At 52.7% G+C, this 138,940-nt stretch overlaps 5 protein-coding genes and 3 non-coding genes across 20 annotated transcripts; 4 read left to right on the plus strand and 4 right to left on the minus strand.

Annotated features, from left to right (window-relative positions):
* Nucleotides 1-6,632: 6,632 nt before the first annotated feature.
* PRPF19 (pre-mRNA processing factor 19) lies at nt 6,633-17,589 on the minus strand. The gene is made up of 16 exons (XM_001501661.5): nt 17,280-17,589; nt 15,436-15,585; nt 15,173-15,249; nt 14,255-14,396; nt 14,099-14,172; nt 13,918-13,980; nt 12,798-12,839; nt 12,594-12,668; nt 12,173-12,248; nt 11,910-12,019; nt 10,226-10,381; nt 9,922-9,991; nt 9,598-9,683; nt 9,145-9,315; nt 8,891-8,996; nt 6,633-7,159 (listed from the first exon to the last, which is right to left on the minus strand). Exons 1-16 carry the CDS (start codon nt 17,296-17,298, stop codon nt 7,062-7,064), a joined length of 1,515 nt encoding a protein of 504 aa, XP_001501711.1. The 5' UTR covers nt 17,299-17,589; the 3' UTR covers nt 6,633-7,061.
* Nucleotides 17,590-22,568: 4,979 nt separating this feature from the next.
* Nucleotides 22,569-30,730, plus strand: TMEM109 (transmembrane protein 109). 2 transcript variants are annotated; one of them, XM_001501678.6, is made up of 4 exons: nt 22,569-22,958; nt 27,454-27,701; nt 28,603-28,705; nt 29,161-30,730. In XM_001501678.6, exons 2-4 carry the CDS (start codon nt 27,462-27,464, stop codon nt 29,547-29,549), a joined length of 732 nt encoding a protein of 243 aa, XP_001501728.1. In that variant the 5' UTR covers nt 22,569-22,958; nt 27,454-27,461; the 3' UTR covers nt 29,550-30,730. The 2 variants fall into 2 exon arrangements, with proteins under 2 accessions (XP_001501728.1, XP_023509909.1); XM_023654141.2 differs by lacking the exon at nt 22,569-22,958 and adding an exon at nt 23,152-24,656.
* Nucleotides 30,731-31,725: 995 nt separating this feature from the next.
* On the plus strand, nt 31,726-43,936 carry TMEM132A (transmembrane protein 132A). Of its 2 annotated transcripts, none has more exons than XM_023654139.2 (11): nt 31,726-32,002; nt 34,397-34,611; nt 34,831-35,049; nt 35,779-36,110; nt 37,453-37,602; nt 38,854-39,049; nt 39,136-39,279; nt 40,409-40,611; nt 41,369-41,648; nt 42,041-42,232; nt 42,651-43,936. In XM_023654139.2, the coding sequence occupies exons 1-11, from the start codon at nt 31,900-31,902 to the stop codon at nt 43,692-43,694; spliced, it is 3,078 nt and encodes a 1,025-aa protein (XP_023509907.1). In that variant the 5' UTR covers nt 31,726-31,899; the 3' UTR covers nt 43,695-43,936. The 2 variants fall into 2 exon arrangements, with proteins under 2 accessions (XP_023509907.1, XP_023509906.1); XM_023654138.2 differs by having other exon boundaries at nt 31,736-32,002; nt 38,851-39,049.
* On the minus strand, nt 43,850-57,072 carry SLC15A3 (solute carrier family 15 member 3). Its single transcript, XM_001916178.6, has 8 exons — nt 56,483-57,072; nt 52,877-53,166; nt 50,742-50,889; nt 48,858-48,968; nt 47,976-48,144; nt 46,388-46,546; nt 44,830-44,985; nt 43,850-44,152 (listed from the first exon to the last, which is right to left on the minus strand). The coding sequence occupies exons 1-8, from the start codon at nt 57,038-57,040 to the stop codon at nt 43,998-44,000; spliced, it is 1,746 nt and encodes a 581-aa protein (XP_001916213.4). The 5' UTR covers nt 57,041-57,072; the 3' UTR covers nt 43,850-43,997.
* Nucleotides 57,073-74,160: 17,088 nt separating this feature from the next.
* Nucleotides 74,161-116,150, plus strand: CD6 (CD6 molecule). Of its 11 annotated transcripts, none has more exons than XM_023654142.2 (13): nt 74,161-74,396; nt 103,203-103,271; nt 104,099-104,449; nt 105,257-105,568; nt 106,310-106,615; nt 107,778-107,843; nt 110,188-110,328; nt 110,649-110,747; nt 111,826-111,948; nt 113,596-113,667; nt 113,868-114,122; nt 114,410-114,514; nt 115,053-116,150. In XM_023654142.2, the coding sequence occupies exons 1-13, from the start codon at nt 74,336-74,338 to the stop codon at nt 115,112-115,114; spliced, it is 2,022 nt and encodes a 673-aa protein (XP_023509910.1). In that variant the 5' UTR covers nt 74,161-74,335; the 3' UTR covers nt 115,115-116,150. The 11 variants fall into 11 exon arrangements, with proteins under 11 accessions (XP_023509910.1, XP_023509911.1, XP_023509914.1 ...); XM_023654143.2 differs by having other exon boundaries at nt 114,413-114,514; XM_023654146.2 differs by lacking the exon at nt 111,826-111,948.
* On the minus strand, nt 75,828-75,970 carry MIR9115 (microRNA mir-9115). The gene has a single exon (NR_128145.1). It is a non-coding gene; the product is annotated as a microRNA mir-9115 (primary transcript).
* On the plus strand, nt 80,770-80,888 carry MIR9113 (microRNA mir-9113). The gene has a single exon (NR_128143.2). It is a non-coding gene; the product is annotated as a microRNA mir-9113 (primary transcript).
* MIR9116 (microRNA mir-9116) lies at nt 81,750-81,886 on the minus strand. Its single transcript, NR_128146.2, has one exon. It is a non-coding gene; the product is annotated as a microRNA mir-9116 (primary transcript).
* Nucleotides 116,151-138,940: the final 22,790 nt, after the last annotated feature.

Here is a 138,940-nt window from a genome sequence, read left to right on the forward strand (position 1 = left end):
TGTAATGGACTTATTTTTTAACACAAAGGTACACATCTTGTGTCATTTCCTATCATTTTTAATAGATGCGTTCTCCTCCATATTGTGGTTGAACTGTGACAAAGTTGATCTTTTGATGGAAACCAAGTCTGTTAAGAGTAACAAGTGTTGAGGGCCGGCCCCGTGGTTGAGTGGTTAAAGTTCCATGCACTCTGCTTTGGCGGCCCAGGTTCGTGGTTTGGATCCCGGACACGGACCTGCTCCACTCATCAGCCATGCCGTGGTGGCATCCCACATGCAAAGCAGAGGAAGATGGCACAGATGTTAGCTCAGGGCTAATCTTCCTCCAGCAAAAAAAGAGGAAGATTGGCAATGGATGTTAGCTGAGGGTGACTGTTCCTCACCAAAAAAAAAAAAGGAATAACAAGTGTGGAACACAGTTATATAATTCTTTGTATACCATTTTCTTGGAAGAAATTCTTAGGTGGAACTGCTGGGTCAAGAGCTATGCCCCTTCAGACTGTCCAGCTCTGGGAACGTATGGTAGCCTGTCCCCATGGCCTTGCCAGAATGATCACCATCATTCTGAATCTTTGCCTATCTGAGCATCCTAGGGCAATGAGCATTGCTCACTTAAAATGTACCCTTGATGAGAAGCCCTGCATCTTTCTAGACACTTGTGTCTTGTCAAGTGTCTCTTCGTTTTTGCCTCCCAAATTTGTTTCTCTTCCTGTCTGTGAAGAGCTTTCACAAATGAAGGGGTCAACATACTCATCAATTTCCCATTGAGCTGGCTATGAGTTTTTTTGTGACTTCTTCCATCTCGCTGTTCACCAAGATTATGAAACAATGAATATTTTTTTCCTTCATATGTTTATCTTCAAGTATGGCAAAGACCCTCCCCTAATCTATATAATCATGAAGGTATCCATTTACTTTTTGTGATACTCCTGTGACAAGGCAAGTGGTTCCCTCCTCTTATTAGGCGCACGCAGGTACAAGAGTTTTGATAGGTAACTTCGGCAATCGATATCTAAATGGTACACAGGTTTTGTCGATACTTCTATGTCAAAGGGTTCTGGTGACAGAAACAAAGGTCCACAATACATGCCCAGTGAAGGGCAGTGCAGCACTAGGCCCCTTGTTCCTTCCCCGGAGGGAAGCAATCTAAGTTTGACTTTCCTAGAAATCAAAATCTAAATTTTACCTGATGTAAAACTTCTTCCCTAAAACCACCTCCTGGTAGCAGCAGGCACGCAGGCCCTGAGAGGGGCTGAGTCAGACCTGATGAGGGCGATGATAAACCCCGCTCGCTGACCTGTGGCAGGAAGCAGAGGTGCCGGGGGGCCTGTCAGGTTTTCCCTCTTCCTGCCCCTTTGGGTAGGGGGCCGGCTCTGTGGCTGCGGCAGGATAAGCCTCATGGGACCCACTGCATCTCTGTCTACCCCCCGGCTCCCTCATACTTAGCCCCAGGTCTTGGTGCTGTGCCTTAAGTAAAGGCAGAAGATGCCTCACAGCCGGTCACTTCAGCTGAAGTAAAGCTTCTCTCTTTGGAGGTGGCTCCAGGCCCAGACGTTTCTGCAGCGGCAGTTCCTAGGAGCCTGCCACTTCTGTGCCAGCAGAAGGAAGACTAGGTACCCAGATCAACCTTCTGAAGTAAACAGCTAAGCTGCCAGATTACTTATATACACATTTTAAAAACGTGTTTAAGTCATTGCTAACATGGAAAAAGATTTTTAAAACCATGCACGTAGGCCAAGAATGGAATACAAGCGAAAGCTCTGGGAAGTCAAACCAGCTTCTATTCTGGGACGTTCCACGGAAGCCTGGAGATCTTGCTGTTCCGCTTTGATGAGTGCAGGGGACTGAGATCAACTCGGAGCTGCCAGAGCGGAGCAATCAACCTAGACGCAGGCCTCCCACGGAAGCTGGGACTCCAGGGGGCTTCATACTGGGGCAGAGGGAGGGAGAAATGAGCCCACTGCACAGAAGGCGGCCACAAGGGACGTCGTGGGGACACCAGGAGCTTCATCTTGGTGCTGGATGGACGCATGGAAAGAAATCTGTGGAGAATGGAAAGTACAATTCCGCCCAGGGCAGGCACGGGTGGGGGCGCTCAAAGTTTCAACTGGAAAAACTCTCAAGGGCTGAGTTCAATTTAAAGGGAGGCCAGGGTGAGAATTAACTTACAGCGATCCGATCCCTGGGCTTCAGGCAGAAGCAAACGCAAAGCCTGTCTGAAAAAAGGTGACCTCAGCTACAGTCTCAAAGAATTCTCATAGAACGAGTCACAGGCAAAATGAGCATTTCACAAATCAAAACCACGAGATGCCAGAGTGAAAAGACGAGGCACAAACTGGGAAGATAGCCGTGACACACTGACAAGGATTCCCACCCAAGATATCTACACAAACTGCTACAAATCAGTAAGAGACACCCAATTAGGAAACCAGGCAAAGGGCACAAAAGGCATTTTGTAAGAGAGAAACTGAAATGGTCTGTAAGTGGGAAAAGACGCCCCACCTCACTAGTAATCACGGGTGTGAAAATTAAACTTCGCAATACTACCAGATACTCACCAGATTGGCAAAAATTTAAAAAGTCAGAAATTACTAAGGGTTGGTGAGGGTATGGAGACGGGAGTGCTCATCACTGTTAACCAGGTTGTACACTAGTACAACCACCTTAAAAAGTAGTCATGACCTATGATATTATCCATATAATAAACGCTCTCCTAGGTTAATATCCCAGCAAAAACTCTTACATCTGAATGTTCACAGAAACATTGTTTTTAACAGCCAAAAAATTAGCAACAACTCTTATGTCCTTTATCAACCATAGGACGTATAAATGGACCTAGATGGAATCCTACAATGAATGAGGGATAAAGATCAACCTGTCCAAGGTTTGTTTTTTTTGAGGAAGATTGGCCGTGAGCTAACATCTGTTGCCAATCTTCCTTTTTTTCCCTCCCCAAAGCCCCAGTACACGGTTGTATATCCTAGTGGTAGGTCATTCGAGTCCCTCTATGTGGGATGCCACACAGCATGGCTTGATGAGTGGTGTGTAGGTCCGAGCCCAGAATCCGAACCGGCGAACCCCAGGCCACCAAAGCGGAGCACGGGAACTTAACCACTACGCCGCGAGGCGGGCCCCGTCCAAGGTTTATCCCTGGCAGGATGGCCTCCCAGAAAAGGAGTTGGCCTCTTCGAAGGCTCCAGGGAATGCAGCCATTGCCAAGCGCCTGAGGCGCTGACCATTACGAAGCCTGGAACCCAGTCAGAGGAGGGGCTGGTGCTTCTCCAGCCAGGAACGCGCCAAAAGGAATCCTGCTGCTGGTTAGCTGTGACAGCCCCATTTGGACCCTAGACCAATGACAGAATCAGAGGAAGAGCTGGCACAACCCCCCAAGCACACACGCTGAGCTGGTGGATGAGGGCTGGAACCACGGTCCTGCCACATCATATTGTGTCCCTTCCCCGCTAACAGAGGAGCTGGGCTTCCCTATTGTGCAGCTTAAAAGCCCCACAACCCGGCGGTGGGGACCTCTCCCCAAGCGACCCGCCCCAGGACAAATGGGCCACGCGGGACCACACAACGGGACTGCTCCTGTTTCCAGTGAACGCCCTTCCAGCAGCCTGGTGGGCGTTGTGCTGGGCCATTTGCCTGTCTGCACAAGGGTGTGTGAACCATGGCTACTTGTGTCGATACAGGTAAATCTCAAGAATGATGTTGAGCAAATGGAGTCAAAGCAAGACAAATGATTTCATTTACATAAAGTTCAAAAATAATTTTTAAAAAAAACCCAATATTGGGGCTGGCCCAGTGGCGTAGTGGTTAAGCTTGTGTGCTCCACTTCAGCGGCCCAGGGTTCATGGGTTCGGATCCCAGCGTGGACCTACACACCACCCATCAAGCCATGTTAGGATGGCGTCCCACATACAAAAGAGAGGAAGATTGGCACAGATGTTAGATTAGGGGCAACCTTCCTCACGAAAAAAGAAAAGGGAAAAAAAACCCCAATATAGTGGTAAAACTATAAAGCAAAGCAAAGGGATGATCAACCCCAATTCCAGGGTAGTGGTTTCCTCTGCAGGGGTTAGGGAGGCATTGGAGGAGCATACAGGGGACCCCCAATGCTCTTTCCCAAGCTGGCTGGTGGATAAGAGGGTGTCTATTATTCTTTAACCTGAAAAAGCATGTTTTAGACACTTTTGAATGAATGTTTCACAATAAAACTTTTTTTTTTTTTTTTTTTTTTTGCTGAGGAAGATTCACCCTGAGCTAACATCCACTGCCAATCTTCCTTTTTTTGGTATGTGAGCCACCACCACAGCATGGCCACTGACAGCTGTGTGGTGTAGGTCTGCACCCTGGAGCTGAACCCAGAAATGCCAAACTTAACCACTAGGCCACTGGGGTTGGCCCAATACAAAGCTTTGTAAATGCTGGTTAAAGATCTGTTCCAGGGGTGGGCCCCATGGCCAAGTGGTTACAGTTCTGCGCACTCCACTTTGGTGGCCGGGGTTCACGGGTTTGGATCCTGGGCACGGACCTACTCCACTCACCAGCCATGCTGTGGAGGTGTCTCACATGCAAAACAGAGGCCAATTGGTAGAGATGTTAGCCCGGGGCCTAATCTTCCTCACACACAAAAAACGACCTGTTTCGAATTTTGAATCTTCAGATGAGATCTTAGACTTCATGCTGCTGGTGGAGACCAGCAGCCTCCTAAGCTGCCCAACTAGTCTGCTGAGCGTGTCTCCAACCACCTCGGCCCCCTGCCTCCTCGCTCCGCAAGGCGGTGGGGCTGCTGGGTCCTCTCCTTACTCCAGCCACTCCTACTCCATTCTGCTGCTCTGTCTACCTAGTGAGTTATTACTTCTCCAAAACGTGCCTGTCACCTCTGTCCAGACTCGCCTGACTTTGCAGACAGGTGCACGCCCCATCCTCTGTGCTGGCATTTCTAGCAGCACTCCAGCCTAGTGCAGTCTACATCCCTGCCTCCCTGCCTGGGTCACGTTCCAGTCACTCTGTGTCGTCAGAGCTTCGACTGTGAAAGAAGGCAGAGGCAGACCAAACCTCTGTGACATGCGTGTCCAGCGGCAGGGGCCACCAGGAGCCCTCGCAGTGCCCCTGGATGCCAGCGCAGAGAGCAGCAAGGGAAACGGCAGCCAACTGTGGAGTGCTTCCCTATGCGCACTGGCTCCCTGCGTCCTCACCAGCCCCAGGAAGCAGGCACCATTAACGCAGCTTTTCACATGCAGAAACAAACACAAAGACACAAGTCACAGAGTTGCAGAGCTGGGAGTCACACGTGGGCTTCTGGCTCCCAGAGCCACACTGAACCACGCCAGCACACTCCTGGACACCTGTGGAGTGGGTCACCGCTGCCCAGCCCTGTCTTAGGGGATCACGGGGAGGTCGGCCTGGTTAAGCCAGGTGGCTTAAAATCCCAGCTCCACTACTTACCCCCTCACTTACCTACTTCCTGTCTGTCGACCGGGGAGCACAGCGCTGTCTGCCAGGTTGTCCTGTGCTGAGCCGTCCTGGTGCCAGTGTCAGGGGACACCAATGGAACTACAGTGCCCCCAGGTGGCCGCGCTGGTCATCCCTCCAAGGCCAAGAGAGACAATGCAGCCGACCCCTCACTTTCTTAGATCCTGAGCCACCCCTTCACATGGGTACTCTGATTGGCAAATGCCGGAAACCCCTCCGTGTTCCAAACACTGCCGTGTCACCTGACTCTTGCAGTTACCCATAAGAACGAACCTACACTAACGAGCGGCTGCGTGCTCCAAGATGTTCACCGCAGCGCTGTTTACCAACAGCTACCACCTGCTATGTTCTCCAGAAGGCAAGTTCCATGGCCGTGCAACACTATCCGGGTGGCTCTTGTCAGGGGTACCAATGATAGCCCTGGGCCACGCCCAGTGGTCACCCACCCTGGGCCTCCTTCCCACCCCTCCACACACCTGGATCATTCCAGCCCCAGACCCTTCCCTCTGCCAGCAACACCCCTCCTCCCTTGGAGCTCCTTGTCATTCAGGCTTCAGCGTTAATTCTCGCCACCTCAGAAAGGCCACTCCTGACCCCTAGTCTACAGGAGCCACCCCATCCTTCAGTTCCCCACCCGGCACTTTTGTTAGCTGATCTCTGTTTATTTACTGTTCACTGGCTGGCTCCCCTGGAACCACCTCTACTTCAAGTTTCTAAATGGCAACGTTACGAAATTCTCCTTTCTGATTTAAGCCAGTTTGGGACAGGTTTCCTAACTCCTACCGCCAAGAATCTTACTGATATGCTCATGGGTCCTCACCAGCATGAAAAGGCCCTTCTCCCCTGCACATCCCCCTCCCTCCCCCGCCTGAGCGGAAGCCAACCCCACGAGGCCGGTGGCAGCACGAGTGACAGGAGACCCTATCACACAGGCCGAGGCCTGCAGGGACACGGAAGAGTCATCTGGCAAATGGCCTGTAGATTTTATGTTTTCCTTTATTTCTGTCGTGCAGTCCAAAAAAGAAAAATTGGTGAGAGAGAGGTGTGAAGAAAGGAAAGATGGGCTTCCTGGGAGCCAGTGTCCTGCTCTGGGCTCCTGCCCGTGACCCGCCCAGCTCGGGGGTTCCTGCTACAAACACACACAGGGAGGTGGCTGTGGTTATTTTCTTTTTTTAATGAAACTATATCACTGCTTACAAAACCTGCGTGAGCCCTCATGCCCACCCGCTTCACAGTTCCCTTGGCTCAGCCTCCGTCTCCCGAGAACTGGAACACGGTGGGCGTGGAACGGCCACCACCACCAACTCGATGACTGACGCGAGGGGAGAGCCCTGGGCTCCGACCCTGAGCCTTCACAGGGGGGCAGCTCTGCCTCCCATGTCCATTCCCGTCGGAGGCTGTACGAGGGTGGCCCCGCCGCCGTGGCTCTCAGGCCCCCACCCAGACCAGAGTGAAATGATGTGAGTGTCCCCCCAGAGACCCCCCTCCCCCCAGTAGTCTCTCTCCCCTCCCTCCCCCCACCCCGACCCTAACTCTACCCCACTACTGAGACGAGGCCCAGCTCCCGACAGAAGGGACAGGGCCTACAGGCTGTAGAACTTGAGGCTCCTGTCCATGCCTGTGGAGGCGATGAACTTGGCGTGGTGCCCAAAGGCCACCCCTGTGGTCAGGCCGCTGTGCTCTGCAGAGAGAGACAAGAGGCCACGGTGAGAAGGCTTCCCCTCCTCTGGGTCTGAGCATCGACCCCTGATGATATGCTCCCAGCCATCCAGTCCTTCCACAGTCAGTGTCTCTCGCACAGCCCGTTCCTGCTTGTCTGTCTGTCCCTGCAGGTGACTATCAACTCCCAAGGGCAGGGGTCCAGTCCAGTCTGGCCTGCACGTTTCCCTCCAGGGCCTCGCTGGGGCCTGGCACACAGCAGGCACTCAAGTTTTTGCTGGTGGGCTGAGGGAACAGAGGCCTGTCGGTCCCCCTCCCCAAAGCTTCTGAGGCAACCGCACTTCTGCTCAGTTCAAGCACTAGAACCGACCGTGCGCCAGACAGACGGCCCCGAGACAAAGCGCAGTCTCAGTCCTCCACATCTCCAACCTGCTGTTTTGAACAATTTAGCTGAGTTTTCAGTTTGGCTTAAAATTTCAGCGCTCAGCTTGCGGCAGAGATTTAGTTCTAACTCCTTGCTTGTACCCTAGTAATCCACTGGCCTGTTCCAGCCCCTGGTTCTGACTCTGGACCCTAACACAGGGCGGGGCTGGGGCAGGCGCAGAGGAGGCTGCAACACTCCTCACCTGACTCCGGGAGCTCTTGAGCGCCACTCGAACTCCTTCTAGGTCTAGGGTCACAGCTGCAGTCTCGCAGCTCCCCACTGCATTCCAGCCTGCTGCTCTACCTAACTGCTCCACACCAAGACACGGGGGCCCAGAGAAGGGGTAAACCCACGGGCCACAGTCAGCACTGGACACTCCCTAACACACACACACGGAGCGGGGCTCAGGGGAACGCGGGGGCAGAAGTATCTTGCATCCTGCCCACAACCTGCTAACAAGGACGAAAGTTTCATCAACAAAGAGCTGCAGCTGCCACTCGTGCAGCTCCCGAGGGGGCAGCAGGCACACTGTCACCCCACACGTGCCACCTGTGCATCACAAGTTGGCACAATCTGCAAAGCAGTGCCAATACGTGCATTTTAAAGAAGCAGCTGCAGCTCTGAAAGGGAAAGTCTCGTCCCCAGGGCCACACAACTAAGAAGCAGCTTGCGACACTGTGAGCCACTGTCTCAGCATTTTCTACTCGTCATCTCAGCACTTACAATTGCAATGGAGTCATGACCTGTGGAGGCATTCTGCATCTGCCTTCCCAACCTGACTGCAAATCCCATCAGGGCATAGCCTGGATCTCTCACCCACTGCTCCAAACCCACATCAGACTAAGACACGATATTGAACAACGGCAAATCCTTACTGTGTGCCAGCACTGTTCTAACTATTTATAAACGTATTTAGGTATACACAGTATTATATACATTGTATATGTATAATTATTTTATAGGTCTACATATGTATATAAACATATATTTTATATATATGTAAATATTAAAATATATCTATATTTATTTATATAAACATTTACATATGTATAAACTCAGCTAAATCTCATAACTCCACTGGGTATGTAGTATTATCATTCCCCAGAGAGATTAAGTAATCTGCCCAATGTCACACAGCTTGAGGAGGCAGAGCCAGCATTTAAAGCCAGGCAGACTGACTCCTGAGTTCATTTTCTTAGCCACTAAACTACTGCCTGAGCTAGTGATTAAAGCGGCCTAGGCAAATTCATGCCTATCCCTAGAAATCCCTGACCCGAGGCTATTTCCCCTCCTCCCTGGGAGACCTCAGGATCCCAGGGCCAGCCGTACCTGTGAAGTGAAGAATCTCCGTCCACTGTTTGCAGATATAGATCTGCACATCCGTGCCCCCAAGGGCTAGGTAGGTACCACTCTGGTCAAAAATCAGTGACTTCACCTGCCAGAACCAGCAGAGGGTCACACGAGGGGAACAGAAACCGCACGGCAATTGGGGATAAGCAGACCCAGTTTAGATTAATTCAGCAGATAATCGACAAATGAGGAGGAGAGGCAACCGAGGAAGCTGGGGGAGGGAGGGGTCACACCTCAAAGTTGTTATCCAGCTGCAATGTCTTAAAGTTCTTAAGCTTGCGCAGATCCCAGAGCTTGACAGAGGAGTCGTCGGCCGCTGTAGCCAGGTAGTAGCCATTCTCAGAGAAGGCAATGCTGGTGATGGGGCCTGAGTGGCCAGGGAAGTTGGCCACGTTGGTGCGCTCCTGCGGTTGGGGGGTGCGTAGTAAAATGTCGGCCATGAACACAAGAGGGAGAAAATGGAGCTTACCAAACTCCTACCTCCAAGACATCCTCCTCCGTCCTTCAGGGAAGGACTGCTGGCAGGAATGGCAGGGATGGATGGCCAGGCCCAGGGCCCCCGGCCACACCTATCACGTCACCCACGCAGAAGCACTGTCCCTCCACCCTTGGGACGCCCCCAGGGCCAGGGGCCACAAGCAATTCATCACACTGTGAAATCACAAGAGCTCCAACCCCGGGCCTACCTTCAAGTCCCAGATCTTGATCTGGGAATCCATGGTTCCTGTTCCAAAGATGAGTCCATCAGGGTGGAACTGCGCACAGGTGAGAGCTGGGGAGGAGGGGAGATGGACCTGTGTCAGCCCACTGGGAGAGACCAAGTGTGACAGAAGGTGGGCGCCCTGCTCTGCACGCCCCTCGCTGGGCCCCGCACAACACCCAGTGCTCAGCACAGGACTGGCAGTAAATCTATTTGTAGAAGAACAAATGAGCAAACGACTCAAGAAAGCCTGAAAATAAACGATACGGAGCAAATGAAGACACAGCCCAGCGCCTCCCAGGCAACTCACAGCAGCCAGAGGTCTCATCGGTCACCTTGGTGAGCACACGCCCCGTCTGGATGTCAGAGAAGGCCCAGTACTGAAAACACAGAGACACGGAGCCATTAATCAAGTGGGCCCTAGGTTCCGGCAGCCCTTCAGCAAGGCAGACACTCTGGTTCAGCCAACCCTGGCAGACCAGGCTCGTCCCAGCAGAGAGAAGACGTTTCCCTCTTCTGGGGACCCGGGTGGGGTAGGCAGGATGGTCCCTCCTCTCAGGATATGCAAGCTCGGGGCCCAGCAGGCCTCTTCAAGGCCCTGGCTGGGAGCACACCTGGTCATCAGAGGAGCTCAGGAGATAATCGCCAGTGGCGTGGAGGCTGAGGCCTGTCACAGCGCTCTCATGGGCCCGAACAACCTGCACGCAAGACGCGTTCGGGACCGACCAGATCCTGATGGTGGCATCTGGGGAGGCAGAGAACACCAGCTCCTAAAGAGAAAGCAAAGAGGCACACTATGAGGGACAAAGAGCCGACCAGCGCAACCTTACAAGAGGGGACTGGGGACGGCCACACCCAAATGACTGCTCCTCCTTGCAGCCCTGCTCTGCCCCGAACCATCCCGTCACCCAGTGACGCCTCCGAGGCCCAAAGGCGCAAGCTATGAAAACATCAATCCAACAGCATCTGGCCTCAGGAGGAGGCCTCGCCACCCAGTGGCAAAAAGGATAACTGAACCAGAGCCCAAGTTCCCACGGCCTGTTCCAGGGCCAGAGAGAAACGTGGCTAGGGCAATTATTTTATTGAAACAGTCACGGGCGGCTAACGGCTACCATCTGGGATGGCGCAGGTCTCAACAGGACCAGGTCTGGGAGGGGCTGTGAGTGTAAGTTCTACTGCCTCCCGCACTTCAGGATTTCAGGGCTAGTTCATCACCAGAAAAACGTGCAGTAGGGAAAGAACGTATAGTGTCACCAACCAATATTTTGCTTAGCTAGCACATCAGAAGCGTTAGGGTAAAACCAACTCCTATCTTTCATCAATGCAATTTCCTAAGAGAAATAACACATTCACACCCAGGAAGCAGGAAAGGAGTGCTTTCAATTTGAATAAGTTTAGTTTTATAAAGAATTCACCATGTTATTCTTTTATTTCTAATATCCTTAAGGTACAGAGAAAAGGCTGGCTACCTGGGAAGCAGGGACCCAGCCACTGTCCCACAGTCCCAGACCCAAACTGTCCTAGACTTACAAGTTCAAATCCCACATTGTCATTAACCTGGTCTAAGGAGCTGCCATGACCCCCCAAACCAGCAACTCTCCATCTCTTTTAACCCAGGTGGCTTTCAACGGTAAACAGCAAGTTCTTTTTCTTTTTTTTTTTAGGAAGATCAGCCCTGAGCTAACACCCGCCACCAATCCTCCTCTTTTTGCTGAGGAAGACTGGCCCTGAGCTAACATCCATGCCCATCTTCCTCCACTTTAGATGTGGGGCGCCTACCACAGCATGGCGTACCAAGCAGTGCCATGTCCGCACCCAGGATCTGAACGGGCAAACCCCGGGCCGCTGAAGTGGAACCTGCGCACTTAACCGTTGTGCCACCAGGCCGGCCCCCGAGCATCAAGTTCTTAGCCCCTACCCTGGAGGACCATGGGAATAAGGATACATCTGTCTTCCTCAGTTATGTGAGTAAAGAGTTTCTTGAGCTTTGTTTTCTGTAGTTTGTTTTAGAAAGACTGTAGGGTTTTTTCCTTTTCCTAACATAAAATAGGTCAACGAACATGCTTTTCCAAGCTATACATTTCCTCTCTGCCCCCAGTTTAAAGGTCAGTGCCTTAGGAGGTCCTCTGCGGAGTAAAGGGCGACCCCATGACTCCAAACAGAGGCCCTGATGCCAGCTCTGGAAGAGTCGCCTCACCAAGGAGGCAGCCAGGGGGTGGGCGACAGGTTCCAGGACCCTAAACCACGGAAACAGGGCTCAGGAAGGAGGAACCAAGAGTGTCTAGGGGAACCTCTTACCTGGGAAGGGTGAAACACCACACTGGTGACTTTCTTGGTATGGCCTTTGAGGGTGGCCAGGATTTGCTCAGAACTCTTATCGAAGACAACAACATTTTTATCCGCCCCACCTGGAGAGAACCCAAATGAGATCCAAAAATGAGGCAGGCCCAAGAGGGTCCCTTTGCTGAAGAAGGTACTCTCGTCCCCAGCCAATGCCAAGGACAGGAGCATGCACCTTCCCTGCCGCCCTCCCCTCCTCGGCCTGCCAGGCCAGCTCTCACCAGTGAGGATTTTGTTGGTGTCGGAGGGGCAGAGGTCCAGAGCGAGGATCCCGGGGATGCTGGCGCTGTGCAAGCCCTGTGCAGAGAGCACCACACCAGAGCGAGTCATGGTCAAATCAAAGCAGGTCACAAAGCCACACAACGCCCCCACTCCCATCCTGGCACAGGGGAACAAGAGTGACTGCTGTTCCTTATCCATTGGGATTGGCCTTGTGCCCGGACGCAGTACCTCCCTCACTGCATTACTGGGAAAGCCAGGGCTGGGCTGGAAGAGAAGCCCTGGCCACTCAGCAGGCAAGGATGGAAACGGGGCCAGAGGCCCTGGATGGCTCTCCACCCACCGCTCTCCATGCTGGCCTGCCCACCCTGGAAACAGCATGGTGTGCCCTGCCTCCAAGACAGCCGGGACCCAGCCACTCACCACGTGGGATGCCACCTGCCGGTACTTGCTGAGCTCTTCTGGCTTCACCAGCTCCTCAGGCACAGTCTTCCCTCTCTGTAAAAACGAAAGAGCCCCCCAAGGAAAGCAGCAATGAGAGCAGGATTCAGCCATCCCCCTTTCTCCTAAGGGGTCAACCGCCTCCCAGCAGCCAACTCTCTCTCCTGACTCCAGGAGAGGACTCACCTTCTTACGCTCCGTGGTTAGCACAGTGGCCTTGTCTTGAAGCTGGGAAAGAGAGGGGGAAACGGGCTCAATGTGAGACAATTATTCTGCCATGACAACAGCACAGTGGACACTGGTTGCATCTGCACTTTCACAAGCATCACCAAGAACTCATTATCCACCAAGTTCTGTGCGGAAGGCTCATGTGCATTATCTGTTTCCACTTTAACCCCAACCTTACAAAGTGAGTGTTCACGACCTTATTTCACAGAGGAGGCAACTGGGCCTCAGGGAAGTGAAGTCAGTTGCCCAAGGCCACAGAGGTGATGTGTAGCAGAGAGAGAACAGAAGAGGGCCGCAGAGCTCGCGGACCAAGTCTACTCCACTGAGAGCTGAGATGCCTGTCGACAATCTGAACTGCTTGGAAAAGACATAACCTCTCAATGCCTACAAAGGAGGATCCGTGCGGGGAACAGAGCTGGACCTGGAAGCAGGGCCCAGCTCTACCTCGTGTGAGCTGAGCCTTTGAATCCGAGTCTCGGGTTCTTCATCTATAAAATGCAAATGCTAACGCCTCGCCTGTCTCCCTCAGAGAAAAAAACACATAACGAAGTGTTTCACTATCTGCAAAGAACCCCAATAATGATAAAAGCTACAAGTCGCACTTATCAGTAATTAAAATTTTTTAAATTCCTATTATTCTCATTTAGAAGCAAGGGAAAGGAGACACAGAGGGGTTAGTTAAGTCAGCCCAAGGTCATAAAACTTCTAACTGGTAACATCAAGATACAAAGCCGGGGGGCCAGCCCGGTGGCATAGAGGTTAAGTCTGCACGCTCCACTACGGATCCCAGGCACGGACCTACACACGACTCATCAAACCATGCTGTGGTGGCATTCCACATACAAAATAGAGAAAGACTGGCATGAATGTTAGCTCAAGGACATCTTCCTCAAACAAAAAAAGAGGAAGATTGGCAACAGATTTTGGCTCAGGGCCAATCTTCCTCACCCAAAAAACAACAACAACAAAGCCAGGCAGTCTGGTGCAAGTCTGTGCTGGCACCACTCTACTTTATCCCCAAATGGATGGGATTCTTATTCATACTGGACTCAAGGCAGACGGTGAGAGCAGGACGTACCTTCTGGATAATCTCGGGAGTCATTCCCACCAGCTCGCCCAAATCCATTGGCTCACCTGCACCCTGAAGAGAAGAAAGGTGAAGGTGAGAAAGGCACAGGACGCAAAGACACAGGCACAAAGAGGACACGTGAGCCACTGAACGCAAACGGGCTGCTGGCAGGGAAGGGGGACACACTCACCACGACACTGGGCTGGGAGCTTGGCACAGCCTGGGGCACGATGAGACCAGCCTGCGGTTTCAGGGTAGCCAGAGCTGAGAGAGAAGATCATGTTAGAAAGGGGAGACGACCGAGCTGGACCAGCCTGGAGTGGGGATGACGGGGGAGATGCTGCACCTTCTCGGGCGGCAGTGACTTCCTTGGTGAGACGGGCAATGACACGGCAGGCGGCATCGTGCTGGTACAGAGCGTGGGACAGCTCTTGGCGGGTTGTCTGCAGCTGCTGGCGCAGAGTGAAGCTGTGTAGCATGACCGCATCCTGGGAGAGGAAAACACCACTATGAGGGGCTGGGGGGGGGGCAAGGGGCACCCAGCAGAAGAGACAGCCCTTGATAAGAGGACACTGCCTCCAATCCCACAGCCTAGACCAGTATCAGTGATCGGAGCAGCACCTGAGTGACCCTGCATGCCAGCGCTGGCAGCCACTCCCGAGCTCCTGGCTCATGCCAAACAGTGGGCAGACAGACAGGAGTGGGAGCCAGCCCTTTCCCATCCCCATCTTCTTTAATTTACCAGCAAATATCAGATGTTATGCTGTCACCTCACCAAAAGGGAATAATAATGCTGCTGCCGCCATTCATTAAATGTCCTCATTGTGTCAGGCACTGTGCCAGGCAGTCCCTCAAGATGTATGCATTGACTGACTCATATTTTAGAGCACCTATTACACACCACGTGCTGCTCTTATGCTGAGGATACACTGACGAATAAAACAAGTCCCTGACATCACCAAGTTTACATTCTAACCTTATTCTGATTCTCCCAATGCCCGAAGCCGGGCACTAATCCCTGTCACACGGTCAGGAAAATCAAGACTCGGATACAAGCAACGTGCCCAAGGTCACACGGCGAGGGAGCAATGGAGCTAAGTGTGAAACCCAGATCTGCGTGATTTCACCATCCAGGCTCCTCCTCTGCTATCACCCTACCCCTCCAAACAGAAAATAATGCTCCATCCCTCCCAGCCCCGAGTCCCAGTCCAGTGAGGCACTCCCTTCAAGTGGGGAAGACACCAAGTCTCCTCCGGGTACTCACCCACTCATCCTGCAAGGCTTTCAGAATGGCCGGGATGCTTGTGGCCGACGGAGGCTTGGGCCGGATTGGGTGAGCAACTGCGAGAGAGGGAAAGCAGGTCTGAAGAGCCATGACCCAGAGGATTCTTGCCCTCCACCACTCTTTTCCCTTTGACCTGCATTAACAGATAGCCAGCTCCTCCTCCAGGGCACCAGTACAGCCTTCCACCCTCTCAGGCTCTGAGCTCTTAAGACGGCCCTACACCGAGGCCAGCCAGTGGGCACCTTTGATGTCGATGAGCTGCTCCTCAGACAGAGGCTGGTTGTTGATGGGGTCTGTGCCATTCTCTGCGATATACTTCTCAATGAGCCGCCGCTCGTAGACATGATGAGAGACGGGGGACACACACGGGTGCTCCGGCACTTCATTGGAGACTGCAGAGAAAAGGCAGACAGTGAGCCGGGGTGGCGAAGGGGACCTTGAGCCAAGGGGATGCCTTACTCGCTACTGGCCCCCACAAGACCACGCATCCCCACGCTCAACTCACAGGAATCAAGACATGACACCAAGCCAGTTTTGTACTATCCCCAGAATGCTTTCCAGATACCTAACCGGCTTCTCCATCAGGCTCCTGACAGCCAGACAGTCAACAAATAATTACTGCACAATGACTATGTGCCAAGCACCTAGACAGCAGTCAACGGTCCCTGCCCACCTTGCTTTTGAACAAAGACGCTTAGTCACCCATTATACTCCAGGAGAGGGAGATACAGGTGAAGCCACTCAAATCTCAGTCCAGAGCCTGGATGGATTATCAAAACAATTACAAAGCAATGTGACAAGTGCTGTAATAATAAAAAGTGTTTACACACTGTTTACTAGGTACAAAGCACAACTGTAAACACTTGCCATAGATTTAACTCATCCTTGCACAACCCCCAAGACAGGTACCATTTACACGCCTGCCTCAGGAGACTGTGCCCCCTGAGGATGGGGATCACAGCTGGTCTCTGACTTCCAGTACATGGGAGATGCCCAGCAGGCACTTGGCAAACATCTAAGAGATGAGTGCATGAGAGGAAGGATGGTGCTGGGGAACATAGAAAAGAACCTCTTCAAGAGAGAAAAGAAACAATGAACGTGAAAATACTTTGCAGACTGATTTCTTCAACGCAAAGACTCCTTTTCTAGACATCATTCCCCCTCCTTCCTTCTTCCCTCCCTTTTTCTGGATTTATGGAGAGGTTCTGAGATGAGTAAGGGGCTTGAGAGTCAGAAAGCAAGTAGAGAAAAGGATGAGAAACTAGTCACCTGATGAAATAGCGGGAAGGGAGATCATCCCCATGCCACCATAAAATACCAAAAGGAAAGACAGGACAAGGCACAAAAAAAGCACAGATTCGGGGTCAGGGACCCCAGCTCCATCACCCAGCTCTGCCACTTACAAGCTGTGCAGCTTTAGACAAGCCACCCTCCCCTTGAGCCTCACACCCTCATCTGTAAACCCGGGACCCTTACTTCTGCTTTGGAGAATTCCTGGAAAGATAAAATGAGATCAAAGACTGGGGAGCGCGCAGTAAAGCAATAAAGGCTTTATACACGTACGCTATTTTTATTAGTCGTGCAGGGCGAGGCCGGCAGCCCCAGACCTGGCTTCCAGCCCTGTCACTGCCTCTATCTCACTGCGTGACCTTCGTGAATTGCAGAAGCGCTGATTCCCGGAGTGGGACCTCAGACAACATCCAATGCAACGCCCTTATTTTGCAGATGGGGAAACTGAGGCCCAGAGCCTTGCGCCAGGTCACAAAGCCCATCGGAGGCGGCTCCTGCCCCAGCCCTCGGGTTCCCCGATTCCTGCACCAGCTCCCCTCGTCCGGGCCCCAGGTCTCATCGCGTAATCGAGATGGCCGGCCCCAGGAATGCCTGCGACCATAAACTTGAGGCGTTACGTAAACAGTGAAGCGCTGTGCAAATGCACCCCCCGCAGAGGAGGAGGGGGACCCGCGTGCTGACAGGCCGCCGCCCGGCCTCCCGGGAGCCCTGCTTTCACCCCCTGCCCCGACCCCAGATCCTCCCGCTCGGCTCTCCGGCCTCCTGCGACCCGCGATCGGCCGCAGCCGACACTCACTCGAGCAGATCAGGGACATGGCGCCGTCGCTGCGCTCCGAGGCGCCTCGCACCAGGCTCCGGGATCAGCTTCTGAGCCGCCGCGGGCCACTTCCGGTTCCCCGCAGCTTCCTGGACGCTCCGCGGCGAGCGGGGAGCGACCCGCCGACCGCTGCTCGCGTCGCGCTTCACGTGGGACTGCGGCCGGTCGCGCGCCTCAGCCTCCAGCACCTAACGGAAACTGCCCTTCCCCAGAATGCAACCGGGCAGGAAAGGGCCCGCCAGGGCACACTCGGCTATTTCCGGACAGACTCGGCTCCTTCCGTAATAACCTGGGGCAGTGAGAGAGGCGAGCCGAAACTACATTTCCCATGATGCAGTGGGAATTTAAAGCCACAGCAATGCAGCCACACTTTTGAGACCGGTGCTGCGCCTGGCAGTTGGTCTGTAGTCTTGCAAACTTAGGTGTGCGTGTGAATTTCCTAAGGAGCTTGTTAAAATGCGTATTCCTGGGGGTCTGCCTTGGAGAGTCTACATTTTCAGTGCGTGCCCCACGTGATTCTGAGGCAGGTGTTTCTCGGACTACCCTTCGATGGACACTGCTAAGTGACAAGTTGAAGAAAGCACAAATGTAAACGGGTAGAGAAATTAACACTGGCCAAGAAACTGTTCTGGTCTTGCCTCTACTACCAATTTGCTCCGTGATCTTGGGCAAGTCGTCAGCTTCTCTGCCCCTTTCTTAGTGACTTCTAGATCCCTTGCAGCTCAGATCGTGTAGGATTCTTTGTGGATATCTATAGGATAAAATACTTTCAGGAATCATGTACAGAACATGTGGTGTGGGATCCTGACAAAGCAGAAGGACAAGGCAGGTGTGGTCAGTGAAGTCTTCTTCACTGAAGAGGCGTGAATGAGCTGGACTTTGACCGGTGGGCAATATTCAGGTAGAAGACAGGGAGAAGAGAGGGCATTCCCAGAGCGGGTACAGCATAAGCAAAGGCTTGGAGGAAGAAGAAAAGTTGCAGGCACGAAGGGCAGTGTGGCATAGTGGCCAAGGGCTTGGACTCTGAAGTCAGATAGTCTGTGCTCTAATCCCAGCTCTACCCAGCTAGTTAACTATGTGAACTTCTCTGCCTTAATTTCCTCATCTGTAAAATAGGGGGAGTGATAACAAAGGTTGAACTAACTCACAGGGTTGTCATGAGGAATTAATATTTAAAAAGTGCTTTGAACTAAGCTTGGCACATAGTAAGTACAGTATAAATATTCATGTTTGTTTTTATTATCCCTACAGCCGAGCAAGATAGTGCGAACTACTGTCATCTCTCCCCTGCACCAAAAAAATAGCATCCTAGTTGGTTGCCTTGCTTCCAGCCTGGCTGCCTTCGAATCCACTTTTCTCAGAAGAGCCAGCAATCTACTTTCAATGAAAAATCTATTCCTGCTATTCGCCAGGCTTTTCACTCATTCGGCAAACATTGATTGGGTGCCTCCCAGGTGCCAGGCCCTATTCTGATAACTGGAGATACAAACGGTGAACAAGAAAGACAAGGTTTCTGCTCTCTTGGCACTTACATTCCTTTTTGGGGGGAGGTGGGGAGAGCACAGACAGTCAACACATAAGAAGAAAATTCCAGAGAGTGGTAAGTGCTAAGAATAAAACAAATCAGAGTAAGGTGGATGGGAGGTGCTGTGGATCCGAGGGGTGGGCTACCTTAGTCAGGGTATTGAGGGAGGGCGTCTCGGAGGAGGTGACATTTTTGCTGAGACCCGAATGAGGGAGAGTGTTTCTGGCAGAGGAAACTTACCCCCAGGTCCTGCACCATGTTGACCTTCACAGTCTCACCTCATCTGCTCTCCAGCCACAATGGCCTCTCAAGTCCTCAAACTTACCCACTCTGGCTGCTTCTAGTACTTTCGCCTGGAACACCTTCCTCCACTCCCTCCGAGCTTGCCCTCCAATGTAAACTCCAATCTCGCCTTCAATGGGACTTCCTCTGGAGCCTCTTTCTGGACCCCTGACTGAAGTTTCCCCACAGCATCCTGTCATTCTTCACTGAGCCACTCTGGATAACTGTAATCATTTAATTATTTACAGTTATCTGTCTGATGTCTGGATTCTCCACCAGACTCTAAACTCCATGATGCAGAACCGCAATTGTTCTGGCCACTGTTGTTTCTCGGAGTCTATCACGGTGCCTGACCCACAGCAGAACTTCATCAGTGTTGTTGGTTGGATGACAGGCTGCCTGCCGGGCCAGACATCTTCCATACTTGGATATGGTGGGAAATAAAATGGATCTGTTTAGGCAGGGTCTTGAACCAGAGGTGGTCAGACTTGATTGGGCTGGCAGCAGAATAGCAGTTGAGCTATGGAATGATAACCCCACTTCCAGAAGATTCCTCTGGGAAGACACTCACAGGATGGGTTGCAGTGGGGGCACACTGGAAGGAGAGGGACCCAGCGATTCATTTATTGAACATATCTTTATTGAGCACCCACTGTGTGCCAGTCAGGCACTAGAGCAGGCATTGGGAACTAGGCTCAACACTGTGAGCAAAACCAGAGGTGTCCCTATACCGGAGAGCTTAGGGGCTGTGACAGAAGAATGGAGGAAAAAGGGAGTCCTTTCAAGGCTTTTGAGTTTCAGAAGCCAGCCCCTCAGGCAATAGAAAGGATTCAGGGCCGTTGATTTTGGAGTAAATATTACAGGTAAGAACTTGCTCTCAGATTCTTGCCAGTTTCCTCCCAATCTCAAACTCCCCACAGAGGAGGCTGGGAAGGGAGACCTGGTGGAGGGGGATATATGCATAGCTGTCGGTGGGTCCCTGAGAGGGGAACTCTATGCCCTACTCCCCGAGGCCAAGGCTGCTGCTGCAATGTGCAAGGAAACACATTGGCCAATAAGCCAGAAGCAGCTCCATTTCCCAGGTAGATTTTGTAGTAACCTGTGTGGACAAGTGACAGAGGATCAGGCAGGACAATGCAGCTCAAACAACTGACACTGAGGATCAGATGAATCCGTCACATCCACAACCTTGGCCCTATGTTAATTTTCCAAAAGGTGTGTACAACCTGAAAATCAGCAGTAGGAAGAACCCTGAACTATCTGAGATTGTTTCTACCACACTCAGTTGGAAAACAGAGTTGAAAAGCAATGAACTTAGAAGAACAAAAAACGGTATGTTTCTGGCACAGGAAAGTCTGTGACCTCAGAGAGGTAGTCCTAGAAATCAGAAAATATCTCGCAGGCAAATGTAAAGTTGACAATGTTACAAAGGCTGGAAAGGGAGCCTCAGGATGCTACCAGAGCCTGTTCCTGAAGAAAGGGACCCTTCGCTGTAGCAGGAAGTGATGAGAGTCCAGAGGAAGCTGGATGTCCCCAGCAACATCTGAAGGAAAGAAACAACTGGACGAGGTGACAGCCTGGTTGCCACTGAAGTGTGTAGGCTGGGAAGAAGGCAGAATTAGAAGGCTGACTCAGGAAGGGGGGAACAAAAGAGTTCCGTTTTGGAGTGTTGAGTTTCAGAAACTATTTTAACATCAAAGGGGAGCTTTTCTGTGGCAGCCAAGGTTATCAAGGCATTTGCACAGCATCTTGGTTGTTTTTTTAAAATGTTCACTCTCGTGACTTCATTAATCTCCACACCTACTGTGGAGCGAAGTGGTATTTTTAGGACCTTATAGTACTTTATCGTAAAGTTGAAATAACTGCGGTCCAGAGAGATGAAGCGGCATGCCTACTGACAAATAAAAATGGCAAGCAATAGCATATATTGGAGTATATGAGGAAGCCATTTGGTATAAACCTAATTCGGCCTGACTTTGTTTTTCCAAAAGGGCCTGACTGTGGCCATTGAGCATGCATTGTATACCTGCTTAGACATTTTGAGATAAAGGTGCAACCTCCCTCCCCCTCCCAACGTTGGCATCTCCTTAAAGATTAAGCATCTTTCTTGACCCTGGGAACTGATTGCAGCGCTCATCTGTGACCGCCCAGCTCGAGGCAACAGACCTGCCAGCCTGCGGGGTTCACTGAGACAGCAGGCCTGTCTGCTGTTTCCATCAATTGCTGTGCTGACAGAGCAGCCTCGTGACTATTGTAAAAGGGACATTTCAATCATATGTGAAACATCCTCTTTGAGGCTATATAACCACCCCGTATACCCCCACTTCTTAGGAGCGCTCTGTTCCTTTGTGGAAAGACTCTCCTGGGCTATTATCCTCAGATTTAAGCTCAGAATAAACTCACCCAAATTTTCATTTATAGATTGGTTATGGATTATTTTCCTCGACACTAGTGATGAGGATTTTTAGGCTGCTTAATTTTAAAACGGTTTATGACGAGGATTTTTAGGCTGGTTACTTTTAAAACTACAGATAAGAAGCAGGCTCTGAGGAGTGGAATTTGTTTGCCCTTTGATCAGAGACAGTTGCATTTGTGAAGGAAATCTCCATGCCTCCCTCTCTGCACCAGGAGGAAAGGGGGATGGCCTTATCTCTGGAAACTCTTAATGGGGAAGGCAAGAACTTAAGTTGTTTACTGTCTGGCAACCTCATGTAACTGACCACCCACCCCAAAATCCTCCTTTGTCTTTAGTTGAAGATAATATTTCAGCGGTGACTTCTGCCATTTACTAAATCCGGTTTGATTCTTACCTAAAAGTTGTAGGACCGCCCAATGGCCGGACCCTACCAGCACTGGTACCATTTTAACTTTCTTTTCTTTGTCTCGTAAAGAGATGGCTCACACACCTATGCCTTAAATTTAGCCCTAACCCTCAACTCAGGGCAGCAGCAGGAGCTCTGACTGCCCGTGGGTCCTGTCCCCATGCCAGTGGGGGCAGCAGAAGCGGCAGCAGAAGCTCTGACTGCCCATGGGTCCTGTCCCCATGCTATTCAATACTATTCTCTAAATAAAAGAGTACTACTGCCAGATCTTAAGAGTCTAAGAAATCTTTCTTTCGACTCCTCCGCTCACCGACCCCACATCAACTAGCATCACAAAGCAGGCCAGGGATCACCTCTTGCTAAATTCCTAATGTGGCCTTTTTGTAGAAATGGGGTGTGAGTTGGTTCATTTTTTTTCAAATTGAGCGAACATTTGAGAGCCATCTGCAGAGTGCAGGTGTGGAACTGCTCTCAGAGGGAGCAGACGCAAATTCCCTGCGTTGTGTGTCTCTCTCACTGCTCCTCTAACACCTTTTCCCTTTGTGCCTTTTTAGCGCGAAAAAGTTTCTCCAAAGACCAGGTGCCCTCGGGCGCCTCTTCGGTAGAACTACATTTCCCATAATGCCCCAGGAGGCATACGTAGCTCGAGAACTACATTGCCCGAAATGCCGAGGGACTGAAGAGGTGGATAGGCTTCGACCCCAAATTCGAAGATCCACTTTACGCACTCTACAGTCCAGATATACAGTAGTCACTTCTCTCCCCTTTCCTGCCAGAGACTTCCGTTCCCAGCTCGAAATTCTGATCTCAATTTCCTCTCGATAGGAATGCTTCGGGAAAAACGTAATGGAGAAGGTAGCGCGCATGCGCCCACGGCACTGGGCTTGGCCCGAGAGAGGCCGGCAGGTCCCGGGCTCATCCCGCCTTGCGCGTGCGCAAACGACAAACCAACACCCCGGTATTGAGGCGCGGGTTTGGTGGCGCGTTTTAGCGAAGTCGCACGTGAAGGGCAGCAGTGGCCAGAGCCAGGTGAGTGCCAGCCGAGACCGGGGCTCGGGGGCGGCACGCGGGACGGGAAGGCGGCAGCCGCTGCAGGCGGCAGCAGGGAGGTGCCGCGAGGCCCGGAGAGCACGACTGGGGAGGGGTCCGACGTCGCGCGGCGGGGAAGCAAACTGGGGACCCGGATCCTCGTTGCTATGCAACAGGGGCGTCGTTACTAGGTAACCGGAGAGGCACGCGTTTCCGCGGAGCGTAGGGTTCGGAGCGCTGCTCCGAGGTCCGGCCGAGCGGGGAGCGGTGGCCAGGCTGGGCGGCGAGGTTAGCGCTGAGCCCCCAGCCCCCGACCCCCTCCCCACGGCCCAGCCTCGCCCTGAGCCCTTTGGGGGACCCCGAACCCATGGGCCGCGCCGTGTCCCTTGCAAGCGACGCCACCCAGCAGGGCTTGGCAGGGGACGCGCTGTTCGCTGTTCGAAATAGCACATGCCACTGACACCGTTTCTCAGGGAGGCTGGGCCCGGGGGAGGGCGCGGCGAGTCTGGGAGGCTGCCCCTTTGCCCGTCGCCCTGCCCCCAAACAGTTGCTGGGCAGCAGCTGTCAGGGGTTTAGCGGGGGCTGCCCCCACCTGCCAGGACGCTGACTTCATTCTCCTCAGTGGCAGCGTCGCCTCATCTAGGAGCTTCTTTTCCACGCAGCTGTGATGGTCCGGTAGCCGCTGCATATTTAGATCAACTTTAAAATAAGTCCCCTCTCCCCGCTCCCCCCATGGCTCCCCGTTGCTACCCTCAAGGCTTCTTGGCGGGCCTCTAATATTCATTTAACAAGCACTTATTAGTAGTCATCGTTCTATGCTCGGCGCTGGGGATTCCAAGAAAAGTTAGACAAACTGACCAGCAGGTGTTCAAAGTCTGATGGAGAAGGCAGACATGATAAACGGCTAAATGATGCCACAATGTAATGAGTGGTGTGTTGGCAATCTGTGCTGCGATATTGCTGTAGATGTTTACGAAGTTCTGGCAGAAACATGTTAACTCCTGGCAGTAACTCTTAACCCCGTTTAACCCCGTTTTACATTTGAGGAGCCTGCAACTCAGGTTAAGTAATAGGCATCAGTTAAGTAGTGGCTTCTAGCCTGTGGCATGATTGAGCCTGCGACGGAAGTCGAGGGTCCTTGGTACACTGCTCCGCCTTTAGGGTTTTGCCTAAAGTGGACTTTACACTGCTGCGCTTTGTGGCAGCTGTCCGGGATGTATCAGAAGCGGTCTAAAAACACAAGCCTGAGAGCCCCTCTCTGGGAGAGTCTGGGTGTGTTGGCCCCGGGTGTAGACATTCTTGCTGTAACGGGCCTCACAGGCCGTTCTGATGGGCGACCAGAGCTGAGGACCGCCGCTCCATAGGGGCAGCTCTGAGCAATGATGGGAAAATCAGGGCCAGCAGAGGGCACCAAACCAGCTGCCCCTCCTGCCAGGCAGTGATTCATAGTGTGAAAGGAAACTAATCAGAGGAAGGAACCTTAGCAGGGGGGTGTGGACTGCCCCACCCTGCCCTCTTAGCAAACCACAGCTAAACATATAGAGCCTGTCACTACTGTAGTAAGTGCCCAGCTGTGCCGGCTTCTCCTGGCCCTGTCTGGGCCCTACTGTAACTGCCTGAACAGAAGTAGCAAGTAGTCCCAGTTCTTTGCTGCCTTCATACGTGCTGGTACAAAACCATGACCTCTAAGCCTAGCAGGTAGGTCGTTTCCTGGTGTGTGGTCTCCTCGTGCGAGTCCGAATGTCCTCTCCCTTTGAGCTGGGTGATTTGGGGCAGAACTTTAAGCGCCTTGAGGGCAGGGACCATGTCTTACTGAGCCAGCACGGGGGTGTGGAACAAGCAAAAGGGCGAGAGTTAGATCCTGGGTTCTGGAGTCACGTGCCAGTTCTGCTTTGTGAACTTGAACAAGTCACTTGACCTCCCTAAGCCATAGTTTTCTGAGCAAAACGTGGAGAGTAGCAATACCTTGTAAGATTGTTGTAAGGGTTGAATGAGATGCTAAAATAACAAGCACTTTGTAAATTATAAAGCAACACAAATATATATATGTGTGTGTGTGTGTGTATACACACACTTTGTTGTTGTTGTTGAGTGCCTGCTATCTGTCTGAGGTCAGGCACTGCACGAGGTGAAGACTTTAGACATACTTCCTCTCAGAGCACGAGACTGCTTCAGCTCTTGACTCCATGGCTCCTCTTTATGAAAAGTATTTGATTGGGCCGAAGTGAGGAGGCGTAATGGTGGTGGGTCAGATTCTTGCTGCCCGGGATTAACCTGGAAGAAATGCGAAGGAATCCTGTTAAAGAAAACAAGTAGAAGAAATGGAGCAGCGGGGGGTCTGCACTCTTATCTGCAAAGGGCGCCCTCCAGAATCCTGTTTGATTTGGTTTCCGGTGCATTTCAGAAGGTCAGCTGGCAGGGCAATGCCAGCCTCACTCTGGAGAGTTTATTTCACGGTCCCCTAGCTCCCCTCGACCAAGGCAGATGGCCGCTTAAAAATTGAGGCTGGCACAGAACGCGGGAGGTGGCCATGGGGGCAGCAGCTTACGTCACCCTGACCTTCTAGAACGGAGGAGACGACATCTGATCCCTCTTGGTGGAGGTCCTTGGATATAGAATCCAACCCAAGATAGCAACCCTGCCCTTCAATTCCCCAGTGTGGTTATGACCCACATAGCTCAGGCACTGACCTGTGCTTTCCTCGTCTCCGACGGCTGGCAGGCAGGAACCATCTGGTTCTTGATTTGTGCCAAAAAGGGTAGAAGGCTTCTCAGCCCGAGGTCCTTCCACATGGATTGCGTATTTTGCAGCCATGCTTGATCCTCCAGGTCTTAGGAGGGACTTAGAAAGTCCAGAAAGCATCCGAATGTGATATTTTTCCATCCGTTTCTTGGACCCTCCTCCTTCCCACTAAGCAAGAATGGGAACATGTCTTCTGTCTCCTCTGTCCTGATGGCTCCAGATTTCTGTCCAATTCCCCAAAGTTGCAAAACTTCAGACACCTGGCTGCTCCTGCCTCAGGGGCTTCACTCAGCCTCGGATCTTCGAGTCTGAATCATGGGAACTCCCTGGAGCTGCAGGTTCATTTCTGAGCCTGGAAGAGAACAGGGGCATTGCTGGTGCTGTTTCCCATTTCTCAAGCATGGCGGCAAATAGAAGTTGGGATCGAACCCATTTTTCTTGGCTCATCCTCGCCTGCTTCAATGAGTCGGTACTCGTCGGGTCTTAACTTGCCTATGGCATCGTGTTCCCGACGCGATCAGAGCACAAAGTGCTTAAGTGAGTTGTCACCAGTCATTCACAGAGATGACTGGGAGATGCCAAGTCCATTTTAGCTCATGAATAGTCTATTGTGTGACTTTCTAAGTCACTTCGGAGGCTTAAGTTGGAGACGATCCAGCGGGTGGTGTGTGCAAGGGTCTGATGTCTGATGCACCTGGATTCAAATACTGGTTTCCTCACTTACTACTTATCCTTCCTTGATTTTTCCATCAGTAAAATGGGGGGTAATAGCAATACCCACCCGATGGGTTGTTGTGAGAATTCAATGAGATAGGTGACACATGGTTAGCTTTTTATTAACAATAATATCTTTCCTTAAAGGTGCCTTAACACTTTTGCTACATTGGTGGCTGGAATGTTGAGCTCATTCTGCATCAGTGGGTCTCAACCTTGCACAGTGGAATCACCTGGGGAGCTTTTGCAGGTCTACTAAGCCTAGGCCACAACCAGACAGTGACATCAGAGCCTCTGGGCTTGGGGCAGAGGCATCGGGACGTTGTGAAGCTCCCAGGTGACTCTAATGAGCTGCCAGAGTTGAGATCCACTGTGTTACTTTCACTCCCAGTGAGTATGCGATTGGGAAGCAGAAGCTTGGCTTCAAATTCTGGCCTTTCTCCTTAGCCCTGTGACCTTGGCAAACACTTGAGTCCTGAGTCTCAGTTTCTTCTCATCTCATCAGTAGGGGCAGGGAGGGTAATACGGGCACCCCACATGATGGTCCTGCAGAGCAAACGGCATCTGTGCAGCTATCGTCTTGCTGGAGCACATAACTGAGCACTTTCCTTTACATTGTTAGACAGCGGTAATCCTATTTGCGTGCTACTTTTGATTTTTGTATTGGCTTTCTCATAAGTAGATTATAACCTCCTTGGGGACAAAGCTTTAGAGTCTTATAATTTTTCTATGCTCATAGCACCTAAGACACAGAGACAGACTTTCAGATTTTTGGAACTGGAATAAGCCTTAGAGAGATCTTTTCATTCATCCCAAGGCATTAAAGAATACTGGTCAATTAATATGCAAGTGGTAAAGAATTGGAAAAAGGGAGCTATGAATCAGATGCTTGTGCCCAGCTTAAGTCGAAAGTCCCAGCTCTGCGTTTCTCAGCTAACAGGGTAGGGGAGGAGGAGGGTGTCGGGGCAGGTCATATCCAGGACAGGGGGTTCTATGCCAATTCTGGCTCTCTGCTCACTCTGTGCTTCTCTCCTGGCAGACGCAGCCATGGCAGGCGCAGGAAGCAGTTCGCTACGGGGCAAGCAGCATCTTTTCAAAGCCATCCTGATGGTCCTAGTGGCCCTTGTCCTCCTCCACTCAGCCTCATCCCAGTCCCATGCAGACTTTGTGCCACCAGGCCAGCAGAGGAGGGAGGCCTCGGTTGATCTCTTGAGCCAGATAGGCCGATCTGTGCGGGGAACACTGGATGCCTGGATTGGGCCAGAGACCGTGCACCTGGTTTCCGAGGTAAGGAGGGTGGTCCCTGCTGTGAGCACACGCACTGAGGAAAGGTAAAGGAGATGTTGTTCACGGCCACCGTGTCTTGGCCCCACACTCTCTGTGTGTCATGAGTCATGGTGCAGAGAGCCTCACGTTGCACAGAATGAAGCCAGACGGTACCTGCCTTTTGGGCTCCCGTTGTTTCATTCCTGCCCTAAGGCCTTTAATGCCAGCCCCATCTTTCCCATGTTCCTGCCCTTTCTTTGCCAGAAGGGCTAGGAAATGAGCCATCTTTACAAACGCATGTCACTGGGTCACTACACAGTCTGATCCGCATCAAGATCTGAGTCCCTTCCTCCACCTGTCGAGGTCGGGGCGGGGCCGACTCAGGGACTTCAGGCTTCCTGAGCGTGGTGCTGCACACTTTGGATAGGCCATACTAAACTGCAGAGCCCGTCCTTTATAAAATTGCTAATAGATTAGAGCTGATTGAGTCCTTTTTCATTGAAATGTCTACACAGACCCTTTATAGAGCTTTACACATTACTTCACACACCTTCCTGATTCCCTGGGAGCCTAGGAGGACCCCAATTTTACAGGGTGACTACCACAGGGATTTGATACCCCCCCACCCCATACACACACGTACATCTACTACCACCAGCAAAGTATTCTAGCAAATCCTTTGAATTAGGGCCCAGAGGTTCTGGGTTCTAGTTCGGGAAGGAGAAGCGGCCTGCCGTCCATCCCTGTGCACCGGCAGGTGGCTGTGGAAGGGACCCCTCAGCCAGGCCTGGACGGCCAAAGCTCTGGCTGAGAAGCAGGTGGGAGACGTCCCAGCCGGGCCTTGCCTGGGCAGTGGTGGTGAGGCTTAGAGGAGAAGAGCGTCATTCGCTCTGGACTCATGTCAGCCCCGCTCTCTCCGCAGACCTTGTCTCAGGTGATGTGGGCCGTCTCCTCGGCCATCTCCGTGGCCTTCTTCGCTCTGTCTGGGATCGCTGCACAGCTGCTGAGTGCCTTGGGGCTAGATGGTGAGTGGCAGAGAACTGGTTAGGTCGGCTGGAGCTTGGCCTGTCCCTTCCTGTTTGTGGGAGTTTATGTTTTCAGGGTCCAGACTTTTCCCCAGCTACTTGACCCCCCCCGGGTCTCCCCAGAGGCAAGCATAAGAGCAGACTGATTACCACCACCTCCCAGGCGTTTGCTTCATGTCCAGCTAGGCGGGGTGCTCAGCCCTAGTCTCTCATTGAGCTGGTACCACAACCCAGAGCTTTACCCCCGTTTAGTAGATGAAACGGGCTCAGCCGAGGAAAGTAATCTGCCCACAGCCGGCAGGAAGCCGAACTGAGCTTTCAGCTCAGGCTCTGTGACCCTGTCAGAAAGAGTCTCCCTTTGCAAGGGGATAAGCTCTGCCCCTTTTTTGCTTCTTGCCCCCTGTGTCCCCTCACCACTCCAGATTGACCGATTCTGCAATTCTCCCCCCTTCTAGGAGATCACCTCACCCAGGGCCTGAAGCTCAGCCCCAGCCAGGTCCAGACCTTCCTGCTGTGGGGAGCTGGGGCCCTGCTCGCCTATTGGCTTCTGTCCCTGCTTCTCGGCTTGGTCCTGGCGGTGCTGGGGCGGATCCTGTGGGGCCTGAAGCTTGTCCTCTTCCTGGCCGGCTTTGTGGCCCTGGTGAGGTCGGTGCCTGACCCTTCCACCCGGGCCTTGCTCCTCCTGGCCTTGCTGACCCTCTACGCCTTGCTCAGCCGGCTCATTGGCACCCGGGGCTCGGCCCAGCTGGAGGCCAAGGTGCGAGGGCTGGAGCGCCAGGTGGAGGAGCTGCGCTGGCGGCAGAGGCGAGCGGCCAAGGGGCCTCGGAGCGTGGAGGAGGAGTGAGAAGGCGAAGGGACGCCAGCCACCTTCGTTGTACCAAAGAGCTGCCCCGCTTCAGGGTCACAGAGCCCTCCTCCCCTTTTCTTGCCCTGTCCCTGAATCTTGAGAACCTTTATCTCTGCCCCAGACTCCCTAACTGAGAGGGAGGAAGACCATGCCCCCTGCTGGTCCTCTGTCTGGGGTTGGTCCTCTTAACCCTTTCTCTGCTCCCAGCCTGTTCCCTGCCAGGGAGGGTGGGAGGGGCCCCCCTCCACCTCCTGCATCTGCTGTCAGCAAACATCACTGCCACTGGGCTCCCCTGACTCCACTACTGCCTTGCCCTCCTCGGATGCTCTTGCTCGTCTGTCTTCTAGGTCCTCCTCTGCCGAGGCCTCAGTTCCCTTCCTGTTTGTCTCCCTCCAGCCCTGTACTCCTGCCATCCACAGTCCCTCAAGGCATGCTCCTGTCCCCTTCATTGCCCAACCATGGGGAAGAGGCATGGGAGCTGAGGGGAAGGGAAGGGGGGATGTTCCCACGTGGGGCTGGGGCTGAGGACGTATGTTGCGTCTGTTACAAGTGCCTTAATCCGAGCCAGTGGGGCCCTCTGCTTGCCCGCTCCTGTACTGTATCTAGGGAAGTGCCCTGTGGCTGCTTTGTGTCAAGAAGAGAGTGATCCCTCTCAGGATCTTGATTCCCCTTCAGCTAAAGCAAAAGATGACTGCTTCATAGGACTAGGACCCTGCGGTGGCCGTGGGATCCCCTGTAGGGATTTCAGAGACCCTGAAGGAGGAAGGAGGACTCATCTTCTTGTCTGCACAGCTCCAGGTGGTTCTCTACCCCTCCCCCTAACTCTCTGCCACCAAGGAGTTGCTGATCAGGGCCCAGCCCGGTGGCCTAGGAAGCACAGAGCAGACACACCGGAGATGCGCACACAGCCCTTTGCCTCTGTGTGCTCTGCCCAGAGCAGGGGACTCTGCTGGCTGACCCCTCTCCATCAGGACTCTCATTCTTCCCTTTAAGATCTGGTGGAGGTGGGTGTCCTCCTGTGCCAGGCCCAGCACAGGATGTGAAGAAGAAATAAATGCCTAGTTCTTAACTGTTGAGGTTTGATGTGGAATCACGGCTGCAGTGATATATATTTTTATCAGCGCTTGATTGATTTTAAATAAAATGCACGCTATTTTATTATCTGGATCCATATAAAATGTATTTGCTCCCTCTGGATGGCTTTGATTTCTCCTCCTACAGCTAAACGCATTTCTGTAGAGCTGCCTGGCTTTCTTGCCTTCTCCCTGCTGGGGCAGTGTGAAGCTGGTAGAAAGGGAGGGATGGGGAGCACAAGAGAAGGCTGGTACCAGGTGCCTTCCCTTCCGGGAGAGTGTGAGGAATGAGGAAGGCATGCCAGGTTAGAAAACTTCCAAGAGCTGACAGGATGGTTGAAAGGGGACTGGGGAAGCTACTCCTTCCACCACTGTGTGCAGGAGCCTCAAAGGCTGGCCCGAAGCCAGGAGAAGACCTGCCTGCCCTCCCTACTTCCCCGCCCCGAGACAAGCATTTCCTGGATGGTGGTTCTCAACCTGGCCCGTGGATTGGATCGGGGGCCAGGGCGTGGTTTTTTGTTTTTAAGCTGCCCAGGAGATGCTAATAGGCAGCCAGGTGCCCTGCTCCCAATACTGCCTGCCAGGCAAGGCTGGGCCTGGAGGCCAGGGCCTGGGAGGCAGGGCTTCCGTCCGGAGCAGGCCAGTGCTCCTCCCTCCCTAGGGCCACAAGGCTCGCTCTGGGATCGGCCTGGATGTGAAACTCCAGCTGCCTGCCCCTGGAGCCCTTCCTCCACGGGAGTGGCCCAGGGCTCTGTCAGGCAGGCCCAGGGGGCTGTCACCTGGCCCTTTGGCCCTCTTTCATCCCTTTTCCACCCCTGCAGCTCAGTTCCCCGTGTCCCTGAACTCTGGTTCTGATTCAGGGGTCAGATGCCTTTATAGGTGAGCTGCTTGTGGGGCGGGAGTGAGGCAGGGGAAGTGGCTTTTTCCTCTTTGGTCAGGAGCCTCCGAGAGGGAGCGAACAGAACACATCGTGTCCCTCTGGGCAGAGGCGAGTCAGTCTCCCTTGTTAAGTCCCCAGGGAAGTGCCCGAGCGCCCGACCTCGAGCCGGGGGGCGCTCCGGGTTCGGGATGCGCAGGGCACTAGGACCCGGCGGGGCGGAGGGGCCGGCCGAGTGCGGCGCTCGCTCCCTCCCTGCCCGCTCGGGCTCCGGCTCCCGCTCCATTGTTTGCGACCTGCAGCCGCCGGGCGGGCGGCACCGACCCAGCAGGCCGGCGCGGAGCGGGCGCGGGAGATGCCTGAGCCGCCCGCCTAGTCCCCGCCTTGCGCGGGAAGGATGTGCGCCCGGATGGCGGGGCGCGCGGCGGCGGCGGCTCCCCGGGGGCCCCGCGGCCCCTGGCTGTGCCTCCTGGTGGCCCTCGCCCTGGACATCGTGAGAGGTCAGCGGGAGGGGAGGGCAGGGGCGGGGCGAGAGGCGGGAGGGATGCCCGGGAGCCGGGAACCCGCGGGTTCTGGGACGAAACCCGGAGCGGGTCGCCCCGCTGCGTGCCCGGAGGGCTGGAGAGATCTTGCTCCCGGGATCGCGCCCCCAGCTGCACGCCTCTGTTGCTTCCCTCACTTGCGTAACCCGGCAACTCCTTCCTGACCCCGGACCAGCTCGGTCCCTGGGCTCTCACCGTCTTCCCCCTACCCACGTCCGGCTCCCGCACCTTCCGCGACTTCCCCTCCAGCCGGGGCATCTAATCCGGCTGCCCCTGCCCCGGGCGCACCATCTCCCTAATCTGCGGTCCACGGAGTTGCACCCTTTAGCCTCCTCCTTCCGCCATCAACCCACTCCCTATAGGAGCGGGAAGCAGCCCCTTTGCCTGGGACCTGCGAGGTACGCAGTCCCCCTCCTCCTGCCCCAAGGAGGCCTCCGACCTTGGAGTCTCCAGGGATTGCCCCCTCCGTGCCTTCCTGAGTCCTTATGGGGATCCATAAGAAGAGGCAGCGACTCCCCTGTGCCCCGGGGACAGACCCTGTGGGGCTCGGACTGCTCTTGGCATGGCCTGTGGCTGCTACGTGGATGAAGCCCCAGGAGAGCCCGCCTCACCACCACCGAGAAAGCTGAGCTCTGGGTGATGGGAGTCCGTGGGAGTCAAGCCACAGAGCATCTTGTAATTATGAGGCGATGGAGTAGGAGGAGGATGGGAGGCCAGGGGCTGCCCCCTGGGAGCCATAGTCACTCACCTGTTGCTTGGGGGGTGGGATGGCGGCAGCATCTCAGACCCATGCTCCTTGGTGGGGAGGGTCTTGAAGGAGCTGGCTCTAGGGCTGCTCTCAGCCACCTGCTCCCCTCCCCAGGGGACCCGGCGGAAGCCCTAATAACCCCTTACACAGGGAGATGAGGAAAGCCTTGTCACATCCATTATGCAGCAGCCGTAACCCCTCCCCCAGACAGGGCTCCACACTTTACAAAGTGCTCCAGAGTCCACAGGGTCACTAAATGCCCGTTCTACTGGTGAGGAAACTGGGGTTCCAAGATGTTAAATGACTGACCCAGGCTTCTTGGAGGCAGAGTTAGGACATAAACGCAGGTCTCCAGGCTCCCAGGACATCCTCTCCAGGGAAAGCTGCCTAGCTTGGGGGATTCTGGGATGAGTAAGACAAGTCCTTCTGTTGCTAGACAGGAAGATGACTAATTCAGAAGAGGCAACCAGGGTGCAAGAGACCCAGGGGACTGGTGGGAGGGCAAGCAATCAAGGAGGGCTTCCTTGAGAAGGAGGCAACATTCCATCTTGGGCCGGAAGGAGAGGAGACCCACAGTCCGGGGAGTGAAGGCTGCAGGGTCACCCTTGCCAGCAGCACAGGGTGGAGAGAGAGAGATGGACGGTAGTGTAGTGGGTGATGCCTGGCTCTGCCTCCCAGCTCCACCCCGCTCCAGCCGGGCGACCACAGGCTGCGACTTTAACCTCTCAGTCTCATTTTCTACATCCCTAAAATAGGATTAATAGTAACAGAACCTAGTTCTCAAAGGTATGACCAAAACTGAAAGAGTTAATACATAGAAAGAGTTTAAAGTAATAGCCTGCAGAGAGCTCATGTTAAAAAATGTTAATTATTATGATTAGAGCTAATTAATAGTCAGTAGGGACAAACCAGATATGGTGTTAGTGGTCCTTTGCCCTTCCGACTGTTGAATATTTGACTCTTTCCCCAGGCTTCTGGTTCCCGTCCACCACCCAACCCCCCATCCCACTCTTGCACTCCAGTACCCAATTGAGACAGGGAAGAAGGGAACAAGTTTGGGAAACCAGAGCGAGGTTGCCATGGTGATGATGTAAGGGGTGGGAGGGCGGATGCCCAGCCAAGTTTGGCCAAGGACCCAGGGGTGGAGAAACCGTCTACTACAAAGTTCAGCTTGTCACCATCTGCCACCGCATAGGTCCTATCTCGGGAGAACTGTGCCCTACAAATGCCTAGGTGTCAGGGGCAAGTAGGAAGAGGGCAGCAATGGGGGAAGAAGAGACATGGAGAAGGTTCTGTGGTTCTGCTGGGAGGGAGCGAGGCCTGGGTTTGTGGGAGGTAGAAGAAGGAATGGCTGGGAAGCTGGCCTCCAGTCCTGGACGCAGATTCAAATCCTGACCCTGTCACCTGCTACCTGCCTGAGGCCCTCTGTGCCCCAGTTCCTCATCTGTGAGATGGGGAGACTCCCCCCCACATCCTGAGGGGAGGGGACATTTATAACCCTCTCTCCCTCCACTGCCCACCACCTCTGTGCCCTGGGATGGAGCTCAGCTCAGCCCCTGCCAGCTCCGGAGCTGTCACTCTCTCTACCGATTCTGCCTCTTCAGTGGTCTGTGACCAGGAGACCCTGGACCCCATCTACCTGCCGGCCACCCTGGAGCTCCTAGATGCCCCTGAACACTTCCGTGTGCAGCGGGTGGGCCACTACCCACCTGCCAACTCCTCTCTGGGCTCCAGATCTGAGACCTTTCTGCTCCTGCAGCCCTGGCCCAGGGCCCAGCCGCTTCTCCGGGCCTCCTACCCGCCCTATGCCACTCAGCAGGTAAGGAGGGGCGCCAGAGACTCCCAGGTTAAGAGGACTCAGAGCTGAGGTCAGCTCTGTGTGGCTCAGGGGCCTGCCCCAGTCCCAGCTGTGCTCCCCATGTTCCATGGGGAAACTGAGGCCCTTGAAGGCTCTCTCCTGCCTGCCTAGGATGGGAAGCCTGGCATCCCATCTTCCTTGCACCCCCTGCCTTCTTGAGCACCGCCATTCTCCCTCCAGGTGGTCCCTCCTCGGGTCACGGAGCCCCACCAACGGCCAGTCCCGTGGGACGTGCGGGCCGTGTCAGTGGAAGCGGCCGTGACTCCAGCAGAGCCCCACGCCCGCGTCCTCTTCCACCTCAAAGGGCAGGATTGGCCGCCGGGGCCTGGCAGCCTGCCCTGTGCCCGGCTCCATGCCATACACCCTGCAGGCACAGCTCACCGAGCCTGCCGCTTCCAGGTGAGTGGGCAGGCCCCATCTAGGCTGGCCCTGCTGGCGCGCCAGCCAGATGGCGGTCCCAGGGTAAGGCAGAGAGGGCCAACCACTCCTGGGACATTTGGGGGTCACAGACCACCCGACTCCATTCCTGCTCTGCCAGCTTTCACGGGGCCCTGTGAAAGGGTTAATAAGGAGTTCAGTCCATTGTGTATGACTTTGGGCAAGCAACTTGATCTCTGAGACTCAGTTTCCTCATCTGTAAAATGGGGTAATAACAATTCCTACCTCCTATGGAGTTGGATAAAGAATCAACAAGATGAATGCAAGAGTAGCTTTTAGCACAACGCCCGGCACAGAGCAGTCCCTCAGCGCGTGTTTGCATTATTGTTTGAATTCCTTTCCTAATCGCAGTTTCCCCTGTTTTAGAGGCTAGCACAGGAATCCACTGGAGAGAGGTATTCTGCAGGCTTTGGGATTCTGAGAAGCCTGAGTTGTAGTCAGAGAGGTCCTGGGGCACAGTTAGGGAAGGCGTTGGGATTGGCTCACGTTGGAGTGAGGCTGTCCCCAAAGGTACAAGAGTGGCTTGTGGACACGTTTAGAGACCTAGCCCCAGCCCTGTTGCTAGTTGGCTGTGTCGCTCTGGCCCACGCTGGCCCCGCCTTTCCTGGACCCTCCAGCTCTGGGTTTCCTGCCATGGGTGCTGGGAATCCCTCCCTCACTGTGCTAGCCACGGCCACTGTGTCTTTGCAGCCGTCCCTGGGCGCCTGCGTGGTGGAGCTGGAGTTCCCCTCGCACTGGTTCTCCCGGGGCTCCGCCACGCGGGCGGAGCTGGCCTACACGCTGGAGCCCGCTGCCGAGGGCCCTGGGGCCTGTGGACCCGGTGGGGAGGAGGACCCCAGGGAGCAGGCCCTCCCGGTGGGCGACGTGGAGCTGCGCCCGGCGGACCCCCCACCTTACCAGGAGGTGCCCCTGGATGAAGCAGTGACTCTGCGGGTGCCCGACGTGCCCGTGAGGCCCGGACAGCTCTTCAGTGCCACCCTCCTGCTTCGGCACAACTTCACAGCCGGCGTCCTGACCTTGCGGTGAGCCCGGGGCCTCTGGGGGCGGTCGGAGGTAGAAACCTCTGCAGGAAGACTGGGCAGGTGCCTACTCCTCTTGGGCTGCTTACTGGAATCCTTGATCTCTGCAAAACACGGGTCCACCAAACCCCCTCCAGGCCAAGTGCTGTGATCGCCCTGGCGGCACCAAGACCCTGCGATGGGCACAGCCCAGAACTTGGAGTCAGAAGTAGGAAGCTCTCTTCTCCTAACACCTCCCTGAGACTCCTATCTCCAGTGGGGCTGACTATGCCTGCTTCACAGGGCAGCTGCAGGGCTCCAGGGAGAGGAAATAGGAAAGGGCTTAGAAACTGGAAAGCGCAGTGCCTGGGGGTGGTTAATGCTCTAATGCCCCAGGACTGGTGTTTGTCCCAGTCACATTCATCTGCATGTTCTTCCACTTGCCGCCCTTGCCATGGGTCCCTAGGCTTTGGACAGAACCCACTCCTCTCCACAGGCAGGCCCTCCTTTTGTATCCCTTTCTGCAGGAAGTCCCCCAGAGCAGCCCCCCAGCCCAATCCCACTGACAAGGATTTGCAGGGTATGACCCACCTCTTTCATATTTGGGGGTGTGTGTGTCCCGTCCCATCTCCCTGTGTCTCATGCCCTCCTATGCCCACTCGCACACTCATTAGATCTTTCCTGGACACTTTTTATGCTAAGTCCTGTGTCTCCACTGTGGAGCTACAGAGAGGAGGAAGGCCCAGTCTGCTCCTGGCACTAAGGGGCCCCCAGTGCTAGGGAAGGGAGCTGGACGGGCATGAACTGGACTGTGTACTCTGATGAAGGTAGAAAGTGTGGTGGAGGCTTGGGTTAGGGCGTGAAAGGGGGAAATTCGTCCTGCCACCAGAAAAGCTTTCTAAAGGAAATGGTATTTGAGTTGCTGGGGGCTGGAAGAATGGGCAGATAAAGAAAGGAAGGGTGGGCCGGGCTGAAGGCACAGCCTGGACAAAGGCTTAGAGGCATGATTGGGTTTTGTGTACGTGGGGAAGAATTTTGGGTGTAGCTTTAGCAAAGAACGATGGAGAGACATCACAGCCGAAGGTGAAACTGGACCAGACCCTGGAGGGTCTTGAATGCCAGGCTCAGACTTGACCCTGTGGGCCGTGGGGAGTCCTAAGTAGTCTCTGAGTCGGGGAGAGCTGTGTGGCATGACCTGCACTGAGATGGGGTCCTTCTGGGTTGGACGATGGCGACGAGGAGATTCAGACCAGCGCAGGGGAGGCCAGACAAGAGGCTGGCATCTTTATCCCCTTGTCTCCCTCGTCCCGTCCAGTCCAAGTTCAGCAGCCACCTTGACAAACTGGACCTGTGTCCTCTTCCCCAGGATCAAGGTGAAGAAGGGGCTGCATGTGACGGCTGCCCGCCCAGCCCAGCCCACCCTCTGGACTGCCAAGCTGGACCGCTTCAAGGGCTCCAAGCACCACACCACCCTCATCACCTGCCACCGTGCTGGGCTCACAGGGCCGGACCCCAGGTGGGCAGCTCCCTCCACTTAGGGGTGGTAGAGGGAGGGCTGGTCCTAGAGTGCTAGTGCGTAGATTAATGGGACCCCAGGGGAGGGGGCTGCCATGCCTCCGTATTCCACTGTGAGCAGGCCCAAGAACAGACTCCTTCAAGGAGGCAGCTATTTCATTCATTCATTCCCTCATTCATACTATTTACCCAGCCTCTGCCAAATGCCACGTGCGGTGTCTATGCATCTCATTCCAGGGGACGCCACCTATTCTGGCCACCGAGTTACAGCCCTCACAGCCACGACCCCACCTCCCATCCCCACCAAATGGGTCCCTTTTCCTGGGCCATTGCTGTTCCTGAAAAAAGCCCAGCTAGAGTTTGTAACATTTGTGAACTTTTTTTTTTTTTAAAGATTTTATTTTTTTCCTTTTTCTCCCCAAAGCCCCCTGGTACATAGTTGTATATTCTTCGTTGTGGGTCCTTCTAGTTGTGGCATGTGGGACGCTTCCTCAGCGTGGTTTGATGAGCAGTGCCATGTCCACACCCAGGATTCGAACCAACGAAACACTGGGCCGCCTGCAGCGGAGTACGCGAACTTAACTGGTTACTCGGCCGTGGGGCCAGCCCCATGAACTCTTTTTATTCACGCCCTGAGCCTGGGTCAAGGCCATGGGCTTCGTAGCCCATTTGAATACTGGTTCTGACACTTTTTGGATGAATAACCTTGGGCAAGCCAGTTAACCTCTCCCCACCGCCCCCCAGAGTTCCTCAGTTTCCCCTCTTGTAAAATGGGGATAAGGATGCATCCCTTAGGGTTTGTGGAAGTAAAATACGATACCGCATGGCAAGCCTCCAGGCCAGTTTCTGGCACATAGTAGGTGCTTGATCAAAGGAAGCTGTGGGTGTTATTATTCAGGGGGTCGAGTACCAGTCCCGGGGCTTGGAAGTACATAGAAATTGACATCAGGTGCTTTATGCCACCCCGATGGCTGTGGAAAGCCAAGTAGGGGGTCCCAGGAAGGGCCGAGAGCCAGCAAGCATCCTCTTGGGGGGAGGGTGGGCGAGCGGCTACCTGGATCTTGTCGAGGCCAAGAGCAGATGAGAGCCCAGCCCAGCCACTTTTCACTGTGTGACCTTGGGCCAGTTATAAAACCTCTGTTCCTCAGTTTCCTCCTGTAAAATGGGGACAATCCTAGGATCTACCTGAGATGGACAGGAGCTGTTCCTAGCCGCTGGTAAGAACTCAGTTTCTTTCTCTTCTGGCCAGCAGCCCCCTTGAGCTGTCCGAGTTCCTGTGGGTGGACTTTTTGGTGGAGAATGGCACCAGTGGGGGCGTGGCGGTCACTCGCCCTGTCACGTGGCAGCTGGAGTACCCAGGCCAGGCCCCTGAAGCAGAGAAGGACAAAATGGTGTGGGAGATTCTGGTGTCAGAGCGGGACGTAAGAGCTCTCGTCCCACTGGCTAAGGTAAGGGGTCCCCCCTCTGCCCGGCTGGGTAAGGGGGGCCAAGTGAGGTGAAGAGCTTGGGGCTAAGCTCCTGCTGCCCCTCCCAGACCGAGGAGCTGGTGAACACGGCGCCACTGACTGGAGTGCCACGGCGTGTCCCAGTGCGCCTTGTCACCGTGGACAGTGCGGGCGCTCTGGTGGAGGTGACAGAGCATATTGGCTGTGAGTCAGCCAACACCCAGGTCCTGCAGGTGAGTGGCATGCGCCAACCCCATGTGAGTATGCACTAGTGTGTGCAATGATGCACACACGACTGTCCTCCTTCCCCATTCGGGTCCTCAAGAGAACAGCTGCTTCTTGACACCCAAACCCTCATGGGGGAACCACAGCTTCAGCTTTTGTTCCCACCACGTCTCTCCAGAGTCCAGTGGGAGCTGTGTAACCCCAGTAACCCCCAACTTAGGCACTTGCACAGTCATTACCATTCATCACCGCATTGGCAAATGAACTGACGTGGGAGAGTTAAGGACATGTCCTCTGAGATCAGAACGTTTTAGTTTGAATCCCATCTTTGTTATCAGCTGTGTGATCATAGACAAGTCTCTTAACCTCTCGGAGCCTCAGTTTCCTAAGCTTTAAAAGGGGAATCTATTTTAGGGTTGTCGTAAGAATTAAAAGCACCCGAAGATAGTATTCAGCAGAGAGCAGGAGCTGAAATAGTGACAGCTATGGCTGTTATAATAACAATATGATATAACAATTATATAATGATCAAGAAAAAGATAATTGTTATTCCTGGAGCCTCATAATGACCCGTGAGGTTAAAAAAAAAAAAAAAAAAATGGCAGGGCAACTTTCCCCATTTTGAAGTTTGAAGAAGGGAAGCCTGCAGCCTGCATTTGCCAAAATCCTGGCTGCCTGAGTGGAGGAGGTGTTTTTTCTGCCACTCGGGGTGGCACTTTACCCCTGTGTAAGTGGTTCCTACCTGAGGGCTCTCAGGTGGGTAGGTCTGCCTTGGCCCTCCACCTCTGCCTACCTGCCGGTTGCCAGGTGGCTCCAGCACCAAAGCCAGAGGCCAGCACTACAGAGGAGGCAAATTTGTGAGTTCAAACGCTCCTCTGCAAAGAGAAAGATTTTGCTGGATGCAAATAGCTAGTTTTGCCAACTGAGCCCCTTGTGAACTCAGGAATGGCTGGTTCCTCCGGGGTGAATGGGTCTTGCCTGCATGGCGAAAGCTCCTTCATGTCAAGACATGCATGACAGTAAAATACCGCACCCAGTTTCAGCTGTACCCCCTGTGGTGTGGGATCAGGGCTGTCCTCTCTGGTCTACACCTGTCTTCCATGGCTTAGCCCAGCCCTGCCCCCTGCCCTCCCACAGGTGTCCGAGGCCTGTGATGCTGTGTTTGTGGCTGGCAAGGAGAGCTGGGGCGCTCGCGGGGTGCGGGTGGACTTCTGGTGGCGCCGGCTGCGGGCCTCGCTGCGGCTGACGGTGTGGGCCCCGCTGCTGCCCCTGCGCATCGAGCTGACCGACACCACCCTCGAGCAGGTCCGAGGCTGGAGGGTACCCGGCCCAGCTGAAGGGTGAGTGCAAGCCTGGGGAAGCCGGCAGGCCTTGGCCAAGTCGCTGTGGGACTGAGAGAGGGTACAGGAGACACAGCCATGGGCCCGAGCTGGGGTCTGGAAAACTGCCCAGTGGCTTGTGGTTCTTTCTACTCATCTCTGCCCTTCACAACACACCCACCCCCAGCCTTGTCCACTTTATTTGAAATTGCCGACCTCTGCACCGCCCCCCTCCACCTTCCCTGCCTCCCATCTCTATCGTGCGCATCACTTTCTACTATACTATAACACCGATTAATCTTGTTCGTGTGGTCTGTCTCCGCCTTCACTCCCCTCCCCTAGAATGCAAGCCCTTGAAGGCAGGGTTCGTTCTTCTGTTCACTGCTGCGTCCTCAAAGCCTAAGATTCCTAGCTCAGTAAAGATGGAGGGGGTCCCACCAGAGCCCAAGGGGCAGGGTGGCCTCTGGAATCGAGCTCGCAGACCCTACAGAGAGTGAGCACCCCTAAGTCACTCGCCGAAGCGAGGGTCACCACGCCTCCTCCGCAGCCACAGAGTTCCAATTAGGATCAAGAGGCCGTCTTGATGGAGAGGGACAGGCACCAATCAGAACGCGGCTGGGGCGCCGCGCCTGCAGGGGCGGGGCCTGGCCCCAGAAGGCGCGGGTGTGGGCGGAGTTTGAGGGAGTGCGCGCGCTGGGGGCCTCCAGTGGGCGGGGTCCTCGGCGGCCGGGGGCGGAGCCTGCGCCGACGCCCCGCCCTCGGCCGCCCCTCCCCGCAGGGCTGCGGAGCCAGAGGCGGCGGCGGCAGTGGAGGAGGCGGAGCGGCGCGCCCGCGGCTGCCGCCTGCAGTACCAGCGCGCCGGTGTGCGCTTCCTCGCCGCCTTCGCGGCCCGCCCGCTGGACGGGGGCCGCCGCCTCACCCACCTGCTCGGCCCCGACTGGCTGCTGGACGTGTCCCACCTCGTGGCGCCGCACGCCCGCGTGCTGGACCCGCGCGTAGCCTCGCTGGAGGGCGGCCGCGTGCTGGTGGGCCGGGAGCCCGGCGTCACCTCCATCGAGGTGAGCAGACCCCCTAACAAGGGTGGAGGTGGCGCCCAGAATGTTCGTGGGCAGATGTGAAGAGTGTCGGAAAGGCCCAGGGTGTACCTGGGGAGATAGGAGCCCCGTAGGATTGAGGATTGGGGGAGAATAGGGTGGACCGCATAATGGGGGAAGCCCCTTAGGTATGAAGGCTGGGGTTGGGTCTTGAGAGAGGAAGGGACTGTCCCCTTGGTGTGGGATTGTGGTCCAGGTATGTATAGGGCGTACGATTGTGGTGCAAAGGGTGGGGGAGAGCAGCCTGTGCTCATGCTGGGAGCAGAAACCAGATCCCTTTGTGGGGTGCTCGGGTCTCAGGGGAGAGGCTGTCTGTGTCCAAGGCCCCCCCACCTCCAGCTTCCTCTCACCCTCAGGTGCGGTCCCCGCTGTCTGACTCCATCCTGGGGGAGCAGGCACTGGCTGTGACGGATGACAAGGTCTCAGTGCTGGAGCTGCAGGTGCAGCCGGTGATGGGCATCTCGCTGGCCCTGAGCCGGGGCACTGCCCACCCCGGGGAGGTCACAGCCACATGCTGGGCACAGTCAGCTCTTCCTGCCCCAAAGCAGGTGACAGCTGGGGGTCAGGGGGATGAGGTTGACATCTCCAGATGGGGGCTGATGACAGGGGGATGGGAGGTACCTTGACCCCTCACTTTAGGGTTTTCAGAATGAGGACTGACTGTCCTGTAAGGTAGTGAGTTCTCCGCGGCTGGAGGTGACCAAGCAGTGGCTGGCCTGAGTGTGGCAGTGGGAGGTTGATTAGATGGCTCTAACTGAGGACCCTCCCGATGACTCAGACCCCGGGGCTGAGGGGCAGACAGGTGATTGACGCATGTCCCCTCTCTCCCTGTGTTTTGTCCATCTGCCTGTGTCTGTTTTCTCTCTGGTCTCTCCTCCCCCATGTGGCCTGTCTCTGTGGGAGCGGTCTGTGTGTGCATGGGTGCGTGCCCTCGCGTGTCTCTGCCTGTGTCCGTGTGCCCCACAGGAGGTGGCCCTCTCCCTATGGCTGTCCTTCTCTGACCACACCCTGGCACCCGCTGAGCTCTACGACCACCGGGACCTGGGACTATCCGTCTCGGCCGAGGAGCCTGGTGCCATCCTGCCAGCCGAGGAGCGGGGCGCCCAGCTCAGGGTGGTGGTGAGTGGGGCAGGCACTGAGGGGTTGCCCCTGCATGTGGCTTTGCACCCGCCTGAGCTCTGCCGCCGGGGCCGCCACCGTGTGCCCCTGGCCTCTGGCACTGCCTGGCTAGGGGTGCCCCCTGCCCCCACCCCAGCCCCTGCCCGCCCATCCAGCCCTGCCCGCAGCTCACCAGCTACGGAGGCCAGCATTGGGGGTGAGCGGCGGGCGGCAGGCAGTGCGGGGGGCAACGGGGGTGTGAGGGCCAAGTTCGAGCGGGCAGAGGAGGAGGCTAGGGAGGAGGAGGCAGAGGCCAGGGAGGAGGAGGAGGAGGAAGAGGAAGAGATGGTCCCCGCCCTTCAGCGGGTCACCGACCTAGAGCTGGGCATGTACGCCTTGCTGGGCATCTTCTGCCTGGCCATCGTCATCTTCCTGGTCAATGGTGTGGTCTTCGTGCTGCGCTATCAGCGCAAGGAGCCTCCGGACAGTGCCACTGACCCTGCCTCCCCCCAGCCCCACAACTGGGTCTGGCTGGGCACCGACCAGGAGGAACTGAGCCGGCAGCTGGACCGGCAGTCCCCCGGCCCACCCAAGGGGGATGGGAGCTGCCCCTGCGAGAGTAGGGGAGGCAGGGAGGCCCTGACCCTGACCCAGGCACCTGCTGGGGCCACCACCAGCTCCCCGAGCACCCTGGCCCGGAAGGAAGCCGGAGGGCGGCGGAAGCGTGTAGAGTTCGTGACGTTTGCACCAGCCCCCCCAGTCCAGCCACCCGAGGAGCCCGTTGGGGCCCCTGCCGTGCAGTCCATCCTGGTGGCGGGCGAGGAGGACATCCGCTGGGTGTGTGAGGACATGGGGCTGAAGGACCCCGAGGAGCTGCGCAGCTACATGGAGCGGATCCGGGGCAGCTCCTGACCCCTCCCGGCCTGCCTGGCCCGGCGTAGTCGGCCACCAGCCCGGGCAGCCTCCTGCCCATCCTCTGGTGCTTATTGATCCAAGTCCCCTGCCTGGTCCCTTGCAAGGACTCCCACCTAGGCCCCCTCTGCCCTGCCCCTTGTCATGGACCGTGGTCGAGAGGAAGGGCTTATGCCCCTTATTTATGGGAACCATTGCATCCTAATGTTGGGTACAGAATAAACTGAGAAGGAAACCCCAAATGGGACTGCTGCCATCTGTGTCCTGGGGAGAGAGGCGAGGGGTTGGGGGGTGGGGGCGTGTTCAGCCCCTGTCCCTGCTGGAACTGCCGTGGGAGGCCGAGCCCTGAGCCGCCCTCTCATAGCGATGAGCGATCCAGACAAACAGGAGCACCGTGGCGGCCTGAATGCCGGCCAGCAGGAAGAAGTACTGGTCCATCTGGCAGTTGTTGATGTTCCCTGGGAAAGCAGTGGTTGGCGTTTGGGTCAGGGTGGGGCTCCCCTGTGGCTGGCAGCTGGAGCTGGGTGGGCAGTGGGTTGGGTCTGGACACTGGGCAGGTAGCCCTTGGGCAGCTGGTGCCCTGCGTGTCCCCCGTGGTGTCTACAGTTCCCTGTGAGCTATCTGTTCTTTCCGGGGCTTGAAACACAAATACCATGGGGAAAGGCGACCCTTCAGCCAGAATAGCAGAGTTCTAGAAGCAGGAAGGAGCCTTGGTGGTCCTCCTCCTCCTCCTCTTTTTTTTGGTGAGGAAGATTGGCCCTGAGCTAACATCCATTGCTAGGCTTCCTCTGTTTTGTACGTGGGACGCTGCTACAGAATGGGTTGATGAGCAGTGTATAGGTCCACGCCTGGGATCCAAACCCACGAACCCCAGGCTGCCAAAGCAGTGTGCGAACTTAACCACTACACCACTGGGCCAGCCCCTCCATGCTTCCTTTTTGACAGTTAGGAAACTGAGGCCCAAGGAGGGGAGGCTACACTGTGGGTGGTTAGCCAAATTTGGGCTAGAACCCTATTGTCTGGAGTCCAGCCTGCTACTTCATTCTGCCTGGGGCCAAAGGACTTAGCAGTGGCCACCTCCTCTCCAAGCCTCCCTCCCACCATGTCCCACCCCCAGGGAGGCCCCCACACTCACCGAAGTCCTTGGGGCAGTGCAGCCAGCCCCCCGGCAGTGACAGGAGTGCCACCAGGCTGGAGCCCAACAGCGAGCCCACCCCCGACAGGCAGAAGAAGATGCCCATGATGGCGCCCTGCATGGAGCGCGGGGCCTCTGAGTACGCAAACTCCAGGCCTGCAGAGAGGGGACAGCCCAAGGGGCCGCTGGAAGAACAGAGCACGGGCCCAGGTGCCAGCCCGCTGGGCCACAGCCCCCACCCTGCCCTCACCAAGCTTCCATGCTGCTTCCTTTGGATGGTTGCCCACTCTGTGGCTATGACAACACCAGGCACCAAGGACCTCTCCTCTGCCCTGCTCATCCACTTCCGGATGGGCTCCTCCACCCGGACACTCCCACACTGCTGTCTCCCCTCCTCCCCTTCCTCCTGCGTCTCCCATTTCAGTACCAGCACCTCCAAGCCATCTTCACCCTCTGCCTTTCCCCCACCCTCTCTGCCCACTTTCATTGTCATCACCAGATCATTTTGATTCAACCTCAGAAATCGGTCTGCCCTCCTCTCGGTTCCTCCTGCCCTGCGCCAAACCTCAGGCCTGCTCATTTCCTGCCCGGCCCCTGCCAGTGCCTCTTAAAGTCCCCTGTCTCCTGTCATCCTCCCCTCTCAGCCAGATGGGTCTGTCTAAGGCATGTCTAATGGGGTCCTCTGTCTGCCAAAAACCCCTTGGAGGGGGCTGTTGCCCTCAAGAGAAACCTCGACATCCAGGCTCAGCCCACAAGGCCCCGGCCTCTCCGGCCTTCTCCCCGACCCTTGACATAAGGCTCGGCTCTTGGCTGATGCTGTTCCTTCTGTCTGTGAGGTCCTTCCTGCCACTGCCTGAGTTCTGCTTCCCCAAACTGGCTCACCCGCCACCTCCCGCCTTGGGCTTTCCCGACGCCCTGCAGCCCCTTCTACAGCACTCCCCTGGGTTTATTGTTTGTGGGACGGTTTCGCGCCCACCTGAGTGAGTGCCACCCGGCCCAGCCCTGGGCCTGTGCTGAGCGAGCCTCTGCAGCTCGGCTGATTAAGAGCAACCCCAGCCCTGTGCTCTGGCGCACAGCCCAGCGGGGAGGCAAACCTATGAATGTGCGAAGGCATCATTATCACACAGCGACCTGTGTGCTGTGACAGAGGCAAGCAAAGGCAGGAGGGAGAGCACCCTCTGCCCAGGGACCTTGGAGAGAACCTCAGGGAGGTGATGGCATTTAGGCTGGGAACTGAAGGGGAAACACAAGTTCACTTTTGACTTGAGGCAGAGGGAGCAGCAACTGCAAAGACTGGGGCGTGGGGATCCTGGCACCAGGGCGAGTATGTGGAAAGTTGGCACGGGGAGTGTCTTGCGCACCTCCAAATCCACAGTGCCAATCTCAATGCCTGGCACAAACCAGATGCTGATAAATCCTCATGGGGTAGAGGCAGGCCCACTCAGAAAGCCCTGCCTGCCTCCATGAGGACAAGCCCTGGAGGCTGCGCCCCTCACTTGTAGACATCACCAAGCAGAGCCCATCTCTGGTGCGAGAGCAAGGGAGGGGTCCAGTGTACCTGGGATGCTGGCAAAAATCTCACTGATCCCGATGAGCAGGTACTGAGGGATCTGCCACCAGATAGAAAGCGGTGCTGCGTAGTATATTTTCTCCCCGATCTGCTGGGAAACTGTCTGGTTGTTTCTGATGTATTCTAAACGTTCCATCTCAAGGACTCCTGGTGGGAGAGAAAGGGAGACTACATCCAGGCCCACTCTAGGCAGCTTAGCCTGTGGCAGAGCTTGGCATGTGGTGGGTATTCGCTAAGTAGTCAAGGACTGACTGGGCAGCAGGTAAGGAAAAGAAGGCTGGCCAGAGGGAGGTGATCAAGATTTGAGTTCCAACTCTTCCCTTTTTGCCTCGGCTGCTAGGAAGCTCAAAACTAGGTTCTGTGCTCAGTAACAGTAACAACTCATATTGATTGAGAGTCTGTTATGTGCCAGGCATTTAATACACATTCTTGCAAAGGAAGAAAGATAAATTGAGGTTAAGCAACCAGCCCAGAGTCACACAGCTGACAAGTAGTTGGGGTTGGATTTGAGCCGCAGTGTGTCTGGTTTCAAAGCTGGCCTGGTTTCCATGATGTCACATGACTCTACTGCAGCATCAAGATTACAGTAAGGTTTCTAACCTGGCTTTCAAGTTTATTTTCTCTCCTTCCCCTTCACTGCCTAGAATACAGCTGTGTTCTAGTGGATGTCGTGTTAGGTGACTTGGGTTCAGTCCTGGCCCTGCCACTGGCTGGCTGTGTGACCTTGAGCAAATCACTTAACCTCTCTGAGACCTAGTTCCCTTACGCAAGAAGTAGGAATAAAAATCCCAGGATTATTGTGAGGGCGAAATAGGACAAAAGCACGTAGCTGAAAAAGAATCTAGTTTGGTTTTCATCCTTGCAACACAATGCTGTTTATTGAGCTTTAATTCCTCTGGCTCCTGCGGGGCTGGACGCCTTACAGATTTCATCTCTTTTAATCCTTACAACACTCCTGCTGGACCACATTCCATGAGGGTAGAGCCCGGCCCTGCACTGGGTCTGAATGAATTATTGTCCCCGTTTTAAAGATGAGGCTCAGAGACTCTAAGTGACTTCAGGATCACTGAGTTACTAAGTAAAAAGGGCTGAGGTTTGTGCAAGAGCACAAGGCTTCTTTACCGGAGCCCTTTTCTATAAATGGCTTCCAATCCTTTTGAAATGGAAGAAGGAAGGGAATAAATAATAAATACTTCTTTTTTAAAGTCCCCATTTGTTCCTAAGTGGCTATGTGTCTTTGGAAAATTCATTCAACCTATTTATTGAGTGGCCACGGGCATTATTCATAGCAGTGAATCAAAAAGAAAAAGATTCCTGCCTTCAGGGAGCTTTCATCCCATGGGGAAAATCTTTTTTCCTCTCTTGGCCTAAGTTTCCGCATCTGTCAAAATGAAGGGAAGCTGGACTTGAGGAAGAGAGTCTCCTTCTGGGGAGCCAAGACCAGCGCCCATGGGTGGAGGGTGTACTTGGCCCAGGCCCACGGCTTCAGCATCAGCCTATAGTGGGGCCAGCCCCCCGTCAGCCCCAGACAGAGGCCAGCCTGCCTCCACACGCCCCGCCACTCAGGCCCACACACCTGCCACAACGACGGAGGTAAAACCGAACACCATCCCCAGTGCCATCTGCTGCAGAGCCGAGGGAAGCAGCTTGCATCGCAGCAGTAGAGGGTCGAGCAGGTGGTCCTTCACAGGCACCAGGATCAGCAACACGATGACATTGGCCAGGAGGAGCCAGGCTTCCGGGATCTGGCCGAGAGGGAGCCAAGAGAGGCAGGTTAGCAGAGCGGAAGGAGCTCCGGGCTGGAGTCAGGAGATCTGGACTCCACACTGTCCCCGGGTGGTCCCAGGTCAGCCCCTTGCCCTCTCAGGAATGCACACTCCTCATCTGTGTAATTGGGGGGGAGGCTTAGATCCCGGATGGCAAATAGTTTCCTCTAACTTCTATCGATTGGTAGTGGCTGCCTGGAACATTCATGGGCTCAGCATGAAAGAACGTCATGATTGATTAGTGATGTCTGCCATGGGCAAGGAATGGAGGTATAGTAGCAAAGATGTCATTTATCTGCCAGCTCTGAAGATCTTTGATTTTACGAGTCTCTGAAATGCCAAGGAACTGGTTTGGAAAGTCCTGGTGAAAGGGAGAGATCTGGGCATCCAGGGGTCTCAGAGAGGGAGGGAACAAAGGAGGGACCTGAGTGTGCCTGATCTGGGGGCCTGGTGCAAACTGGGCCGTGAGGCCTCCTCCAGAGCTGCAGCGGGCCTGAATTCCTTTAAGCAGTTGAGTCTTGTGGCAGCATGTCTGGGCTGTGGCACAAATTCACCCACCCTCCAGGTGCTTTTCCTGTACCCTGAGGATGCCCTGCCCCTGGGGCAGGGGACTGTGGATGCGACTTCATCTCCTCCTCTTCTCAAAGGCAGCCCCCAGCACGGCCTGCAATGGGGGCTGAACACACCCTCACCTTGTAGCTGCTGTCCTGGGCTCTCAGAACCACAGAGCTGTTGGCAGGGGAGTCTGGGAAAATGTTCGGGATGTGGAGGTGAAGGCCCTGCAGGACATACGTGGACTGCATCTGCCAAGAGAGAGGGAGGTGAGGCTGCACCAGAGCTGGCCGCCGCACCTCCAGCCCCAGGAGGCTGCCAGCTCCAAGGCAGGCATTCCTCAGTGAAGCACAGGGCAGCTGGGCGGCTGTCCTCGCTCCCAGCCTCAGGGGAAAGCAACCTTCCCACCCTCCTTGCTCACTGGGAGCCAGGCTTGGCCGGGGGATTTCCTTGACTCGGCTCCCAGGCCTGAGAGCCGTGTGAGCAGCCTTATTCCAGAGCCCAGGCACAGCTGGTCTGACTCACGTTTGTGTCTCCAGGGCCTGCCCCAGAGTAGACATGGATAAATGTCGACATAGGGAAGATAATGACATGGCTGTCCCCATGGGGAGCGCTCACCTGACACTGAGGCCACGCTGTGTGCTGCAGGTGGACACGGCCAGAACTGCATACGCTCTGAGCTACCGGGATGGCTGTGGACACGGCAGCGGGAGCAGACTCCAGGGCCCCCCGTACCAGGCATTACCCCCTTAGTTGCCAGATAATGGAGGGGGACCTGGGAGAGTCCCACAGGGGAGTCTTGGCCACGGGAGGGTACCTGAGTTGCTCAGCTATTTACCAAGTGAGATGGGGATGTCAATATTCTGACAACCGGTACAACTGAGAGTCAGCCATGGACACAAGCACATCCCCCCTGCGCCTCTGTCCCAACATGGACAGCTTCTACCTCTGTGCCAAAGCCAATTTCAGGCTGGCCCTGCGTGACCCCCATCTTCTGCAGCTTGAAATAAGGTTCATGTGAAGTGGGGGTGGGGGGCAATGACCTTGTTGGCTGGGGATTAAGGGCTGGGTTAGACTGCTGCCCACCTAGACACACACATCCCCACATGCGTCCACACACGTGCACGTGCACATGCACACATGTGCACACACACGTGCGCCCCATTAACCTTCCCCTTGGGGCATGGTGGGAAGCAGTAATTCTCAAACCTGCCTGAGCATCAGTATCATCTGAGTTTATTACACCAGAGACTTCCCCCCAGCCATTCTCTTTCAGTAATGTGGGGTGAGACTTCAGAATCTTTTTTTTTTTTTTTTTTTGGTGAGGAAGATTGGCCCTGAGCTAACATCTAATGCCAATCCTCCTCTTTTTGCTTGAGGAAGATTGTCGCTGAGCTAACATCTGTGCCAATCTTCCTCTACTTTGCATGTGGGACACCACCACAACATGGCTTGATGAGTGGTGTGTGTGTAGGTCCACACCCAGGATCTGAACCCGTGAACCCTGGGCTGCTGAAGCAGAGCATGTGAACTTAACCACCATGCCACTGGGCTGGCCCCAAGAATCTGTATTTTTTTAAAAGCTCTCCAGGCAGGTGATTCTGAGGCACAGCCGGGGTGGGGAACACTGTTGTAAACTACTCAGCGACTGAGCTTGCCCCTAACTTGTTGTGTGGCCTTGGGCAACCAACACACCTCTGGGCCTCAGCTTCCCAGCTGGAGAATCTGACTGGAGAGCTGTTGAAGCCTCTAGTCTAAGCCACTCGTTTTACACGTGACAAAACCGAGGCCCAGAGTGATGGGGTGAGTTATTCAAGTCACGGGGCCTTGTGCTTTTCTACCCAAGGGACTTTAGCTATTGGGATGGCTTTGTGCCAGGCCCCACACCAGGGGCTCCGCAGCAGCAGTGCACTTTGCGAACTCCTTTCCCCTTTCTGCACACCCTGGGCTTCTTTGGTGAAAGTTCAGGCCAGTGAGGGCACTGGGGAGCCAGTGCCCCCAGAGCACACAAGCAGGGTGCTTACCTGGAAGTACACCATCCAATAGGGCACCAGGGTCACCAGGACGGGCAAGATCTTCACCAGCACCTGGAAGTTGGCCACGTCCTCTTGGGGGGAAGGGCCAGGCTGGGCGGACCTCTCATCAGGCAGCAGCTGGGTGCCTTGAGAGTGTCTGTGGAGCCAGGGGGCAGCAGAAAAAAGGGCAGCTATCATCGTCACCAGCACGGCCATCGTTTTCACCTCCACCATCATCCTTAATTCAATCCTGCTCCCTGACCCCCAGTTATCACAGCCATCATCTCCGAAATCACCACCCTCATCTCCTCCACTCTTAGCATCTCCACTCCACCATTAGCATCCCTTTCCCCATCATCACCACCGTCACCAACCCCAGCATCCTCCCCATCCTCACTGTCAGTCAGGTGACCACTGTCCCTAAAGCCATCCTCTCCAGGGAGTTTTCACTGCTGTCACCATTGTTTGTTTCAGTGCTGGCGCTGCCACTGTGAATATTATCACTATCATCTCCTTTGTAGCAAAGGTGGCTGATCAGGACCATTCCGTCCTAGAGCCGGGCCCCCTTGGGTCCTGGGAGAAGTAAGACCAGAGACTGTGGCAAGCAGAGTCTTGGGGGATGTTTTGGCATCAATTTGCCATGGAAACCAGGAAAGCCCCAGTCCAAGCCTGGCTGGGAGAGAGAGACTGTCACAGGTTTCACACACCAAAATTCCCCCTTGTGCTGTCTCCACATGTCGACATGATGGCCCTCTCCCCACATGACAAGGAGGTACGCAGTGGAGAGGGAGGGCTGGAGGAAACACTATTAGGAAACAGGATAGAGCTACCACTGCTGCGACCTTTACCCTTTGCCCTTTGTCCTGTGAGGTTTCTAATCCCTTCTTGCCCTGGAGCCTTGCCTCATCCTTTGAGATTCCCAAAGTGACAAAACAGTGTGGTGGTTTGCAAAGACAGCCACAGTCAGCTTCTCCCCACCCGCAGGACGTGATGCTACTCCTCCACCAACAGGAGTTTATCGCCCCAGCCCTGAAATGTGGACCAGCCTTGCGCCTGTGCTGGCCAACAGAATGAGGCAGAAAAGATACTCTGGGACTTCAAGCCTCCTAAAGGCCTTCAGAGGACCAACAGCTTCCCCTTCCTTCCCTTGGGAACATTCGCGCTTGGGATGCTCCCTTCTCTAGCAACCCAGACACCTTGCTGTGAGAAGCTCCAGCCACACGGCGAAGCCACATGAAGGGGGCCTGAGGTGCCCTCATGGACAGCCGACATGGGCTGCCAGCCATAGAAGTGAGGCAGCTTGAATGTTCTAGCCTCTTTAAACCTCCAGATCACCACAGCCCCTGATGACATCAGAAGCAGCAGGGCTGCCCAGCTGAGCCCAGTTACGCACAGAACTGTGAGAGGTACAATAAAGGTGGTTGCTTAAGCCACGCAGTTCTGGGGTAGTTCGTTAGACAGCAATGGATCGTTAAAACGAAACCTTCCAGCAATGCACCAGGCTGGAGGAAAGCACGTTCTGTACCTTTTCCATCTAGATCCTACTGACAGGAGCTGTAACTGGCTCCAAGTTCTGGAGACGGGTTTGCTTAGCATAAGGAGCCAATTCACTAGGGAGGAGAGAGGCAGAAGGAAGCCACTGTGCATACGCAAGATGGCTCAGAACCTTGCTCCCTCGGATGCCAGCTCATGGGAGAGGGACCCAGTTTGGCTGATTTCTTAGACTTTCTTGTGCTTAACATTAGGGTAGTGTAGAATTACGTCCCAACAACCTTCAGTGGTACCATCATCTCTATAACCACCACCTCGACGCCATTGTTATGGTCATTACCAGCACTGATCTTTATCGTAGCTAATAACACCATCATCCTCATCTTTATCACCACCATCACCATCAAGACTATTAACATCCTCGTACTTCCTACACTTAGCCCATCACAAATACCACCACCACCACCTCGACCTCCATTGCATCTTCAGTCACAACGGGCAGCTCCGGCCTGCTGGAGAGCAGGTCATCATAAAGGGCTGCCACTGGAGCCAAAGCTGAACCAGAATGTCCTCACACTGGGCTGTGCCTCCCCGGGAGAAGCCGGTGCTTCTCCAAGATCGGGAGCCTCTTTCACCCAGAGCCCCCTCCTTACCTGGCAGAGGGCTGGCAGCACAGCCGGGGACAGCAGCTTTGGAGAGCAAGCTTAAGCACAGAGGACACTTGGCTGCCCGTGGGGGGCTTGGAGATGAAGATGGGGGTGGCAAAGAGGAAGATGAAGAAAGCCAGGCCTACGCAGCCCACAGGGATACTGTAGCCCAGCAGGAAGCTGATGTTCTGTTGGATAAAGGCCACCACCAGCAGCGACAGCACAGCACCCACATTGATGCTCCAGTAAAACCAGTTGAAGAAGCGGCGGCTGGCATGGCAGCCAAGATCCATCACCTGCCAGCAAGGGTGAAAGTGAGGGCCAGGGAGGTCCAGGGGCACCCTGCCGTGACATCCTCTCTGTCCCTGCACCCCCTCTCCCCCAGAGACACACTTCTTCGGTCAGCGAGTGGGCATTCTGGCACATTCCTAGTCTCTGATCATTAAATAGATGCTCAATAAATATTTGTTGAATGAATGAATAAACCCATCTGTTGGAGTCACTTGTTAAGGATCAGGACATTTTGGCACGGCTGTTTTTTCATGCCCATGACACACATTGCTTTTTTATTGTCACCACGTAGTACACACGACAGATGTCTCTGATGCTACTCAGTTCGTTTCTAGTTGATTCCTGCCTTTGTCTTTGACCGAGTAACCTATAGGGTGCACCACCTTTACAATCAGAAAAAAGCCAATAAAGATCTCAGGTCTGTTCCACATTATTAAATACGATGTGTGCAGATTACTGAAAGAACGGTTAAAAGTCTAATTGAGGATTTCCTCTGCAGTTTGGAGACGCAAATAGAGTTTTCTGTTGTGGCCCATCTCTCTCCTCCTCTTGCCTCCCTCTGATAGATGCCCTGTCAAACAAGCTCAGCGTTATCAGAGAAAGCAGAGGTGGTCCCAGACTCAGCCCCAAGAGCGGGTACTGACCTAGTTAAAAAAACAAAAAAAACAGGCCCCCAGCAAGGGCAGAAGGGCTGAAAATCTTTACCCAGGGTTTGGATCAATGTGCAACAGTCAGGCCCCAGGCCTCCTTCCGGTCTGCTGGCTTGGGTCAGCTGTGCCGGCTGCCCCACCTCTCCCTGACCCTGGTCCCACATTCTGACTCAGCAGGTCTCAGGCAGGACCCGGGCATCTGCATTTTAAAAAAAGTAGTGAGGATTGGAGGTCACTTCTCTAGATAATGACTCTGTACACCATCACCCTTTCAATAACCCCCCCACATCTCAGAATCCACTGCTCTCCTTCCGCCCAGAGACACATATTTCCACTTAGCTAAGATTTTCTCAAGCTTTCGTTTCTGTGATTGCTTTGGCAAAAAGGTAAGCAGTTTGTTCCTTTTCCAAATGTAAAATGACAGTCCAAGAGATGCATTTAAACTGCATTCCCTCGGAGATTCTGAGGGGTCCTCTTGGCGACTGGGAGGGAGGGCCATGTCCATTCTCTGAGAATCCTTGCTGCAGAGTTTTCAAGCAGAGAACTGTATAAGTCCCATTATGAATGGCCACTTCCACTTACTAACTGGATGTAAATGAATATGACAATTGCAATTCTAAGGGGAAGATCAAACAGCCCGTTCAGGATAGGACTGAGTTCTCCCGCAATGAGCAGATGCTGCCGAGAATGATGGATGCCCCTTTCCGAAATCAGCAAGCGTGTTCAACACGCAGCACCTCGGTATAGCTGTCTGCCAGATGGTGCCAACCCCTCCCACCCCCAAATCCCCTGTCTGACTGCCCCCCTGAATTCTGCAGCAGCCCCCTCCCTGCTCTGGTGCACCCACTCTTATTACGCCCATCCACTCTCTACACTGTAGGCAGAGCCATTTTAAAGAACTCAAATCTGAGGATGTCCATCCCCACCTCAAATCATTTCAGGGTTTCCCAACTGTCTTCGGGGTCAGGCCCAGACCCTGAAGGCAGCCTTTCAGGCCGGCTTTGCCCTGCCCAAAGTCCATGTCCAGTAAAAGGGAGGATGCACGGAAGCTGCTGTCACCATCGATGCCACTGGAGGCTCTGCCTAGTGGCCGGACCTTCGGGAGGCCAGTTCTGCCACCAGGAGGAGGAAGAGACAGGAGGCACTGCATGGCAAAGCCCTCTGCGGGTCAATGAGGTCAAGCGCACAGGTTAAGGGTACCTGGGGGCGTAGTGGGATGTCAATGCAAGAGCAGAACTAAAGGAAGATGAGCGATTCCTACTGACAGACAGTGGGGGCCTCCCGGTCTGAAGGAAGGTCAATAGTGGCTGAGAAATGGACAGGGTTGCTCTGGGGGCACTGAGTCCCCCGTCATCAAAGGAATCCAAACAGTCTGGATGACTAACTACCTGGCAAGGAAAGTAGAAACTGCATTGGATGCTGGATGGTGGATGTCAGCTGGATGTAATGATTCCTTTAAAAAATGTCTCCTTGGGGCCGGCCCCATGGCCAAGTGGTTAAGTTCGCATGCTCTGCTTCAGCGGCCTGGGGTTTGCTGGTTCAGATCCTGGATGTGGACCTACTCATCAAGCCATGCTGTGGTGACATCCTACACAGAACTAGAATGACTTACAACTAGGACATACAACTATGTTCTGGGACTTTGGGGAGAAAAAAAGAGGAAGATTGGCAACAGATGTTAGCTCAGGGCCAATCTTCCTCACCAAAAAAAAAAAAAGTATAGCTTAAAAAATTTCTTTTTAGATGTCCCCTTTATGATCGTAATACATGTAGTTAAAGACCCTTTGACCTACGGAGACAATAAGGAAAAAAGTACCATTAGTCCAGTGGCCTGATCACACTGCTGTTACAATTTTTTTTCCAGTTTTCCCCTTTAGTTGACACCTAGTCCTTTCACACGGCTGTAATCATATTCTGTAGGCAGTTCTGCATTGCTTTTGCTCATTAAGACCATATGTGGTTGTTTTAATCATATCACAAATTATTTAAAATTATTGTCTAATATCCTACTGAGTAAAGCTATCAAATACAGCCATGTTGTTAGGCATTTACTCATTCATTTAGCAAATATTTATTGAGTTTCTCCTATATGTTCGGTCCAAGAGCACACAGAGAAAGGCTCAGAGGGTAAGATATTTGCCCAGGCGCCCCTAGCTAACAAGTGGCAGAGCTGAGCTCTGAGCAAGTGGGCCTGACGGAACCTCTGGCCCTGCTGGTAGGAAGAGGTTTTCTCCCGTGGTAGCCCCCAGCCCTATAACACATAAAGAAGGGGCCCATGGTGGGGCCTCCAGTCCAGCTTCCTTTGCCACGCATCTTGATCTGCTCTCTATGTGACCTTGGAGGTGTTGACTAACATTGTGAAAACTCAGTGTCCTCATCTGTAAAATGGACATAATATTACTACCCACCTCCTGGATAGTTAAGAGGATGAAATGAGTTCAAACATTGTCTGTGCTTAGCGTAGGGCTGGCACATAGGATGACGGCCTGGCCAACTAGGGTTATTACTATTGTTGCCGTCGTTATTCTTGTTGGAGTTAGTTCCCTCTCTTCTTTCAAATAAGGAAACCGGAGCAAGAGCCGGGAGGTCACGCCGGAGCCGCCTGACTCCTGGGTCTCAGCCCTACGTCCTTTGCTTTCCCTCCACACTTCGTGGGCCTCCCACCACTCACCTGGTCGGCCCCAAAAGAGGTGAGGTTGCTCCGGACAGAGCTGGCGGCCAGGGCGAGCAGCAGCAGCCCGACATAGAGGGTGGGCGCGCAGTAGAGGTTGGGCAGGGCGGGCGGGCAGCCAGGTGAGGGGCAGGCTGGCGACAGTGGCGACACGGGGACCTCGCCGCAGAAGGAGCGGCGGCCGTCGGGGAAGGCGGTGATGGGCAGCAGGCTGGAGGCCACCAGGTAGACCAGCAGGCTGAGCACGATGGTGCGGCGGCGGCCCAGGTACACGTCGGCCAGCCAGCCGCCCACGGGCGCCAGCAGGTAGGACGCGCCCAGGAAGACCAGCGCGGCGCGCGATGCTTGCTCGTCGCCCCACTGGAAGTTGGCGCTGTTGAGATACAGCACGAGGTTGCCGGCGACGCCGAAGAAGGCGGCGCGCTCCAGCATCTCCACCAGCAGCACCGCGGCCGCCGCCGCCCGCCGCCACCGTCGGGGTCCCCGCGGCCCGCGCGCCAGCAGCGGCCTGCGCTCCCCGAGCCCGCGGGGCTCCCCCGGGGCGCGCGGCGCTGGCATCCTCGGCCCCCGCTGCTCCGCTCTACCCCCACCTCCCCCGCGGCCCCCCTCTTCTGCTCCCCCCCAAACTGGCCACCCTCCTTGCTCACCCCTTTTTGCTCCCCCTGCACCCCTCTGCTCCCCGCTCCCCTCTCCCTGTCCTTTTCACCCCGCCCCCTCGGGTCCCTCTGCTGCTACCAGATTCTACCTCCCCCTCCCTAATTCTCAACTCTCTCCTCTCCCTTCCTCCCACCCCTAACTCTTCCTCTGTCCTCACTGCCGACCCTTCCTCTCTCCACGTCTCTGCCCCTCCCCCCCTTTCCTGTTGGGCTGCCCGGTTGGTCTCCTTTCTTAACTGTTGTCCCTTCTCCTTGTGACACCTGGGGACAAGGCCTTCCCACAAGGGCTCCCTCTGCCCCCACCGGCCCCGCTATCTCTTCCACCTCCTCCCCGGACCCCGATCGCCCCCCTGCCTCCCGGCTCGGTCCCCTCTGGCTCTCCCTCCCGGCTCAGCCTCGGTCCAGCGCTCTGCTTCTTGAGAAACTCCGGGCGTCCCTCGCTTCCCCTTTCACCGCTTCTGTGGCCGGCGCATCACATGATGCCTGTGGGGTGTTTAGGAGAAATGAAAGCCTAGGTCACAGGGTCCCTGCCCGCCCAGCTTTCTAAAAACTGCCCGTCTTCACCGCCTACTAACCCACCCCAATCTCCGCCTGTTTTTCCCCGGAGCGTGGAGGAATAAATTTCTCTTTCACTTTCATTTCTCCCTCCATCCCACTTTTGCTGCATCCTCTGCCAATCACCGTGCAAAGCTAGGCTGGTAGGACTGGAAAGGCATGTGCATTATTTGGTCCCACTTCACGGATGCAGAGACTGAGGCCCAATGAAGGGGAGGAAAGACCTGGGGGGGCTGGCTGGTTCATGGTAACTGAACGAGGGGTAAACCGCTGCTCGGGCTCCTGAGTAACAGGGGAACCTCTCAAAATGCATTTCAGATTGTGCAAACGCTATGGTGAGGAAGGAAGTGGGGCACCTTCAAGAAGCATGTGGCGCCATAGAGGGCCCACAAGTGAGTCGAGATTGCAAGGGACCTTGGACTAAATCAAAAGCAGGCCTCGGCACTTGGCTCGTCAGAGCCCTGCGGAGCACTTGGATTAAGAGCCAGCCCTCACCCTGACCTAAAAGGCCAGCTAGATCTGGCTCCCGCTCTCCTCCAACCTCACTGTGGCCCCATGTCCACTCCAGTCCAGCCACTCCAACCTTCTTTCTGTTCCCCTCACGTGCCGAGCTCCCTCCTGCCCCAGGGCCTTTGTCTCTGCTGCTTCCTCTGCCAGAACTGCTCTTCCTCCCCATCTTTGCGTGGCTGGCCTCTTCTCTTAATTTACATTTCAGCTGAAATGTCTCTTCGTGGCAGAGACCTTCCCGGACCTTCCTAAGTGGATGCCTATTGGATTCTCAGCACCCTCTCTCTGTCACGCTGTCCTCTTTTAATGTCTTCAGAGCACATAATACTAGCTTAGTTATTTGTTTATTGTCTCCCCCAGTAGAATAGAAGTTCCACTGGGTCAAGGGCCTTGTCTAACTTGTTCTTTGTTTAAGACCTTTCTTTTTAGAGCTGTCCTAGGGTTATAACAAAATTGAGAGGAAGGTACGGAGATTTCCCACATTCGCCCTGCCTCCCACACTTGCATAGCCTCCCCCGTTATCCACATCCCTCACCAAAATGGTACATTTTTTTTTACCAAAGCTGAACCTGCATTGACACGTCATAATCACCCCAAGTCCATAGCTTACCTTAGGGTTCACTCTTGCTGTGGTACGTTCTATAGGTTGGGACGAATGTGTAACGTACGTGTATGTGTATCCGTCACTATAGTATCATACAGAGTGTTTTCACTGCCCTAAAAACCGTCTGTGCTCTGTCTGTTCTTCTCCCCACCCCCAATCCCAGCCCTGGCAACCGCTGAGCTTTTTACTGTCTCCTTAGAGAGTACGGAGATTTGCCTTTTCCAGAATGTCATACGGTTGGAATTAAACAGTATGTTGCCTTTTCAGACTGACTTCTTTCACTTAGCAATATGCATTTAAAGTTCCTCCATATCTTTTCATGACTTGATAGCTCTTTTATTTTTTAAAGATTGGCACCTGAGCTAACATCCGTTGCCAATCTTCTTTTTTTCTTCTTCTTCTTCTCGCCAAAGCCCCCCAGTACCTAGTTGTCTATTCTAGTTGTAGGTCCTTCTGGTTCTGCTGTGTGGGACGCTGCCTCAGCATGGCTTGATGAGCGGTGCTAGGTCCACACCCAGGATCCAAACCGGCAAAACCCTGGTCCGCCAGAGCAGAGCATGCAAACCCAACCGCTTGGCCACAGGGCCAGCCCTATTAGATCATTTTTTTTAAAAGCACTGAATAATATTCCATTGTCTGGATGGATCACTTTATTTATCCATTCACCTACTGAAGAACATCTTGGATGCTTCTAAGTTTTGGCAATTATGAATAAAACTGCTATAAACATCGATACACAGGTTTTTGTGTGGACACAAATTTTCAGCTCCTTTGGGTAAATACCAAGGAGCATGATTGCTAGATGATTGGTAAGAGTATGTCTAGTTTTGTTTTGTTTTTTTTTGTAAGATTGGCACCTGAGCTAACAACTATTGCCAGTCTTCCTTTTTTTTTTCTTCTGCTTTTTCTCCCCAAATCCCCCCAGTACATAGTTGTATATTTTAGTTGTGGGTCCCTCTAGTTGTGGCATGTGGGACGCTGCCTCAATATGGCCTGATGAGTGGTGCCATGTCTGCGACCAGGATCCGAACCGGCAAAACCCTGGGCCCCCGAAGCAGAGCGCGTGAACTTAACCACTTGGCCACAGGGCGGACCCCAAGAATGTCTAGTTTTGTAATAAACTGCCAAACTGATTTCCAAAGTGGCTGTACCATTTTGTGTTCCCAACAGCAACCAATGAGAGTTCCTGTTGTTCCACACCCTCGCTGGCATTTGGTGGTGTCATTGTTTCGGATTTTGGTCATTCTAATAGGTATGTAGCGGTATCTCCTTGTTTTAATTTGCGTTTCCCTAATGACATGTGACGTGGAGCATCTTTTCGCATGCTTATTTGCTGTCTGCATATCTCCTTTGGTCATGTGCCTGTTAAGGTCTTTGGCCCGTTTTCTCATCAGGTCGTTTGTTTTCCTATTGTTGAGTTTTAAGAGCTCTTTGTATATTTTGGATAACAGTCCTCTATCAGATGTGTCTTTTGAAAATATTTTCTCCCGGTGTATGGCCTGTCTACTAATTCTCTTGATATGGTCTTTCACAGAGCAGAAGTTTTTAATTCTACTGCAGTCCGGTTTATCAACGATTTATTTCGTAGATCGTGTCTTTGGTGTTGTATCTAAAAGTCATCACCACACCCCTGGTCATCCAGGTTTGCCACTATGTTACCTTCTAGGAGTTTTATAGTTTTCTGTTTTACATTTAGGTCTATGATCCATTTTGAGTTAATTTTTGTGAAGAGTTTAGTCTGTGTCTAAGAGTCGTTATTTTGCATGTGGATGCCCAGCTGTCCCGCCTCCATTTGTGGAACAGACTTGTCTGACTTTTCACTGTTTTATTCCCACTGAACGCCCAGTGCTTGGCAAACGGTCGGTGCTCAATAAGCGTTGGTTGAATAAATGAATGGAAAGTGTGTCTCAAGCCAAGATTTGTAAGAAAAGCTGGAAAGCCCATTGCAAACTGGGTTGTTAAAATTTTATATCGGGTAGGAAGCCAAGCCATGATGGATGGACAAGCCCATGCAGGGGTCGGACGCCGTGCAGGGTGATGGAGAGAACAGAGCTCTCCGCCCCGGATTCTGTATCAATCACTGCAGTCAGGGACAAGCACGTTGGATGAGCTAGACAGACACTGGGGTCTCCCAGTCTCTCCCAGGTGCTCCCACTAAGCTGCCTCCACCTCTGCTCCTGGAAGCTTGGGATCACAGGGTGTGGTGACCAAGCACACGCCACATCAGACTCAGCTCTGTCCTCTCCTGGTGAGGTCACTAGGGTGGCAGAAATGACAAATGTCATCACAGAGGGCTGAGCCTTGCAAATGAGAGTGCTCAGCTGCCGCCAGTGACCTTCAGGTGACAGATGAAGGGAGGGGCCCCTCAAAACAGTGTGGCCAGCAGAGAAACACCAGAAGAGAAAGGCATCAAAGAAAAGAGAAGCCAAGTTTCGTTCTTTCTGTCCGGTCTCTGTCCCCGAGGTTTAGGGGGGCCAAGAACTAGGATGGGGTGACTGGAGAACATCCCGGGGACCTGCTGAGAGGGAGAGACAGTAGGGACAATTTGCCTCTTGGAGAGGGTGGAAGTAGCATTGTGAAGATAGATGTGACTGTCACCCAGGCACGAGTTAAACATTGAATTACCAGCGTAACGGGGCTGGAGAGTTGAAGTTTAGGGCTGAAGAGACCAGGGCTGGAGACCTCTGACCACAACCCACAGGCATATGTGGTTTGGCCCCAAGAGCGTTTGTCCACATGGTGCGATATTTTTGTTCTTGCTTTTGTCATTGTTTTTTAATTTAAAAAATTGTCTAAATTTAGTTGTCTCCTTAAAAAGTCAGAAATGTTCCCATGAAATGTTCCCAGATTTCTGGCTGCTCTTGAAATTGGGGAGGGTCTGGCCACTCTGGGCCAGCGTGTTCACAAGGGACAAGCGGCAGCTGCTCCGTTTAGTGCGGTAAGGCGCTGCGTGGCCCCGGGCGTGCCTCGGTTAGAGGCTGGTGAGATGAGCCTTTTCATCCACACCCTGAGCAGCAGCTACAGGTGAGTGTGCGAAACGAAAAGGCTGCACGGGAGAGGGATCCGGCTGGGGATGTTTGGCGGAAGTGACTTCTCCCAGACGCTCCTGACAGCCCTCTGCCAGGCCAGGCAGTGGGAAGTTCCAAAGTGGGGCTTACTGAGCCTCTTAGGCCCCCAGCCCCACCCGTTAAAACCCAGCATGATTACTTTTTGTGGCTGAAAAAAGGAAGCAGCGACACCTAGATCTGACTTCTAGCTTCCAGGTGCGTACGGTTTCTTAGTCACCCCAGATCCGTCCGGCTCCATCGCCCACAGGTCCCATAGTCACTGTAAGCATCCTCTGTGCACAGCCGCCCTGCAACTCTGAAGGATGGCCAGGATGTGGCCCACGCAGTGGGGCCAAGCCCGTCTCCCAGGCCTACCCAAGGCCTGCCACACACGTGCAGGACAATTTGGGTTTCTCTGATACCTGGCCAACTGACTTCCTGTACCTGTAGGGGATCCTGGGCTTAAGGATGGACGGAAGCCAAAAAATCAGGCCACCTGGAGGAAAGCATAATAGCCTTGGAGTGAGGAGGGACAGAGCAACAGAAGGACAGTGACAGCGCTGGGCAATTCCTGGAGTGCTGTGCAGGCGTCCGTCCACAGGGGTGGCCAATCCCAGCGTGTGCTGGTGCGTAGCAGGAATGGCATGCAACCTGCAGCTGAAATGTCCATGCCAGACTCCCATGCTCCATGAGGTGGCAAGAAGCACACGAATGCCATCGATCAGCAAGATAAGGTTGAGAACTGCTGCCTTATTCCACTCCCATGACCACCAGGAGAGCAGGTGCCTTTAAAGGAGTGGAACAGAGCAGACGCTTTTCCACGCCCGTCAGGCCAGAATGAATGAGCAGGACATTCTGAGGGCCACGGCTGAAGGTGCGGTGTGGATTGTGGACTGGTGTGTGGAAGGCCGTGGCCCGCAGGGGCAGAAGGCAGTAGAGAATGCATCCTCACATTGTCTTCCCTGTCCACTCAGCCCCCATGAGTGAGAATGACCACAAGTTGGGGTTTGGGTGGGGCGGCAACATGTCACCAACGATAGTTATTACCTATTATTCTTTTTATTAAATGTCCATTCTCACTAACCTTTTAGAAAACTGATTGGCTTGGCATGCCTGCCTTCTCTTTCAGATGTCCCCAAGGATCTTGCTCCCAAGTCCCATTGATTTTGCTTGGCAGCTCTCTTGGGTCCACCCCTGTCTCTCCTATCCCATGGTGCTTGCCTTATTCCGGCAACCCTCCTTCCCTGCTTGGACCATTGCAGTAGCACCATTCAGTTCATATTCAGCACTTCAAGGGCTCCCCACTTGTCCAGATCCCTTAGTCCGACTTTGAGGGCCCTCCAGGGTTAGCCCCTCCCCTTCCAACTCCTGACCTTCATTGCTTGCAGTGCCCTCTCGGTACCCCCTGCCCACATGTGGCCACTCAGCTAATCAGCTTCCAGTCCTGTCTCTCATCTGGGACTTGGCACACTGTGCTCCCCCAGCCTGGAACCTTGCATGGCTAATAAATCCTGGCCCCTGAGGACTTGACCAAGATGTCACCTCTTCCAGGAAGTCTCCCCTGATTTCCCAAGGTTGGGTTAGCTCTCAGAGCCCCCTGCAGTGACTCATGTCATGACTGCCTGCTTCCTTGCCTGTTTATTCCATTGGAGTAGAGGCTTTTTTTTTTTTTTTTTTTTGAGGAAGATTAGCCCTGGGCTAACATCTGCTGCCAATCCTCCTCTTTTTTGCTGAGGAAGACTGGCCTTGAGCTAACATCTGTATCCATCTTCCACTACTTTATATGTGGGACGCCTGCCACAGCATGGCGTGCCAAGCGGTGCATAGGTCCACACCCGGGGTGTGAATCAGCGAACCCTGGGCTGCTGAAGCGGAATGTGCAAACTTAACTGCTGTGCCATTGGGCTGGCCCCTAGACTAGAGACTTTCTGAGGACAGGGCTTGTGTCTTCTTCATCTCTGTGTTCCAGGGCCTGGCACGTAGGAGGCACAGCCTCTCCAAGGGAGTAAACTCTGGGGTTCGACATCTGAGAAAAGGCCCTGTCATGACCTCTTAAGAGCTGTGCGATCTTCGGCAAGTTATTGAACCTCTTCAGTTTCTTTGACTGAAAAATGGAGAATAATAATATTCACTTTACAGGTTTTTTGCTGAGTATCAAAATGAGAAAACCCGGCACTGTGGCTGGCATGTAATAAGAGCTCAAGAAAAGTCTGCACTTTAATTAACTGATAAATAAATTAAATAGGTTTAGAGGTTGCTTACTATGTGCTGGGCACTGTGCTAGGTGCTGAGGATGCAACAGTGGACAGATGGACACAAATGTCCCCTCACTGAGCTGACAGCCTAGTGGGTGGAGGAGACAGATGATAAACAAATGAGCAGAAGAGAAGAGAGTAAAATAGACGAGAAGAAGATGTTTTTAATGTCACATGTAACAAAGGCTATAATGAAAAATAAAGATGGATAAAGAGATGGAGGTGACAGTGGAGGCTTTTAGGTAGGGTACAAGATAATAATAATTTATTATAAATCTGGGTTTCTCAACCTTGACACTACTGACACTTTGAACCGGAAGTTCTTTGTTGTGGGGGGCCGTCCTGTGCATTATGGGGTATTTAGCAGAATCTCTGGCCTCCATCAACAAGAGACTAGCTGCACCCCTCCCCCTCAGGTGTGACTACCAAAATGTCTCCAGCCATTACCGAATGTCCCCCGGGGACAAGATCACCCCTAGTTGAGAACTGTTGCTATAAATAAACGTCTGTTGTAAGGGGTGTAGTGGGCTGAATGGCAACCCCCCAAAAGATACAGCCACTTCCTCATCCCTGGAACCTATGAATATTATCTGATACGGCAAAAGACGTGGTTAACTTAAGGGTCGTGAGAGGAGGCACTTATGCTGGGTTATCCTGGTGGGCCCTAAATGCCATCACAAGTGTCCTTAATAGAGGAAGGCAAGTGCTCGTGAGGAGGTAGAGAAAGGGGACCCCAGCACACTGTCGATGGGCTGTAAATTGGTGCAGCCACTGTGGAAAACAGGATGGAGGGTCCTCAAAAAATTACCACGTGACCCAACAGATCCACTTCTGGATATTTATTTGAAGGAAATAAAACCACGCTGTTGAAGAGATATCTGTACCCCCATGTTCATTGCCACACTATTTATAATAACCGAGACATGGAAACAACCTATGTGTCCATTGATGGATGAATAAATAAGGAAAATGTGGCATATAGATATAGATATATAGATATACACACACACATATGTATACACATACACACACCGTGGAGTATTATTCAGCCATAAAAAGATGGAAATCCTGCCATTTGTGACAACATGGATGGACCGTGAGGGTATTACGCAAAGTGAAATAAGTTAGAGAGAGAAAGACAAATACTACATGATTTCACTTATACGTGGATCTAAAAATACTGAAGTCATAGAAACAGAGAACAAATTGGTGGTTGCCAGAGGTGGGAGAAATGGGTGAAGGTGGTCAATGAGAAAAAAAAGAGAGAGAAAGGCAGAGGGAGATCAGACAGACCCACATAGAAGAGAAGCACCGTGAAGACAGAAGCAAAGATCGGAGTGATGCGGTCCCACGCCACGGAATGCTGAGGAACTCCTGTCACCACAAGAAGGTGGAAGAAGCAAGGGACAGATCCTTGCCTGGAGCCTCTGGAGGGAGTGTGGCCTTGCCGACACCTTGGTGTCAGACTTCTGGCCTCTGGAACTGTGAGAGAATAAATTTCTGTTGTCTAAGTCACCAAATTTGTGGTAATTTGTTACAGGAGCCACAGGAAACTAATACAGAAGAGTTACATCGTCACTGGGTGTGGTTTCACTATTGAATATTATGATCCAAGATTCAGATTCCCATAGGAGAATTTACGAAGCAAACCATTGACATGGCTGAGAGTGACCCCATTCGCAGATTACACATAGCTGGATAGGTTCATAAAAACTTTGGCCAATGTACTCCAGACGCCAGAAGATGTCCACAGGGCAGCCCTATATGGATAAAACAGACAGATCTGAAGGTCAGACCTTCTTCTTGGGGCCCTCAGACTCAACTGGAAAGGACCAGGATGACGTGGCTTAGCAGTAGCAGGACAAAATAAGCCTGGGGGATTTTCATTAATGGTAAATTTAGAGTGAGTCAACATTGTTTGGGGCCACCTGAGGCCACAACAGAACAGTGTTTGTCAAGGTGATGAGATTAGAGTGATGTTTTTCTTTTCCTGATTTTCCAGAGTTCCTCTAATGTGGTTCTGAGCCTTCAATTATTACACAAAGCTCAAAGTTGGTATCGGGAGTATCACTCTTGTTGACTCCAGGCCGATCAGAAAGGGTCCCCACGACCCTTCCAGAGACCTATGAGGTCAAAACTATTTTCATAATGATATTAAGACATACTTTGCCCTTTTACTGACATAATTTACCTGGTTCACAAGCAATGATGGATAGAACAGCTAGTGCCCTAGTACGGATGAAAACAGGGGCATTAAATTGTATTAGTAGCCGTCGAATTCTTTTTTAATTTTAATTGTATTGAAGTCACAGTGGTTTATAACATTAAGTAAATTTCAGGTGTACATTGTTATATTTCAGTTCCTTTACAGACTGCATTGTGTTCACCACCAAAAGTCTAGTTTCCATCCATCACCATACACATGTGCCCTTTGACCCCTTTTAACCTCCTCCAACCGCTTTCCCCTCTGGTAGCCACCAATCTGTTCTCCTTATCTATGTATTTATCTTCCACATATGAACAGAATCATATGGTGTTTGTCTTTCTCTGTCTGACTTGTTTTGCTTAGCCTAATACCCTCAAGGTCCGTCCACGTTGTCACAAATGAGATGATTTCATCTTTTTCATGGCCGAGTAGTATTCCATTGTACTTATAGACCATATCTTCTCTATCCATTCATCTATTGATAGGCACTTGGGTTCCTTCCAAATCTTGGCTATTGTGAATAATGCCGCAGTGAACGTGCGGGTGCATCTATCTTTTTGAACTAGTGTTTTCACGTTCTTTCCATAAATACCTGGAAGTGGAATAGCTGGATCATGTGGTATTTCTATTTTTCGTTTTTTAAGAACTCTCCAAACTGTTTTCCATAGTTCGCCATTGAATTCTTCACCCCCATGCACTCACAGTAAAAATACGAAAAAAAATTGCTGGTTTCACTGAAGTGTGTCCTCAATGAAAGAGTTAAAATTATTAATATTATTAAATCATAGTCCTTGCATACGTGTCTTTTTAATATTCTATGTGACAAAATGAGAAGTATGCACAGAGCACGTCTGCTGAATACCGCAGCACGGCTTGCCTCCGGGCAGGACATCTGGCTATTGTTTGATTTGCCAGCTGAACTAGCTGTGTTGTGTTCTTTTTTTCATGGAACACCATCTTTACTTGAAACTGTGGTTATCCAGACTTGAGGTTTTGGCAGACAGTTTTTGAAAATGAACGACGTGAGCCCTTCGCTTCAAAGAAAACAACTAACAGTATTTGCTGCCAATGATGAAACTGAAGCTTTTAAGTGAAAATTTGAACTTTAGAAAGCTCGTGTCTGCCGCCGTGATCTTGACAGCTTCCCATTACTTAAAGTTTTCTGAAGATCAGAGAGGATATGAATGAATGTCACTTTTTGATATTGTGTAATGAAATATGTCAATATTTGCAAGATCAGCATAACTCCATGAACAAGAATGTTCCAGAATGGCTGATACATGTTGTTATAAAATGATGCACAGATAAGAGATCTATTCAAAGTCCAAGATAGACCAATGAATTTTAACTTAACAGTGTATTAGAGTTCACTGACGATTTCAGATCCCATATGGTAACTAACCCTTAGAAACTATCACTTGTCAAGCTTCGTTGTGGTATCTTTAAATGAATTAAATAAATATTTTAAATTTCTCAGTTTAGTTTCTAATATGATAAGCATCGATAGATAGAACCCACGTGAACAAAAGTTCTTTGGGTCCTTGATAATCTTTAAGAATATGCAGGAGTCTTGAGACCAAAACGGCTGAGAGTTGCTGCCCACTGTGTGCTAAAAGGCAGGAGACAAACCCCACTAAGATTTAGGTGGCTGCCATCTGGGGGATAATTTCGGGGACCCAAAGGCCTGGGGCATGCTGGGACACTGCATCCAGGGGAAAGAGTGAGCCTTTGCAATTTGCATCCCTTACCACCAAGAACAGGTCACAGTGTGTGTGGGGCCTCTTCGGAGCATATACCATCCTTGGGAATTCTGTTCCGACCCACTGATCGTGTGACTTCGGGGGCTGCCAGTTCTGAGCGGGGCCCAGAGCAAGAGAAGACTCTGTAGCAGGTCCAGGCAGTGGTGCACGCAGCTGTGCCGCCCTAGCCATAAGACCCATGCAGTCGAATCCTGCCGGAGGTACCAAGGTGGATAAGGATGCTGTGTGTGGTCTGCAGGAGGCTCTCATGGGGGAGAATTTGCAGCATAAACTTCTAGGGTCCTGGAGCAGAGCCATGACTCTTGCAACAGGGAACCACTTGTCATTTGAAAATCGTCTCCTGGGGGCCCGCCCCATGGGCAGCGATTAAGTTTGCACATTCCACTTCTCGGTGGCCCGTGGTTCGCTGGTTCGGATCCCGGATGCGGACATGGCACCACTTGGCAAAAGTCATGCTGTGGTAGGCGTCCCACGTATAAAGGAGAGGAAGATGGGCACAGATGTTAGCTCAGGGCCAGTCTTCCTCAGCAAAAAGAGGAGGATTGGCAGCAGATGTTAGCTGAGGGCTAATCTTCCTCAAAAAAAAAAAAAAAGAGAGAGAAAGAAAAAAGAAAATCGTCTCCTGGGATGCTCCTGGGCCTTGATAGAGACTTGTGCCTGAGGTCACCAATGGCTAGGTGACCTGAGAGCCTGTCATAAGCTGGGTGTTACCGTACATGCCACGTTGTAAGATCTACACAGAGGGCAGCAGCGATTCATTGTACAACAGCTTCAGGCCCAAACGGGCCCAGAAGGTGCCAGTAAGTTGCATGAACAGATGCTCCCCAGCTCCGCTGCATCCCTGCTTCTCTTTTAACTCATACCTCTGGCCTCAAGGGGGCTGCCCTTGTTGAAGGAGGAAACCCTCAGGCCTGGTTCACCAATGGGACAGCATAATAGGTTGTTACTAACTAGAAATGGACAGAAGCTGCATTACAGCCTCACTCAGAGGTGGCCCTAAAGGATAAGAGTGAAGGGAAACCTCCCAGGGTACGGGGATGGGAGAGGACATTTAGGCGTCCACTGCACATGGAAGGAAAAGTGGCTGGAGATATGGGTACCCATGGACTCCTGGGCAGAAGCCCAGAAGGAGCAAGACTGGGAAATCAGAGACAAGGATATTAGAGGCTGTAGATGCGTCTGTGGGAGTGGGCAGAAAGCAGGCAGCTCTTTCTGTCTTGTATTGGTGCCCATCGGAGAAGGTCGACCGCAGGGAGGCCTGCAACAGTCAAGTGGAAGGATGTGGTTTCCTGTGGGTGTTAGCTGGCTTCTCGCCTTTGGCCCCCCCAGTGCTGGTGCAATGGGTGGCAGGAATGCAGGCTATCCACGGGGTGGACAGTTCTGAGAACTTCATAAGTCTGAGATGGAGCGCTAGTCGCACACAGTGTGGCCGACTCCAAGATGCATCCTTTACTGACTCTCCTTCTTTCTCTATTTTCCTCTCTCTCTTCTCTGGGACAACATACCTGAATAACATCTGCAAACGGGGCTCTATTTGGGAAGAGTGGGCAGGCTGCGATACCACCCTATTTAAAACTGTAGCACCTTCCTGGCTCTCTTGATCCCCCTTACTCAGCTTTGTTTCTTTTCTCCATGTAATTTACTTCTTTATCACGTCTATTCTTTCTTATGTGACTCTCCCACTAAAACGTGAGCTCTGTTAGAACAGGCAGATTTGTCTGTCTTTGTCCTGTGCTGTGCCCCCAGCGCCCAGAACATGTGATGTTGTGTTCAGTGAGTGACTAAGTGATTAGAGCTAGGGTATGTATATTTCATGCTGAATATTTAGACTGTGTTCGAAAACTCTGGACCTCGGGAAAGACGAGGGTTGGCTGTGGCTGGTTTGGGGATTGTGGTCAGGACTAAGGAGTTTCAAGCAGACTGAGGAGTGGGCTTGACTTGGGCTGGGGGCAGGGCTGGTCCAAAATTTAGAGTCCCATAGAGCCAGAGCCTTTCCTGGCAGAAGTGCTGTGTTTCACCCAAAACCTTTATGCTTCCGCATATTCACCTCTCCGCCCTAAAAGGCTGATTTGCCCGTGGTTAAGAGCTCAGGTCTTGGACCAGACAGGCCTGCATTCAGAGCCTAGCATCACTGCTTCTTAGCTGTGGGTCTCGAGCAAACGCCCTCTCTAACTTCGCTTTCCTTGTCTGCACGCCTGTGTTAAGAATGGTACCTATTTAGTTGGGTTGTTGTGATAACTGAGCGGGGAGAAACCCCACGTAAAGTGTTTGGCACCATAGGGAGCGCTCACTAAGCCTCAGTCAGCACTAAAATTTCCCCTATGCCACACGGCAGGGGGATGCAGTGCGAGGCCCTCCCCTCCTTCCTGTCAGAGAATCGATAATGTTGCTTACGCCACGTGGCTGGGCCAAGGGCAGGAGAGAGAGACAGTCTGCATGACAAATGCCCGGGCTCTCCACAGGATGGGGAAGCACTAGGGGTCTTTGCAAATTGAGTTCAAAAGGGCCTGGCTCCAAGAGTTATAAATAAAGATGAGCTTATTGATTTGGGCGCCCAGCTGGGTATGTCTTCCAGCTTCCTGTTCAGAGCTTCTTGTCCATGAAACGTGGGCTGTTTGCGGTATATCACACCAATGCCCAGGGATGCTCCCACTGTGCTCTCCTGCCTCTACTCACCCTGTGCCCTCTGCCAGGAGCACCCTTCCTGCTGGAACCTACCCATCCTTCAGTTTGTCCTGCCTCTCGTATTTCCCTTCCTTTCCTTTCCTTTCTTAGCTTTATAGCGAGTTTCCCCCTCATTCCATTGCATCGCTCTGCTAGTTTAACATGCACATTTAATTTAACAAAGCTGAGAGTTCGTCAATATTTTGTGCTCCTAACAAATAATAGACCTCTCTGACTCTGATTACTCTTTACCTATTCATTTGTTATTGTTTTCTGGTTCTGTCTTTCGTTCTTTTTTCACTGGCCCTGAGCTAACATCTGTTGCCAATCTTTTTTCTTCTTCTTCTTCTTCTCCTTCTTTTTCTTCTTCTCCCCAAAGCCCCCAGTACATAGTTGTATATTCTAGTTGTGGGTCCTTCTGGTTGTGCTGTGTGGGATGCTGCCACAGCATGGCTTGACGAGTGGTGTGTAGGTCCGTGCCTGGGATCCAAACCGTGAACCTCAGGCCACGAAAGCGGAGCACGTGAACTTAACCACTATGCCACCCAGCTGGCTGCCAATATCTAGTTTTTCAGGGTGTGAGTCTCCTGGGTACTGCTCTGTGCAATTGTTCCTTAAAGTGCTTTGTTGTGATGGTGAATGGTATGTGTCAACTTGACTGGGTCGTAGGGTGCCCAGATATTTGGTGAAATGTTATTCTGGGTACTTCTGTGTGGATGTTTCTAGATAAGATTAGCATTTGAATCTGTAAAGCAGATTATGTTCCCCAGTGGGGGAGGGGGGCCTCGTCCAATCCACTGAAGGCCTCAATGGAATAAAAGGCTGAGCAAGAGACAACTGTCTCTCTCTGCCCGTCTTCGAGCTGGGACACTGCTCTTCTCCTGTCTTTGGTCTTGGACTCGAACTAGAACTTAGACCAGTGGCTCTCCTGGGTCTCAGGCCTTCGGACTTAGACCGGAACTACACCCCAGCTCTCCTGAGTCTGTAGCTTGCTCACTGACATCTTGGGACTTCTTAGCCTCCAAAATGATGTGAGCCAATTCCTTATCATAAATCTCTTATATACTTCCTATTAACTCGATTTCTCTGGAGAATCCTGACTAATAAATTGTGTCCTATGTTTCATGATTTTTCTTTTTTTTTTTTTTTTTGGCATGGGAGCTCACGTTCCTGGCAACTTTTTCTATGGGAATTCTTTAAGGCCTGAGTTTATGGCGAGATACCCCAGAGAGGACTTTTGCATTCGTCTCTGCTGAGTGCCTAGGGCATTCCTATCTATTTTTCTTTAAATTCTCCTGTCGTTTTTGTGTTTGTCATTTTTGCTACGCAGCTACTGTGAATTCCACCTGCAGAGCCATTTCTGGGCTGATTTGTGGTTCGGAGCATTCAGGATTGACTTTCCTTTGTCTTCCACTCTGAGTCAATGCTGAGTCCAGCAAGTTCTGGGTCCCCTCCCTTTGAGAGGTTTTCCTCTGCTTGTTCATATGTTGTGGGGGTTGTTTTTCATTCTTTTGCTTTAGGTGGGCGATTTCTGATTTTTTTTCACTTTGCTCTGGCTTTAGGTTTTGTCAGCGCCCCCTTAAACTGAAGTCCTTGACCACCTGGGGTTGGCAGGTACCTCAGGGAAACCTCTGTTTCTGGTCTCAATTCTCTTTTTGGATTTGCCTTTCTTGTCATTTTGGCCGCTGATAATTATCCTTAGTTTCTTGCCACCCCAGCCATGCATTTCTAAAGATTTTTTTTTTTTTTTTTTGCAGGGGAAGATTCACCCTTTGCTAACATCTGTTGCCAATCTTCCTCCTTTGTGCTCCCTCCCAAAGCCCCAATACATGGTTGTGTATAGTTTTAAGTCCTTCTAGTTCTTCTATGTGAGCTGCTGCCACAGCATGGCTACTGACAGATGAGTGATGTGGTTCCACACTGGGGAACTGAACCTGAGCCGCTGAAGTGGAGCGTGCTAAACTTTAACCGCTGGGCCATCAAGGCTGGCTCTAGGATGTCTTAGAATATTTTTATCCAGACGTTTTTTTTTGCTATTCTGTTTTAAGGGAACTTTCAGCATATACCATCTGCCATATGGCCAGAAACAGAAGTCTAGCCATCCTTCCTGGCCCGTTCAGACATGTGTCCCTTAGGACACCGCTCATCTGCAGGAGACCTCTCACCGAGTTCATCTTACCCTGGCCTGTGGCTTGGTTCCTGTGTTTGTGACTACACGCTCCTTGAGGAAAGGAATGTGGCTTCCTCTCCTCGCCTTCCACTGAGCCCATTCCAGAATTCCCCCTACCGAAGTCTCTTAAGTGTCATTTGAATGGAACTGAATGTGGGAGCTGGAGGTACCCGTGCGCCACCTGTGCTACCGGCGACCTTCCACAAGAGGGCAGCCTCAGCTGGTGCCAGAGCCCCATCCACCCCTTAGGGCTGGGCGGGTTTCACGGTGGGAGAGGCCTGGCTCCCTGTGGCTCCCAAACCTACGACATCAAATACCCGCTTGGGACTGGGACCCAGCGGAGGCATCCTCCCCATTCCCCAGGTGGGGAAATGAAGACAAGTGGGATGAAGGAAGTGTCAGGCCAGGGCAGGGGAATCTGAGATGGGGTCATATGGGGAAGGACCAGGACGGAACCAGTCTCCTCTGGACTCAATTTCTTCAAGGGTTTTGCTTACACAACCACATTAAATGAACTATTCCTTCGTTCAGTCAACAACATTTGTTCAGCATCGACTGGAGGCCCTGCAGGGAGTCCTTTGGTCAATGAAACACACTTGGTCCCTGCCTCCTTCCCACAGTGTCCTCTGCAGTCCAGCTGGACAACTCAGCATCTCCCGAGAAGCCCCGGGCTTCCTGCCTCTTCCCCTCGCTCCTGCTGCTCTTTCTGGTCCAGGCCTCCTGCCATCAGCATCTGCTGCAGGGCTGCTCATCCGTCTAGACCCAGCCTGGGACCCAGAGGTGGAGGGCTCTGGACCCTCCCGTGCCACCTCAGGGGACGGCTCCAGCCTGTAGAAGGAGGTGAGGGACAAACCATCACTCAGGCCCTGCCCAAGGCTCTTCCCTCTCAAAAGTAGACGACCGTGCCCTCCTTCTTCCCACCCATCATTGCACCCAAGGACCAGGTAGACCTTGGGAGTTAATCCCAGGATTCCACGGAGCAGGACAGACCGTGGGTCACTCATTCACTCGGCAAACATGTATTAATTGAGTATGTACTTTGTGCCAGGTATCTAGAAACGAGATGTGTCCCTTCCGCTTTCCTTTTTCTTAGGAGACCCTTGAGTGTGTACGCGTGTGTCTTGCTCCGTGACCCTTGGGGTTAAGCCAGGCCTGGGGGGCTTGTGGCAGAGGCAGCTTGGATCTCCCCAGCAGCCCCCATAATACCAACCTGACTTCCTGGAGACCAAAACCACAAGTCGAGCACAGAGGCGTGAGAGACACTCGCAGGCTGGGGTTGGTCGCATGCGTGCAAGAGAGAGCAGCGGAGGGAAAGATACAAACAGGAGCAGCAAAGAGCAGAGCGGGCGCGGGGGGCACTCTGCGGCCGTGCCCACCTCCTGGCCTTAGGATGTTGCTTCCTGCCGGCAGGCACGCATAGCAGTCTGAGATGGCTCCAGACATGTGGTTCTTCCTCGTGATCGCTGGATGGCTGATGCCAACCCTCTCAGGTAACCCCTTATCCTGCTTCTTGTGCTGCTGCTGGAGGACCTGGGTCGTGCTCTCTTGGGCCCCTGTCTGGTTCTTTTCTCTCGCTCACCTTTCTGAAGCCTTTTAGCCAAGACTGTACTCGGGTACCAGGCAGGTGCCAGCTGTGCCAACAGCCATTGGGTTTCAGGGAGGGTACAGGAACCATCTTCGGGGGCTGGGGCCCTGCCTGGACAGTGCCAGGAGGACCCCCGAGGGTGAGATGGTGTGGGCAGGATGCGTGGTGTCTTACTAACGGGCTTCCAGGCTCTGAGGATGGTGATGTCTCCCACCCATGGGCTCAGGAACTCCTGCATCCCCATTTCTTGCCAACTCTCAGGAAGGAATGGCTCACCTTCCAGAGAATTAGGACCATGGGTGATTGTATTTTCAACCCCAAAGCTGAGGTTCTGGGCTTGCCAGGCTTGGACCTGAAACAGAACTCTGGAAGCCAAGGGGAGTGAGGACAGCTGGTCACTGGTGGGTCGGGAAAAACCCGTTGAAGTAGTTTAGGGCACAAATGAACAGGAAGACTCTTGAGGGCCACCTGTCCCCCATCCTGAGCCCCCCTGGGTGCCAGGGCACCCTTGTGACCTGGGCTGGGACATCAGGTGGCCAGAAGTTCTGGACACTGGGTTGCGCTCATCAGATGCTGTTGGCCCCTGCTGAGGGCAGGGTCTAAGCTGGCAGGAGCTGGAGGTGGGGGGGCACCCAGAGATGCAAGAGATTCTGCCGCGGTTGGGCCCTCACATTTGGGGGATGGAGGGGCTGGTCTGAAAACAGAATTCTTGGCCAGGGGAGTCTGGGTCCACCTGGCAGTGGAGATGCCAAATGCTTTCAGTTTGGTGTGAAGGAGACCCCGGAAGGCCCCATCAGGAGGGGCATCTGAGCCAGCTAGGAGGACTGGGAGCATTGGGGAGCTATACTGGGGCGCCTCTTCTTGCTGCCTGGATCTAGAGGCATGTGCTCTGAGCCTTCCGACCTCACCCTGGTGCAGGGAGAGCCAGTTAGCTCCGGAGCAGGGATGCGCGTGCCTCCGGCCCCGTGTGGGTCAGCTTTGCCTCTCTGGCTCTTCCAGGAGCACCTGGAGCTCAGCCAGCTTCTGCGCCTGAGCTGAGACGGACAGATGGTCAGAGACAGGTTCTTTCTCTCCCTGTCCCCATTGCCGCCACCCTCTGTTCTCCACAAGGCCTCGCCACCTGCCTAGGTTCAGAATTCAGTCTGGGGCTGAAAGCTCTGCTGGCCAGCCCCTGGCATGGCAGGCTGCCTGTCCTCCTGCCCCTTCCAGGGCTTCTGGTGAGCTGCTTCCATGGCCTCTGGGCAGGAATGAAGCCAGAGGCTAATCTGGATGCTGGGTGCCCTCGGGGCTAGAGCCGACGCTCAGCCAGCCCAGGGGCTGGGGAACTGACCTTGGATGGTGCCCAAAGGGAGGTAGGAGAACCCAGGGCCTGGACAGAGCTCAGGAAGGTGGAGGGACAGGGCCCTGGAGCCCGGGTCCCTGCACTTCAGTTCTCACGTCGCGCCCTGACACCCCCCCCGCCCCACTCCACTCCCAGCACGGTTAGCTACTCCGTGTTTTCAAAACTGCATTTATATTTGGTTGACTCACTTGTTCTTAATACAGGTTTAGTTTGAAAGGAAACTTTATGTCACTCTTGCAAATGGAAAACTGACATCCTGTGCCATAAATAACAGGTAGACGCAGGCTTGAAAAGAAATAGTGGTGAAAACCAGTGTTTAGTACGTGCCAGCAAAAGGGGAAAAGGATGGAAGGGCCCCATGAGTGGGAGCCCCGGCCTGCCCTCCCAAGGACGGGATGCTGAGGGGGGTGATAAAGACCTGCCGGCTCCCCATTGTTATTTTCTTCTTGACTGAAAACACTTTGAGCAGAGAATGTCTCCTCGCTATGCGATTTAATGGCAGTGAATGTTGCTTCCTTAACCCCTCCTGAGGGTCCCTGGTGGTGTGTGTCCGACCGCTGAGAAATATGGCCTGGCAGGAAGGGTGTTCCAGGCAGAAAGAAATATGAGCCAAAGTCCCCCAGGAGCCAAGGGCGTGGAGGCAGAGCCAGCCTCTCACGGGGCCAGGCTGTTCCGGGCCTGCCTGAGCGGCTCTCTTTCTCGCCGCCGTGGTCCAGCGGCCCAAACCCCAGCAGGGCGCTCCCCCTGAGAGGGCAAGAGGGACCCAGATCTGTTTGCGGGGTTCTCCTGGGCCAAATCGGTGCATTGGGCAGAACAGGATGGGGAAAGGAGATGAGGGCCTCCAAGGAGAAAAAGAAAAGGAAAGAAAGGAAAACAAGGGGGGGAAACAAGGGAGCGGGGAGAATGAGGCCAGGAGGAAGCTCCAGGGCCTCCACGCCGAGGGCTGCGTGTGAAGCCTGCTGGGGTGACCAGGCGGTGCCCCGGGACCACAGGCGGGTGGAGTCGGGCCTTCCTGGGCCCAGTAGACCCGGCCATGGCTCTTCCGTGCTGGGCAGGCCTCCCCTCTCCTGCTCCCCTGTCCATCCCAGCTCTAGGCTTCCATCCTGGGCCTCACACAGCTGCTTTGCTGGCCCGGGCTCTGAGCTGGCCTCTGGTCAGGGCTTGGTTTGTGTTACTGAAGGACCAGGGCAAAGACTGAAGCTTAGGGACCTATGCTTTCCAGTTCTCTGCTGGTGCTCCCTGGACGTCTGAGTCCACGACCAGTTTGTCCACCTCCTCTGCAGTTCTGTGCCTTGGTTGTCTGATGGGGATGAAGAAGCAGAAAGAAGGAACTAGAAGCCCTTGACTGGGGAGGCTGGGCTGGGGTCGGGAGACGGGAGCATCGTCCGAGCTGACCTTGAATCCACCATGCGCTCCTCGCCCGCTCTGGACGTCCGTTGTCTTGTCCGAGGAACGGGGCGCTTTGGGCAGACCACCCCGAGGGCTCTGTCTGATCTGAAAGGCTGCCTGCGATGCAGTAACCAAGAACCAGGCCTTTCCCGCCAGGGCAGCGCCGAGGTTGCTGGCTCTAACTCCATCTGGACTGTGGTCGGCAAGGTCCTAAGGGCTGCAGCTGTGCACTGATAAAGCTATTTGTGGTTACTTAAAAAAAAAAGTTTCCTAAATTAACAAATTTAAAAAATCTTTTTCTTAACTCGTAAGTTCAATATACACACCTCATTTTCTTTATAAGTCAAGGAATTTTTTACAATGACTCTCAAGGGGTCTTTGATTAATATTTCAACGAATCAGGTTGAACGGAGGGAGTTCCTTAAATGATAAATACCACTTACAAATGTTAATTAAATTCCCTTCGAACTTTGACGTCCAACACAGGAGCTACTAGAATGTGTGTCAGAAATGTGGTAGTCCAAATTGAGATGTGTTGGAAAGGTAAAATACACAGGGGCTGGCCCTGTGGCCGAGTGGTTAAGTTCGCGCGCTCCGCTGCAGGCGGCCCAGTGTTTCGTTGGTTCGAGTCCTGGGCGCGGACATGGCACTGCTCATCAGACCACGCTGAGGCAGCGTCCCACATGCCACAACTAGAAGAACCCACACCGAAAAATACACAACTATGTACTGGGGGGCTTTGGGGAGAAAAAGGAAAAAAATAAAATCTTTAAAAAAAAAAAAAAAGGTAAAATACACAGCAGATCTTGAAGATGCGTTCAAAAAAAGAATTTAAAATATCTCGTTAATAACTTTTATGTGAATTACATGTCAAAGGATAATATTTGGGATAAGTTGGGTTAAATAAATTGTATTATTACAATTAAGTTTACCTATTCCTTTTGACTTTTTAAAAATATGGCTACTAGAAAATTTAAAATGACATATGTAGCTTGCATTACATTTGGATCACCCTGCCTTAGAATTCTTCACTGCATTTAGAAACTTAATAAATTTGATTTTCTTATAAATGCTTCAAATACCTCTAAGAAACAAAGCCTTCCCAAGGATTTCAAAGAAGGCTTACAGATCTAAAAACCTAAGTTGTAAACAAAGAGAACATTAAGTTCTCATAAATAGTCTACTAATGTTTAAAGACATTGTCAAATTCTCTTAAATTTTCAACTTAAAATTTCAGCTAAGGTCAATTACTCACTCACAAACACGAGAAACTCTAGGGGTCAAGTGTTCTTAAACCTCACAAATACAGAACTTTATAAACTGACACAGAACTTGACCCATCTTAACGCAAATGTACAAATACTATGGGTTTTTGTTTATTTCATCATCTCTTATTTTTTAAATTCTAATCTTCCTGGGCTTACAAGCCACGTACCAAGGAGAAAAGAATTGTACCATTGCGAGTAACTTGGGTTATCCAGAGCGGGTTGGATTTCCATCTCTGTGGACTGAGATGAGGTCTGCCTGTTTTTTCTTTTGCCAAAATATAAGATATGGTTTTGTTGTGCTGCTGACCACATGCAGGGCCCTCTTTGGTCGCCCATGGCCTCTGATGGGGCTGGTCCCTCGACCCACGGCCTCTGGGTCCGAGTCATGCAAACATAATCCTCTGTCTCCTCCCAACCCAGGGGGCTTCCCCACTTGATTAGATTAAATCAAACAAACGCGTTTACTACTCTATTCCTCTTCTTCCTTTTCTTTTTAGATTGGCACCTGAGCTAACATCTGTTGCCAATCTTCTTTTTTTTCCTTCTTCTTTTCCCCAAAGGACCCCCAGTACTTAGTTGTATATTCTAGTTGTGAGTGCCTCTGGTTGTGCTGTGTGGGACGCCGCCTCAGCATGGCCTGATGAGAGGTGCCATGTCCGCCCCCAGGATCCGAACCAGTGAAACCCTGGGCCGTCTAAGTGGAGCGTGAGAACTTAACCACATGGCCACGGGGCTGGCCCTTCCTCTTTTTTCTTTTTTTTTCACATTCTTCTTGCCTGGCAAGACTATATCTCATAAGATGTATAAGTAATATACGACAGGCATCTGCATTTTTCTCTTGGCTTAATCTAGCTCCCTGGTCACAGGGCAGTGACTGGAGGGGACATTTATCATGGCTGTCACCATAGTGGTCATGTGGGACAAAGCAGCTCCTAGGGCGCTGGGACTGTCATTCACATAGATGATTACAGAGGGATCTAGAAGGAGTGAGAAACGATGCCCACGGCCTCTCTCATTCGCCTGCGCTTATCAAGGCCGGCTTCGCTCTAGCTTCATTTTCTTATAGGAAAGCTCAGGAATTAAATTGGGCCCCTAGCCGTCAGATTCTGAGGCTGAAGAATCAGCCTTCTCCTTGAGACAAGGAGGAATGTGCAGGTGGCTCCAGCTGAGACTTTGGGACACGGGCTTGGAGGAAAAGACCCCTCCCACCCCAACCCCGCCTGGACCACAGCCGTGAAACCACCAACTAACTCCCACGCCTGGTGCTCAGCCCTGTGCTGAGCAGACCGCGGTCTGTTTCCCAAGGCCCAGGGTTCCCCAGACCCTCCATCCCACCCTCAGCACCTGTCCACCCCCCAGTCCCCCCCAGCCAGGTCGGGGCAAAGCGAGTTACCCAGAGTTGAACTTCCCAGCATCCCTCATTCCTGTCCCTTCCCAGTGTTTGCTAAAGCTGCCATCTACCTGACAACTGACCGCATCCTCTTTCTAGCTTTTTTTTTTTTTTGAGGAAGATTAGCCCTGAGCTAACATCCGTGCCCATCTTCCTCTACTTTATACGTGGGATGCCTACCACAGCATGGCTTGCCAAGCAGTGCCATGTCCGCACCCGGGATCCGAACCTGTGAACCCCAGGTTGCCGAAGCGGAACGTGTGCACTTAACCTCTGCGCCACCGGGCCGGCCCCTCTTAATTGATTTTTTAAAGTGTAAATACATTATTTTTAGAAAAGACTTTATATTGCTCCCTTAAAGGGAAACCATTATAAATCACCGTAATGATAATAATGGTGAAAATAAACCTAATGGAAAGAAAACAATATCATTCCATTCTAGCCCGATGCTTGCTGCTTCCTCTGTGCCCAGACGGGAGGGTTGTAGGTGCGTGAGGACCAGCCCCCTGGGAGATTCCTCCTCCAAGTAATCCAGGAGCCTGAAAGGGGAGTGGAGTGGCACAATTTTTGTCGTGTAATTTGGTGCCATGTCAGTGACCACCTGAGTGGTTTCTCGAACCTTTGGGTGTGTGCTCCACACTCTGGAAACACTGATCCAGAGGGAGGACAATGGGGTGGACAGTCTGCCCTCCTTACGGGACACAGCTTGGGGAAGCCACCTGCTCCCCTTCTGTGGGGACGACCTGGACCTGAGGGCTGTGTATCAGGCTATCCCCAGGCCCCCTGAGCAGCCCCTGGATTTTCCTGAGCCTTCAAGTCGGGGATGGTGCCCAAACTCATGTCCCCCGCTTCAGCTGTGGGAACGGAGCCCCTGCATTGCGGGCAGGAGAAGGAACCCCGAGGAGAGGCGAGGTGGGGAAGGATTTTCAGGACTCGCTCTGGCTCTAGCTTGCTGGGTGATCTTGGGCAGCGTCTTTCCTTTCTCTGGCCGTCATTTCTTCACGGGAAAAATGGGCGAATTGAACACTAAAGAGCCAGGCTTTGTCATCTCGGTATGTTCCTCGAGACTTGACTGGTTGTGGCGTGGGACAGCTGGCTGGGAGGAGCCGAGAGCCAGCTGTTAGAAAATAGCCCTAGGATGCACACAGCATGGTAACCCAGCTTGTGTCCTGCTGTGTGGAATCATGGACCCTGGCGTCAGGCGGACTTGGGTTCCAATCCCGGCTCTGTGTGACCCAGGGCTTGTTTCTTAGCTTCTCTGTGCCTGCATGCTAGAGATAAAAACACCCAGCTCACCAAGTTCTGGAAATTAATTAGACAACGCATCTGAAAATGCCCGAACATAGCAGCGCTCAAAATGTTAGCTTATAAATGTTGCACAGCGAGGACAAAGATCTCGTCTGTGTGAATACAGGATTTCGTGGTTAACATATGGCTGTTTGCACAATGAGCTCGTTTACCCACATGATGACCCCATTGTATAGATGAGAAAACCCAGGGTTAGCAAGGCTGAGAGACCTGTCAAAGTGTGCGGCTAGTTAGTGCCAAGCTTTGAGCTTAGGTCTCCTGACTGGCAGCTCAGTGCTCTTTCTACCAGAAAAAAAGTGGCCTGGCTCGTCTCCTGGCTGGCTGCCCTCGGGGCTCCATTCACACATGGGGCATCTCCAGATGTTACACCCTCTGGGCTTGCAGCCTCACCACCGCCTCCAGGGACGGCTCTGAGGGGCCTCTGGGTCCTGGGGCCGCTGGGAGACTTCTCAGAGACAGAGGGCATTCAATGTGGCCCAGTCTTCATGGGGTTGGCCCTGCACTTACCCTGCCCACCCAGGCTAGGAGTCAACGAGGGTGCAGTTAAAGAGGCCCCATGAGCCACGGGAAAGCTGGCCTGGCAGGGGGCTCCATCTAGTCACATTTATTCAGCACCTGCTGTATGCCAGGCCCCGTGCACAGAGATATGAGACATAAAGGTGAAGAAGGTGGTGAAACCCTACGAGTCAGCCTGGGATGGGCGTGACAACAGATGCAATCTGATGACAACCACAGCCACCATCCATCGCAGGGGACTCGCCATTTGCCGAGCATCAGCTATGCTCATCCTGTCCCACTCCGACATTAGGGCAATTGACCCCATTTTACAGGTGGGGCAACTGAAGCTCTGTATTTTGTCCGAGGCTGGTGGCCGATGCTGAGTTTGAATCCGTATGTGTAGGTCTCCAAAACCCATATTCCCCATCCCTGGGCTGCACTCCCTCTGGAGCTGGGAGTCAAAGGAGAGTGAGCTTGAGTTTCTTGAAGAGGGGGCGTCGCTGTCTCAGAGGGGCTGGACGTGGAGGACGAGAGGCTTTGCCTACAGAGAAGGACAGCAGAAACGTCCTAGGCACCAAGACATTTAAAAAAAAAAATGAGTGTATGCAAAACTGGGAAGATAGTCTACTGGTGATGTGCCCATATCAACTTCCCGGTTTTGGTCATTTACTCTGGTTACATAAGAAGTCACCATCAGGGGAAGCTGGGTGCACGGGACTTCCCTGTGCTATTTTTGCAATTTCTCGTCGTCTATAATTTCCAAATAAAAAGCAAAGGGAAAAAAAAGGCATTTCAGGCAAAAGGACCCATCTGAGCAGAAGTCTGGAGATGAGACAGGCAAGGTGCAAGCCCCAGAGGGGCTGGCTGCCGGGAAGTGCTGACCAGCCATTCCACGCCCGCCCACCCAGGGCATGTTGGGTGGGTGGGGCCACAATTCCCAAAGGAGCTGAGGTAGGTCCAGGCTGTTTTCTTTTCCTGACTCATCCAGACTGTGGCATCAGGAGGATTCGAGGAGCTTATAGGAAAATGCCAAGCACAGCGACTGGCCTGAAGAAGGTGTGCACACAAAACGTCATTTACAAATGTTAGCTGGGCAATCACAAGGAGAATGGCCTCCCGGGCAGCACCACGTGAACTCATGAACCTGCCTTTTCCTCATCGCAGCCCTATGAAGTGCAAATTATGACCCCCATTTTCCTGATTGAGCCACTGAGGCTCGGAGAGGCAAAGTGACTTTTCCTAGATTGACCAGCTAATAGACACACAGCTCATAGAGCTCTACTTTGGTCTTAGGAGTCCAAATCCATTGAAAATGGGCAGAGTGGGGACCCCACCCACCTCAAGATTTCTGCAGGAAAGGTCTCCCCATTCTCTGGGAACTTTTCACCTCGCCCATCATCAGCAGGGCTGTCGTGGAACCTGGGGGAAAAAATCTCAAAGGTGCTCCGGGGTCGGAAGCCACTTTCTGCCCAAGCATGCACTCGGAGCCTCAGTTTCCCCAGCCATAAAGCAGGGTCAATGGTAACCTCCAGAGCCCAGGGTTGGGATGAGGCGCCATGAGATGTTGTCTGTGAAGTACTCGGGGAGATACAGGCCTTCTTAGGGTGCTAAACAGCTCCTTGGCCACAACTACTGCTGGGTTTGGGGCCGGGGCAGGAGCTCACGGGGACAGCAGAGGGAGAAGAAAAGAAACCTAGGTTTCCGCCCGCCATTTTGTGGACTCCTGTGGCCCGACTGCCTTCAGCCTCAAAATGGCAGCTGAGAGAGCCTCCGGGAGGCCATCCTGGGCAGGGAGGCAGGGCTGATGGGCTGAAGAGGAAGCTGTGGTGCCCTTCGGAGATGCTGGACTGAAGCCCCATCTTGGGAAATTGATCTCTTTGCTTTGCCCTGCGAGGAGGGTGCCCCTGGGTCTCCACTGTGCACTGGCAGGGCAGGGTAGAAGGTCCAACCTATGAATTCCCATGCCACCCCCCACCCCTCCTCCATGACCTTGAGCCAGGCTGGGCTCTTTGGGCAATGCCAGCAGATGCCAATGGAGTCTGTGCATGGGGCCGGGGACCAGGGCAGTGTGGGGACACAGGCTGTGTGAGACAGGAGGAGCCTCAGAGCTGGGCGCTTCTCAAGGTGTCTTGGGGATCCCATCTGAGCACTCTGCTCCCAACTTGGAAGTCACCTACTGAGCCCTGAGCCCGGGAGGAGGAAGAGGTGAAGTCCCTGTGTCCTCACAGCCCCGCAGAGAGCCAGGCATGGCTCTGTCCATTTTACAGAAGGGCAAACTGATGCTCAGAGAGCTTGAGCCGAGCAGCCAGTTGCTGGCAAAACTGAGACCAGAGTCATCTCCTGGTCCAACTCACCCCCACCAGCTGCCTCTTTCTGAATGCAGTTTGGGCGGAGGATTTTATCTACGCTTCAGTATACTCTTTTGCTGAGATGTTCCTGTTCTGGGAACGGTACCTGGAAACTGAGCTTGGCCAGGGACAGAGGTGGGGGGGGGGGCATTCCTTGGATGGGGAGGAGGTCCAGGCACCACTCTGCTCTGTAAGACTTGTTTTCTCTCCTTCCTGTGGCTAAACTAAACTAGACACACTGGCCAAATGAATTAAGCTCCTTGGAGAAATGTGTTGCACTCCCCAGAGAAGATTCTAAAAATATCATGACAGTATTTATCTGATAAATACTGGAAGAAACCGCAGAGAGCTGCTGGTCATCTGCTCCTACTTTTCAGAGGAAGAAACTGAGGTGCAGAGTGGGGAGGGGGATGCCCAAGGTCACAAAGAGGGGTGAGAAGCCGCATCTGCAGACTGTGCCCGGGGTGTCTTTTTGCACGACCCAAAAGGGCGTGGAGGGGCCCCTGTGCAAGCCAGGTGTGTCCTCAGCTCCCCGCAGCAATGGGGAGATGGCAGCGGAGGACTGTGGTCTGATGTGACCTGAGGTGACCACAGGTGACCCTGATTGGTCTCTGAAATGTCAGCTTAGTGAGAGAAGGAGCTGGCTTCCAGCAGCCACGCTGCCTGCACCGTCTCTGCAGCTCCCGGGTCCTCAGCTGCTGCCTTCCTTTTCTCTGCTTTTTTTCTTTTTTCAACATTTTATTTCAACATCATTTCAGACTTACTGAGAAGTTGCAAGTCCCATATGCTCCTCACTCAGCTTCCCCAATGCTAACAGGTTACCCCAATTGCTGTATCATTTTCTCTGTTTTTCTATTACTTTTTTCCTGAATTGTTTGCAAGTGGGTTGTAGACATAATGTCTCTTTCCTCTAAATACTTCATTGTGTCTTTTTCAAAACAACGAAGGTCATTCTCTTACAGAACCACAGTAGGCTTATCAAAATCAGGTAATTAACACCGACACAATACCATTAGGTAATCTACAGGCCTTTTCCTGATTTTGCCAGTTTCAATAACGTCCTTTAAGGCAAAAGAAAATTCCACTTAGGGGCTGGCCCCGTGGTCGAGTGCCCTGTAGTCGAGTGGTTAAGTTCCCACGCTCCGCTTCGGCGGTCCAGGGTGTCTCCAGTTCGGATCCTGGGCGTGTACGTGGCACCGCTTCTCAGGACATGCTGGAGTGGCGTCCCACATAGAGGAACTAGAAGGACGTACAACTATGTCCTGGGGGGCTTTGGGGAGAAGAAGACAAAAAAAGAAGATTGGCAACAGATGTTAGCTCAGGTGCCAATCTTTGAGAAACAAAAGGCCGGTGGGGTCAGCCTCCCCATTACTGGTGGTCTAACCTTGATTGCTCGGCTAAGGTGATTTTTGCGGGGTAAAGTCACTCTTTCTCTTTTGAATCAATATTTATCTCGGGGGAGATTCTTTGAGAATTTGTAAATATTTTGGTCCCCTTTGAAGCTTTACCCACTAGTTGTAACATTATTGCTGATTCTGGACTCAATCAGTTATATTGACCGGCTCTAATGAGGATGTTAGAACTCCATCGTTCCTCCTACGCCTGTGCTTGCTGACTTGGCTTTCTCTGCCGGCTCAGTGGGTGAGAGCCAGTTGGCTCAGTGCCTGGAATGCTGGGGCTGATGAGGCCGAGGCGGGAGCTCCCTCGGGCTGAGCCTCTGAGGGCCGCCATCTTGCTTCGTCTCAGATGTTGGAGCTTGGTTCAGCTCCTCTCTGCTGCAGGGCCCGTTTTCCCTCTGCCGTGACAGTTCTTGCCGTTCATCTGTTGAGCTCCTCCTGCATGTTGGGCACTGTTTTCAGCCACTGAGGATATGAGACCAAGCCCCAGATTTCAAAGAGTTTAGATTCTCATGGGGAAAATAGACAAATGAGTAAGTACATTTTTAAAATATCAGAAAGGAATATGTGCAACGAGGGCAATAAAGCAAAGAAGACCCAGAGTGACCAGGATGGGGACCCAGGCAGGGCCTCTGAGAGCATCTGAGCCGAGATCTAAATGCCAAGATGATCTGGGAATGCTGAGATCAGGGAAAAGAACATTCCAGGCCAGGGAACAGCAGGTGCAAAGGCCCTGAGGCAGGAATGTGGTTGACCTGCTGGAGGAGATTACCGAGAGAGGGGGAATGTGGAGGAGCTGGAGCTGGAGAGGTTGGCAGTTGTCAGGAAACACAGATCACATAAGGGCTTGGAATTAACCCAAGGGAAATGAGAAATCATCGGAGAGTTTTAAGTATAAAAGGATGTGATCTGATTTGCCCTTTATGCACATATGACTTTTTAACAAATATTTTTTGCCATCAACTCCAGATTTAAACCTAAATAAGTTTATTTTAACCTAGAAATCTTCTATCACTATTGTATATCTCAAACCAATGTTACTTCAATAAATAGCACATATCCATGTAAACGAATAGGACGCTGAGGACAGAGGTGTCGCTAACCAGCCAGCCACCCAAGCTGGAGTCAGTTCTCCCCTGGATAAAAAGTGCTAGGTGTTCAAGGCTGAGCAAGGCCACAATGAGACTTGGAATCCCAAGGACGGGAGAATTGGAAAAGGACTGATTTGCTTCCCGAGTGATTCAATGCTGTCTAATCTGGAATCTTAAATTGTCAGGTTTGGGAAACAGTGTGTTAACTGGTGGGAGGATGAGTTGGGGGGGCAGTGGGCCCAGTGGGGGGCTGTGCCGTGAGGGAGGGAGGCATTGTCTAGCCAGCATCCTACAAGCAGAGGCAGTCAGAGGCAACGGAGGCCCCCCCTTCCTCTCTGGCGGTCAGACCCCAACTGGCCCAACCCACCCCCTTTACCATGGAGAAACTGAGACCCTAAAAAGGGGCAGGGGCTTACCCAAGGTCATAGTCGTGGCCGGTCTCAATTCTACCATCTCTCTTTGTTCCTCCCACCCGATTCCAGCTGAAAATTCAGACACGATGTAAACATTAGTCATCCTTATCGTAAAAACGTTAGAACGACCACATTAAAAGCCATCTCGCCCGGCACCCTCACACAACACGGCCTTTCATTCTTGAAGGAGGGAGTTTGTGCGTCTCTGGGGTACCACGGGGGTCTAGTCTCATTGGCACGAAGGTGGGTGTGTGGCCGGGCATTGTGTTGGTTTTGGTGAATATTTGTCAGGGCAGCTGGGAGAACGTGGACTTGGGGGTCCGAGGGATCAGCGTTCGCTTCCAGGCTCCAGCACTTCCTGTGCAATCTTGGGCAAGTTCTCGAACCTCTCTGAGGGGAAATGAGTAGGACCCAATTGTCAGCTCCTCAATTCTACCCTCTAGATGGACTCTAAAGCCCTCCATGAAGACCCTTCTAGATAATTTTTAGTCCCCTGCATCTGGTGGGGGTGCTGTCTTTGTTCTAGTCACGTCAACACAGCCTCAAAACTCGGTCCCACGAAGTTAGACTCTGGCAATCTGGACGTGAAGGAAGCGCGTATCCACCATCTTGCGGGTTCCCTTCCTCCCTCCCAGAATTCTCTAGAAGCTCCCGTGGGCTCACCCCAGCTCTTGCCTCCTGGAGGCACCCTTTGTTGCAAATATGAGTGTGACTTCCTTTCCTCCGGCTGCCATAGCAAAGTACCACAAACGGTTGCACGCTCAACAGAAATTTATCATCTCACAGTTCTGGAGGCGAAGTTCTACATCAAGCTGTCAGTGGAGTTGGTTCCTTCTGAGGGCTGTGAGGAAGCATTTGTTCCGTGCCTCTCTCCCTTCTGGGGGTTTGCTGGCAATCTTTGGTGTTCCTTGGCTGGTAGAAACATCCTCCCCATCTCTGCCTTCCTGTTAACACCGCTTTCTCCTGTGTGCACATGTTTGCGTCCAAATTGCCCCTTTTTACGAGGACACCAGTCCTATTGGATCAGGGCCCACTCTAATGACTTCCTTTTAACCCAACTACCTCTGTAAAGACCCTCTCTCCAAATCAGGTCACATTCTGAGACAGTGGGAGGCTAGGAGTCCAGCATATCGTTTTTGGTGGCACACAGTTCAACCCACACCAATGTGTGTGTGTGTGCGTGTGCGTGATTCAGGAGTGGAATTTCTGGGTCATGACTCTGGAAATATTTTCTAAACTTTTTGGGTCAACTTCGTTCCCCCCAGCAATGCTCAGAGCCCCTGTCGATCCCCATTGGCACCAACACTCAGCATTCCCGCACTTCTTGATTGTCGGCAACGTAGTGGGGGTAGAACAGTATCTCCCTGTGGCCTTTCTTTGCTTTTCTCTAATCACTGTGAGGCTGGATGCTTTTCATACGTTATGGGTCCCGTGTGTTTCCTGCTCTGCGAGGGGCCTGTTCTGGCCTTTCGTCCATAATTCTACCGCTTGTCTTTTCCTTTTTGATTTCTAGAAGAGATTCTTTTCTGAGGAGGGTTTCCATTAGGGACGGTGAGGAGAGAGGAAGATGAAAGGCAGTGTTTCTGGCCTCAAATTTTGAGAACTGGCCCACATACCTACTTCTTCATGGCAAATACAGAAAACCATTTCAGGCCCTTAATCTCTTTCTGGAGTCTGTGGGGCTGGGTGTAATTCAGAAACTGGAATGGTCGGATTTTAGACAGGTGACTTGGCGCATATATTGTGTATTGTGTAATGTCTCAGCAGGGGCCTGGTCAGCCCCTGGAATCAAAGTCTTGAACATTTCTGCAGCAAAACATATGATTTTTTGATACCACATGGAATAAACAAAGACCGTGAACAGCCTCATATCAGTTCAGGTCTTGCCACCAACCAAGTTTGAAAACACTTTCAGTTTGGGGGTATCTGGGGCTTCAGAACCACAGTAAGGAATTGTGCAAGGGTGTTGCCAGAATGACTATTGAGAGGCAGGTCCTGTGGTGCTCATTTTCCTTTGCAATCTCCCAAGATCCCCAAGAGGTGGGTATTAACATCACCGTTTCTGTGGACAAAGTCACAGAGGCTCAGAGAGGTTAAGAAATCCAGATCCTGGCACTAAGAGGAAGAGATGAGATTCGAACCCACATCAATCTGATGTCACAGCCCACAGGCTTCCAGCTGTGCCGTGCTGTCCCCAGCCCTAGGGAGGTGGCTTCTTGGCTTCTCTGCTCCCCAGGACTCTGGAGTTTAGAAACAAAGTCACCAGCCTGACAAGTGGATTGAGAGGGTGGGATGGGGCTAGGAGTGAGCAGGTGCAAGGTCAGTTGGTTGAGCCATACTCTCATCCCAGAGCAGTGGGTACTGGTTTCCAGAGCCTGGAATGACCCCCTCAGACCTCTGCAGAACTTCTCAAGGGCCCATCATCCTATGACATTGACCAAACACTCAGCCCCAGTTTGAAGGCCTAAAGACTTGGCACCGTGGGGAGAGGCACTGGCCAGAGATCTTAGCCATCCTGGGGGTTCAGGGGCTGAAAAAGCACCAATGTCTTCCCAGCGTTAAGTCAGAGCTGAAGCATCTTTGCAAAGAAGGCTGGGGAAGCTCTGTGATGCCAGCCCCTGGCAGGGAGAAAGGGGATGTACAGAGAGTGGTAGGTCACTGCCCTGCATGATCTGTCCTCCCAGCCCACTCACCTCCTGAGAAGGTGCAAGTTAGGTCTCCCGGGTTGTTTGGCGAAGGCTGGGCTATCGTCTCTCCATCACTTTCTCATCCCAGAGAACTCCTACTCATCCTCTAAAACCCGTCCCAATTGTCCCTTGCTCTTTGGAGTCGGTTATTCCTTCCCACCTCTATTCCTCAGGGTGCTTTGTTCTGACCCCAGGGTTAGCACTTACACCTGATCATAATCACATCTGCATCCTACACTAGGGTGTGGGGCCCGGCTGAGAGTGAGGAATGAATGAATGACACCACCTTGACTAAGGGTCAAGATGAGCAGGAACATAAGAGGACTTTGAGCCACCTCAGAAGCACCCTAGATGTGGCCTATGCTGGAGCATATGGGGCAACCATAAGGCCTGATGGCTAAGAATGTGGGCTTGCACTTAGAGAAAGCTGAAGTCACCCGAAATCCTATTCTGGCTCCGCCTCTAAGTCACTGTGACTTTGGGCAAGTCATCTCCTCCCTCTGAGCCTCAGTTTTCTCATCTGGAAAACTGAGACTTCCTGGGCACTGCGGGAGATCAGTAAGAGAATGCGTGCTGTGTGTATAAAGCAGGGCAGAGCATAGGCATTCAGATGCCACTTCTTTTCAAGGGGACCCAAATTTATTTCCTGAACTTGAACCCATGGGTCCAGTTTGTCCAGTTGGCCATGTGGCCATGGGCCACTGCCAACCTCCAGCTGTTAGTGACACCAGGTGGCCATGGAGAGTCAGGCTGAGCATCCCCAGTGCCTTCCCAGATTCCCCTTTGAACCTGGACTGGGGCCTGGATTTGTTTAAATGGATGAGGTGGGTGGTGGGTGGAGAGGGGACCCTCAGATCGTGGAGCCGATGGGCACAGGGATGTGCCTGGGTGCGTCAGGGCTGTCCCCGCTGCCCCCAGGAGATGTTCTCATCCCAGCCTGAAGCTTCACCTGCTTGGGAAGGGGGAAGGGCTGTGTTACCTTCCTAAGAGGTATGTGATGACTTCCAACGGCTTCTGGATGCCTGACATCAAGGGGGCCCTTCTCAGAAGGGGGCTTTAGGCCACCTCAGAAAGGTGTCAGCATCGCCCCCAGGGGTCAGGGGGAATTTCATCCCTTGCCCACACTCAGGCTTCATTCACCCAGAAACTGCTGCTCCAGCAGCTCTTGGAGACTTGAACCAGAGTCCCTCCCAAGAGCCGGTGGGTGGGGACAGGCCCCCCGGAAAATCCTGCGCAGCCCAGCAGAGTTTCGGCCTCCTCTGAAACCCAGAAACCCAGCCCTGCCCTTTGCACAGAGGGCCACACACTGGGGGATTTTATTCTTGAATTTCACATATTTAGGTCTCTAGCTTAACACATCGGGTCCTGTTCTGCCTCCAGGCCTTTGCTCACGCCGTGCCCCCCACCCAGAATGCCCTTCTGCTTCCTCTCACTCGTGCAGCCGCCTAATCCGGTGGAAAGAGTGAGTCTGAAGAGCAAACTTGGATTTGAATTCGGGCTCTGTCAGCTCCAAGCTCTGTGCCCTTAGGCTGGTAACCTAATTTCTCTGAGCCTCTCTGTCAGTAAAACGGGTTTCATCTCAGCATCTCCTCACAGGGTTGTGATGAGTGTTCTGTACGACAATGTGTATGAATATGAAGAACTCTGCACAGAGGAAGTCCTGCGTAAACGGGGACCTGCGGCCCCCCCCTCCCCCCGCCCCGGGGAAATGCTCCTGACTGTCAAGGCCGGGCCCCAAGGTCACCTCCCCTGGGGTAACTTCCTGGACGCTCCCGCCTCCGGCTTCCTCAGGCCCACTGTTCATGCTTCTCTCTGCACCTAGCACAGAGAGACGGGATTCAGGTCAGCCCTTGGCACCTGGGTGGACGCTGGGCTGAAGGCAGGCCTGGGGCTCCCCCGCCTCCACCTTCCCGTGGCCTAGCCCAGAGCGAGCCTGGCCATGGGCACGGCCCCGGAAATGTCGATGGAGGTGAGGTGAGCAACAGAGACGTCCATTAATAATAATAACGCGAACTAGGATTTGTTGAGCTTTACTAAGGGCCCCAAGGTGTTCCTCAGGTGGTAATTAAGGGGCCCCAGGAAGCCCTCTATCTGGGTTCAAATCCCTGCTTGCCCTACTGTTCTGGAAAGTTCCTTTCCCTCTCGGGTCCTATATTTCCCCATCTGCAAAGTGGGAATAATGAAAATACCTTCCTCTGAGCATTGTGAAGGAGATTAAAGAATTTAAAACTTAAAAACTCGTGGAAGCACATGAGAATCATTGGCAGGGGGCGCTGAGGTGATTCCAGCAATTTACAATGTTTTTCATGTATGTTCTCGTTTAAAAAACTGTCATTTTTATTTTCATCACTACCATTATATAAAGTACAACTGTTACAGAATTTAGAAAATACAGAAAAACAGAAAAAATCTTACCAGTAATGCTACCTTCCAGGATAATTGCTGTTACTACCTTGTTATGGAATCTTCTAGACAGTTTGTCAGAGAGAAACACTGTAAACACACAGAAATGTATTGAGAGTATTTTAACAACCTCTAGGCAGCCCCACCACCCAGATTTAAGAAATATTGACAGTTTTGCCACATTTGCTCGGATCTATATGAATAAGAAAGAAAACCATACAGATGCTGTTGAAATGTTTCCTTGTTCCTCCCTCCTCAGAGCACTCATGCTCCAAGGGTGGCATGTGTACCCTTCTCTTCCACCTGTTTATGTTTTTATTACACAAAATGTATCAAGACCCAACAGATGGTATTGGTACCTATGCTCTATTGTATATAAGTTGTATCACGTTGGACATATCATATTGTTGTACTTTTCTCCCTCCATATATTATGTTTTCAACATCTATCCAGTGGACAGATATAGATCTTGTTCATTCTTTTAACTAAATAATCTGGTCTGTGAATATAACACAGTACCTTTAATTATCGCCTGCTGGCAGGCTGTTAGATTGCTTCTAATTTTCTTCTATTATAAACATTGCAATATATGTCTGCATATGAACATGCCGGAGAATTTTTTTCTAGGATATATATGGAAAGGTATGGTTTGGGGATCCAGGTATGAGCATCTTCAACTTTATAAGGCATCACTGGCCATTTTTCTATGCATTATATTTATAAGGATAAGATCATCTTGTACATTTGGGTTTAGAATTGCTTTTTCCACCGACTATACACACATGCACACATGCCTATCACATATATGTGTTTGTACTCGTTGATTCTGCCCGATGTTCTTGGGTACTGACTGTGGGCCAGGTGATGGTTTTTCTTGTGGTCTCACTTTAGTTCTGTGAGGTTTTTATACATGTGAGGTGAGGGAGGCAAGTCGGGCATATGAAGAGATTTGCCCAAGGTCCCCATAGTAAGGAGGAAGCTGGTTTCCAAACCCAGGCTTGTTCGGTTCCAGTCCAGTGCTATTTCTGCTGCCCAAGACCTCTTAGATGGTCCCACTCAAATCAGATTCAAGGGCCCCATGCAAGACCAACTGAATTGGAAATCTAGAGGGACCTGGACATCCACCTTTTTTTTTTTTTTTTTTAAAGATTGGCACCTGAGCTAACAACTGTTGCCAACCTTTTTTTTTTTTTCTGCTTTATCTACCCAACATCCCCCCTCGCCCCCCATACACAGTTGTATATCTTAGTTGCAGGTCCTTCCAGTTGTGGGACGTGGGACGCCGGCTCAACGTGGCCTGATGAGTGGTGCCATGTCCGCGCCCAGGATCCAAACCTTGGGCCACCGCAGTGGAGCGCGCGAACTTTACCACTCAGCCACGGAGCCGGCCCCCCACCTTTTGTATTCAGTGGTCTGAATTCTTATGGGGGAACAAGCAGATGGGGCCTGTGAAAGGCCAGTGTCTCTGGCTGGGCTCTCGTGGAGTCACATCCTTCTGTTATCTCTTGGGATTTTTATGGAGCAGCTCAAGACCCTCTCTGCTTGCTGGTGTCTCATCTTGCCATCTGGTAGCTGCAAAGAATCTATAGCCTGGCAGGGGGAGGCTGCACAAGCCTTGGAGCCAGGACGACAGGAACCTTTGCTTTTAGAGGCGCTGCTGTTACCGTGGCAACTGCACTCCGCCTCTCATCTCTGGGAACCCTGGACGCCAGCTTTAGAGAGCCAGGGAAGGCAGCAGCAAGGTGTGAGCGTGGGGCAGCTCTGATAAGGTTCGGAAGGAAGACGGGGAGGGAGGGGAAAAGAACACAGCTTTTGGGGAACCAGAATTGTGCCTTTGCTGAGAAGAAGGCTGAGGGCCCTCAGAGCCATCTCTATGCCTGGGACAGGACGTATAGTTGATGGCCAGCTGCCCTCCCATGTCCACTCAGGACAAGACAAGAGAAAGCAGTCGAAAGCCTCAGCACGGGGGATAATAATGACAGATGCCATATACCATGTCCTAGGCATTTTACATTTATTATCCATGCACCCTTCAAAGCAATCTGATGTGACCCGTGTATTATGCCCAATGCCAGGCTAACACCGAAGTCCAGCAGGGCTCAGTGACTTTCCCAAGGTCACACAACTGGTGATTGGCAGAGATAGATTCGGATCACTGTTCCGTCTGTCCCCAAAGTCCCTATTCTAAATCGTGAAAAAAGAATTCCCCAAGAACAGCGACTGTTGAGCAGATGGCTTGGTTCCCCTCCCTGGGGAAGGTTCTGGACTCTTGCCTCCCAGGATCATCCGGCCGACACTTCTCTCTTTCGTACCTGCTCCAGTCCCCAGCACGGGGTGCACATTCAGCAAATGTTCATGGAATTGAAGGCAGGCCGGCAACAGACTCAATTCTCAGCTTTCAGGATAATGTCGCTCACACGCCCTCACTTCATTGAGCATGAGAGACAGAAGGGGAGTTCCAGAAATCGAACGTGCCCCAAAGCCGGTGGTGTTTCGTGATCTGATCTTTGAGTTTCTTTTCAGTGGAGATCGTGAACTGCCGTTGTCCCTCGCTTCCCTTGGATTCAGTGGTGGAGACAGGGGAATTGGATCCGGGCATGCGGGAAGGATGTCATGCAGGTGAACATCCTCCATTGTGTGACACGGTGACGGATTTCTCTGACCTGAGGGACTGGAGTCCTTTGGGGCTGAGATCTTGAAGCCTTGGCCATCACTTCTCTCTGTCAATCACGTGCAGCCAAATACTGGGCGGCTTAATCGATAAACATTTGTTTCTCGCAGTTCTGGAGCCTGGAAAGTCCCAGATCGAGGTGCCGGTGGAGTCAGTGTCCCGGGAGGGCCCTCTCCCGCGTTTGCAGACGGTAGCCTTCTTGCTGTGTCCTCATACGTCAGAGAGACATAGCTGGTCTCTGGCTCTCTTTTCCTATCGGAACGGCCTCACCCTAAGGACCTCCTCTGATCCTGATTACCTCCTAGAGGCCCCCCCCTCCTAACACCATCCCAGTGGGGACAGGGCTTCCCTGTGTGAATTGAGAGGAACACAGACGCTCAGTTCACAGCACGTGCCCTGAGTTTTCTTTGCGTCCTCAGGGCCTTCCTACGTGCGGTGGAGAGCATGCAAATAAACAGAAAGCTTGTCAAATAAGTGAAATGAGACTAACACACTGAGTTGCTGGCTTTCCCTTGGGTTTCGAGGTTTCCCCCAGTGGGCACAGTGTGGTCTGTTCACCATGGTCACCCGATGCCCGTCACCTCTGTGAGCGAGGACCACGCCGTCCAACTGAGCCCAGAGGACAGCCTCAGTCTCTGAGACCAAGTAAACTCAGCCCACTTGGGTGTCACACCGCTCCAAGTCCCCTCAAAGACAGAACACAGCTTCCTCCTCTGAATCAAGTTATGAGTTACTGTGTGAGCCAGCACTATGCTTCTTTCCAATTTTAATAGAATGAGAGTTTCTTTTTTTTTTTTTGCCAGTTGGTTTGTTGATTGCTCCCCAGTAACAATATCAAGGGTTTCCTTTTTTTTTTCTTTTTGCTGTGGAAGATTCACCCTGAGCTAACATCTGTGCCAATCTTCCTCTATTTTTATGTCGGTCGCCGCAGTGCAGCCACCAATGAGTGGTGTAGGTCCACACCTGGAATCTGAACTTGGGCTGTCCGAATAGAGCAGCTGAACTTGACCACAGGGCCAGCCGCCAAGGAATTTTTTCAAGGAAAATATTCACTATAGTCCCACCACCCTCCCTCAGGGCTCTTCCCCCTGGACTCTTTGGTTCTATTCGTCATCTTTAACCCTCCTTTTCCAATTGGCTCGTTTCTCCTCTGGCCTCAGAATGGAAACAAGGGGCTTCAGACAGCATTGGAGCCCCCGGTGTTGGCGAGCTGGTGGGAAAGGGGCGAGCGCAGCTGATGGTTAGGCGGCCAGACCTCATCTAGTTCATACTGAGGAGGCCGTGGGACAAATGCCATTCCAGGCGCCCTGCCCTGCGGAAGGATGCTGTCCTCACTGCTGCTCATCCGTGGAGTGCGGCCCTTCTGGAAACTGGTCCTGGGCCTGAGTGCCGAGTTGTATCACCATTGCTGGTGGGCTCTCATTTCTGAGTCCATGGCTGGTTGAGCACTGCAGACTTCAAAGAAGTTAGGAAGACCACCTGGGTTGTCAGGGCCCCCTGCACCTTGCCCTTGGCCTGGCCCCTGAAGCAGAAGCCAGGGTGCTGGATTCCAACCTGGTGGAGGAGCGTAGTTAAGAGAGCAGGCTTTGAAACCAGACAGCGTGGGTTCAAATCCCAGCTCTGCCATTTTCTAGCCGTGTCGTCTTGGGCAAATGACTAAATGTCTTTGTACCTCAGTTTCCCGACTTTGTGGGCTTGCTGTGAGAATTAAATTGGTTACTTCATCTAAAGTATTAAAAAAGGACTGAATAAATGACAGCTACATCGCTGAGCTGGGCCAGGAGGTTGTGGCAGGTCCTTGGTGTGTCTTGGGGCCTTGCCTTGCCCCATCAGAGCAATGGGAAGAACCCCAATGTCCTTTCCTTATCTTCCCATATTTTGGACCCAGGATGCCCAAGATGGATGACTGATCCCATCAGCGTGGCTTGGAAATAGAACACTGGGTGCCCGTCTGGCTGTCCCCCAAATGGCCACTTGCAAACTGAGACCGGCAGTCCAGCTGCCCCCCCGCCCCCAGTGAAACTTGGAGCCAGGGGCCAGTGGATGTTTCTGGACAGCTCCCTGATCCAGCGCCGCCCCCCTTGAATATCTGAGCCCTGAGCGAGGGCCTCGGAAGGCAGGCCAGGCAGGGTGCTCGCAGCATTTGTCACCTTGCTCGGGACACGGAAGGCTGGTTTGCATAAACAAGATTCACAGTGGTCTCCAGGCCAGCAGGGCCCATGTCTCCCCCAAAGTTTGGGGGCACTGCAGAGCCAGGGGTCTGGTGCTCGTCCTGGAGAGGGGCACACCCCACCCCCACTCTAGCAGTGCCCCAGAGCAGCAGCTGGGCTAACTGGGGAGAGCACTGCACTGGGAGTCCATGGGCCTTGGGGTACACGGGTGATGCTTAGAATGTGGTGGGACCGATGGCTATTAAACAGCTCATAACTGCATGTGGCTGGGGCCAAAGTGCTAAAGCCCAGGGTGCTAGGAGAGCATAGAATGGGGGGGGGTTGAACGTGGGCTCTCTCTGGGTCTTAGAAGACGTTCAGAAGCTTAAAACCAGGCCAGAGTGGGGGCGAGGGCAGGAGGAGAGAGAGAATTTCGTATTCTGCTTCCATCACTTAACATCGCTTCCTAAGCTTTCCCCCACGTCGCTGAAAATTCTTCATAAATATTTTTTTGCAAATATTTTTAACGTGCTGTGTTTTCCTAACTAACCCTCCAATGGCCTTGAGACAATTCAGTTGTCTCCGGTTTGGGGTTTGTTTCACTATTAGAATGAGGTGGCCGGAAGGTTTTCATCTCAAACACCGTGGCAGCTCGGAGTCCTCCGTGACATCAGTGGCCTTGGGCATGTCCCCTCACGACAAGGCTGCAACGGGGGTCCTTATTGTTCCCGTTTTACAGAGGGGGCACTCAAGGCTCAGAGAGGCTAAAGGATCCACCCAAGTCACACAGCTAGGAAGGGGCTCAACTGGAAAAAGAATCTAGAACTTTCCACCTCCCACGCTTGGGCTCTAATCGCTGTGGAGCATGCTATTCTGGATTGTTTCTGTAGGATGCGCTCCCAGAAGTGCAAAAAGTGGATCAAAAGGGTTTGGTGTGTTGTTGTTGTTGTTTTGAAGCCTATTGACATTTGTACTCACAAACATTTTATGTGGACGTTAAAAAGAAAAAAAGTGCTTCCAGCAGGGGACGCGTGCCACGCTCTCGACACAGGGCTTTTATGGGGGCTCCTCCCTCCATGTTTCTGTGGTCCCCATCTCCGCCCAGCCTTCCCCCTCTCTATAGCATCTCTTCATCCATCCTCCACTCAGTAAGCATTTACTATGCACTTACGTGTTTCTCAGCACTTCTGATGGAGCTGGGGGCCGTAGGTGCTCTCAGCTGACGCTGGCGTTTATCTCACCCCATATGGGTGTGCCCGGGCGTGCCCTGGTGGCGTTCCATTGAGGCCCTGAAGGGACCTGAAGTTCTTTCTGCTGGTCCTCCTCTGACGCTGGGCTGGCCAGCTGGGGCCTCGGCTGGGAAAACACCTCCTCTACCTTCAATGTCTATGCCTTCTCCCTCCCCGTGTCCCCCACCTCTTGGAAGCCATGGGGAATCCCATGGGCTGTGGTGACACAAGAAGAGAACCCATGTCCTATTTCTCAGGATCAAGGCAAGATGGCTCTCTGTGCTTTCACGTTTCCCGTCCTCATCTCCTTCATTGCATCCTCCCTTGGCATCTTCCTTGGCTACCTCTCTCGAGGCCTTGTCCCCGGTGGGGCCTTTCTGCTTGGGACTGGCCTGAAAAAGGTGCCCCTTCCCGGGCCAGGGTAGCTCTCCCAACCTCTTTCTTCTCCCACTCGGAAAGCCTGCCCTCCATCCCTTATCCTTCTTGGTCCACAACTTTCCAGAACGTGGGGCACAACTCAGGATGATTTTGTGGGGCATACAGGATAATTTCAAGTGAACTTAGCATTAAATACCACTGAACCACATGGTAAGAAAAGTATTTAATGGGGCCAGCCCAGTGGCACAGCAATTAAGTGCACTCGTTCTGCTTTGACAGCCCAGGGTCTGCCGGTTCGGATCCCGGGTGCGGACATGGCACCACTTGACAAGCCATGCTGTGGTAGGCGTCCCACATATAAAGTAGAGGAAGATGGGCACGGATGTTAGCTCAGGGCCAGTCTTCCTCAGCAAAAAGAGGAGGATTGGCAGCAGATGTTAGCTCAGGGCTAATCTTCCTCAAAAAAGAAAAGAAAAGAAAAGAAAAGTAATTATTTTATTTTCAATGCTCTGTTCTTGTTTCTGATCCTATCAAAGAGACAGTCTCTATTTGATGATGATGTGTCTTTTAACATTTCTAACAATTATTTATTTTTAATATACTCATTTTTTTATGTACGTGTGAGGAAGATTGGCCCTGAGCTAACATCTGTGCCAATCTTCCTCTATTTTATATGTGGGATGCTACCACAGCATGGCTTAATGAGCAGTGTGTAGGTCTGCACCCAGGATCCGAACCTGTGAACCCTGGGCCCCCGAAGTGGAATGCATGAACCTAACCACTATGCCACCGGACTGGCCCCTTAGTATACTTATTTTTACTGTTGCCTTCTTTTTCTTTTTTTTTTTAAAGATTGGCAGCTGAGCTAACATCTGTTGCCAATCTTCCTTTTCCTTTTTTTCCTTCTTCTCCCCAAATCCCCCCAGTACATAGCTGTATATTCCAGTTGTAGGTCCTTCTGGCTCTGCTATGTGGGACGCCGCCTCAGCATGGCCTGATGAGCGGTGCCAGGTCCGCACCCAGGATCCGAATTGGTGAAACGCCTGGCCGACAAAGCAGAGTGTGCGAACGTTTTTAAACACTCAGCCATGGGGCCGGCCCCAACTATTGCCTTCTATTTTAGGCAAGCAACACAAAAAGCCCATTTATGTTTTTATACTTTCTAATTTTTTTGCATGTCTACCTATGTACCTAATTTTTTGTAAATGGAATCATATCATGTGTGATTTTTTTAAGTACAGCCTTTTATCTTTTTCTCTCATTGCCTGCTTTCTCTCTCTCCCTCTTCTCTTCTCCCACTGGCATGACTCGGTCCCAGGACCGGCCACATAATTTGTAGGGTCCAGTGCAATAGGAAAATGCAGGGCCCTTTGTCCAAAAATGATTAAGAATTTCGGGGCCAGCCCCATGGCCGAGTGGTTAAGTTTGCGCTCCACTTTGGCGGCCCAGGGTTTCCACCAGTTCGGATGCTGGGCACAGACATGACACTGCTCATCAAGCCATGCTGAGGTGGCATTCCACATGCCACGACTAGAAGGACCCACAGCTAACAATGCACAACTATGTACCAGGGGGCTTTGGGGAGAAAAAGGAAAAATAAAAAAATCTAAAAAAAAAAATGATTAAGAATTTCAAGAGGAAACAGCAGAGCATTAAACCAAGTCTGAGGCCCTTCTAAGCCTGGGGCTCTGTGACTACACAGGTCACATGCCCATGAAGCTGGCCCTGCTCTGTTCTTCCCCAGAAGCCACCTTTTTAATGTACCCATTTTAATAATCTGGTGTAAGTTCTTCCATATTTTTCCTCATGCTCATATAATCCTAATAGTTCATAGGAGGGTTTTATTTTGGCCATTGTTTTACAAAAGTTGTATCATATTAGATTTTCTTCTCTGCGTCTTGCTTACTTACTCAACCCAGTGTGGAAATCCCTCCAACTGCTAGGAGTCTATCTCATTCTTTTTTTTTTTTTTTTTTTTGGTGAGGAAGATTGGCCCTGAGCTAACATATGTTGCCAATCTTCCTTTTTTTTCTCTCTCCCCAAAGCCCCAGTACACAGTTGTGTATCTTAGTTGTAGGTCATTCTGGTTCTGCTATGTGGGATGCCAGCACAGCACGACTTGATGTGCGGTGTGTGGGTCTGTGCCCAGGATCTGAACTGGTGAAACCCAGGCCGCTGAAGCAGAGACTTAACCACTCGGCCACAGGGCCAGCCCGTCTATCTCATTCTTTATAAAGACTGCATGAAATGCTATGCTGTAAATGGACCATATTTATTCAGCAGTTTTTCCAGTAGATGGGCATTCACTCTGTTTCCAATTGTTTGCTGTTCAAAAAACTGCAATGAGTATTTTTATATTCAAGCAACCTACTGCTGTAAAACAAATTCACAGGAAAGGGTAAACGCTCCTTTTCAGATAAATTTATTGCAGCAAAAAAGTGAATCAAATTTAAAGAAACGTTTGAAGCCCAGGGCCGGGCAAAGGCAGGAAGGATTTCTGAGAACCACCGATCCTGCATTCAATCAACAAACACTGCGTTGGGCACCCTATGGGACACAGGGCTGATTCAGCCTTGGACCGTGCCCTCCCAAGGCTATCTGGTCTAGCAGAAAACATGTGTGCCTTTGTGCACGAGAAAGGGGTTTCCGAGACCCAGAAAGAGACGATGCAGACTGAGACAGAGCCATCCACATACACACACGTGGTCTCACACACTCACACATACACGTAGACATATTCGAACACAATGGTACACACATGGTCACAACCACAGACTCACACACCACAATCACACACATGTACTGCAGCCAGCATTGCAATCCCCCCAAACCTCCCAGCACACACAGAAATATCGAACACTAGACTGGAGCATGGGGACCGTTGCTGTGGGAACCGGGATGCTGAAATCCTAATGCGTGGGCATCTGAATTCTTGCTCTGAATATTACATTAGCCGTGGAGTTTGTGCTCTGAATCCTGAGTCATTTCCCCTTCAGGGGGTCAGGCTGGGCGGCCCACCAGGGAGTTGGTGAGGACAGACAATTAAAGGCCTGATTACTTTCTGTCTGAGTGATGGAGTGGCCCAGAAAGATGCCTGCGGGAGAGCTGTGTCTGCAGGGGTGTGCGCACACGCGTGTGTGCTCATCTGGGTGTGAGTCCGTAGAAGGTTCTCAGACTAGGCTGAGAATGTGCAGCAGCCATGCCCGAGTCTGCAGCCCCTGGATCTGTCGGGCCAGGCCAGGCCAGGCTGCGGCAACGAGTCCATCCCCAAATCTACATGGCTTAACAATGAAGATTCACTTCTTACGTAAGATTAGAGTTAGGTCAACATCCCTCTCCATCGTGTAGTTGCCTCTGGTACCCAGGGCCTCTGATGCGGCTACAGCAGAGAAGAAAGAGATGGAGGAGCCTCATGCCTCTTCCCTACCTTGTGGGCACTCACCCTTCTGCCTAGATGTCAAGGGCCCCAGTCTAAGCGCAGGAGAGACCCAGAAACGTAGAGGAGCTCCTTTGGGAGTCCCTGCACAGCCTCCCTTTGTGCTTCTGCAAACCAGAATGTCCTCGCCCATGAGAGGAGCGATGACCTTCAGATGAGGGACGTGTCCTGCCCATGGGATCTCACTGAGAGGAAGCAGAGAGAATAAACCCCACAGCTTCACTCTCCTCCCTCCCTCCTGTCTCTGCTGGGGCTCCCCATTGGCTGAGCTGAACAGAAGCCAAAGGGCCCAGGAAGATGCTGATTTAGTCCAAACAGGTAGGCCTCCCAAGGCTAAGTGGACAGAAGCTCTGGAGGGACAAATGGACACTATCTGGTATAGGCAATCGATTTTTTTTTTAATGCTTTTTGGTAAGGAAGATTGGCCCTGAGCTAACATCTGTTGCCGATCTTCCTGTTTTTTTTTTTTCTCCCCAAAGCCCCAGTACATAATTGGATATCCTAGTTGTAAGTCATTCTAGTTCTTCTATGTGGGCATGGCTTGATGAGCGGTGTGTGGGTCCACGTCTGGGATCTGAACCAGTGAACCTCAGGCCACCAAAGCAGAGCACGTGAACTTAACCCCTCAGCCACGAGGCTGACCCCACATTTCATTTCTATTCTTTGAGTCTCCCTTTCCTAATTCGTAAAAAAAAAGGATGCTAATACCGACCTCACTATGTGGTTGGAAGTCAACGGAATAATACACGCAACGACCTGGCATATAATCGTCCTTAGGCAAATGTTATTTTCTCAGTGTCTAAAAGCATTTTTTAGTCCAATGGCTCCCAGCCCAGGATGCGCCAAGTACCCTAAAGTCTGGTATGAATTTCTCAAACAAATGTTCTTAACAAAACTGTTTTTCCCATTTTTGAGCTTCTTCTGTGTGTCAGGTATTTTGCAGGTATTGTCTCCGTTCTCCCCACCATACTTTCCTAAGTGTTATTGCCATCAGTGCTCTGGTGCAGAGAGGTTAGGAATCCATCCACAATCACTCAGCCAGTAAGTTGGCCTGGTCCCAAAGCCCACAGTCATTCTTCCGGCTCTACTCTGATTTCTGAGGATGGGTGTACAATTAATAGATGAAGTGGGGGATTCTGCAACTCCAAAGCTTGAGAATTTCCCTATGCACCCAAGGTCCAGCACGGTGTCTTTCCAAAAGCCCCATATAGCCACAGCAGGCTCCAGACAGTGCCCCCTGCCCTTCAAGGGACCTCTGTGCCCTCCATGCCTCAGCTCACTCACCCACCTCGGCTGTTGCTGGTCAATTGCAGGTGACCCGTCTCCAACTCCATCTGGCCTGCCCAACACCAGCAGTGCACAGAGCCAGACCTTGGAGCCAGGTGAGCAAATAATCTTTCTGGGGTCTGCGGTCAGCTTTCTGAGACCAAGCAGGTGGTGGCCCGCAGTGATCGGAAAGGGAAACGGACTTTTAGGGTACCAGGGAGGCTCCCTAACTTCAGACAACACTTCTCCTTGCTGACCCAATGCCTGAACCCCCACCACTAAACTCACTTTGAGATCTTAGAACCTCTGTCTTTGAGAGGCCACTGATAAAAAGTCACATACACGTGGACCAGATATTTAGTGAGCCTTTTATGGAGATTTGTTGAGAACAAGCCAAGGAACTCTTGGTCGAGGTGGCAGGGTTCCACCAGGTGGGTCCTTAATGAACTCAACTGATAGGTGTTAAGGACCTGCTCTGTGCAAAGACGTGGGCCAGCACCGGGGATGCAATCCTGGGCAAAAATAGGCAAGATTCCCCAAGGAGGGGCTCTGAACCCAGAACTCAGTCCTTCTATCACGCAACGGTGCCCTGGAGACAAGGGCAAGAGAGGAGGGTGTGTGGGGACTAGACAGGTGGTTCTCTGTCCCCCGAGAACTAACCCATCCTAATCTCTAGTCACCCTCAGCCCCACCTTCTCCTAACGCTAAGGAGAACCAGAGAGTCAGGCCTCATAGGGGGCTCGGGGATGCAGTAGCCCAGCCCCATCTTTCAGACTGGAAGTCTGAGGCCCAGAGCCGGGTAGGGCGGTAGGGTTTGGTCCCAGGTCACGCAGCACGTCAGTGGTGGAGCCCCTGGCAGCTACCCGCCCCCACCCCCATCCTCATCCCTGGGGCGTTCAGAGGCCGCATCCACCGAGGGCTCAGCTCAGTCTCGCGCTTCCAGGGGCGCTGCTCCGGGTCCGCCTGGCGAACGGGAGCAGCCGCTGCAGCGGGACGGTGGAGGTGAGGCTCGGGGCGGCCTGGGAGCCCGTGTGCGGGGCGCCCTGGGACCGGCGCGCCGCCGAGGCCGTGTGCCGCGCGCTGGGCTGCGGCCGCCCGGGCGCGACCGTGCAGCCCGCAACGCTCCCCCCGGAGCTGCCGCCAGGTCCCGCCGCGGGCAACGCCAGCGGGGCCCCGAACGCCACGCAGGCCCCGGCGCCCGCCGTCCTGTGCAACGGCACCGAGTGGAGGCTTTGCGAGGTGGTGGAGGGAGCGTGCAGCAGAGACGCGAGGCCGGCCCAGGTCACCTGCTCAGGTACGAGGGGACCGCCAGGCGCCCGCCCTGCCTGCCACCACCTCCCTCCGCCCCGCCCCCATCTCGGTCTTTCAGCCACTGCCTCTCCCTTCTGTCCCCAGCCCTGGACACTGGACCCAAACTTCACCTTCCGGACTTCCCCTCCGCCCCACCCCCAACACAAACACAGCTGGTTCCCACACTCCGGGACCTCAGTATCTTATCATTTCCAGAGCTGAGCATTTTCTCAGACCTGGCCTCCAGATCCTTCCCCCTAGTTGATCTTCAGTTCGCCCACTTGGTCCCCAGCCCGACCCCTTACCCGGGTCTCTAGCCCTTACTTTATTGGTCTCGCCCGCCTCTAGCTTTGCACCTCTATGTCTGCCCCTACTCTCCATGTACGTAACAGGCCGGGTTCCCAGGGTCCCTTGGCGTTGCAACCCAGCCCCAAGGCCTACTCTTTAAGCCCCGCCCACAAAGTGTCTAGCTCCACCCACTAGTCTGCAGCCTCGCCTACCTAGTCTGCGGCCCCAGAGGATGCCCCAGTCCCACCCTCCAAGTCACTAACCCCTCCCACCGGCTCCACAGCCCCGCCCATAAGGCATCCAGCCCTGCTTCCGGGTCTAGCTCTGAACAGTCCACCTCCTCTGTCCAGCAGGTACCCAGCCCGAACAGGGTTCCCCAGTCCTGCCCATTGGGTTACCAGCCCCTCCCACTGGGTTCACAGCCCTGCCCACGACTACCCTGCCCAGACCTGACCACCCTCTCCCCCCTCCCTTCCTCGCCCTCTTCCCCTTACCCACAAACCCCTTCCTCTCTCACCCCCAGAGAACCCTGAGCTGCGGTTAGTGGACGGTGGCAGCCCGTGTGCGGGCCGCGTGGAGATGCTGGAGGATGGCCAATGGGGTTCGGTGTGCGACGACACGTGGGACCTGGAGGATGCCCACGTGGTGTGCCGGCAACTAAGCTGCGGCTGGGCTATCCAGGCCCTGCCTGGCCTGCACTTTGCCCCTGGCCAAGGACCCATCCACCGGGACCAGGTGAACTGCTCCGGGGCCGAGAGTTACCTGCAGGACTGCCCGGGGCAGCCAGGACACGGCTACTGTGGCCACAAGGAGGATGCTGGCGTGGTGTGCTCAGGTCAGTGGGCTACCCTGCTGGAGCCCATCCTCCAGCAACGTTCACTGTAGGCCTACTGGGCACCAGGCCTGGAGGCAGTGCTGGAGTGATGGTCCCTGCCCATGCAAGGGCGTCGTCCAGGAGGGAAGACGAGACCCAGACAGACAAGATCCAGGCAGAGAGCAATCAATGCCCTAAGACAGGAAGCTGGGTGGAGTAGAGAGGCAGCAGGCAATCCCCAGCCGGAGGGATAAGCTGCCCACCCTCCGGAGTAGGTGACATTGGAGATGAGGCTCTTCCTCAGTGGGGGTTGGTCACCTGGTTCAGAGCAGTAAGGAGATGGAGGCAGGAGGCCCCTGAGGAGGCTGTTCAAAGGCCAGGGAAGGCAGGAAGCTCCAGTCCAGCCAGTTCTTCTCTTTCATGTGCACGGGAATCGGGGCGGGGGGGAGACTTGTTAAATATAATTCTGATTCAGTGCCTCTGGGACAGGGCTCAAGCTTCTGAATTTCTGACAAGTTCCCGGGTGACACTGATTTTGCTGGTCCGCGGACCACACTTTGAGTAGCAAGGATGTAGAGTACGGCAGCAGAGTCGGCCAGAGCAGACGGGGCAGATGAGAGGGGGATGCAGATGCGAGAGGGAGAGTACACAAGAGCTGGAGACCTATTGGCTGTGGGGCGTTTGCCTTTGTGGGTCTGGGCCGGTGGGGATTTGGGCCCAAAGGATCCTGACCTGACTCTGCACCGCCCCCCTCCCCCGCAGAGCACCAGTCCTGGCGCCTGACCGGGGGCACTGACTCCTGCGAGGGGCAGGTGGAGGTCCACTTCCGCGGGGTCTGGAACACAGTGTGTGACAGTGAGTGGTACTCAGAGGAGGCCACAGTGCTCTGCCGGGCCTTGGGCTGTGGGACCGCGGCGGCCAGAGTGCCCAAGGGGCTGCCTCACTCGCTGTCGGGCAGGATGTACTACTCGTGCGAGGGCACGGAGCCCACCCTCTCCGACTGTTTCTGGCGGTTCAACAACTCCAACCTCTGCAGGCAGTCGCAGGCAGCCAGGGTCCTCTGCTCAGGTATCCCCGTGCCGCGCCCCACCCCCTGCAATTTGGACCAGGAATTCCACCTGAATCCATAGCCTAAGAACTTGCAGCCCAAGGACCACAGCTTGGACTAGATCGGGAATGGCAAATACTGGCATTCGAGAGCCCATTGCCCCTACTATGCTAATAAGTCAGGACATCCTTCTCCACAGATCCCCGACTCAGCCCCAGAGGCACGAATCAAATATTTATTAAGGCATTATTATATGCTAAGCAGTAGGTCTCTGTTGACTGGAAGGGGCTCAGGAGATGAAACCAACTTGCCATCCCAGGGCCAATCATCACAGCAAAAATAACGTTAAGAGACACTAATAATACCAGTGACGGGGTCCGGAGCCCTGATAGTGTGCCAGGCATTGTCAAGCCCTCGGTGTGTCATTTCAGCGAAGCCTTACATCCATTCTGTGAACTGGGTTCTACCGTATTTCACCAAATCTAAGATGGCATTGCTGTATCCACCATTATTCCCATATCAAGGACAAAAGTGTTGCCAAAATTAACTCTTGACATGTCATCCATTATAATGATGGATGCCGTTGCCCCGATTTCAGCGGTGCTCGAATGGGAGAAAGCCAGCGCCTTAGAATTAACGTGGTGCTGGCATCTCTGTGAGGTTCAGACACGTGGCTGTGAATTCCGGCTCTGCCGTTTGCCAGCGCCGGGCTTCAGTCTGGACAATATGCAGATGCTGATTCTAGCCGCTTCACGGGGTGGCTGGGAAATCAGATACTTTCCACCGAGGGACTTTGTAAGCTCCATCCCCTACCTGTCAAATGGTTATGATTAATGGTGATAATATCGGCTTCCCACCCCCTGAGGCTGCTGTGAAGAGCAAACCCAAGACTGAATGGAAAAGGGATTCACGGTCTGCGGCAGATTGTACAGAAGGAAGGGACAATGCTTTTACCAGCCCCTTATTCCAACCAAAGTACCCTTCCCAGCATTTAATCCATGAACTCCTCCTTATTTTGGCGCTGGGAGGGCAGATTGCCTTAGCTGTGGGCCCCCATGGGAACACCCTCCTCCCCCCAGTTCCAGGTCACTTGTCTGTCTTGTTCAGTTTCTGGCACGAGGCCAGGCACACAGTAGGTGCTTGGTCATACGTGCCAAGTGAGTGAGCACTGCTTTCTGACAGGTTCCCGGAGTTTGCTCAATCTGTCTTCTTCTGAGGCCCCTACGAGTGTTCAGCCGCTCACTGTAGGTGAGTGTCACTGGGGGTGCGGTTTCTCAGAGGGGCAGGTGCGTGCGTGCCTGTGTGCATGCGTATGTCCGTGTGTGTGCGTGTACGTGCGTGTGTGCATGTGTGCCTGAAAGGGACCTGTTGGTATGTCCCCCATCTCCCTCCTCCAGCCGACTCACTTACTTCCCCCGCCCTCTCTGGGCACTTTGCGTGCCTCCTGCCTCCCCTCTTGCCATGTCATCTCCACAGCTCCCTGAATCCTGACACTTCGTGGACAGGAGTCCGCTCCTCACTCTCCTGTGGTCTCCTGTAGGGCAGGAGGATAGAGCTGGCAAGAGCTAGAGCTGGTCGGACTCCAGCCAGGTGGTGGGGATGCCGAGGGTAACAGCCCGTGGGTTTATAATGTTCAGACACTGGCTCAGAGCTTCCCAGTCATTATTTCCCACCCTGTAATCCTCCCGTAGCCCCATGGGGGAGGTCTTGTTACAACCTTCACATAGGGGAAGGAGTTCTGGCTAGAGGGTGAAGTGGCGGCCCGCGGGGGTTGGCCAGAATTCGCACCCAAGGCTTGGAACTCCAGATCCATGCTCGGTCTTTCGGCCGGCTGGGTGTAGGTCGGCCAGCTTCAGTGCAGACTCCTGGGGCTCCGGTCCCAGCTGTGCCCCTCCCCAGCTGTGTAATGTTGGGCTATTCTTAACCTCTCTGAGCCTCAATCCCTTGACTATAAAAGATAAAAACTCTCTCCTGGCGTTGCTGTGTGTCTCCAGTGAATTAATTTTTTTTTTTTTAAAGATTTTATTTTTTCCTTTTTCTCCCCAAAGCCCCCCGGTACATAGTTGTGTATTCTTCGTTGTGGGTTCTTCTAGTTGTGGCATGTGGGACGCTGCCTCAGCGTGGTCCGATGAGCAGTGCCATGTCCGCGCCCAGGATTCGAACTGACGAAACACTGGGCCGCCTGCAGCGGAGCGCGCGAACTTAACCACTTGGCCATGGGGCCAGCCCCTCCAGTGAATTAATTTTTATAAAATATTTTGTAAGAATAACTGGTGCCCGGGGGCCGGCCCGGTGGCGCAGCAGTTAAGCGTGCATGTTCCGCTTCTGTGGCCTGGGGTTCACCAGTTCGGATCCCAGGTGCAGACATGGCACCACTTGGCAAGCCATGCTGTGGTAGGCATCCCACATATAAAGTAGAGGAAGATGGGTACGGATGTTAGCTCAGGGCCAGTCTTCTTCAGCAAAAAGAGGAAGATCGGCAGCAGTTAGCTCAGGGCTAATCTTCCTCAAAAAAAAAAAAAAAGAATAACTGATGCCCAGACAGTGCTTACTAGTGTACTGGATCATTTAGTCCAGACGTAGAGCCTCTTAGCAGCCCCGGGACACCCACAGGGGCCGGCCTGGATTCATGGGTCCCCCCTTAGCCCCCAGAGCCCAGCCTCCCCATTGCACGGCTTCCTTCTGCTAAAGCCAGTTCCCACTCTGGCCCCGATCTCCCAGGGGGAGCAGACACTGCCCCCAGCCAGGGGGTCAGTTCGACCTCATCCCCCAGCGCCTGGTGGTGGTGAAGCTACCCTTCATCCAGCCCTGTGGTCTGCACATCCAGGCCTTATGCCCTGATCGGGAGGTGTTTCCTGTGTCTCTAAGGTTGAGGGCTCCAAGCTCTTGCCCCATCGCAGCCTCTTTCCATTCTCCTGCAGTGGGTTCTTTTAAGCAGGGGTGAGGCCTGAGAGGCAGGGGCAGGCAGGAAGTCACACCAGAGCTGCAGAGCTGGGAGGTGCGGAATCGCAGCCCTCACCCCTGCCCTCAGAGTGCACGTCTGGTAGGAAGGATGCGTCTGGGGCCCAGAAAGGAGAGCTAGCTCTCCTGAAGGTCTGTTCGCTGCCAGGGGTGGCACAGAGTCACCTTCTCTGGGAAGCCAGCCTTGGTCTTCATAGAGAATTAGGCGCCCCTCGTAGGGCCTCATGCCCCCCAGGTCCCTGTCCCTACCTCCATCACAGCAGGCATATCACCATATTGGATTGAGTTGACTCCATCTCCGCACTAGACAGAGACCCTCAAGATGTGTGATGCTGTTGTTGTGTTTGTTTCCCCAGGGCCTAGTGTCTGGCACACAGTGGGCGCTCAATAATTGTTGAGCAGAGAGAGATCCCTGTGGGCTGGTGGCCCGGAGAAAGTTTCATTCAGTCAATTAATCATTCAATATGCATTTCTTAAACATCTACTGTATACCAGGCAAAGGAAGGGACGGGGAGGAAAGGTCCAAAAGGGAAGTGAGTCAGCTGCAGAGAGGATGGAGAGGAGAGAACAAGGGCAAGGAGAAGTCTATGTCCATTCCTCGTTCTCCCTGATTTGGGGTTCTTGCTTCCAGAATCTTCTGTGATGGTGAACACAGAGGACTGGGAATCTCGGGAGCTAATGCTCCTCATCCTCTGCATCGTTCTGGGAGTTCTCCTTCTTGGCTCATTCATCACCATAGCCTTCATCTTCTTGAAAGTTAAAGGAAAATATGGTAGGTGCAGAGTTCTGGGAGCCACGGGGAAGGTCCAGGGATGGGAAAAAGCAGGCCCTGAGGTGTGGCTCTCCCAGGGGGACCCGAGCAAGCATGGCAGTAATCCAGCTGTGGCCAGCCAGCCCTGGCTCTGGGGAGTACCTCCCGATGGGAAGGATTTTCCCAGCATGCCCAGCAGAAGTGGTCCATGGGAGGACCAGTCTATTGTGTGTATGTTTGGGAAGGGGGTTGAGGAGGGAGATGTCTCAATGGGAAAAGTACCAGGTAGACCAGGAGAGGGCAAAAAATGCCTTGTAGAATCTCTGCGTCTCCTCCCTCAGCCCTCCCCGTTATGGCGAACCATGAGCATCTACCCACCACCACCCCAGCCGGGATCAATAGTTATCAAGATGTCCCCGTCACCATCTCCACCAAAGAAGGTAGGACATCACCCATCCCGGGGGTGGGGAGGGCTGGGGAGGACACGCAGGTGATATTTTCTCGAGGTGATGGGGCTTGTTTAAGTCAAAGGACGGCCCCCGCTGGAGATGAGATTGGCCACTCCACAACCACTCGTGGCTGTGGGACCTTGAGCATGTCAGGTCTCAGTCTGGGCCTTGATAACCTTCCAGTGCATCATTCTAGGCCTCTAGGCCTTCGAGTTCTGGACCCATACAGGCCCAGGGCACTGTGGATCTTGGCTGTCACTGGGAAGCCCCACTCTGCTAATTGGCCAGTAGGTTTGTGGCACCATCTGCTCTTTCAACGACGTGCTCCTCGGACCCCCTGCCGAGCCCCTTCAAGACTTTCCTGGAACATAATTTTATTTCGTATTTTCTGAAAGAAAAAAAATTGGATCAGTCCATCATCTTTTATGACATACGGATTTACACCTCTTGAAAGTCTTGTAAAGGAGTTCAGGTTTAATCATGGTGCACAATGAATATATTAAATCACCTTTATTTGAAAGCGTTCAATGACACAAAAACCAATACAGAGCAGCCAAATATTACAAATATTCTCTGCGCACCGTATCCATCTAGCTGAGAAGAGAATATGAATGCAGAACCTGGTGCAAGTTAGGCACAGAGCATTCACTCACTGAGTTGATGGCCTAGAGGTTCAGAGCCACATGGCCTGCTCCTCTGGGCAAGGTGAAAACCTCTTTGTGCCTCAGTTTCCTCAGCTGTAAAGTGGGTATAACAACGTACCTCTTCATAGATCTGTTAGGAAAATTAAATGAGATAATATTTATAAACGTTAGACTAGTGCCTGGCATGTAGTTTAACACACACTGTGTGAGTGTATGTTAAATAAATAAATGTTATTTAATTCCCCATGTTGGAGATGGGTCGGGGGAGCTTGGAAAACCCAGGCCAGATGGCCTTGTACAGGATGGGCTGCCTGGCGCTCTTCCTGCCACTGTCTGCGGTCCCCGCCATCCATGCACTCTGCCGTCTCTCTCTGCGCCTCTCTGCCCACCTCTTTGCCACGTGCCCCACTCTGTTCTCTCCCCAGTTCCCAATCTGCCCGTCCAGGTCCAGAACCCGCCCCCCGAGGACTCGGACTCCAGCTTGGACTCAGACTATGAACCCTATGACTTCAGCGCCCAGCCTCCCGTGGCCCTGACTACCTTCTACAGTGAGTGCCTGGGCCCGGGCTCCCAAGGGCCCCCCTGCCCGGACCTGGGAGAGGAGGTGGAAGTCCCCTCGTTATTACCCGCTAGATTGACTGTAAATGGTCCTCACTGAAGTTTTCAACGTGCTTTGCCACCCTGGAGACATCTCGATGTCTCGAGGCAATTCCACACCGACCTCCTTCTCTCCCATGTTCATCTCTGGCTGCTTAGTGTTTTAAGACCAGTTCTCGACATCCACCTAAAGATGGCTGGGTCTGTGTAAGACACAAGGGAGTCCAGGCGGGAGACACAGATGGCTTCCCGCATACTCACGCCCCTTCTGTGTCCCCTGCTGCCCCATCAACCTCACCATCCCCCCCGCCCCTCTACTGTGAGCCCTGCTTGCCCTTCTTAGCCCGCTTTTCCAGCTCTTCTCTGCCCGCTGGGGATGGGAGGAGGAAAGACAGTGCTTAAGGCAGGGCCCATGCAATGCCGGGGGGGTGGGTGAGAGTGCAAAATCCCACACCTATCGTGGAATCCCCTGGGAGCTTCTCCAAAATTCCTGAGTCCCACGTGGGACCCACCATATAAGTTAGAATTTGGCTGCGTGTGACAGAGACCCCCAAATGACAGTGTCCTGAGAACCCGGAGGGGGCCCAGGCTCCTTCTTCCTTGCTGCTCTGCAGTGCCTGAGATGCTGCCCTCATCGAACGGCTCACTCCCACGTGCACATCCTAGTTGGCGGGAAGGGAAGGGAAGGGAAGGGAAGGAAAGGAAAGGGGCATGTGCTCTACTCTCCAAGGCAGGATGCGGGAGGTGCTCACCCAGCTCCCACTCCCGTTCTGCCAACCAGAACTTATGCCCACCAGCTGCCCGAGAACCAGGGAGATAAAGCCTCTGTCCTGGGTAGCCGTGTGTTCCGATAAAGGCCGGAGGGTCTTCTACGACGGGAGGGGAGAGTGCATGTCAGGGCCAGCTAGCCATCTCTGCCCTGCCTGCTGAATCAGGGCCTCTGGGTGGGACACTGATGACTCCACTTCTTCTGGTCCACGGACCAGCATGTGGGAGCCTCCAGGATGAGGGGTCCTTAGAACCTGGGATTCTGAGCCTAGGCGTGGAAGATGCAGGACAGAGAGTCCAACATCCTACGACATTGAGACTCAGAGTCAGTGGCACCAGGGTCGACAGCCCTGCCTCCAAGATTTCAGACACTCAAGCCCCTAAGACCCTATGAATCGACATCTCTCTGATTCTGAAATGAGGGTCCCACACAGCCTGGGACGCCGATTCAGACCCTCTGGCTTCTGCTCTGGGAAGGCTCCTCGAAGGGGCAGTGTCAGCCCTTTTTCTGCCCAGGAGAGAAGCCAGGATGCTCCATATTTCCTTAAGAAGCAGGAGGGGCAGCTGGGGGCCGTGGGGGCAGGACACTAGGCTCTCTGGCCAGAAGCAGCCTGTCCCCATGCTGGTTTCAGATTGCAGTTCAGGGCCTGCATGGACCAGGACGGGGGCCTGGATCTGATGGGACAGTCTAAGCCCCCAGTCTCCTTGGGGCTGTCCTCCTGCCCTGTTCAGCCTCACCTCAGGGGCACCCTCCCGAGCCCCGAGGCATGCCAGCCCCTCCTCCAGGCTCCCAGGACAAGGAGGTTGACCTTTCACCCCTCCCCATCTAGACTCCCAGCGGCACCGGCCCACAGATGAGGAGATCCAGCAGAGCAGGTTCCAGATGCCCCCCTTGGAGGAAGGTGAGTCGGGCTGGGGGTGAGGGGGGTGCCAGCCCTGCCTCCAGACTTCACCGCCCAGCTCACCTTGAAAAGCACCGACAGCAACCCCCCTCCTGGCTTTGACAGTTCCTGTTGGCAGTAAATTCTTTCTCGAGTCTAACTGAAAGCCCTCTTGCTTCATTGCTTCCTCCGACCTCACTGTTCTCCCTTTCTTGGCCCAGGACTTGAAGAGATGCATGCCTCCCAGGTCCCCCCTGCCAACTCTGGACACTGCATCGCCGACGCCCCCTCCCTGGGCCCTCAGCACCACCCGAGGACCAAGAGTGGGTCCAGCACATCCTCGGGGGAGGGCTACTGCAATAACCCCAGCGGCAGGCTGCCTCTGTGGAACCCTCAGGCGTTTTCTGCAGAGAAGACCCCCTTCCTGGAGCCGCCCCCCAACTTGGAGCTGGCGGGCTCCCAGACTACTTTTTCGGGTAAGTTGGGCCCAGGAGGATTCTATGTGTCCCCAAAGTTCCCATCCTGTGGCCGGTCTGGCTGGAGGAAGCATAAAGCTGGGAGCCCTGAACCGGGCTGAGTTCAGGATTCTAGTCTCAGCCATTTGCTGTGTGACCTTTAATGAGTCTCCTCCCCTCTCTGGGCCTTCATTTCCTCATTGGTCAAGCTAGGGACTTAACTCTGCTGGGTCGTGAGGGCCTCCCAGCTCTAGCGGTGGGTGAACCGGCTGTCTCCTGGCAGAGGGTGATCAGCTCTGGGGTTTCAGCAGGGCGCTCGGCGGATGACAGCTCCAGCACCTCCTCCGGGGAGTGGTACCAGAACTTCCAGCCGCCGCCCCAGCCCCCTCCCAAGGAGCAGTTGGAGTATCCAGGTGCCAGTGGCTGGGGATGGGGTCTGGGGGTGGGGGGCAGAGAGGGACTGGAAAGTGGATGCGTGGGGGAGCTCTGGATCCACTGGATACGTCACCAAGGGGAAAAGAAGAGAGATAAAGAGATTTTGTATTTTAGCAAATAAGAATATGAGAAGGCAGGGAAAATGGATGTAGATGGGATGGAGAGGGATTCAAAGAGGATGCTTAGAGAGGAAGTGAGCTCCCCATTAGTGGAGGCATTCAAGCAGAGCAGCCAGATGGCCCCTTGGGGGAGATTGTGGTAGCAGAGGGGCCCCCAGCCCTCGCTTGTCCATCGCGTTCCGTGGCAGCAGCGTGGGGATGGCAGCCCTGAATTAGACAGAGGGGGCTCTGCCCTCCGGGCTGGCATCCTAGCCAGGGAGATGGTAGTGAGCCAGGTGATAAGATGGTTTCACACAGCATCACGGGGTGGGGGGCCCCAGACCCACTCAGTCTGTCCCCTGGGGCAGCAGGGGCGATGACTGGGCCTGTCACTGACCTGAGCCTCCCGGCCGCACAGCGCCCCCCAGTCCCCAGTCTGAATCCACCAGCGAAGACTACGATGACATCGGAGCAGCCTAGACGGGGCCCAGCGAGGCAGCGGGGAGCTCCCTCCCACTGGACTGCGCCTCTCCCACTCCCTTCTCCCACCCCATCCTCCCAGACGCCCCCCAGGGGCTGAGAGGCCTCCCCGGGAGAGAGGAAGCTCCACACGCTGTACGACCTCAGCCTCCATCCGTCAGACAGAACCTCCTGGCCCAGCCTCTGACCCCTGCCCCGCACAGCAGCCCCGAGGTGGAGGGGGCTGCCTCGGAGAAGGAGTGAGCTCCCTGTCTTAGGGACGAACAAGCCGAGTCTGGGCCACTTCTCAGCAGGCTGCAAGGAGGAGTCAGACTGGATGACCCCCGCAGCCCTTCTGACCCTCCCTTGGGCGTCTGGTGCTTTGATTCCCTGAGACTCAGAGAGCTCAGGGCCCAGAGGTACCACGAGGGGCAGAAATGCCCTGTGCTGCCAGTGCTGCCCGGGAGGCCCCGCCTGCAGAGGCTGACGCTGCTTTCGCTCTGACGGGGATGCTGGGGCTGAGAGTGGCCCACCAGCCGACCCCGGCTCTGCTCAGGTTGGTAACCACACCTGGGCAGGGAGTCCAGCCTCCCCAGGCACAGCCAGCCGACAGTGGGAGGGACGCTGCCCCTCCCCACCACCAAGGGCCTGGGGCCCGAGGCCAGCCTCACCTCTAGAGACCCTCGGAGCCCACCAGGGGCACAGCCCTGTTCTGCAGAGACTGCCCCTGGACCGCAGATCCTTATTCTGAGCTTCCTACGGTTTGCAAAGAGTGTCCCATCGAGGCCCCTCACAGACCCAGAATGGGGTCCAGTCCCTGTCGCGGCAGAAGCACAGCCATGTCTGCAGGAGGGGCCCAGAGTCTCCACTAGGCCCCGAGTCCCCATCCGCCTGCTTGGGTCCGTGGGAGCCTCCCAGCCAAGCACGTGAAGATGCCATGTTGCACCTGGAGGCGGAAACCTGTCCAGGCCGCCTCCGGAGAGAGGCCCAGGGCTCAGGGCCAGCTTCCGGTGTCCTGTTCTCAGCATCCAGGGATTAAACTAATTGCTGAATGAAACCAGGCGTGGAGTGATGAGTCCTTGAACCCGCAGAGCCCAGGCTGCGCGTGTGTGCATGTGCGTGAGTGTCTGTGTGTGTGTTGAGGGGGCGGGCGGTGCATCTATCCATCGAGGTGGAAAGGTTTGGGGAAACTGGAAAACCTACCGTGGTCTGGCACTGGGAAAATGCTGGGGATGCAGAGACAAGAAGATGCAGGCCTGCCCTCCTGGAGGAGGTGGATGCCAAGACGGATGCAGTGAGCTGAGCGCACACGGGCCAGGGTTCTGCACTGACTGAGTCTGACCTGGGCCTCCAGAAGCTTCCGGGGCAGGGTGATTCCAGGCGATCTTACGCTCAGAGCTGCCCAGCAAAAGAATTGACCCCAGGCCCAGGAGGAGTAGGAGATGAGGCTGGCGGATGTGGACGGGACTCATCCACAGGCTGGCACGTTGTCCAGCCGCAGTGGCCAGTGCCCGGCCATGCCAGGTCTCCTGGCCTGGGAGTCAGGTTTCCTTTCAGCTGTGGGTCCTGCCCCGCGGGGCTGAGCAGGGCCTGCTTTCTGTTCACCTGTCCCAGAAAAAGCTGGCACTCCCCAGGGGCAACCGTCACAGGATGTGGTTGCCGCTATGATGGGGCCCCCTCCTCGGGGCCCTCTGAACCCTCCCAGCCCATGGGGGATTCCTAGGGGAGGAGCCAGCGCTGGAGTAGGTGGGGACAGACTCCCAGGGCAGTTTGTGAAAGCCTTTTTAGTCAGACAGCCTAGATTCGAATCCCGGCTCTACCGCATCCCGGCTGTGCGGCCTCCCGCAAGCTGCTCAACGTCTCTGAGCCTTTGACGTAAAGTTTGTCTGTAAAGTGCACAAGGCAGTATAGGCATCACATAGGTGGTAGCAAGGGTTAGAGGCTTGGCCATAAATGTCCCGTCTCATTGGTAGATTGACCCATAGAGGTGAGAGATCTCCTTAAAAGGAGAAAGGAGAGGAACAGAGAAAACAGCAGTTCATGGGGTCTTGGGGCTGGGGGAGGCGTGGAGAACGTCTTGTCCGTCCCACTTTCATTTTACAGATGAGGGCGCTGAGGCCTGGAGGGGAAAGGACTGGTTCAAGGTCACTCAGAGAGTTAACAGCCGAGTCACAATCCGCCCCCCTCCCCCTGGGGCTCGGACAGGGAGATGGTGACATCCTCTGAGCTGTTCCTCCTTTCTCTCCACAGCCACTTCCCGCATCCCTGGCCCCTCCCCCAGGGGACTTTCTGAGGGCTGGTGTCCAGAACCACAAGCCCCTTGTCTGAGCAGAGAAGGCCTCCTGGGGAGGGCATGCCTGAGATGGGTCGTAAAGGATGAGTAGGAGTTGGCTATGGGAGTGGAGCGGGAAGGGCATTGCACATTGATGGAAAGGCATGAGCAAAGACAGTAAGAAACTGATGGCTCAAGAGGTAAAGGGGGGGGTCCAGCCTGAGAAGAGAAGAGGCTGAGGACAGTCGATGCCCACACCAACTCTGTTTCATAGGTGGGAAAACTGAGGCCCAGAGAGATTAAGGAAAACGCCCAAGTCACACAGCTAAAAATGGACAGCGCTGGGATTTCAATATGCGCCGTCTAGCTTCAGAGTCTGAGTGTTCAACACAGTGCTTCCAAGGGAAACCCGTTCCTGTCCCTGTGCCCACTGGAGCCACACTGCTGGACACGGCCAGAGCCCCAGCTCAGCCCTGAGATCTGGAGACACCAGCCTGTCTGTCCACCCACAGCACAGGCACCTGCTGGGTGCTGGGTGCTCGGCTCAGGGATGGAGAAGAACTCATTGCCTGGGCACTGTGTGCAGCCAGGCTCGATGGTGGCCCTGGGGCACAGAGAGGCATGAAACCCGGCCCTTCCCTTGGGCAGTTTAAAGTCTCTGGGGGAGACACAGAGACCAGTAACTGCAGTATTTCACCATGGTTGGGGAGCAGGCTGGCGGTGGTGACGACAATGGTGGGTGGCGTTCACTATGTGCCAGGCATATGTTATTTCATATAATCCGCATAAGAGCTCTCTAAGAAGGTATCATCCTCCCTAATTTATAAATAAGGAAACTGAGGCCCAGAGAGGTTAAGTGACTAGCCAGAGGTCACACAGCCTGGCACAAATTTTCTACCTAACTCCATAGCCCCAATGTGAAACTACCACACTGCCTGATTGGGGTGCATCCTGGGCCTATTTAACCCACATGAACTGAAGTGAAGTTTCTCAGCAGCGAAAGAGAAAGAAAAAGAACAACTGAGCCCACCGTTCCCCTCAGTGAACAAAAACTAGGGAGGGAGGAGAGGTTTGGCAGCCGGGACCCTCTGTTCCCTCAGGTCCCAAGAACCGTTCCCTGCGTAGGTGGGCATGTTGCCTCCCTGGAGGGGATCTTAATGATTAAAATTCACATTTTTTGTAGTGCTGGGCCTGAAACCCAGCCCATCGCTTCATCTGGGTCATCGAAGGCTGGAGGGAGAAACATCCAAGCTGCAGGCAGCTCAGGACAGAGTCAAATACGGGCTTCCAGAGGGAGCTCGCCTTCTCTGTCTTTCCCTCCTTCCCTTCCTCTCTTTTTCTTTCTTTTAAATAGTAAATACATTCACTTGGTTCAAGACTGCAAACAACACGTGAACGCAGCTCATGAAAAGCTTGTTACCCCCCGCCCCCCGCCTGTCCCGTCCCTATTCTCTCCCCCAGGCGAACACCGCTGTTTCTCTGATGCAGACACGAGCAAACGTGAATACGTTTTGCTCCCCCCGCGTCTCCTCATACGAAAAAGGGCCTTCCATCCCCACTCCCGGGCACCTTGCTTCTCTTCGCTCCTCAAGGCTCGCCAGAGAACTTCCCTAAGGGATTTTCGAAAGTGACGTTTGGAGCCGGCCCCGTGGCTGAGTGGTTGGGTTCGTGTGCTCCGCTTTGGCGCCCGGCATTCGCTGGTTCGGATTCTGGGCGTGGACCTACACACCGCTCATCAGGCCATGCTGTGGCAGTATCCCACATAGAAAAACTAGAATGACCTAAAACAGTTTTGTGCTGGGGCTTTGGGGAGGAAAAAAAAAAGAGGAAGATTGATAACAGATGTTAGCTCAGGGCCAATCTTCCTCACACACACACACAAAAAGTAATATTGGCCATATTTGAGCTTATTAAGTTTGTTCCATGTGCTACCCAAGCACACAACCTCTGCCTCAAATGGGGCCCCAACACACTGCTACAGAGGGCTGTGTGGACAGAGGGGAAGAAGCCGCTAACTCTGCTGGAGTTTCTTGGGGAAAGCATGACAAAAGAGGGAACAAATGAGTCGGCCACTGAAGGATGTGTAGGAGTTTGAGGGACAGAAAAGAGAGTGAAGGCCATTTCCAGCGGCAACATATGCAAGTGTGGTGCACTGTGGCTGATGCCCGGGGCCGGGAGAGCGCAAGAGGGAAAGACCATTGGTGGACATCTCAGAGGGTCTGGGTACCTTGCCCAGGGGTTTGGTCATTGTCCTGGAGGCACTGGGGAGTCACGAGTAGTTTCCAAGGCAGGGGAGTGACCTAGTGAGATGGATGATCTGGAAAGGTCACTGCTGTGAGTGGAGGTGGGTTTGCGGGAGGCCAGTTGGGAGGCGGCCATAGAGCACTGGGGGCCAGGACTTGCGGATGGAGGATTCCAGGATCTGGAGCGCGATGGCTTATGTGGGCAACGATCCTCCAGCACGGCAGCCTCCAGCCACGATGAGAACACGACAGCGACATTCCTAACCACAGCTTCCACTCCCGCATACTTACTCGCGTCGGGTACCATTCTGCGTGTATTACAGGGACTGACTCACTGATGCTCCCAACAGCCCCATGGGATGATGGTAGTTTCTCCATCTTACGGTTGAGGAAACAGAGGCTCGGGAAGATCCAGAGCTTTCCCAGGGCTGTGAGCTCGTCACGGTGTGGCCGGGTCCCCACTACCTCTCCGCAGAGGCTCCTGAGGTGTGAGGTCCCCTGCTCAAGGCTCCTTTCTGTGCTCAGTGATCTGAATGCCCAGCCAGAGCATCACACTGCTCTTCAGGCCCCACAATTCGTTTGCATCCTGCAGACGTCTAGGAAAGCCTGAGGGATGAGGCCAGGAGGAGGCTGGCAGGATGATCCCCCCAGGGTCCCTGTCTCCTGTCTGCTTTCTGGGCCACATCAATGTGGCTTCAAGGCTCTGAGGCCATTTCCGGAGGCACAGGCTTGGCTGTCCTGCCCTGGCTGGGCATCGTCTGCTGGTACCCAGCCCTTCCCTCTGGAAACCTCACCTCTGGGGCACATCTGCCAAGCTGCCACTCAGCTCCCCATCCCTCCCCATCTCCCCACCTGCAGTTTCACTTCCGCCCCTCCCTGAGACCCTCTTGACAGTTCTGGAGATGGGCAGAGGGTGCTGGAGTCCCGGGTGGCCGCTCTGCGTGGACCCCGCTTGGCCGCGGCCCAGGCCTCCATCCTGGCTTCGAGAAGATGGGATGAAGTCTCGAAAGTGGGGAGGAGCAGGGAAGACCCAGCAAGGAAGGGATGAGTTCAAAATAGCCTCAGTGGAAAGTTCATCTCCCACCACATCCTTCAGCTGTTTACCAGTTTGACGGGGTTCTGGCATCCTGACATGAAAAGAGGCTCACCCCTCACCACCGCCGACGAGGAAGGACAGAAATAGCAACAGAGGAAGACAAAGAAGAGAGAGACAAAGGCAGGGAGGAGAGAGAGAGAGTGCGCAAGGAGACAGAGAGGACAATAAGAAGGCGGCGACGCGGGCCCGGAGCGGTGGAACAGACTGCGAGGCCCAGCGAAGCTGCCTGTTTATCGTCCCTTCCTCTGAGCCGGACACTGTGGCCTCACTTAATCCTCAAACCCTCCCAAGGGCAGTAAGGTACCCTAATTTCCATTGTCTTCCAAGGAAGAAAAATGAAGCCCAGAGAAGTCACGGAACTTGTCCAAGGTCACCCAGCAAGGACTCAGGGGAGCGGGATTCACAGCCAGTCGGCAGGGGTCCCGCACGGCAGGGAAGAAGGAGAAAAAGAAAGAAAATGGGAAGATAAAGGCTGCAGAGCCCGAGGGGGTGGGTTGGAGGCCGAGGGAGGGTCCGGACGCATCCTTTCGTGGGCAAGGATTGCCCCATCCCAGGACCCCAGCCCCATCCTGGCTGAAGGCAGTTGCCCCTTTCTGGCCGTTTCAGCCCGGCCACACCCCAAGTGCAGAAGGAAGGAGGGGGTCACACCCCAGGGCTATGGGCTCTGCCTGAGTTTCAGTTTCCTTCTGAGAGACCCATTACAAGTACCCCCTCTGCCTGTGGGGTCTCCGACCCTCGCTGCCATTGCTGACCTGGGGCCAGGCCCACACCTGTCTCCCCCTCCTAAATGATCCGCGTCCGCACGCTCAGAAACACCTATCCCCCATGGGCCTCCAGGCCGCACTCCGCTCTCCACTCTCTGCTCTTCTGTCATTGATGATGGAAGCCACCATCATGAACCGGGGTTCCGCTTCCCTCCCGCAGCCTTCCCTCCGGGGCGCGGCCATCTCTCCCGGGACCCTGGCTCAGACTCCCCAGACTGGCATCAAGGGAGTGGAGCTGCTTTCATCTGAGGGTGGGAGGCTGAAATGACTGGAGACCAGCAACCCCCTGACTCTTCTGCAGGGCTGAGACACGGTGACCCCCTTTGTCCCGTGACCGTGACGGTCACCCTCTTTCTTCTCCCCCAAGCCTGTGGCCCCTCCTGTGGCAGTGCCCCGACTTCCCGCAGTTTGCTCCATTTCCTGCTCTCGCCCTCCCTCCTCCCACCCTCTCGGGAACCTGGCGAGTGGGTGAGCGCATCCTGCAGCAGCAGGAGACTCGGCACGCGTTACAGGCGTGCAGCAGCCCCAAGGCCTAGGTCTGGCCCCTGCAGGACCACCAGCTCCTGCCCACACTCACCCTCCGGCAAGAACAACCCATCCCTTGTGGGCTGTAGGGTCAGGCAAGGCTCTCGTGGCCTTCTGTCCTCAGGCCACCTACCCTGGGGATAGTTAGCACAGGGCCAGAGGTCGCCAGGTCATCCTGCACCTCAGGCTGTGCGGAATGCAATGCCCCGGAGTGTGGGGCTGATGGCCATCCCACTGACTCTGGAGCTTTGTCAAGTAAAGGTGCTGAGACCCCCCTCCCTCCCTTCCAGTTCCAGGAAACTCGCCTCTTCTCCAGGCCATCCTCGAGGCTTCGGGCTGCTTTGTGAGCTTTCTTCTCCATTCCTTATGGCCCGTTCTTTCCATGACCGCCCAAAGCGTGCCTTTCTGCTAGCTGCTCACCAGCACCCGCCTCCCTTCCCCCTGAGGGTGAGCTCCCACCGGAGGCTGGAACAGCCCTTGCCCCATCGCTTTCTCTGCATCCTTAACCCGGCGTCCCAGCCTGACCACCCAGTGGGAGGAGGACCGGGGGACAGAATGCAGTTGATTTCAGCCAACACCTCTCAAACCTCACTTTTCCACATAAGTCTTCATGGTTTTGCTTTTTCTGTGGACATTTTGTTCTCTTGCTTACTTAAGACTTTTTCTTTAAATGGATTCACGTTTTTTCAAAACTTTATTTTTAAAGGACTTTTCAGCCATTTTACAAAATATCTGGCACGCGCTTTTCAAAAATGCTAAGATGGCAAAATACCAAGACTCGAGAACTGTTTCCAGTTAAAGGAGCTAAAGAGACATGGCAACCGAATGCAAAGTGTGAGCTGGGGTTTTACTGGGATGGAGGGTGAAATCAGGATGAGGTCTCCAGATTAGGTAACAGTACTGTGTCTGTGTCAAATCCCTGATTTTGACAAGCGTACTGCAGTTATGTAAGAAAATGTTCCTGCTTTTAGGAAATATACACTGAAGTATTGATTTTTTTTTTTGGGTGAGGAAGATTGGCCCTGAGCTAACATCCGTGCCCATCTTCCTCTATTTTGTATGTGAGAGGCCACCACGGCGTGGCTTGATGAGCTGTGTGCAGGTCCACATGAGGGAGCCGAACCTGCAAACCCCAGGCCACCAAAGTAGAGTGGGCAACCTGACCACTCCATCACCGGGCTGGCCCCAAGAAAACCTGTTTTTAGATGGTTCAGAAAAAAATAATCTCTGTGCATGTGTGCGTGTGCGTGTGCGTGTGTGTGTGTGTGTAGGTAGGTAGTGGGGAGAAAAAGAGAGAGAGAGAGAAAGTAGTAAAATGTTAATACTGGGGAATCTGGATAAAGGATATCCAGGAATTCTTTGTATGACTTTTGCAACTTTTCTCTAAGTCTGAAATTGTTTTAAAATTTGAAACACATTTAAAAGAAACTTTACATTGCTGTTAGAAGCGGGAAACCAGCACCGCTTGCTCAGAATTGAAGGTGATTCTAAAATGAAGCAATGCTCTTACTCTTGCTGGTACACTGGTCTGCTAGGTCTGGGCCCTAGACCGCCTGTTCTTGGCTCTGGGTGCGGATGGGCGAGGGCGGGGAGGCGTCAAGACATCCTGGCGCCAGCCCAAGATGTTCTCCTTGATGTCATGAGAAAGACTGGCACGGAGTAGAAAAGGCCATCGCTTTCTCATGATGTGATCCGATGATATTTAGAGTCCTGTCCTATGGGTACGAGCTCAGGGACATTCATTTCATGTCAGTTTAACAGGCACCCTGGGGCCAGGACCGTATGGAGCCCTGGCACCCAGAGAGGACGAGGTCTCCGCCCTCAGGAAGCTCACGAGCTGGGCAGAGACACTTATGGGCAGGACTGGGGTGGATGTGTGTCCAGGTAGAGCTCGCTTCTCCGAATCCCGACGCTCCTGGGGTCCCTTGGAGTCCAGAGGTGATGACCCTGGGGCTAGCAGGTGGCCCGGGAGCAGGCACACAGCAGGAACAGCTCAGAGTTGGCAAAGAAAAGAGAACATTATCAGTGTGTGAGAAATGAGGTGGCAGGACCCAGCCCCACAGCCGTTCACATCTGGACGATGGAACAGCCTGAGCCAACGTGGTCTTCAGTGTCCCTTCTGATGCCTCCCGGTACCCGCACTCGTCCTGCTCCCTGCTTGAACTGCAAGCCAGGCTTTCTCCCTCATCTTTCTTTTTTTTTTTTTTGTTTGAGGAAGATTAGCCCTGAGCTAACTGCTGCCAATCCTCCTCTTTTTGCTGAGGAAGACTGGCCCTGAGCTAACATCCATGCCCATCTTCCTCTACTTTATATGTGGGACACCTACCACAGCATGGAGTGCCAAGCAGTGCCATGTCCACACCCGGGATCCAAACCGACGAACCCCGGGCTGCCGAGAAGCAGAACGTGCGCACTTAACCGCTGCACCACCAGGCCGGCCCCTCTTCCTCATCTTTCTTGTGGTACATTTCATTTTTGAAAATTAACTTTTTATTTTAGAATAGTTTAGATTTATAGAAAAATTACATAGATCATACAGACTTCTCCTACACCCCACTCTCAGTGTCCCCTGTTATTAACACCTTACATTAGCGTGGCAAATTTATCGCAATTAATGAGCCGATATTGATATATTATTGTTAGCAGAAGTCCATATGCTATTCAGATCTCTTTCATTTTTACCTCGTGTCCCTTTTCTGTTCCAGGATCCCATCTAGGATACCTCTTACGACGTGTAATCAGTATGTCTCTTTACACTCGTTTAGGCCTTCAGTGTTTCTCAAACTTTTGCTGTTTTCGATAACAATGACAACTTTGAGAAGTACTTGTCCGGGATTCTGTAAAATGATCCTCATTGATGCTTTGTCTGATGTTTTTCTTGTACGTAGGCTGGGGTTATGGGTTTCGGGAAGAAAACCACAGAGGTAAAGGGCCGGTCTCATGACATCCTGTCAATGGTCCATCCCTCAACATGACTGCCCACCGCTGATGCTGACCTTGGTCACCTGGCTGAGGCAGTATTTGTCACGTTTCTCCACTATCAAGTTACTCTTTTCCTTCTCTTTCCAACCTGTACTCTTTGAAAGGAAGTTTCCATGTACAACCCACACTTAAGAAATGGGGAGCTATGCTCCCCCTCCTTGAGGACAGAGTATTTACCTAAACTATTTGGAATTTTTCTGCGTGGGAGATTTATCTATTTTCCTCTATTTATTCAATCATTTATTTATATCAATAGGGGCTTGTGGGTTTCAACCTTGGATTATAATCCAACTCTACTTTATTTTGTTGCTCAGGTTGTCCAGCTTCGGCCATTGGGAGCTCTTCCCGTTGGCTCTGGTGACCACCTCACATGGCCCATCGTTGTGGGTGTGTCTGGCTTTGTTTACGGAGCGCTTCCTCACTTTCTGCCACTCCAGGATGCTCCAGGCTCCTCTGGGGTATCCCCAGCTCCAGCCCTGGAATCAGCCATGTCTCCAAGGAGCCCTGGGTCCTCTTGTTGGAGAATAATCTTAGAAACCAAGATCTGAGTACGGGATGTGCTGGTTGCTACTGGAGCGTGGTTGTTTCTAGGCCCCCTCAGCTGACAGAGCAGGGAAATAGATGTGTACGTGCTAACTTGTCCATATACACAAATCCAGAAATACTTCGTATCTATATTAGGGTGAACATGAGCTCATACTCGGGCCTCCTACTCTAATCCAGTAGCACGCAGCTCATTCTAGCCTTCTCTTGTCTGTCTGCAACCTCCCCCTCCAACAGCGAGAAACCTAGCTCTGCCATCTGCCATCTGTTTACTTAATTGTTCGATTCTATATATTATTTTTTCTTCTTGTCTTTTTCGTTTTTTATCCATTCAGATTATAAGTCTTCAAGGGCAAGGCCTGAGCTTGTTTTTTTTCTTTCTGTTCCACTTCCCACCCCAACCCCCACCAATGTCTAATAGAATATCCTTAAGAAAAACAATATAACTAATATTTTCTGAGTGTCTACTATGGGTCATTTTCTTTGCTCTTCTCTAGGCACGCAAAGATGGGCAAGGCATGGTGCTAACTCCTTATTTCCTCATTGCTCCCAGTGCCAACAAATATTGTTGAACGCTAGATGAAGGATCTCGTCACCCGCTGGGAATGACAAGATTTACACATCCCAAGTAGAGGACCACATAGAAAGGAGAGGCAGACTGAAAGGTCAGCTCCTGTGGAAAGGGCTTTTTGCCTACTTTGTTCAATGTTGTATCCCCAGGACCCAGAACAGAGTCTGGCATGTAGTAGATGCTCCATAAATGTTTGTAGGGGAAGGATGGATACAGGGAGGGAGGGACGTGGGGAGGGAGGGATGCCGGGAGGGAGGGATGCGGGGAGGGATACAGGGAGGGAGGGATGCAGGAAGGGATAGATACAGGGAGGAAAGATGCAGGGAGGGAGGGATGCAGGAAGGGATAGATACAGGGAGGAAAGATGCAGGGAGGGAGGGATACAGGGAGGGAGGGATGCAGGGAGGGAGGGATACGGGGAGGGAGGGATGTGGGGGGAGAGAAGGATACGGGGAGGGAGGGATGCAGAGAGGGAGGGATGGATACAGAGAGGGAGGGATGCAGGGAGGGAGGGATGCAGGGAGGGATGGATACAGGGAGGAAAGGAAGCAGGGAGGGGGGGATACAGGGAGGGAGGGATGCAGGGAGGGAGGGATGCAGGGAGGGAGAGATGCAGGGAGGGAGGGATATGGGGAGGGAGGGATGCAGGAAGGGATGGATACAGGGAGGAAAGATGCAGGGAGGGAGGGATACAGGGAGGGAGAGATGCAGGGAGGGAGGGATATGGGGAGGGAGGGATGCAGAGAGGGAGGGATGTATACAGAGAGGGAGGGATGCAGGGAGGGAGGGATGCAGGGAGGGAAGGAGAAAGGAGCAGTCCTCACTTTTTGTCCGAATACCTGTCAGGCCCCTTGTCCTTTTGCTCCTCTCACGCAGACGCCTCTAAACATCCCCTTGATGCTGACTGAATCACCCACATGAGCGGATACAGGAGCGCTCAAGCTACCACTGCCTGCCACCCACCTTCCTAGCAGGTGTGCTTGTGCTGTTACTTTGCTACTTGATAAAGCATTGTTCTATCAGGGTGACCGGGAAGTAGAAACACAAAGGGCCGGTTGCCATGAGCAGAAGGTGGGTCTCACTCATGGAATACAGGTAAGGCAACGTGGAAACCCCTGGCCCCCTTGCTCTGGGAAGCTCTCAGGAAAATCTTTGAAATTGGTCCTGAGGTCCCCCTTGCCACCTCAGGGCATGGTTTTTCCTGTTGCTGGGAAAGGATGGAATGAAGAGGCCCCGAGTGGCTTTTGAGTCAGGTACAACCGCCATACGTGGCCCGGGAGAACCAGATTCTACAGCTTTTACGCAGCAGCGGAAGGTCTTTGGCTAATTGTCTCTGTGTTTGAGGAGTACGCTTGCTTGTTCCTTTAACGTGTGCTCCTATAAATAGATTCTGCTGCCACCTGAACATCTGTGTCCCAAAAAGGGCTTTTTTAAAATTGTAAATGGTTGTCACCATCATCCCTCATTTCTGCCCCAATTTAAAACAACGAAGGCACTCAGCTTTGCTCCTCCCCCCACCCCCCTGCTGCAGCACATCTGCCCTCCCCCAATCACGCCCCCAGTAGGACCTGCTCAGGATTTCTGAAGGTCCCAGACGCATCCTGGGGTTGTTCTTGGCTTGTCAATGAGCCCCCTGCTCTAGGAGCCAAGCCCCCCTTGAGGGGACTGATTAAGAGACCCCCTCCATGAGGCACAGAGCCTACGAGAGATGAGAGTGGCACCTCTGTACACCATAGTCCCTCAGGATATTCCTTTTTAATTAAGCAAGATGAAAAGATGAAACTGCATTAAAAAGCAAGGCTTTGGGGCCTGGTGGTGGGCATCCTAACATGTTCCAAAGGCAGAGAGAAACCATTCTCGCTCCATCTGAGGTCTAGAATGAATGTTCCTCCTCAGTCACTCATTTGTTTCCATCCCATTGGCAAATATTTATCCTGCTCCCACTCCACCGGCCCTCGTGTTGCATGCTGCTCTGTGCCAGGCACTTTACACACATGATCCCACTGAATGCTAACAGCTCCACGTGGTACCTACGGTCATGATCTCCTCTCTACGGATGGAAAAATAGGAGCTTGGGGAACCACAAAGGACCAGTGGCAGAACGGAATTCAAACCCAGAGCGTGGGGTCCGAGGCCTGCGATCTGCCAGCACACACCCCGGGCTCCCGTGACTGGCCCGTGATGGGGGCTGCAGGCTTTCCTTGGGATGGCCTCATGCTGGTCACGCCGCCCACCGAAGCGAAGGGGCGGTGGACCCAGCTCTCACATCGATTCAAGGACATCTAATTTTCCTCTAAGGCGAAAACGCCCACACGAAACCCAGAAAGCAGTCTGGGGCGTCACGTGACAAGGTTATCGCGCCATCTCAGCAGCCGCCCCCTCCCCAGGATCTCAATCAGTGGGATCTCGCGCGTCTCCGGTCTGAGAGGTTTCCTTGGGTGGGTGGGGGGCCGCAGGATGGGCCCCTGGCGGCGCCTACAAGGGCAGAATGAGGTTGCCAGTCAGCACCTTACCCACGTAAGTCTGGTGTCTTCTCGCTTCCAGAAGCAACGAGACACAGAGCGGTGGGCAGAACCTCAAACCCACCAGGTCACCAGCCCCAACTTCCCTTCTCTTGTCATCCAGAACACTGCCAAGTCTTGAGGTCAGGAAAGGAAGGACGTCCAAGGGGACCGTTCCACATACACGTGTGAAGCCCTCCCTGGAAGGGATAGTGAGCCTCATGACCTGCCTGCGAAGTCCGGGACCACGATCCCACTGTGGAGATGAGAGAACTTATGCTCAGAGGCCTCGGGGCTATGCCCACAGGCCGCACTGTCGCTGACAGAGCTGAGACGCCAGTCCAGACTCCTGAGTCCAAAGTTTAGGTGTTTCCCTCTCAAAGGTCTCAAACTGGCAGCTCCGGGGCCAAATTAGACCTGTCGATGTGCTTTTGGAGGCCAGCTCGATGCTTTTAATTTTTTTGAAATGAACGGCCAACATTTGAAAATCAGATTTCACATAGACTTCCAGATTTCTGGTTTCATTTGACAAACTGAAAACTTTGACAACCCCAGGCCTGGAACCTCAACAACTGGCTGCAATCGGTTGGGGATGGAGCAAGAAGAGGCGACCCTCTGAGCATTGAATGATGCTGGGACGGGGCCCCTTCAGCAGCATCACCACCATCCACCCATGGCCGATGCCTGAAATCCTGCTGTTAGCACGTGATCTCTTTGGTTAAGGAGTTGCCTCTTCAGGGGTCATTTTCAAAGGCAGTACTCCTGGAAGGTATCAACCATTCACACTTGAGTATGAATTGCTTTCCCAGCCTTCCCAAATTTTTACAGATGCTTGAGAACTGAGACACTTTGTCCAAGCAGCACACTTTTTTCAGATAAAAAGTCTGAAACCGGAGAGGTGAAATGCTTTGTTTGTGATTAGGAGCAGAGCTGGAGCCAGAATGTGGATTCCCTGAGTCTGTGGCCTAGGGCAGCGGTCAGCAAACCTTTCCTGTAAATGGTCAGATAGTAAATATTTCAGAATTTGCTGGCCAGATGGTCTCTATTGCAACTACCCCATTCTGCAGCAGTGCTGTGAAAGCAGCCGTAGACAATATGAAATGAATGAGCATGGATGTGTTCCAATCAAATTCTATTTATGGTGCTAAAAGTTGAATTTCATATAATTTTTGTATGTCATGAAATATCCTTCTTTTGGCTTTTTTTCAACCATTTAAAAATGCAAAAACCATTCTCAGTCTGCAGGCCACACAAAACCAAGCCCTGAGCCAGACTGAGCCCGAGGGCTGGAGCCCATTTACCCAGGCCTAGAGCAATGGTTTCGAGAAAACTGCACCATAGGCCCTCTCCCACTTTTAAGTTGTTTCTAAAGTGTTTTCTCAAAAGCCTGATGAAGCAGGATGTGATTCAGAATTTGTATTCAATGTCATATTTTAAATACTGACATTTTAAAAGAAAACTGTTACATCACCCTTTTAAATGAACATAGTGGAAGAGAATTTTGACATCCACCATCATCCTTTTTCTTTTTCAATTTTTTTATTGTGGTAAAACGCACACGATACAAAATTTACTGTCTTAGCCATTTTTAAGTGTCCAGGTCCGTGGTATTAAATATGTTCATAATGCTGTGCAACCATCACCACCATCCTTCTCCATAGCTCTTTTCATCTTGTAAAACGGAAACTCTGTCCCCATTAAATACTAACTTCCCATTCCCCCCTCCCCCTAGCCCCTGGAGGCCACCATTCTACTTTCTGTCTCTAGGATTTTGACTACCCTAAGTATCTCATGTAAGTGGAATTGTACAGTATTTGTCTTTTTGGGACTGGCTTATTTCACTTAGCATCATGTCCTTGGAGTCTAGCCATGTCGTAGCATGTGGCAGAATCTCCCTCCTTTTTAAGAGTGCATAATATTCCATTGTGTGAATAGACTGCATTTTCTTACCATTCGCGTCTGTCAATGGACCGCTTCCATATTTCAGTTACTGTGAACAACGCTGCTATGAACACAGATGTTGAAGCCCGCCCCAAAATATGCCACTTAAGGCATAAGGATTATTTTCAGTTAAAGGCACTTGAAATAACAGCAAATACAAGAAAAACGCTTTGACCTTCCTTCTTTTTCTTAAGAGCAGGAGATGAAATTCCCATAGGAAAGATGTCGTCCCTACCCCAGAAGGAAAGGATATTATTTCCTGCTAAAATGAGTCAGGCATTAGCATCCTATTTTTCATTTTTATAGACGTGAGCGCTGACTGGATGGGACTAGAAGGAATTTTTTTTACAGTGACGCCACTCAATCTTTCAACTGTGACCAAGTGATGAGCCAGACATCACAAAGTCACCTAGCATCAAATTGCTTTTTAATTTTTAAGATTCTGTGGCAAGCAAAAGCTGGAAACCAGCTGACTTGCAAAAGGATTTGTTATCTCAGAGTCACTAACTTCCTCGTCACCAGCGCCTACACTTCGAATGGTCCCTTTGTTGGCACCCAGTAGGATGGGGGATGGGTTAGGCCTGCATCGTTTTGGTCCAGTGAAAGAGCTATTAGGGAAGGTGTGGATGGGGAGGGGTCCAGAAGGACGGCGAGGATCCCTGGGAATCGAGTCCCTTAAGACCACCCGGGCCCTTCCCATCTGAAGACCACCAGCCCAGTGCAAAGAGGGAGGAGGCAAATCCTGTGCCAAGAACTCCAAAAACGCTTCCCATGAACTATTCAGTGCAAACCCCTATACCAGGCTCTAATGTGACTTCTAGCAGCCTAAGGCCACACCCTGGGATGACCCAGCCCCCTCGAGCTCCTGTCTGGAAAAGCGCAACGCGGCCAAATGAATTTACCGTTTGTTCCAGCCAACACCTGAGGACAGCCCCCTGACCTCCATAGAACATTTACTTTAAAAACTTGCCATCCTAGGGCCTGTCCCAGTAGCTGAGTAGTTAACGTTCTACGTGCTCCATTTTGGCGGCCCAGGTTCACAGGGTCGGATCCCGGGTGCCGACCTCCTCCACTAACCAGCCTCACTGTGGAGGTGTCCCACATACAAAAAATAGGAAGATTGGCCTAGATGTTAGCTCAGGGCAATCTACCTCAGCAAAAAAAAATAAAATAAATTAAAAAACAAAAACTTGCCACTGTAAGTCCTTTCTCTATCCCTTTGAGATGTACACATGTTTCTTACACCCAGGGCTGTCTCTCTCAGGGCCCCGAGGGCCATTCCTTCAAATACAGTCATGGGAAGGATGGGGCCTCTGTCTCCGCGGGAGGGCAGAAGCCCGCCTTTGACAAACGCCGTGCCGGTTAGCAGACACAGATGGCCTAACCATGCTGACACTAACCAACCTCTTACCAGCTTTTGGTAATTTTTCACCTTCCTGCCTCTGCTCCAGCCCCGCCACTCCCCCTTGTTATCCCCCATTCTCTCTTTAAGTCGCTCAGTCGCCCCCTGTGAATCAAAGTGGAGCTCCGTTGACCCTGGACGCTCCTCCCCCGTGCAGTGGTTGCCCCCAAACACGATCTGTCCATATGGCCTTGAGTGCCCGGCCGTGCTGACCGTTGACAGTGGAGGTATCCCCTCCCTTGGCAGAACCACTGATGGACTACAGTGCTCTCTTCCGAGGGACCTGCGGCCAGATGGCGTCTGAGTTCCCTTCTCCAGCGTGCTCGAGGCTCTCGCTAACGTCTTATGCAGCCAAGAAAAAAGAGCAGGTTTCCTGGGTCAGCCGCCATCGCTCCCACGGGAAGCCCACCGCCTCCCCCTTGGCCCGTGTTCTCCTTGCAGGAGAGTTATTTGCTGTGCTCTGGGGCGCTCAGGGCGGACTCCCCAGCAGGACAGATGGAAGTCCTTCCGAGCTGAGGAAAGCAGCTCCTATTCTGGAGGGGGCCTGGAAGAAATCTTAAAGACCCTTCGAGTCATCCAGCTCCAAGATGGCATTATATAGCAAAAGTGGAAGCCGAGGGGAGCAGGGGACTTTCCTGAGGCCTCGAAGCTGGTCCAGGGCCATCACTCACTTCCACTTCAAACAACCTGAACAGCTGTGGACGGTGCTGTGTGGCCTGACGCGTGACAGATGCCCAATAAGTGTCTGCCTGAGTGACAGAGGGTGACCCCGAGTCCCTCAGGCTGCACAGATCAGTTCAGCTGGGTCCACTCTGCAGCCAGCGCAGGCAGCCCAGGCGACTGTTCCGGGCGTGGGGGACCAACGTCAAGCTGTATGTGGCAAAAATATAAGTGGAAACTTCCCTTCTTTTGAGGTGTGGTGGTGTCCCTTTCCTCTGTGGACGTAAGGCTGTCTCTTGGTAGATTCTGGACATCCTGAGGCCCGGAACCCTCCACAGAGCACAGGGCTGAGGGGGACGCGGGGAACCGTTAGCGACAAGCCCACCTGGGACAGGGATGTGGACTCCTTGACCCCGAGGAACCCCGGTGCAGCCTCCCCTTCTGGCCCGTGGGCTTCCTTCAAGGCCTCTGGAGCAACAAGGCACGACTCAGGTGCAAGGGGCCAGGTCCCTGGGGCCCCTGGAGGGGCAGTGATGGCAGGAACCTCTGAGCTAAAGAAAGTAGATTATAGAGACCGACCCACTCTGTTTAGTGCTCAAGAAGAAAAGCAGGCAGGAAGGAAAATGAGAAGGGCAAGCAACCTTTACGCACAGTCAGAGCTGGTGCCTGGGGGAGGGCGGGCTGCTGGGAAAAGGCCTAGAAATTTCTGTGGTACAGAGTCCCAGACCGTGCGGGGGCTGTGTGTTGATACTTGTGAAAAAATGGAAAACATCCTAAAGCGCTGTCAAAAGGAGACTGCTTGGGGCCAGCCCGGTGGTATAGTGGTTAAGCTTGAGCGCTCGGCTTTGGTGGCCTTGGGTTCGCAGGTTCGGAATTTGGGTGCAGACCTACATACCGCTCATCAAGCCACACTGTGCCAGTGTCCCACATACAAAGTAGAGGAAGATGGGCATGGATGTTAGCTCAGGGACCATCTTCCTCAAGCAAAAAGAGGAAGATTGGCAATAGGTGTTAGTTAGGGCCAATCTTCCTCACTAAAAAAAAAAAAAAAAAAAAGGAGACTGCTCAATCATTTATGGCATACCCCACAGTGGAATGCTCTGTGAAGAGTGATGTTGGGATGTTGGACTAGATTTATTGGCTTGGAGAGATGATCTCAGCATAATATTAGTTAAAAAGTGAATTTAAGAACAGTGTTAGTGGTGAGATCCCACACATGTAGTGTAACACACACACACACACAGTATCTGAAGGTATCTGAAAAGTCAGGAAATAGAATCGGGGCCAGCTTCATGGGTGTAGGACCTGTGCAGGGCCCCACACCCGAAAGTGCCCTCAGCGTGGTTTAATGCTCCGCTGCCAGCTTAATTCTTAATTATATAGCTGGTCCTGCATAAAATAAACTCACTTAAAAAAAATCAACTTTGCTGAGGTATAATTTACACACAACCAAACAGACCCATTTTAAGTGCACAGTTGAATGAGTTTTGACCAATGCCTATACCCTTGTAACCATCACCACAAGCAAGACCCAGAAGACCTCCACCACCCCAGAATGCTCCCTGGTGGCCCGTGCTGTCATGCCCCCGACGCCAGCCCCAGGCAAGCACTGAACGGCTTCGGTCACTGTGGCTTAGTTTTGTCATTTCCAGAATTCTACAAAAATGGAATTGTACAGCATGCACCCTCGTTTCTGCCTCCTTCCCTCAGTGCCGTGTTCTGAGCTTCATCGTGTTGTCACGTTATCAGTTGCATGTTCTTTTTTATTGCTGCAAAATATGGATTGTCCACAGTTTGTGTGTTTCTCCGTTGATGGCTATTTGGGTGATGTCCCATTTGGGGCCACAATGAGCAGCGCTGCTATGAACACTCGTGGCCTAGCTGTGTGTGGACACACACTCTCGTTTCTCTTGGGTGAATACCTAGAAGGGGGATTATCACGTTGCATGGCAGGTGCACGTTCAACTGCGTAAGAAACTGTTAAACCCTTTTCCAAAATGGTTGTGCCGTGTTTATATTCCCACCAGCTAAGCTGAATTTTGAACAGCATGTTCAATTTTCCCATACCATGCTTGGGATGTTTTTCTGCATCTTCCAGTGCACGAAATATATTACGGTGTCCAAAAAGGCTGGAAACACGTGTGAAATAGAGATGATTTATTACGCTTTTGTTCAGCTTAACGATTGGACACATTGCTTCAAATTTAGAGGTATTTCATGTGAAAAAGTGCCTAGAAGTTGAAGAAAGATTGGAAATGGAACTAACAATGGTTTAAGATGTGTTTAAACTGTTTCCTGAGTTTTTGGACATCCTGGGCACACGAAAATGACCTAGAAGGGTCACCTAGACATTTTAGGCATTTTATAATAATGGTTGCGGTTTACTTCTTGGCTATAAAAGCTACACTTATTTGCTATAGAAAATCTAGAAAATATGGACAAAAGTAAAAATAGAGTTCAAAAGCCTAATCATCATAACACTAGTGTTTTATTGGGCAGTTGTGTGTGTTTAATGATGTTACTTTTCTGTTTTTGAGGAAGATTAGCCCTGAGCTTACATCTGCTGCCAATCCTTCTCTTTTTGCTGAGGAAGACTGGCCCTGAGCTAACATCTGTGCCCATCTTCCTCTACTTTATATGTGGGATGCCTCCCACAGCATGGCTTGCCAAGTGGTGCCATGTCCGCACCCGGGATCCAAACTGACAAACCCTGGGCTGCCGAAGCGAAACACACACACTTAACCGCTGCACCACCAGGCTGGCCCCATATTAGATTTTTTTGTACTTTTTATCTTATGTTAACTTCCTACAATATCTCCTTATTTACAAAAGCATTGCTTCCCCATAGCAGAAATTAAAAAATAAAATACTGCTTGCAAAACAGAAATGAGGCTCCTCCCCAAAGTCAACAACGTGCTGTGCATCTTTCTGAAATTTTTTCACATCTGTTCAGTCCTTTGCTTTTTATTTATTTATTTATTTATTTTTTGCAGGGAAGATTGGCCCTGAGCAAACATCTGTTGCCAATCTTCCTCTTTTTTTTTCTTCTCCTCCCGAAAGCTCCAGTGCATGGCTGTGTATCCTGGTTGTAAGTCCTTCTAGTTCTCCGTGCAAGCCACCACACAGCGTGGCAACTGACAGACAGGTGGTGTGGTTCCGCGACCAGGAAACAAACCCAGGTTGCTGAAGCGGTGAGAGCGCTGAAGTTTAACCACCAGGCCATCAGGGCTGGCTCTGTCTAGTCCTTTAAATATGTACCTATACAGGAACACTGCATGCTTTTAAACACGTATAATTTCAAATTTCACAGAGTTTTGTGTCCTACTGTTTCTCACCTAGTAACATGTCATTAAATATTCCTAAACAACAAAGTTTTTAATGTCTACATAATATTCCATGTATAGGGGCTGGCCCCATGGCTGAGTGGTTAAGTTCACATGCTCTGCTTCAGTGGCCCAAGGGTTCTCCGGTTTGGATCCTGGGCGGGGACCTTGCACCGCTCGTCAAGCCATGCTGAGGTGCCATCCCACATAGCAGAGCTAGAATGACCTACAACTAGGATACGCAACTATGTACGGGGGCTTTGGGGAGGAGAAAAAAGAGGAAGACTGGCAACAGAGGTTAGCTCAGAGCCAATCTTCCACACCAAAAAAAAGCAAAACAAAGCTTCATATAAAAAAAAAATTCCATGTATAAATACACCTTAATTATTAAGCTATTACTCAAATGTTGAGCACCTTGAGTCCATTTGCGTGTGTGTGTGTAATGAAGCTGTAATACACATCCGTGTCAGTAAAGCTTAGTTGCACCTCTGTTTCATTGCTTACAACAAAGTCCTCGAGCTAGAATTTCTAGATCAAATTACACATATTTTTAATAATTAAAAAAACTATTAGCAACTTATTTCAAAAATGTTTTAACCAATTTACCCTTCGATCGGTCAAAACTCAGTTGAACTGTTCTAAAATGTTTGAACTATTTTAAAGAGAAAAATGATTTCTCATCGTTGAATTAACTTGCACGCTCAAGATTATTAGAGAGATTGGGGTTTTTTTTAATATGCTTATTGGCCATTTCTGTCTTTTCTTGTGTCAATTGCTTATATTTTATCCTACTTTTCCATCAGGGTCTTATCTTTTACTTATGGAAATATAAAGGTATTTAATATATTTATGAATCCCCAGCATTTATAACAGTGCCTCAACCATTGTAAGCACTCAATAAATGTTAAACTAAGGAATAAATACTAGAGATAGTCATCTTTTCTCCTATAGGTTACAAATACGTGCTCTGAGTATCCAATAGCTTAAATTTTTGCTCATGGGGCTTTTTATTTACAGAATTTTAAAATCTACTTCTATTTTCCTTTTGTGGCTTCCTTCATTATTTTGTATTTAGTAAGTCTTTCCTTCAACCTTAAATCAGACAAACATTGGCCTATATTATCTTTCAGTTTTATACAGAACTTAATATCTGGAAGAGCAGGTTTTCTTTCACCACGCCTACTTTTCAAAAATTTCTTGGTATTTCTCATCAGTTTGTTAGGTGAACTTTAAAATCGGTTAAACTCCCCTCCCCACCGTGCATGGACACAGACACACACACGCACACCCCCTAACGCCATTTGGGCTTAGGGACAATTGCCTGTACCTCTAAGTTAGGATACTTGGTCTTTCACCCAATACTTGGGGACGTCTTTGTGCCAAACCTCCCTTCACGTCCCCTCGATGTTTGTTCGATTGAGCGGGAAGGGACGCAAGACATTGCGAAGCCGACTTCAGACGACACCCACAGCACCCTGGCTCTCTGCACCGGCCTCCTGATTTTCAGCCTGACATATCGCTAACAGCTCAGAGATGATTAGTTAATTTAGTAAACATTTTTAAAAGACAATTGCCGCATCGAAGAGATTGGGGTCAAAGAGGCACTCTCCCATACTTGGAACTGGAATGTAAATGGATAGACAGTTTCCTAAAGCAGCTGGGAGATCTGCACCGAGGCTGCGTCAAGGCCTGTGCTTCTGATCAGGAGACCCATGCTGGAACGGCGAGGAGCACAGTGCTGACGAACCAAAGGCCCGAGGACGTCCTTTACCACATGCATCATAGAACCAGCCGTCCAACACCCGGGAAAATCATTTAGTAAATTCTGGCATGTAGATCAGACAGAATGGTGAGCAGTTTTCAGAAGAGATTCTTTCTATAAATCCCAGGAGGACGGACAGCAAAGGAACCAAACAGTTGTCCGTGAGATGCTAGATGGTAGGACTGGATGGGATTTTCTTTTTTCTTTCTAGTTTTAAAAAATAGTTTTCCAAGTTTTCTACCATGAACACGGGTTTCTTTGATAATTTTTTAAACCTTTTTTTTTTTTTTTTTTGTGAAGAAGATTGGCCCTGAGCTAACTTCTGTTGCCAATCTTCCTCGTTTTGCTTGAGGAAGATTGGCCCTGAGCTAACATCTATGCCAGTCTCCCTCTATTTTATATGTGGGATGCTGCCACAGCATGGCTTGGTGAGTGGTGTCCAGGTCCACACTCAGGATACGAACATGCCAACCCTGGGCTGCCAGAGTGGAGCGTGTAAACTTACCCACTATGCCACTGGGCTGGTCCCTTTAAACTATTTTTAATGAGAAAATAACAGTTCTCAAAACCAACATAGCTTTTTATTATAACAAATCCATATTCATTGAAAGAAAAAGGCTAAACGCTGCACAAAACTTATAGAAGAAAATAAAACTAATCTAAAATCCTACCACTTGGAGAGAATCTCCTCCAACATTTATTGTGCAACAACAGATATATATGTATGTTATAAATACACACACACACACACGTAGACATAGCCACATAAAAATGCTGTTTGCCAACTGCTTCTTTCACTCATCAATATGTCATGGACATCCTTCCACATTGATAAAAGTCCATTTACCTCATTTTTTTTTAATGGTCTGCTTTCAAATATTTCCACTCATACATCTTGTCTTATGGACGTACCATTATTTATTTAACCCATCCCCTATCAATGCACATCGAGGTTATTTGCAATATTTCACTTAGTGATTAATGTCTCAGTAAGTGAGCTGGACTGGCAGCCAGCCTCCAGGCTAGTTGTCACATCTACTGTAATTCTCTATCCCCGTTGGGGCCTCAGTTTCCCCTTTTGTAAGATGAGGACATCAGGTGAGCCCTGAGGTGCCACCTGCTATAGCATTTCCTGATTTCTTGAGGTGGCAGCCAAATTTTCAAGAATATGAAGTGTTTGGCGTCATTTAGAACAAATGACCCAGCTAAGAACTGTGTTTCTCTCAAAAGACACTGTGACAGCCCTCAAACACCCGCCAGGC

Source organism: Equus caballus, chromosome 12 (assembly GCF_041296265.1).
Source record: "Equus caballus isolate H_3958 breed thoroughbred chromosome 12, TB-T2T, whole genome shotgun sequence".
NCBI lineage: Eukaryota > Metazoa > Chordata > Mammalia > Perissodactyla > Equidae > Equus > Equus caballus.

Excerpts from the sequence above, each read along its gene's own strand:
- TMEM132A (XM_023654138.2), top strand. The coding sequence starts at position 31,900 with ATGTGCGCCCGGATGGCGGGGCGCGCGGCGGCGGCGGCTCCCCGGGGG. Across the intron at positions 34,612-34,830 it reads CGCCCTATGCCACTCAGCAG|GTGGTCCCTCCTCGGGTCAC; the intron begins GTAAGGAGGGGC and ends TTCTCCCTCCAG. Across the intron at positions 36,111-37,452 it reads GCCGGCGTCCTGACCTTGCG|GATCAAGGTGAAGAAGGGGC; the intron begins GTGAGCCCGGGG and ends CCTCTTCCCCAG.
- CD6 (XM_023654142.2), top strand. The coding sequence starts at position 74,336 with ATGGCTCCAGACATGTGGTTCTTCCTCGTGATCGCTGGATGGCTGATG. Across the intron at positions 74,397-103,202 it reads GCTGATGCCAACCCTCTCAG|GTGACCCGTCTCCAACTCCA; the intron begins GTAACCCCTTAT and ends GGTCAATTGCAG. Across the intron at positions 111,949-113,595 it reads GGCCCTGACTACCTTCTACA|ACTCCCAGCGGCACCGGCCC; the intron begins GTGAGTGCCTGG and ends CTCCCCATCTAG.
- TMEM109 (XM_001501678.6), top strand. The coding sequence starts at position 27,462 with ATGGCAGGCGCAGGAAGCAGTTCGCTACGGGGCAAGCAGCATCTTTTC. Across the intron at positions 27,702-28,602 it reads CCGTGCACCTGGTTTCCGAG|ACCTTGTCTCAGGTGATGTG; the intron begins GTAAGGAGGGTG and ends CTCTCTCCGCAG. Across the intron at positions 28,706-29,160 it reads GAGTGCCTTGGGGCTAGATG|GAGATCACCTCACCCAGGGC; the intron begins GTGAGTGGCAGA and ends CCCCCCTTCTAG.
- SLC15A3 (XM_001916178.6), bottom strand. The coding sequence starts at position 57,040 with ATGCCAGCGCCGCGCGCCCCGGGGGAGCCCCGCGGGCTCGGGGAGCGC. Across the intron at positions 48,969-50,741 it reads ATTGGATGGTGTACTTCCAG|ATGCAGTCCACGTATGTCCT; the intron begins GTAAGCACCCTG and ends CTCTCTTGGCAG. Across the intron at positions 46,547-47,975 it reads TACCTCCGTCGTTGTGGCAG|GAGTCCTTGAGATGGAACGT; the intron begins GTGTGTGGGCCT and ends CTCTCCCACCAG.
- PRPF19 (XM_001501661.5), bottom strand. Across the intron at positions 12,669-12,797 it reads TAACCACGGAGCGTAAGAAG|AGAGGGAAGACTGTGCCTGA; the intron begins GTGAGTCCTCTC and ends TCGTTTTTACAG. Across the intron at positions 9,316-9,597 it reads TCAAGATCTGGGACTTGAAG|GAGCGCACCAACGTGGCCAA; the intron begins GTAGGCCCGGGG and ends CCCCAACCGCAG.